We start from the raw sequence: 144179 nt of genomic DNA, 5'->3' as shown, positions 1-144179 counted from the left end.
ATGTCCACTTTCCAGACCAGAAAGGGAAGGGTAAGGAGCAGAAGGGTTGGTTGTACCAGCTGAAGCTACTCACCTCTAAAGCGCTTTCTTCTAAGTCCCCTTAGCAAGTCCCAAAGACAGCTCTTTGGTCAAAGCTATATCACTAAATGCTATTTTTTGCTTTTTGCCTTCTATTCATAAAAGCAAAAGTCCTCTTTTGATTTCTTTCAGTTACAGAAAACAGGTACTAATGTAGGCCTTTTGTAAAAGTGAAGTGGAGTTAATGCAAACTTTTGAAAAGCAGGAAAAATCGGTACTTGGTTTGACATTGTGAGTTGTAAGATGGCTTTTCAATGACAAACAGCCCCTGGGAAGGTTATAGTGGAGCTGACCTGCTTGTTCTATCTAGATCAGCATTTCTCAGTTTGACGGCATATAAGCAAGCAAAATACAACCAGAGACATTGAAATTAAGAACAAACTGACAGTAATCAGAGGGGAGGGGGGAGGGGATAACTGGGGAGAAAAAGGGGGAAGTGTTTTCAGGGACATTTACAAAGGACACATGGACAAAACCAGAGGAGGTAGGATCAAGGGTGGGAAGTGGGGATGGCTGGAGTAGGGGTGGAATGGTGGGGGGGTGGAAAACGGAGACAACTGTACTTGAACAACAATAAAAAATATATTAAAAAGAAATACCTTGGGAGCTTTGTCAACTCTCAATGCCCAGGCTGCACCCCAGACCAATAAAATTAGAATCTCCGGATGTGGGACCCCCGACCTCTGTATTTTTCTAGTCTCCAGGGTACCTTCAACATGCTGCCAACGTTGAAACAAAACAGCTGAACAGGGTGATAAAGTTGCCACCAGCTAGTTAAGTGACTGCAAACCAGTCCATCAGATGCTCTAGAGATGTGCCCTCTGCCAGGATGCTTCCCACTTGGATATACGCTTGGCTGGCTCTCTCGTCACCTAGACATCACTGCCAAGTCCCGCTTCCCGCCAAGGCCTATCTTGACTGCCCTGTTATGCTCCCTATTGTGATCTGCCTCCAACTCCCCACCCACAGCTCTCCTGGACCCCTTTACTCCGCCCTACTACCTCCTTCTCCACAGTATTTATTACCTTCTAACATACACAATTTATACACCAATTATTTTTATTGTTCACGTTTGGCTCACCCTTCCAGAACGTAAGGTTCTTAGGCACAGGGATCTTTGTCTGCTTTCTTCCCTAAATATCTCAAGGGCCTGGAGAAGAGCCAAGTACATAGTGGGCCCTGAATAAATACCTACTAAAGGAATAAAAATTAGAGCCAGAAAATACCTGCTCGATTGTTTGCCCCGTTCAGCCTTGCCGTTGCACTGAGGCGAACATGGCAGCCCAGAGAGGGGAAGAAGTGCATCCAGGGTCACCCAGCAAGGCAGTGGCTGAACTAAGACTAGACTCCAGTCCCCGGATTCCCAGCCCAGCACCCTTCCCTTCCAGCTCGCAGATCTCCTGTGTAGAAGTGTGCACACACACAGTTCCAAACAGCAGACCTTGAAGAGCAGCCTTTGTGAAGCCTAGCGTTGTCCAAACCCCACTCTTTGCTTTTGCAGGGCATTATGAACATCACTTCTGGAGGAAGCTGATTCAAAACTGGGCAACATCACTGTGTGCTGTCTATGTGACTGCTCAGAACCTAGAGACCATATGGAGAGATCGCTTTTTACCAGGCTTTTTTTTTTCCAGCGATTTTTTTTTCCTCGCCTAATCTGTGCTGACATAAAGAAGCGGCAAGATCTCCGCTTTGGATTTGGTAAATGAGCCCACTGTGCATTGCACTTTTCCGCAAGATAAGGCCCACATGGCATCTGCAGAAATGCCTCGCTATCTCTCGAGCAATCCGGCTCCTCTGCAGGCCCCTTGGTAACAGCTTGGCAAATCCGCAAAAGGAATGCGACTATATAGTTTGTGTGTGGACCGCGGAGTTATTATGGCTTCCAAATTGCCTAGCAGGTCATTAATCATAGGCCAAGATAGGCCATCGTCGCGGCAGCGGAGTGAAAGCGCCCGCATAATGCCGGCAAAATCATGTTTAACATGCAGCCCTTGCCGGCGGAGATATGGAAGGGGGAGAGGGACGGGAAAAAAATCGTTCCCCTTTTAGGAAAGAAAACTTCTACTTATCTTTGATTTGCATTCAGTCCTCCCTCAATAGTCCTTAAGCCTGTTATTTAATTCATTTTGGAGCCAGGGTTCATCACAAAGCAAAAACCCTAAGCGAGACCTATGCAGTCTGTGACCTCCAAACCCCCTGTCTTTTCTTGTCAGTTCTATGTCATTTGTGCAGTTGAACTCCACCAATTTGAAATGCTGACCTCTTCCGCAGACAACCTTATTCTCCTCCAGTGAAAGAAAGGCCCAGGGCCGACAAACCACTCAAGCGGGAGATGGCAAGAAAAGAGAAAAGTGGTTGACTCGTAAATCAATTTCCACAGCCCACCCAAAACCCACACAACGCATTGAATTTGTATAAATTAAAAATTTTTTTTTTGCTGAATGGACGTATAAAGAAGAGGACTCTAAGGACTAAATAAAAAAATTATGAATTGGGGCCAGAGAGAATGGAAGACGAAGCCCAGGCCAGTGCTGAGGGCCCCCCATACTCTTCTACACCTGGACTCCCTGAGGTTGTTTGAAAAGAAAAGTTGAAAATAAAAATGCATGAATAAAGTTCGATGTCACTGGCAAAGGCAACAAAAGAAAAGAGGGTGGAGGGAGACGACCAGAAACACAGGACGCAAGTGATGGATCCTATGAGTTGCTAGGCAACTTGTATATATGGCCCATCTGAGTTGTGCTGTGATTGTGCGCCTATATATTGCCTCAAAATATAAGACCAGACAATCCCCTGTGACCAGTGGTTTTACACAGCCAGTGCTTTCTTCATGCCATTCTCTTAGATTTTAGATCTTTTCCCATCAAAGCCAGCCATCACCTATATAATAGTGTAATTTAATTGAAATCTGCATTTATTGAGCAACTACTATGTTGCTCAATATGTTGCTATGTTGCTATGTTTCTCACAAAGCATTGAGGATACAATGTGCATAGTCCCTTTACCAAATACCTAACAATCTACTGTGAAAACAAAATAGAAAAGCCCTCTCTTACAGGAAAACAAAATGATAAGAATAGAAATATGAATTTGTCCTTTAACACCTGAAGCAGTTTTCCTTAGATTTTCCTCTCCAGGTCCCCCTTCTCATGTTACCTGGATTTTTTAGGCTGAGAAGAAATGCTCCAAGTCAATTTGCATATTGCTATGGCCTGTTCTTTCTGTTCCCTAGACCTTCTGACACCTAGGGGGTAAATAAAGAATAGTTCTCTTCTTGTGTTCTAGAAATTGAGAGTTTCTTCCTATTATGAAGCATACACTGATGACCTCTTTTATTTCAGTTACTTTTAAGACTTGTGAAACATTGTTGGACAATTAATGAGGATTCACAAATGGTTACAGTTGAGTGACATGAAGCATCATGGAGTTTCCTGGCTCCTTTTCTTAAAGCTATTGTTCTCAGATCTACAAAATGCAGATTGTAACTCCTGGTGGTCAAGTGAAAATTGTCATCATTTCTCTTCTTGATAAGCAGTCTACTAATAAAAGCGAGCATGGCAGTTTTTCTGAATTTTAAACACAATTCAAAGTCCTTTCGTTTTGATCATTTCTCCACCCTAGGAGGAAAAAAAGAAAAGGAAAGGCTGTAATCAAATAAATAAAAATCAAATAAATCACATTGTGATAAGGACAACTAAAAAAACCACCACGGTATGTAAAAGTTCCTGGGAAAAAGTGGTCAAGGAAAGAGGTGATGTCTGAGCTTGAATTGAAAGGGTAAATAAACACACCAGACCAACAGAGAGAGTGTGCGAGAGGGCAGTGAGAGGAGACAGAGCAGGGTGTGCGCAAGAGACTGTAACCTGTTCAGTATTGCTGGGATCTAAGTGGTCAACAGGGACAGCTGGAGATCTGGATGGGGCTGCGGGCAGAAGCTGGGTTATCAATGCCCGTTTCAACCATGCATTAGAGTGGAAGCTCCAGGAGAGTAGCCGCATGTTTGCCTTACTCAGCAGCAGGTCGACATTGCCTAGCACAGTACTGGCACATAGCAGGAGCTCTGCACATGTTTATGGAGTGAACAGAGCAACTACTAGCATGGGCCCTGGGGAAACAATAGAAGTGTTTTAAACAAGAGAGATGTATGATCACACTTCAGAAAGATAACTCTGGCCCTGGCTGGCATAGCTCAGTGGATTGAGAGCAGGCTGGGAACCAAAGTGTCCCAGGTTCGATTCCCAGCCAGGGTACATACATGGGTTGCAGGCCATAACCTCCAGCAACCGCACATTGATGTCTCTCACTATCTCTATCTCCCTCCCTTCCCTCTCTAAAAATAAATAAATAAAATCTTAAAAAAGAAAAAGAAAGATAACTCTGGTGGCAGTGTTATGGTCTGCATATTATTGTTAAAGTACTCAGGTGGCCACAATGTGGAGGGTGGATTAGAGTGACATGCACAAGGAGATTATTTAAGAGGCAGAGGTTCAGGGAGAAATAATAAGGTCCTGAGCAGAGTGGAAGCAATAAGGTTGAGAAAGTGGGAGCTGGATTTAAGAGACAGAGTATTAAAAGTCTGGAAACAGAGAAACATTATTTTTAAACAATACATTAATTATATTTTCAAATAGCACGCTCTGTATGTTTCCTTCAACCTCCAGACACCTTTGCAAGCAAAATATCCCTAAATGTAAAGCCTAGTTTGTTACATTCCCTAATCATTAGCCTGGGGAAATAGTTCAGCAAATCACTTGAATGTTTTTCCTGTTTTTACAGAACTTTCAGACATTAGACAGAATCCTTTGGATTGAGTGCTGTTCACTGGGTGCCAGTTGGAGAGAAAGGATTAGACCCGATTCTTGGGTTTCTTGTTGAACATACTGGGTGAGTGGCAATATCTGAAACCAAGATCTGAAAACAAGCTTGGCATGTTTTTTCCACCAACATATTCAGAACCTGCTAAATACCTAACGAAGCCTGGATTGAGATTTTTAGAGGCTCTATAAATGGAAAAAAAAAATAGGAGGGACTGAAAATGTAGTTCAAACACCAATGCCGGTGCTATTAGCTTAAATGCAGATTTCAGTAGTGAAATGAACTGGTTAGAAAAGATTCTGACTCGTCCTGATGGTTTGCAATTCTTGCAGTTTTGAAATCTGACTCAGAATGTAATCATCTGAAGGAACACACCCAGCACCCTCTCCATGTGTTCGAATCCTGGTTATGCCCCTTACTAGCCGGGTGATGTGGGGCAAGTCACCTAATACCTCTGGGCCTCCATTCCATCATATGTGCTCAGGGGGTTGAAAAAGAAGACCTTTTAGGAGCCTTTAAACACTTAGTGACTCTACAAATGAAATTGATGACACTGTGTTGAGAAATATGACCTAATTTCCAACTTAAAAGTATAGACAAATGAAGAAGACTGAACAGATTAGGAGCAGATGCCAGCTTGCTGGTGGGGCCCATGAGTTGGTACAAATCAACTCCTGACGTAAATCTACTGCAGAGGGACCCTGAGCCTCTTTGAGACCCAGTGCTCATCCTCCCCTTCTTCCTTGTTAAAAGCATCTCACCTCTGGTTGAAGCAGTAACACTCCTGGCTGAAAAAGTCCATTCCTGGCTTCGTTTGCTTATTCCATTAGTCATTTGATATAATTCTGACCAAAAAGATAGATTTGGGACTTTTTGAAGGGACTTACAGGAAAGCATGTTAGAGGCCAGTAGCTTCGGCTGGCACAACACTTCTGCTCCTCACCCTCCCCCTTCTTGCCTGGATAGCAGACATACTCTGGAGATGGAGCAGGCATCCTGGGACCCCAAGCCGCCAAGCCAATAAGTAAGGATGGAAAGCTGGTCAGCATCTGTGACCTAAGAGCAGTGTGAATCATCATATTAATCCCAATTCCTACATCCAGACTTCTTGCTCAGAGAGAGACAGAGAAGGAGGGAGGGAGGAAGAAAGGGAGGAAGAGAGGGAGAGAGGAAAAGGAAGAAAGAAAAAAGTAAAGGAAGGAAGAAGAGAGAGCAAGAAGGAAAGAAGGAGAAGGAAGGAAGGAAGGGAGGGAGGGAGGCAGGGAGGAAGGAAGAGAAAGAAAGAAAGAAAGAAAGAAAGAAAGAAAGAAAGAAAGAAAGAAAGAAAGAAAGGAAGGAAGGAAGGAAGGAAGGAAGGAAGGAAGGAAGGAAGGAAGGAAGGAAGAGAGAGAAGAAAGAGAGAGATAAAGAGAGAGAGAAGAAGAAAGATAATGATAAAGAAATACATAAAGAAGAAGAAAAATAAAGAAAGAAAGAAAGAAAGAGAGTATAAATCCCCCTGTTTGGTTCACCATCATAGGTCAGGTTTTCTGCACATCCCATCAAACCTATTTCTGATCAAAGTGAGGACCAATCCCCCTCACATAATGATGAAAAAGCTCATTTCCCTGCAACATTTAGTATGTTTGGGAGAGACAGATATAACAAATGAGTGATTTCAGGAAAAAAGTCTTGCTTATAAGGACAAACAAAACCAACTAAACGTCCTCCTGGACATTCACTTTACAGCCTCACTGCCCAGTGCAGACAAGGCAGACTTCGGGATCTCAATTCCTATGAGTTAAATGAACGACAGGAAGAAGGACACAATCTTTTTCCACCTGATGATTTCACATCTGATGAGTTGTCATGAAGTCCACTGAACTGACTCTCCTCTGTCCCCAGGTCACATAAACCAGTTATGGCAACATCACACAGAAAAGGAAAGAAGCTATGGATTAGTTCACCAATATGGCTGACCTGCACTTGGGAAAAGACTCCAGGTTCCTGGAGGAAACTCAGTGGCCTTCTGATATCATCCACGACAGGCAAGGATGCCATATGCCCTAAAAGGTGTAATAGTGCAGCAGAGCTGGGCAAGGAGCACCTGGGGGACCCAGGGGAAACCTGGAGTGATCATACAAGAGGGCAGAATGGAAGACATCTCCTTCTCCACCACACGTCTCACCTGGAGGGGGATTCAACTACTGCTCAAATGTCAACTGTAATTCAAATAGTGTGCCTGTCATTAACCACCTAACTGGAAACTATTTGCACAGTGAAAGCCACAGTTACCAAGAGTGAATTGCTGCTATCTCCACCTGCATCCATTTCTAGCCAAGACTCAAAAGACAGGTTTTTTTTTTAAAGATTTTATTTATTTATTTTTAGAGAGGGAAGGAAGGGAGAGAGAGAGAGAGAAACATCAATGTGTGGTTGCTGGGGGTCATGGCCTGCAACCCAGGCATGTGCCCTGACTGGGAATCGAACCTGCGACACTTTGGTTCGCAGCCCGCACTCAATCCACTGAGCTATGCCAGCCAGGGCAAAAGACGGTTTTTAAAGTTGTCCTAGTTGTCACCATCACCACCACTCTAGAACAAGAATCTGCAAACGATGACCTGAAGGCCAAACCCTGCTTTTGTAAATAAAGTTTTATTGGAACACAGCCACACTCTTTCATTTACATATTGCTCCTGCTGCTCTTACACTACAATTGCGAAAATATTTACTTGCTACCCTTTATAGTAATAGTTTGCTGATCCTTGTTCTATAAGCTCTTTGCCTTTTTTGTTGTTTATTGTTTTGTTTTGTTTTGTTTTGTTTTGTTTTGTTTTAGGCTGCCCAGCATCTGAGCATCCTTCCCTTGGATGTTCTTGAGCATTTGGGTAGAAAGCAGAGCCCATCTCTTAGTATGAAAGTGGGCGAGGCCAGACACCTCTTTCTTGGTCTCCTTCGCGTCTGTGTCTCAGCCAATCAGAAGCTCTCACCCGCAGATGTGGATTTGATAGCTATTGGCCCTAGGAAGCAAGGACAGCAGAGAATTCATCTCTGTCACCATAGCAGCTGGGGCTGGGGCTACAGCCAACCAGTTTCTAGGAAGTGACACTGTCAGTGCCGGGAGGACATCCGGTGTCTAGTCCTGGAGATGGTGGCAGCACAGACCAGGGTGTCCAGAGTTTGGAGGTTGAAGTAGCTGCACCGTCCCCTACCTATGGTTTCAGTCATGATTTTGGCTGCCGCTCAGCCTCACTTTTACTAGTCCATTTTCTGACGCTGGAATCAACCTTTCTTGTAATCCTGTGAGTGACTTAAAGCCTTTCATTAAGTTTAGTCTAGTTTAAATCAGCCAAAGTTTATTTCTGTTGCTTGCAACATAGAACTCCGACTGATAAAACCATCTATATTTTTTTGTTACATGTGTGGAGCAGCTAGCAGCTTACAAATCCCCATCACATATCCTATTCTGTTCTTATGCCCACTTAACCGATGAAGAAACTGAGGCTAGGTGAGGTTAAGCGGTCTCTTTGAGCCCACACTGGAAACCCTTTTGATGAAAACACAAAATCTCTATCTACCACGCCAAGCAGCCAGAACTCTTTCTAACACTAAGCTCATGCTCATTAGCTTTCACTTATAACTGCAACAAACCCCATCTCTTCTTCAAAGCCCACAGATTTTGAGAGCTCTGTTAATGCTTACCGTCATCTTGTCATTTTTTCACTTCCTTTATTCCAGTCCAGGTGGCTTTGTTTTTCCATCGGAAAATGTCCTCGCCACGTCACTAGCAATGTGCTGTTACCTGACAGTAGGAAGAAGCACCCCCAGGCCATATGGCTGAGTTTAATCTACAGGGTCACGGTGTAATCCCATTGAGGTGGCTTCCCTTGGCAATCAAAACCGAATTTCACACTTTACCAAGATGAGGACGGCTCTTGTCCTCCCCAGAGTAATATAGATCTCCCCAGGCAGCCCAGGCCGATGGAAGTGGCTTTCTTTTCTAGGCCAGCCACAGGTGGGGGGCAGGGCTGGGAGGTCAGCAAGAGTGGGAATAGGGGGAGGTTGGAAAAGGGGGACAGGAACGCTTGGGGAGTCAGAGTCCAATGTAATCCTCCTCTGCATTCCCCCACCTACGGGTTACCGCCCAGGACCTTTAAGCCCTGGAACTTTGGAAAAGTAAACTGAGAATATAAGTCACCTTTACAAGACTGATGGTTTTATCTTATCCATAAGTTTCTGTTTCTGATCTCTCTGGCTCATCCCCCCAGAAGGCCTAACATTAAAATCAAAACGGCCTTACGTCAGAGCCACTTAGTTCATCAGAGTCTTCAAGAATATGAATTTTAACTGGCTGGCGTAGCTCAGTGGATTGAGCGCAGGCTGCGAACCAAAGCATTGCAGGTTCAATTCCCAGCCAGGGCATATTCCTGGGTTGCAGGCCACGGCCCCCCAGCAACTGCACATTGATGTTTCTCTTTCTCTCTCTTTCTCTCCCTCCCTTCCCTCTCTAAAAACAAATAAATAAAATCTTTAAAAAAAGAATATGAATTTTAAGCAAATGCTGCCCCCCACTTATTAAAATGTAGCTCACCTCAGTCCATCCGGTGTGTGAAAATCAGTAGTGTAAATAAATATGAAAAAAATTGCATGTCGCTAGTGATACAGGAGAAATGAGAGACATAATTTTTTTTCAACTTACCAATTGGTAAAGTTATTTATTTGTATAATAATACCCAGCATTAAGTACAGCATGTATTGGTACTCACATCACCGCTGGTGAAATCATAACTGATTCAACATTTCTGAAGGCAATTAGGTAGTGTGAATCCAAAAATCTCCAAAAAGCACATCTCTTAACAAAGCAGTTCCTCTTCAACTGTATCCTGAGGATATAATCATGCGTAATTGTTTGGCTAGAAGGTTTTTCATCACCGGATCTATTCACAAACAGCAAAAACTAAAAATAAAGAGAAAGGAACCTCTTTGTGTGAAAACACACAGATTAGTTAGGAGGTTATTGTACATTCAGTCACCATTTGAAACTGTGTTGCAGAAGACGATTTGATGCTTCAGAAATGTGTAACTGGTGGGTGTTATGTCTTCCTTACTCCATAAGCTTTAAGGGCTGACATCACGTTAGCTTTTTCATCACCGTATCCTGAGGGCCTAGAATAGGGCCTGGGAAAATATGTGTTGAATTAATAACTAAACTGACTAGTGTTCACATTTTAAGTGAAAACTTGAATTACATGATACCATTCTGTCAAGAAACGTGTAGATTAAAGGTTGACTGGTTTTCTCTGGTTAGGAGAATGATAGGTGATAGCTGTTTTTTTTCCTTTTCACTTATGTGTAATATATCACAGATATATTCCACGTTAGTAAACATAAATCTATATTCCATTAAATATTATTTACAATATATACTATTATATAAGTCCGCTAATATTTATTTGAACCAGTACTCCAACATGAAAAGTTCAAGCTGTTTTATACTTTTTGACATTAATTTAGAAGTAATAAGATTATAACAAACACTCTTTTCTGGGTGTCTTTTGAACATGTCTAATCTTTCTCCTTAGAAAAAGTACCTAGAATTAGAATGAGTATGTCTATTTCTATCTGTAGAGGATCCCTAGCAACAAATTGGCTGTTTGCTGAAATGTATAACGTATGTAGATGCCACGAAATTAATCCTCTTCACTCGTGTGTTCAAGTGAAGCAAGGTAATATTCTCGAGAGTGGAGAGGTGAACACGAGCAGGCCTCTTTGTGGCTGCTCCAACAGGAAAACCCTGGAGGAAGGACACGCCAGGTGCAGGTGCTGAATTCTCTCCTAAGCTTGGCGTCCAACTCCTCAGGAAGTGGAGACACTATGACGTGTCTGAAGATGAAGCTGGACCGGTCTAGCCTGGCTCCCTCCCAGGGCTGCGATGTTCTCTCATTCTATTTTTCCTTGGAGAGGATAGCATCATTAGTTTCCATAAACCATCACTGACCACATCACAGCAGTCACCCAAATACAGTGTTCACTTCAGTGATCTTATATCACGTGCCGGGTGGGGAGAGGGAGCGGTTCACAAGGCCGGCCTGCGTGGCTGTATTCTGAACATTTTCAGACAATGTAATATTCTCCCAAAATGTCCCCCCAAAGCGGACCTCATGTTTACATTCCTTTACTTTTGGCCAGCAGTCAGTGAGGGAATGCATATGTATCAAGCACAGAATCTGTCTTTGGGAAGATGAAGAAGGTTGCTCAGAGGAGGAGGAGGAAGGAAGGAGGTGGGAGGACAGAGGAGAAATCACGCTGTTGTCTGGAGACCGAAACATTCACAAGAGGCCGCAGTGGGAGCACGCGGACTGAGAAGCTGACCAACTGTTGAAGAATTATGAAATATTCCTGGAGTCATAAACTAGAGCTCTTCTTGTTTCCATTTCTTTTAGATGGTGTTTCGGCGCTTGGATGAGCTCACTGGAGAGTGGAATCAGGGCGAGGTGGGCACCCGCAGTCCCGGAGGTTTGGGAGTCGATGCCCACTTCAATAGTCTCACCAGTGACAGATATCGTGGGAGCCCTGGCCAACCCTTGAGTTTCTACAAATGGTTTTCTAAAAATGTTCTTTCTAAAGCCAGTGGAAGAGGCGAAAGTTCTGAGTCACTCCAGAATGCTGAGAGAATAGGGTTCCTGGAGGGGAGTACAGAGGCCAAGTCTAACTTCTAATGCTTACTGTCTCCTAGCAAAGTAATCACTTCTTGGTGCTTCATTCTTGTCTTACAAAAGGATGACTGCTCACATCTTGGAGGCCCTGAAACTCTTCTACACCACTAGGCAACCTCCCTCAGAACCATGAACTTGGACTCTGCTTTATCTCTCAGCATCTTGATGACACAGACACCATAGAACAGAAGAGTACAAAAGTCCATGATGACTTCACCACATACTGTACTTTTGTCTCGGGGATGTAATTGTATGTGTGGCATGTAGTTTCTTGATACACAAAAATGAAAGACCAAATCCTCTTTTTCTATCAACTTCCGTATTTTTCAGACTACAAGATGAACTTTTTGACCACATTTTTTGCTTCAAAAAACTTTTTTTTCCTATTTTCCTCCTCTAAAATCTAGGTGCATCTTATGGTGCGGACCCCAGATGCACCTAGGTTTTAGAGGAGGAAAATTGGGGAAAGTTTTTTGAATCAAGAAGTGCGGTAAAAAAGTGTGTCTTATAGCCTGAAAAATACAGTGAACTGTCTTGAGTACCTACTATGTGTTGGATACCATGCTAGGCACTTTGGCATAGTTTATCTTACTCTGTCTTCATGATTACACTCACAGTTAGCTGTTATCTCCACTTACACAGAGGAGGAAACAAAGTTTTAACTCCCTACCTAACTGATGATACATGGAGAATTACAACCAGATCTCTTGACCCAAAAATCAAATATCTTTCAGGACAAAATTATGTTCAAAGAAAATCTAAAGAATCTTTCTTCAGAAGGAATCCTTCCTCCCCCCTTCCTTTGGTTTCTCCTTTTCTTCCCTCTTTTCTCCCTCCCACAAGTTATTGAGTGTCAACTGTGTGCTAGATAACTGTTCTAGAAGCAAGGAATAGTCTTTGTAATTTCATGGAAATGACAAAGAACATTCTCACATACTGGTAAAGTTTTCAGAAGCAGACAAGCACAGAGCTGGTCTCTGGATCTAATTGGAGAAACCATGGGCTGGATTATGGAGGAAAGAACACGAAATTGGGGATCGGGCAAACCTGAGGTCACACCCTGCCTCTGCCACTACCTAGCTACATATTCATGGGCAAGTTCAATAGTTTCTTGGAGCCCCTCTTGTTTTTTATCTATAAGGTAAACATAGTAATACACTGCCTAATGAGAGTGTATTACTATGCTCAGATAACGTACAAAATAAGATGCCTGGCACTTGGAAAATGCCCAGTAAGCAGGCGATGAGGGTGTAGCCATGTGCATATATGTTAACCATGTCCATCACAGGGAAAATTATCTGCCATACTGCTCTGCTCTGGGGAGTCTGTCCATCTGCCCACCCATAGGGCTATCTCTGATGACTTTGCCCAGGTATCTCATCCTGACTCTTCAGAAGAAGCCAGGGCCATCTCCTCACATCCAAACACTGCAGACACCACACTGAGGCAGGCTCCCTCTCCTTTGGCTTTCAAATCCCTGCTCCTTTGGCTGGCGGGGGCCTCCGTGGGGTGGAGGGACAATTCGCCATGGCGGTTTGTGTCTGCAGCGGGCCTGACAGGCTGGGAGAGGAAGGCGTTAATGTTTTCTGACAGGCGACCCCTAATTGTGGGCGCTTTTCTTCTGGGCCGTTCTGTGAAATTCTGACTCAGGCGAGCAGCATAACCAAGTGGTAGGGCATTGATCCGGGCTTGCACTACACTGAGCTGGAGGGTGGGGGGACTTACGACTTAAGGGGGGGTGGGAGTGGGGGGGGGGCTGGCCCAGCATTATTCATGAAGACTTTCAGCTGTTTTTGTCTTTTAACTAACCTTTGAGTCTGATCAGAGGGCTGGCCGGCCTCCCTCTCGCCAAAGGCCCTGCTGGCACCTGGACAATGGAGACAGACTGTTTTCCCTAGTGTAAAGCTATAGCTGGGGGAGGCCAAAGGCTGTGTGTTCTGGACGCGGGAGGGTAGGGCTGAATGGGGCGGGGGGGTGGGGAGCTTTACTTCTTTCTTGGTCTGGGGGACAGGGGTGGTTATTGATAGAATTTTCAGCTCCCCACACACAAGCAGCTGACTCTGCCTGTTGACTCTCTGGGCCCAACAACTTCATCCGGGGAAAATGCAGCGGACTGGGTTTCCCACTTGATTTCCAAATGCCACGTCCCCTTCGCCTCCAACTCTCTCTCTCTCGACCCCACAAACTCCTTCCAAAGGGCCCACTGGCCGGACAAGGCCTCCAATCTAGAACTGTTTGGGTTTTCTGGTCCAAAATGATGACAAAACCGAAGGAGAGCAAATGAGTGAAGGAAGAAGGGGGGGAGGAAGAAGTAAAGGGAGAACGAAAACTGAGAGGAGAGGGAGAAGGGGACTCAGAGGACAGTTAGAGAAAGACCCAAAGAGAGGTAGGCAGAAGTGCTTGGGTCCCGAGAGGATTTAGGAGGGAATTCAGCCGCAGTCGGACCCAGGGGCAGCGGTGCTGGGCAGCGCCTAAGCCGAGCCCTGCAGCTTCCCCTGGCCCCAGGACCGCAGGGGAGCAGGGAGGGGGCGGGCCGGGAGGTGCTCTCCCAGTGCTCCGCTTTTGGCAGGTGCTGAGCTTTTGTCCCAGCATCCACTTCCTGCCGCGACCGCCCAGACCCAGGACCCAGTCCTCTCCAACGTACTTTGCAGAAAGTGTCTCCTTTCAAGGAGTGTGGGTTGGCGCCTTTCCCCCACCATTTCGTCCCCAAAATAGTCCTGGTAGCGAGCGCATCAAAGGCCGCTTTGTGAGCCGCTGCCTGCAGGCTGCCTGGAGGGGGGGCGCACGTGGGACATTCTGGAAACGGGTCCCACTTCCCTCTCCAACCTCTCTAGTCTCTCATTAATTTTACCCCGTTGTCACTTTCTCCCTCTTGTTTATCTCTTTTTTCTCTCTCTCCATCTCTCCTCCTTTCTCTCCTTCCCTACCTTATCCTCAACATTTTTCTTCCTCCCTCCGCCCATTCTGTCCTCTCTGTCCCGTTCCCCTTCCCCTCCAATCCTTTTCTCTCCCTCATCTCTCTCTTTCCCAACTCCATCTCTTTCTCCTCCCCTCTCTCACCTCCTACCTCTTCCTTCTTTCCACACCGCTCCCCTCCAGGACTGGTGCCCGCGCCTCCTCCCGCTACCCCCGCGCCACCCCTGTGGTCAGGTAGCCCGGGCGAGGCCTGGCGAGGCGCGCGCGGCTGACAGCGGACGCATGCCTGCAGCCAATCAACGCCAGGATGCGCTGCAGCTTGAATAAATCATTAAACCTGACACGCGCTCCAGGCCCGCGTCTGCGCGGCAACTCGCTTCCTGCCATTAACCTATACACCCCGTATTGTAACAACCTAATCTTGCATACAAAGGAAGAAAGAGTATAACTTGGACCTGCGCTAGAACCCAGCCCTTTGCCTTGGCAGACGGAAGAGAACTTGAGTGTCAATGAATCCACTCCCCTCCCTACCTTTGACCCCGACAACCTGGAGTTTCTGGGGAAATCCGAAAATGAATCATTTCTTGGCCCAGGAGTGAAGAGAGAGAGAAAAGTTCAGACTTCTCAACAGTCGGATAAGGGAAACAGGAACGAGGACATTAGTACAGCAGAGAAGCATCCGTAGTGTTTTTAAAAGAGGTTGCAATAACACAAGCTTCTTGGAGCTCACTCTAGAACATAAAAATTAAGACAATTAGATCCTAGAAATGCTGAGTAAATTTCATCATGTTCCCTCCCTTTTTAAAATGAGTGCATAAATGGTGAATGAGTGAATGAATGAATGAAGGCATGAATGACTTCTCAAGAGCATCGTGGCCTTTGTTTATCTTGGTGGCAAGTCCCCAGCACCACCTCTTGTCTGGTTCTGGAAGGTCGTGAGAAGCAATGACCTCTTGCACTGATATAGTCATTGACAGCTCCAAAGCTCTTTCCTCTTCAATTTATCAGTTGACCCATAAAAGGGAAGATAATCCTCATTTTCCAGAACAGAAAACTGTAACAGTTCTTTTGCAAACTTGCAGGTAAGTCAATCTCTGCTCAAAAAGATGGAAGTGATTGTCCGGAGTTAGGTTTTGAACAGAGCTAGGTTCACCTCTGCCCTAGAAAGTTTCTTACTGACTGCCACGAGTCCCTGAAAATCTTGCCCAAAGCGAATACATCCCTGAGCACCTGTGGGAGAATAGCCTGTGTACCAGCCAGGGGCCGCAGGAGGAGAGGGCACACTTGAAATGGTCCATGAACAGAGGTTAACAGAGAGACAGAGATGCGCATGGGGCTAAGGGAATCAGAATGACACAGCAGCCAGAGACTGCGAACCAGGCAGAGCCCTTGCTACCTCTGGGACTGAAGGAACAAGAAGAGGAAGTGTGGCTGCACCTATAACAGCTGCAGTAACAAGAGCCGGTGCCATGGGAGAGAAGCCTCCTGACCAAGCTGTGGCCTTAGACTAAGGAGCAGAGCCCCTGCCAAAGCAACTGAGGCCAAGCAATGAGGAGCAAGGACGTAAAGGTCCCACCTACCTTCCCTCCTACCTCACAATCTCCTCTTGGTGCCTCCCAGTGACCAAACCTAACAGGAAGCCAGAAGGCAAGGAAGCCCTAGTGATGAAGTGTATGGAGATCAACCTTTGGAGATGCAGAGCAGAGCAGAGAGGGCAGAAAGTGGGTCTGGAGAAAGAAAGAAAGGATAGGGAACACAGCTATCAATGCATCACCCATTCAGACCACCCATTCAGTTGACAAATACCTGTCTCCCCAAGGGCTAGGGAGATACCAGTGAACAAGACAGGTAAGGTCACCGTGTCCATGTAGTTTTCCATCTAGTAGGGGCTATTGGCAGCAACTGCATTTTTTTTTTCAGATGGTGGTAAATGCCAAGAAGGAGAAACAGCATAATCAATGGAGAGTGTCTATGGCCTACATAGAGCTCTGCTTTAGACACAGTAGACAAGTAAAGCTTCTCAGAGAAGGTGGAGTTTGAAGTAAGGTGACCTGGGCTCCCCGGGAAAGTCTAACTTGACTCCACATCTACTCCCAGACTTCTCTGTGGTTTGTGGGTAAACCTCAAAGGCAGTCTGTGATTCAGAGGCATCAACTCTCCAGCCCCCAGGAAAATGAGAGACAGAACCAAAAGATAAGAATTAACAACAGGCACTCACATTTACATATTGCTTGTAACCTCCCCCACAAGGCCATGTGCTAACTCCTTTACATTGTCTCCTCCTGCTGCTGGGGGTACCATCAAGCCCATGTTACCAACGAGAATACGGAAGCTCAGGAGGAACCCGGCCCTTGATTCTGTGTTCTAACATCCCCAGCCCCGAAAGCACAGCAAAGCAGAAAAGCACCTTCTACTCCCTCTTTCTTACTACACCTCAGTCCTATTCTTTTGATGCCCAATGCAAAGAGCAGGTCAGACTTCTTCTCTCTTCCTTGGTGGGCCTGCCTGATGTGAACAGGAGAGAGATTCTTCTCCCTACACACCCTCTTAACTTACAATTAAAAAAAAAAAAAGTTAAAGGCTGTAAGGCCGTGTCAGGGAGGTGATACGTGTGTCCGGGTAGCTCCTGCCCAGCCTCAGATAATACTCGCATTCAGTGGCTCTGCGGCCTGTTTATTCTCTTTCTTCTGCACTCCCCCGCTCCTCCTCGTCAATTTCATGCGTGTCTCCAGTCTTAACTCGGTGGTCTTCGGGTCATTTGTTGAATAGGTAAGATTTCTCAGTCAATAAAGTCAGGGCAGTTTTCTCCCCCAGCACCCCCCACCCCCTGAAGCAAGTGGGGTGGGGGCTGGACCGGGGGTGGGCGGGGGAGGCCATGATTGCTGGCCGCTGGGGTCTACATTTTGTATTTCGCTGACAGCCCGCCGCGCAGCCAATGGGCAGCGGTGATTTATGGAACTGACTAATGCTGGCTGAATGCGGCCTGTCACAGCGCGGTGAATGGCTTCCCTTTGCCGCACAAGCCCCGGCTTTGTGTTGCTAAGCGATTAGAGCAGATGTAATGAGATTTTGCCCAATCCCCGCTTTGCCCTTTCCTAGCTTCGGCAAAATTGTGTGTGTTTCTGTGAATTTTTAGAGTTTGCCTTCGCATTGTGGCAAACAACGGCTAACTTTGCCTCGAGTTTAACGAGACTGGATATTTCTTCCCATTCAGAAGTGAGTAAAAGAACACCTGTCTTCAGGGGGGAGAAGGGGGGGGGCAAAATCCCCTTTGTGGGGGCTGAAACATTATCCTAATGTTATATTCATAGCAATAAATGACTTGCTACACTTTCTTTGCCTACCTTATCTGAAAACTCGCAAAGGAGCTAAGTTCAAAGAAAAATGAGTGGGGGAGCCCAGCTCTGGTCCTTTAAATGAGAAGATAAAAATAAAAGCAGGCATCACAAAAGCATTACTTCCCTCAAGTAAGCTCTAAATTGGCCCACTGCTGGCAGAAAGTCCGATTATTTATGGCGATGAGGAATTTACTGATTTTTTTCCCCTTAATTACGCTCATCTCTTTGAAAGGGACTGAAGCCTCAACGTGCATTCTATAGAGGGTCATTTAGCAAAATGACATCAGACGCCGTGGCGTGCTCCGCTCATCGCAGCTTTAAAAAATGATTATTCTGTGCCTCTAAATAGTATAGATGTACCAACACAGACTAGATTTTTAACTCTGGAAGACGTGCTGGCTCCCCGTTCTTTGTTGGGTTTTGTAAGACGCATTTTGCGCTCGGCTTTCCGCTTGGCTGGAGACACGCAAACTGAATGTGCAAGTAACGCAGGAGGCGAGCGAGGCGCCGGCGAGAGGCGGAGTGGCATTCTGATCACGTCCCTGCTAACTGACAAGAAGCAAGCCAGCCAAAAACCCCACCAATTTCTTTTTGAATCTTGGTAATTGGGTACTTTTACACGCAGCTCACGCTATTGGGATAGAGTCACCAGCTTAGATGGGCCAGTGTCTCTGAAGCAACAGCACATTTCTAAGGCTTTTCTTTCTTTCCATCTAATTCCTTCCTCCAGGAATTCATCTCAAACGTGCCCTTCACTTAAAATCAGTATGGAAAGTGTGCATCCTGGGGAAGAGAAGTAGAAAACGTGTGCCTGGAAGTGAAGGAGGAACACACCCATCCCTGGGAGTGTGGAGACGGCTGCTTCTGCTGGCCAGCCCTGGCGAACCCAGTACCACCGTCCTTCCTCCCACCCCTGAGCGTATTATTTCATCCAGCCCCTCTGCAACCTCACAGTGAGCAACTCAGAAATGTGCGTAAGGGTGAGAAGGTGGAGTGAGGGCCCTCTTTTTGCCAGTTTACTTTTGGGGGCATTTTTTAAAAAATATTAAGTCATATTATCAAGAGACAGTGCAGCCATCAATCACCACCTATTCTCTTGGTGTATGAGTATATGTGCAGCTTAACAGGGGAAGAAAACACTCGTCACAGAGCCACCTCAGGTAGGACTGGCCTAGGCTCTTATCCTGGTCATGTCTGCCCATTAGCACGCTTTGTATCCCCCTCCCCCCCCCCACCCATCCCTTCCCTTTGGCATTTCCGTAACTTGGACAGGGCAGGGGAGTCAAAGAAGACTTTTTCACTTGTTAAAAAAAAAAAAGAAACATGTTTTATTACGAAACTAGTTTGTATAAAACAGGGTTATACATGTTTTTTTTTTTTTGTAAGTTTGTAATAAAACAGGAAGGAAAAAAAGGCAGTGATAGAAATTTCCCAAAAGGCAACCTATCAAAAACCACGGGCTGCCACTTTGCGTTTGGACAGTAGCTGCATAAACTTTGTTCTGGAACAGGATTTAATAACATCATTAATACATTAACAAAGTTTCTATGAAGTAAGACACATTGGTGCTTAATTAAGTACATCTGGTGGCCTTTCGATCTCACCTATGAGGAGAGTTCTTTACAAAACCACATAGGGGGCAATGGCAGTTGTAAGGTGAGCTACACATCTAAAATATGAAGAGGTAATATCATTACATGTTAAAGTATCAAGATATACACATTTTAAACCATTTGTACAAAACTCTATAAATTTTTTTCTTTCTCTCTTATGTACAAAAATATCTTAATATATCCCCAAACTGGTTAGGATAGATACAAATAGATTTTTTATAATAAAAAAATTCACAAAAGATTGGAAGCATCCTGTGATGAAAATGGTAGGAAAGGTGGCATGAGGGAGTGGGGCTTGGGGAAGGGGCCCGAGCATGGGGTGTCAAAGGACTGAGTCTAGAGCCTAGTTTCACTGCAGACAAATGCCCACAGCTTATGGAGATGGAGGATACTGAGAGGAAAGACATCAACCCATTGCTAGAGGGTTGGGAACTGCGCTTTCACAGAGGGCGGGGAGGTGAGGACACCCAGCCAGCGCCTTCAGCTCTGCCTGTTAGTTCGGGTGGGAGTTGCTATGGGATGTGTGCTGCTCTCTTCTGCCAGGAGCCCGCTGCCTTTGCACACAGGCAGCACTTTGCACACGGACTCAGGTCCTAGTCACTCTTCTCATCTCCGTGAATGACTGGAGTGCCAAGATACGGTTCTGAACGCATCCCCGTTTTGTGAGAGCCTCGCTTAGCAGGCCAGGGTCGCTTGTCTGGTACTGGAGTTGGTTGTCTTTTTTTTTTTTCCTTCTTCTTTTTTTTTTTTTTTTTCGTTTTCCTCCCTTCCAGCATCACTGGCGAGAAAGCACTACAGGTGCAGGTTGTGCAGTCACCCTATAACATAAGGAGAAGAACGGGAGAGGTTAAAGTGAACTCCGAGGCCAGCGTTAGGGGGAATGACGGTTTAGGGAGGGGGAGGTAGAGCTCCTCTTTTGACAGGTCTTAGGACTCGGTTCTTCAGCGTCCCTCCACCCACCGCACCCCTATCTCCAGTCCTTGCAGACCTGGGCAAAGCCACTCTCAGAGGCCAATGCTGAAAGTAGCAAATCAGGATTTCAAATCGCCTAACTCGAGCAAGTCCCTGAAATCAATCCCTGTCCCCCCTCCCCCGATTCCGTGGAGACAGTCCTCCTCCTCCAGAGACTAAGGGGAAGGAAAAAAAGATGAAGACAAGGAAACCCCTTTCACCCCCTGCACTCTAAAATGCAACCTACCTGCTTCGAAAGTCCATCGCACCGGGGCCTGGAGCAGGCCAGGCCCCTCAGAACCAGTTGGTGAAATCGAGCAGCTCTTGCTCCTCGGGACTGAGGGGGTCGTAAGAGCCCTCGTCCGACGAGTAGGAGGAGACCGGCGAGCCGGCCATGGAGTTCATGTCGTTGGAGTAGTTGGGGGAGATGGTGGGTGACAGCACGCCGGCCTGGAAGGCAGCGCTCACCGCGTCGTGCTCGTCCAGCAACTGCTGCAGCGCGCGGATGTACTCGACCGCGGAGCGCAGCGTCTCCACCTTGCTCATCTTCTTGTTGGCGGCGCCGTTGGGGACGTGCTCCCGAAGGGTGGCAAAGCCCAGGTTGACCAGCTTGACGCGGTTGCGCTCGCGCTCGTTGCGGCGCGCTACGGCGGCCGGCTGCTGCTGCGGCAGGCTGTAGCCGAAACCGCTGAAGTTGAGCCGGCGTTTGCAGCGCATCAGTTCGGGCGAGGAGGAGCGCTGTCGCTTGACTTGCTTGGGCACGGGCTTGTGACCGCCCCCTGAGGGCTGGCCGTCGGCCGCCGGGCTCAGCTGCGGCGCCTGCGGCTGCTGCTGCGCGCTCTGCGCCGCCGCCGCCGCCGCTGCCGCCGCCGCGGCCGTGGCGAAGAAGCAGGCTGCGGGCGGCAGGAAGGGCTGCTGGGGCTGCGTCTGGGGCTGCTGGCCGGCGCCGCCGCTCTCCATCTTGGCAGAGCTCTCCATGCGCAGCGGCTGCCAAGGAGTCGCGGGATCGCAGCGAGCGGGGGCGCGAGGTGCGGGGCGCGTGAGGGAGACGCAGACAGGACTGGGGTGCACGAACAGAGAGGGAAAGAAGGAGAGAGATGAAGAGGGGGTCCGCAGGGGAGTTTAAAATATTACAGAATCCCCGGGAGACTTCGTAGATTGGGAGCAAAGAAAGTGCAAATGCTTTTCCTCCTCCTCCCTCCACTCCTCCTCCTCACTCCCCTCCTCCCTTCGCGGGTTGGCTTCGGGAGCCTCGCGTGGCGCTCGCGTGTGAGGCTGCTGCTAGCGCCTTCTTGTTTTAAAAGAAAAAAAGCAGAAGAAGCAAAAGTCAGTGATGAGCGCGCTCTGCTGAGTCTCCCGTTCCTCTCCCCCTAAGGCTGCGCTTTCTTGCGCCGGGTTTCGATCTCTCCAGCCGTGGGGCAGGCGGTTTTTATTATTTTGTTAACCTCCTTTCTTTCTTATTTCCTTCTTTCGCTCGCCCGCCCTGGCCGGCTCCCTGTCGGTGCGCCGTCCACGTTCCCTGGCCAGAAGTGAGAATGCTGGGCGGCCGGAGTGCGGCTCCCTTTTCAATGGGACACCCAGCCCCACGCGCAGCCCTGGCCCCGCCTTGCCCCCCACTCCCCGCTGCTGCAGCGAGCGGCTGCAGCCCCCACTTCCCCCCCTCCTCCTACCTCCACCTCCCACCCACTCCCTAAACTCCCCCCCACCTCTCCCCTCCCCCCCGCCCCGCGCGTTCCCTGCAGCCGCTCGGTGCAAACTCCCCATTCAGCAGGGTTTGTTGTTGCAGTGCGTGCGCCTGGCGCGTGCCGGGCTCCCGGCTGAATAAACAGGCGGCGCGCTCGGGGCGGGCCGCAGCCGGGGGTGGCTCTAGAAAGGGGGGGCGGCGTCACAGGAGGGGCAAAAATGCTCTGGGAGTTGGGGTGTAAGGGTTGACAGTTTGGGGTGAAGTGCCCTGGGATTCTCCTAAGAACTTGGAGCTCAGCACAGGGGAGGATTTGGACGGAAAAAGCGGCACGGGCGGTGTGGAAGTTAGAGGGGAGTGGGGCTTCATGTTTCCTGTTTTCTCCTCCTACTCACTGTTCTTCTCGGGGTGGGGGTGGGGGTCTTCCCTGTCCTTGCAAGGCAAATTTGCGATTGAAAGTTCAGAAAGATGGGGGCAACACCTCCCAAAGTACTGGACTCTTAAAACTAAAAGTACTGCTAAGACTTCGGTTCCAGTCCCAAAGCGTTCTCTCACTAGCTCTGTGGCCCTCGGTAAGTGGCGTCCTCGCTGAGCCTCAGTTTGCTTGTCTGTAACAACAGAGGTTGGACTGGATGGTCTGCAACGTTCCATCCAGTTCTAAAAACTGGGTGGTGCTCCCCACAACCAACCAGTGTGGAAGCTTCCGAGGAGAAGGAAGTGGTGGCACTGCGGGCTGGTTGTTATCAGCGCCCTTGGACAGGTGTGCACACACATCACGGATGCCCCCCTCCCCGCCCCATCTCCGGCTGCGTGTATCATCGTCCCTCCAAAGGATAGTTTCCGATCCGGTGGAGGGGGGTGGTGCATAAAGGCACTTCTCTGGGATATTCGCGGCTGGATCTGGGGGAAAAGATGTGGGGCGCGGGGTGCAGGGGAGGGTAATGAATCTCATTGAGGGGCTGGAGGAGCTTCCCTGGTTGTTCGGTGCCGCCGCAGGCACCTCGGCGGCCTTGGCGCAGCCTCCATCCCGCCCCAGGCGTGTGCCGGGCGGGCTGGTGGCAGGCGACTGGGAGCCGAGCCCGGCAGAGCCGCGTGTTGGCCCCGCGAGGGAGGGGGAGGCGCTTGCAGCCGTCTCTCAGCCGCTTGGACAGCGCCCGCTCAGGCGCCCTTCCTGGGCCCTCGGCCCTGTGGCGCTGTGGCCGGAGCCTGGTCCAACTTCGGGGCGCCTTGGGACACGGTGCTCGGGGGGAAAAAGCTGACCGAGCACCGGGTCCAATCTCCACCGCTCTGCTGTGGAAGGAGGCTGGGGCGTGTCTCAAGTCGCGCCTCCGTAGGCTGCAGGGAGCAGAGGGTAATCACCTGGGTGCGGGGATGATTGCGGCGAACTATTTAGATAATGACTTCTCATTGGACTTCCCTTTGTGGAGTTGGGTCTTTCCAAAGGAGCGGTGGGGGCGCCTCAGATTGCCGCCCTTGGCGTGTGCGGCCGGCTATGAGTGTTGGGGGACCAATAATGGTGGGCGGTAAGGACGGATGGCTCCCAAGGTGAGTCACCTCCATGCGCTGCTACAGTTTTCTCTTTTTAAAATAGGCGGGTTTGGGAACTGTAACACTGAATCATGCCAAAAGACTTCAGTTCTGTAAATCTCTCCCCCCCCCCACCCCCCGCACACAGAGCCCCTTCCCATGCAGTAACTTGCTTGCTGACCCCACAGGACTCTGCCGAACCAGTGGGATTCGCACCCCCACGCCTCGCCCCGGGAAAGGAGCTAAGGGGTCTCCAAATTCACATCGTCTCCATTTCCGGGAACCGGAGGAGGCGTTGAGGCCTAAAGTAGAACCACGCCACCTGCTTTCCAAGCCGAGGAAGACTCACCACCTGGCGAAACCGGGTATTCAGGCATTTCCTGCCTCTCAGCTCTGATCTCTGGGTGCTGGCCGCTAGGAGGCGTCCAAGAAAGGCCTCCTGAGTCCCATCCGCTCCTCTGTAGCAAAATAGTGTATGTGTTGTGGGGGGAGAGGGGAGCGCGGGGGAGGCACTAACATCCAGGCCTCTAAGTGCATTTTCTTTCACGTTGGGCTGAACCATGCGCCCTGAGCTCTCTTCCAACTCACACTCTAAGCATCCCACACTTAAACGTCCATAGTTCTGGCTCCGACCCCTATTCTGAGTTGTAACCATGAACAAGTCCCTCTTCCTCTGTGGCCCTTAGTTTTCCGATCTGTGCCTGAGGGGCCGTACACTCGCTAATTTCGAAATGGATCTGGGAGCAGGGAAAATCTTTAGATAGACCCCAAGTGTTCTCGGTTTCCTTTTTGGGTGCAGACTCTTGTGCGTGGAGACCCGAATTATCATGGACTTCAGGGCCAGAGCTCACTCGCAACCACCACCAACACACACACACACACACACACACACACACACACACACGGGCCTTGTAGCCCGCGGTCAAATAAAAGCACCAAGCAATGAAGCTGCGCATTGTAGCGGCCCTACGCATTGGCCTCCGCCCAGGAGAAAAGACAGCGGACGCTGGGATCCTTCCGGCCAAAGCTACCGAAACATTTGTCCCTATTCTCCTCGCTCCAGCTCCGAGCCAAAACTCTGGCCTCACGCTCCGAATTCCCGCATTCTAAGCTTACTTCCTTACATGTTTGCAAAGCTCTCCAAAACCCCAGCCATTTTGCTCCTGCGACTGGAGTACCTAAGTACAAAGAACGTTCCCCGGCACCAGCCCAGCCCAGCACTGTGGGCTCCACCTTGTTCTCGAACAGGAAAGTAGAGCGATCTAGAATCTCTTTTTGGGAGTTTGCGCCTCTGCCTTTCGGGATTGTGCATTACCAAGAGCGGGGGGGCGGGGGCAGGGTTCCACTGAAATTGGCTTTCTGTTTGTTTTCACTGGTTTGGAGCAAAGGACTGAGGCTCAAGAGCCAATTAGAACCCTGCCTCAGATCCTGTGACCTCGAGCATGACCTCTACCTCCGCACCCCCAACATACACCTGAGAGAATTACCACAGGCTCTCTAACGCCCAAGGAGCTCCCGCTCTTTGGGCTTTGGGCGCGGGGGGGGGGGGGGGGGGGGGGGGAGTACATAAAGTAGATGGACTCGATTTGACATCCAGGCTTGTTCACTTAAACAGCAGTGTGACCTTGAGCAGACAGCCCACACTCTGAACCTCAGTTTCCTCATCTGCCATGTCCACAGAACATCTCCTGCCAACTTTTGTGAGATTTTGGAGACGTGTGTGGAGCACTACCAATCAGGTCTGACTAGGAAAGGATGAATAAGAACGGCCTTTCTGAAACAACAAGGAAGCCTGTGGCTGCTCACACAGCCCGCCTGGTAAAGGGTGCATGGGGGGTGGAGGACCAGTTCTTGCCTTTCCATGGGATCCCCTACAGCCACTGGGGATCCCATGCCCCCTGTCTCACTGTTCCAGGACCTGGGAATGGGCAATTCCTGTCATTTTTGAGGAATGGTGGTGATGTTTTGAAGTCGAGGTGATGGGAGATGGTAACCAAGTTTTTACCAGAAACACTAGAAAGTCCGATGAAATGCAGGCAAGCACCATGGCTGGCACATGGAAGGGGCTTCAGCAGGGTCACCGGTTCTGACCTCCCTTGTCACCAGTGGCCCTGACTCCAAGCAAGACCCCAGGATTTACTTGACGGGGACACTCAAGGTGCCATTTATCTAGATGTGAAGGGGAAAAGAATAACTCACCAAGGAGTGCTGGATGACCTCATCCCTAATGGAGTAGTGGTGCGCTCTCTGGTCACCTGTCAAGGCTGTCAGGAGAATTAGATCGGATGTTGTTGGATGTTGTTTGTGAATCCGCTTTGAGAATCCCTTCATACACATCAGGGACTGTCACTCTTGTGATGCGGAGGCAGGAAGCTGCCCGTCTTTGGTATGTATGACCCAGAACATAGACATCCGAGAAAAATGGGAAGGTTTCTCATTCTCCTGCATTACAATAAGGGCCTTCATTTCTGTGCCTTCAGGCCCCTCTTCTAGTTAGGGAATCCAGGAGCTACACCATACTTGAGATAAAACCTTATCCACATACAACATCCAGATCTACCTGGAGAATTGGCTTTCCTAGTGACGCATAGGGCTGGTTGCCCTGGAGACAGGAGAGTCTGGTGTCCTGAGTCTCCTGCCACCTTAATTTACACTCACAATGGAAGGCCAGGCCGGGGTCACTCCTGCTCACACACTATCCTCATGTTCCAGAATTGTGATCCTCCTCTCCACAGAAAGCACTGCTCTTTTTTTTTAAAGTTTCCTCTGTGCTTCTTTTTTTAGGAAAGTGAAGTTAATATGAAAAGTGAAATTAGGTTTTTTATTGAACGACTAAAATTATATTTAGGGTGGATCCTGAATAAGAGGCAAGGAGAATACAAAGATGAACACAGGCCTTAGATTTTTGAGTGGACCCAAGAGCTTTAGTGCAGCCCTCAATTTTGGTGAGCTCTAAGCCCCAGTATCTATGGGTATGTCGAGAAAAACAAGTGTGCCGGGCGTTCCGATATTTGGGTTCCAGTAGCCTCTGCCCTGGGTGTATGCTGCTCTGAGCCTGTGCTTGATGGACACTGCCCTTACCCAGGGAAATGAAGAGTGCATCCCTGCACAATCTACTGTCTCTAGGGCACCCTTCCCAAGGTAACTTCGGAAACAGCTGCTGCCCAGCCGGAGTTCAGTCTGACCGGGCGGGGATGGCCTGTTCACGGGGGCAGACCAGCACAAAGTGCAGATTTGGCTCGGCTTCTTGGTCACAGCAGCCAGGCCTGCACCTGCATTAAGGAATCCAGGCTTCTAACAAATATATTTGCTTTTTTCAATACGCCTGCAAAAGAAAAAAAAGCTGGAAAACAAAACAAAAAAAAAGCACAAAGTATTATTTTACTGTGGCTTTTTGGTTAGGGAGTGGAGGGAGGGGCGGAGGGAGGGGGTAATTTGCAGCCACCCTCATCAGTCCTTTTGAAGTTCTCCAAATAAGGAGAAGTAACGCGAAGTCTTTATTTTTTTTCTAAAGCCCCATTTACATTATGATTAAATACCTTCCTCGGTCCAGCATAAAGAAAGTCGTTAATCTATATAGCTCTCCAAAGAATCAATACATTCTAAACTTTTGTAGGATTTGTTACACTCTATTTTGTTACAGTAGGCCAGCTCCTCTCTGCCTAGGCACATGGCTTCCCTTCCCTCCCTCCTCCCCACCTTCCCCAAGAATGAAAATAAAGTAAAGGTCTTTCACGGTAAACAAAACCAGCTGATTCTTCACAGAGATCCCATGAATAGCTGGAGAAGAAAAAAAAAAAACTTACAATAAATGGTGCATTTTTTTCTCTGCTGGGTATAGTATTCAAGGATCAGGGCAGTATTCAAACAGAGGTCCATTTTTTGCTCACAAGAGAGTTGAGAAAAGAAGCGTGGGGTCCATTCAGCACGTCCCCCCTTCACAATCGCAGGGCTCTATGAAACCTATCTTCCATGCCTTGTCGGAGTGTTTCTGGGGACCAATTAGTGCTTTGTTGCACGGCTTCTTTGCTGCATCTTTGAGCAGCGAGAAAAAAGCGCTCTCGAGTCTCCCCTTATTTTGACCATTTCAGTCATTACTCAGTGTAATAATTAATATGACAACTGGACGCTCGAGTTTGTATAGAAACACCTCAGCTACAGGAGCGAGTGTGCAGTGGGTGGTAAGGAGCCGCGTATCAGCCGGAGAAGCCACACACACAAAAAGGAATGAATGGCCAGAGAGAAAGAGAAGGAATAAAGATAAAATAGTTGGCACAACGCGGAGGAACATAAAACAGCCTCGAATGGGGAGAGGGAGGGGAAGGGGGGACAATTAGAAGGGGAGGGAAAAACACCCTACAGAGGTTAACTTATTTTGAAACTGTTTTCTGAAAAGAACCGTGGGCGTGATTGGCCGGCTTTCAGCCCAGGGCGGTCCAAAATCTCCCCCCAGCCCCAACTTCATGAACTCTCTTGGAACGCAGCGTGGGGGTGGGGGTGGGGGTGGGGGTGGGGGAGAGGGAGGGAAGGCAACCCCCTAAGGTTCTCCTAAGGTCTCCGCGGTGGTGCACTCAGCACGCAACCCAGCCCAAATTCTCAGCTCCCTGTTTGGCTTCCATCTTTGCATTTGTGCACAAATCCTGTTCCTCTTTGCTCCAACTTTGGCGCTGGCGATAGGGAAGATCCATGCAGATGCACACGATAGAGATGAGTACTACACCATCTCCCGGGGGCGGGGGGTGAGTATTGGGGAGACGGCATTTCGCAGGCACCCCAACAACTCTGCAACCTTGCCTTGAGGAATAGTGTTCCGCGTCGCTCGTGGCGGGAAGGTCTCCCCTGGCAGCGGGCAGCCTGACTGGGCGCTGCGCCCCAGCCCCCCGCGCTGTGCCCGCTTCTGCCTTTCCTCGCAAGTGCGCCCCGGGGTTGTGACCCGCTCCGTGACGGCATAATAAATAATTAGAGAGTTTAAGCGTGTTAGCCACAGCTCATGCTAATGAGCTAGATAAGGGCTCACGCTAACCCGAAGTGACAGTTTGCATATAGGAGGGAAGAAAAAAAAAAACCCTGCTATTTTCCCTCAACTTGATTGCTCCTTCTCGAATTCCCTTCCCCCATTCCTCTGGATTTCCCTCTTTTCATATTCCTCTACCTCCCAGCACACACACGCACACACGCGCACACACACGCACACACCCTACACTACTTTGACCCTTCTTCCTCAGTCTATCCCCTGCCCACTGCATTGTGACGTCACAAAGTCGCGGGTGCCTACGTGTGACCTGCCAGGAAAGTTCACTACCAGAGCGTCCTGGCCAGGCTCAGCGACCAGGCGGTTGCTGTGCCGTTCTTTACACAGTGTGCAACGCACCAAGGCTCCCATTCTTCCGAAATAACTTTGAAGCTCAGGTCAGGGGCCTCTGAGAACTCCAGGGCCCTGGCGCGCCCTTGGGCGCTCTCTGTGTGCTCACCACCGAGAGCAGAGCTGTCCCCTGGGGCGATGACCGCAGGCGCCGGAGCCCAGGAGCTCCTAAAACGCTCCTGCCGCCTCCTGAAAGCAGGGGCAGTTTGCCGAAGTGACTGAGGTCAGTCGTGTGTCCCCATTGTGTGGCCACGTGTCCCGTGTCCATCATCACCTCCTCAAAGTCCGAGCTGAGCCCGACTCCTTGCGGCGCGGTCTGGGAATGCTCTGGCCTGTAAATTAGCCAGCGGCTGCAAGTTCTCCCTGCACCTCTGCGCAGACCTGAACGCCGGCGGGGTCGAGGAGAAAGTTTGCGGGAACCAAGTTAGGAGGAGGCAGCCTGCCGCAGCTTGATGTCCAAGTGGAAAACTGTGAACCCCCAGGTCGTCGCCTTAGTTCCCGCCCCCTTCCCCAGGTCTAGTGTGCACCACTGTCAGGGGCGCTTTTTTTTTTTTTTTTTGGAAAAGTAGGGGAAGGAAGAAGGTGATTGTTCATACATGGATATTCCTTGACATGGAATCTTAAAGAAACGGCAACAAAACCAAAATTAAACGACTAGATATTTATAAAATGCAGAGAACAGTGTCTGGCACACACTAAACACTGTATTTGTGTTAGTCAATACGTGCAAGAGCACCGAACACCTGAAGGGGAGTACATGCTATCCATCTAAGACAGCAATGTTCAACCGGCATGCCACAAGAATTTTTAAACATGCAGTACCTGACTACTTAGTCAGGGGCACTGACCTCTTTCCTTTTCGATTGTCAAATAAAAAAATGACAACAGCCAGACTGGTGTGGCTCAGAGGGGTAGGTGTCCTCCCTCACACTGAAAGGCAGATACAGATTCCCAGTCAGGGCACACGCCTGGGTCTTGGGCCAGGTCCCTGGTTGGTGGCCAGCGAGAGGCAACCACTCCATGTTTCTCCCCTGCATGGATGTTTCTCTCCTCTCTTTCTCCCTCTTTTTCCCTTTCTCTAAAAAAACAAAATCTTTTTTAAAAATGACAACAGCTAACACAACAATAGTCATCTGATATGAATGATAAAAGTAATGTTTATTTTTTGTCAGAATGGCAAAAAAAAATTGGGGGGGGTGCCACGGAATTTTAGCAATTAATTTATGTGTGCCATAAGATGACAAAGGTTGAAAACTGCTGATCTAAGATGTTAGAAAATACCACTTAGATGTGAAATGATCAAGGTTGGTCATGCTCATTGATTCACCAAAAACTATTGAACACAGTCTGAGGGGAACGAGACAAGTATTGCCTCTGACAAGTCCGCAGTTGGGTGGGCAGAAAAGGAAGTGTACAAGAACAGAAGGTCCATGAACACACAGTGGGGACAACTGATGGAGAGCCCTCCTCCCCCATGCTCCATCAGTCCTTGGGCTCCCACTTTCCCCCATCTGCCAGGTAACCCCCAAATAAATATACAGCCTACATTAAAAAGGTGGGCTTCTTGAGCAAACACATCCTAAAGTCATCCAGCCCTTCTTCCCCAACCAGATGGTCGTCCCTAAGCTTCTGCTATATGACAATTCCTGAGCAAGCACTAATGAACTACACACACTGTAAACACCTGTTAGTGTTAGGTGCAGGGCAAAGGCAGGCCATTTGAAATTAAGACGGACTCCATGTTTTAGAGCTTTCTAGCTGTGTGTCTCAGGGCAAACTGCTCACCCTCTCCCAGGCTCTCTGTGTACAAAATGAGGGGCTGAGACACCTCCTCTCCAGCTCTGACGACACCGACAATACAGACACAACCCTATGACCCTCTAGTGGCGACACGGTTTTCCCTTTGAGCAAACATCTTCTGCTCTCCCCTCCCCCGCTCGCCCGGTCCCAAGAACCTTGAGCAGTAACATCTACAGGCTGCTTCATGAGGTAGACCAGTCCTTGCTGGTGCCGGGATTTGGGCTCCTGATGGCCAGAAGGCGGCGTTGGGGTTCAGCACGGATTTAGCCTGGGAACTGGGGTAGGGGGTGGGCCATTGGCTCATCGGAATTCACATGCAAAGGGAAGACTTTCACTACTCTCGCGAACAACTTTTCTTGGGACACAGGATTCTTCACTACTTGCCTGAGCAGTTTTCAATTTGAGATTGGGGGGCCCGGAAATGCTCGAAAATCCTGCTTTGCGCATTGTGTGAGTCGCTTGCCACCTGCCGGTCGTTCCCCGAACTGCTGCGGGGTTTGTGCCAAAACCTAATACTCAACACAAGTTAGTTACCTATTCCACACAATTCAGTTCAACTGTGCAGCACCGGCCTGCTTGTATCACGTCCTACAAAATACCCACAGTAGGGATATATGAGGTGCCTGTCAGTATTCGGATTCTTCATCTTCATCCCAGACCCGCCAAATCAGAATCTGGCCCATCTGGCTTTATAACAAGTTCGAGCAGTTCTTTTGTACACCGAAGATGAAGAACTAGTATTCGAGGCATTTGGGGGTGATAAGACACAGTTCCCATTATTCAGACCCGTGAAGAACAAATCTCTTCTGATAACAGAAGTTGCACTAGTCCCATAAAGATACTTTCTTTGGGTAAAGGGGTGCCCTGGTGACTTCTAAAGGGGGCGAAGAGAATTGGTAAGTTATTACCGAGGTGGTCTTTGAGGTGGACGGTTAGAAGTTCGCAGTGGAAAGGAAACAGTCGTGGGAACAGCTTGCCCAGCCTGGAGCCTTTGGCTTCTTGACTTAGAGACTCTGACAGCCTAAACCTCATTCCCCTTTGACCATCCCTTTCAAGGCTACACCTTGGGGGTTTTTTCTGCACCCAGAACAGCTCCACCTTGGACATGTTCACTTTCCACCCTCCATTGTGATTCCTTCTCATTCTCACTTCCACTGAACCTCTCCCTAACTTCCTTTCCCAAACTCTGTTTCTTACCAACCTGGTCTCTCCCCACAATTCAGTCTGGGAGGTGTGATTGATTATTCCACCTATAACCTATAAAATTCTTACCTTTCCAACCCCCCCAAAGAAGACACCAAAACAAAACAGCCAACTCATCCCTTGACCTTATGACCTTCACTCAATCATATGTTTAACTTCAACCCACCCCTCTGAAGTTCATCACTGCTGGAGTTCCTAACTCTGATGGTTACATTTATGTGCCCTCTTGACTGGGCCCAAAATGCTTATTTGGTTACACGGTTTTCTGTGCATGTCTCTGAGTGTTCTAGGTAAGTTAACACTTGAATTGTAGACTTTGTAGAGCAGATTGACCTCCCCAGTATGGGATGGCCTCATTCAGTCTGTTGAGGGCAAGAACAGAACCAAGAAGATGCACAAGGGAGAATCCACACCCGCTTTCTCTCTCTCATTGCCTTCCAACTGGGACACCGGTCTTCTCCTGCCTTCAGACCGGACTCAGACTGGAACTATACCATCTGCTCTCTTCTCCAGCTTGTTGACTGAAGATGTTGGTACTTCTCAGCTGTTAAATCCACTTGAGCCATTTCTCATGATCTCTCCATAGATAGATAGATGAGATATAGATAGAGATAGATCTCCAATCGGCTCTGTTTGTCTGAAGAATCCAAACTAACACACTCACACACTCACCAGGGACTCCGTTTTGCTATAGGTAGTAGCTACTTCAGGCCCCACCTTATTCATTGCCCCAGTGCATTTCGCATTGGAGACTGCTCACCTCTTACTGATGTTCTCCTCTTCACTGCCTGCCATGACTCTTATCCCTTGGATATGTTCTTTTCAGTGTTAGCTTTCAGTTTACCATTTTCTGCATAAAGCCATCCAATGACACATGTCTTTAAGGTTTAGCTTCTACTTTTTTTTGCTGATGATTCCTTATTTCTAGTCCGGAACTCTCCTTGGGATCTCAAACCGTGTGACCAGCATCCCTCCTAGGGTGTTCCCCTGGGTAGCAAGTGCAACATATTTGAAACTGGGCTCGTTATTCTAACTCCCTTGAATCTCTACCTTCCTTGTGTTCTTTAATTCAGGGCTTGGCATCGTCTGCCCACACTTTCAAAACAAAATCCTGGGAGTTATCTTACACTCTTCCTGTCTCTCATACCTTTCCACAATTAGCAAGTCTTTAAACATACGTAACACACACATATATGCACAATGTATGTGTATCATTTCCTTCCTGTCTATCACTCATGTCATTGCCCTATTTCAATAGTCTCCCAGTTTCACCTCCCTCAGATATCCTCTCCTCACTGACACCAGAATGATCTAACTAAATGACATGGTCAATATAAAAGGCATCAGAGTATAAAGAAATGGTGCTTTATATAACAGCCCAGGCAAAACTCTCTTTTCAAAGTATAACATACTCTATTGCTCCTCTATTTAAAATCTATCAATGGCCTCCCATTTTCTTATAAGAGTCCAGTGCCTTTGAAGCTCCATAACAGCAGGGATTCCACTTGACCTCATTCCATATGTCTAGTTCTCAGTGTGGAGTCTGAAACAAGGCAGGTGCTCAATGAACACTTGTTGTCTGAGTGAATAGTCTTGGTGGAACTAAAATTATTTTGGTGGTGTAAGATGTATGCATCTGTGATGCAGCAAGTGGCATGCAAAAGCTTTTAACGAAGAATTTAGAAAGCTTAGAAGAAACTATTCACCCCTCTGGGCATGTCCCCCTCATTTACCACAGGCATAAGCATTTGCCATTTGGCCTAGGCTCTCTAAGATCAGTAGTGATCTTTCCATGTGTATCTTCCCAACCTCAAGGTCTTCTCTGCATGGGACATCCAAAGCCTAGTATATAGCAGGTACTTGATCAATATTAATTCTAGTTGGTACTGATGGTATCATGCAACGAGTGTTATTAACCTATCAGAACTCTTTGTGTATATTTTTACAATTGTCTGAAAGAGGGACAATGGGAGGAGCAGGGGCCACGTGTTGGTGAGTAAGCTCTGGTGCATGTCTTGGTCCTCGAAGAGCAGAGATGAAGCCGTTTCTGAGAATGGCGCTGTCTCCATCTACTCAGCAGCCGATGAGCCATCTTTGACCTGTTTCTCCTCTTACCTACCTCATCTGAACCAACTCCTTTTTTCAACCTCAGTGAGTAATGACGGCAGCCACCTGGATGACTAATGACAGCAGAACCTAGCTTTCAAATACTCTACCCTGCCAAGGCTCTGCAGGTGCCAGGGGTCTCTGAGTGGGCAGGGTTGTTGATTCCACCCTCTCCTTCAGGAGAGGGCTCTGTTCTCTCGCAAGAGCCAGAGGGAAAGGGTGACGGTGCTTTTCCCAACCCTACTGTCACTATCCCAGGCCTTTTGCCTCCTTTCCCACGAGACCACAATTTTTCTGATTTCTCATCCATACAGTGGCAATAGTAAAATTTTATCTCATTAGACTTTATAGTGGAGTAAATAAGATGGCCTCTGCGATATGCCTACTACTCAGTAAATATTTGAGTGTTGAATAAATATTTGTTCTTCTTTCCCACCAGAGAAGATGATGGAAAAAATAAGGCTGAGGAAAACCTCATTTATAGCTCATGGAAGTTCAGTATGGCTTTGGGCAAATTCTCTAGGCAAGCTACTTTTTTTTTTCAACTTTCACTCCTTACATGCATTTAAATGGAAAAATAAAAGATGACAAAAAATGATCTCTCTTCTAATCCCACTGGCTATAGAAAATGACTATCATTCTTTGTTATTGTATGACTCAACATATCTGCACAATGGGAAATACAAGATTTTGCATGTTATTTTAATCAATAACTAGTTTGATTTTGTACATTTAAGATATAATAATTTTTATGACTCAAAAATAATTTTTCTCTGCATGTATAATGTGAACAAGCTGTTATTAATGTAATTGTTCCCCTATTGCTGAGATTATGTGTCTAAACTTTTTGAATACTGTTGCTTTGAACACTTTCATGAGTATTTTTCTACATTTCTGATTAAAGTAATATGAATTGAGCACTATGTATCAGGAACAAGGCTGAGTTCTGGAAATCAGAATGACTAATGTCGTAGTTGCTGGTTTGAGAGCTCTTAATCCAGGAGACGAAAGTGAAAACAAAACCAAAAGAAAGTTGGTGGATCTGGTTACAGAGTTTAGTTCAATATGCTATGTGAGCCAAGGTGGGGTGACCACCTCTGACTGCGGCCAGTGAGTCAGAGAAGTGCTTCCAGAAGATGTGGTACTTGGGTTGACCAGGTGAGTACCAGCCCTAACTCCTAAGCCACACCATTGTGGTAGGCTCCCCGAGCACTGACCTTGGATTTTCCTTCAGACAGACTCTCACCCTGATCTGCCTGGATTTGTCACTAGTGCTCTGTTGACCAATAGCTGAACCCACTCTGCTCCAAAATGTCTCCAGTCCCTGGGTGACCCTGTTTTCCTGCCCTCTGAGGCACATGGTTTTAATTCAGTCCTACTTATGGCTTTGCAGCCATAGTTATAGTAGGTGGGATGATGGTCTATGTTTAGCAACCCACTGAGTTCATAGTTGTAGGGTTTGATGATGTCCATGGTGTAAATATCCCCATTATGGCGGATTTCAAGCCCCCAGTGTGAAAAAGGAGTTGAGAAGAAATATGCAGTACGTATTATTGTGTAATAGTTATACCACACAGATATAATGGGCATAGACAACCTTAGGAACATGCATAATGAAATTTAGTAAAATAATTATAAAATCAATTTTGAGTATTGTCTTTCTTTTTGATGTCATTTGTTTAATTTTGTAAGTTTATATAATTTAGTTAATAATCATAGAAGTGTTTAGCAAAAGGCTCACTGAACTCCTGAAAGATCAACCCTAGGTATTCCTCATACAACTAACTTAAATCCACCTCCCCAAAGCAGTTTATCTTTCTCTTAACACATGTTTTTAAAACTTTATTTCTTATAACCATATCAAAATTACAACTAAAATATAGAATAACCAACAATCAGAACTATTAGAAATCAAATTGTATGGGAGCCTGACAACTACAGAATTAAAGAAACCACGTCCATCCAGACTGGTAGGAGGGGCAAAGATGTGAAATGGGTTGGTCCTACATCCATGCACGGTTGGTAAAAATTTGGGAGGGAGAGGTCAGGAGTGAGGATTCCCAGCACCACACTAGCCCTGCCACAGCCTAGGCTTCCAGTGTCAGGAAAATAAGTCCCAACTCTTCCTGGATGCAAGAAACAGTGGGGATGAGTCAGTGGAAGAAACTTCTAGAGTTCCAAGCAGTTTCTCATAAAGAACCCACACACAGACTTACTCAGACTCACTCCCTCTGAGCTCCAGAACCAGGGGATCAGCTTGAAAAGCACCAATGGCATATAGGGAGAAACTGAAGTGTGTGGCATCAAGGCTAGAGCTGGGAGACAGCTTTCTCCTAGACAGAAGGCAGGCAGAGGCCCTTGTCTCTTTTCTGAGCCCTACCCTCACAGAGCCACAGAACTGGCAGGTGGGTACCATATCTGAGACTCCATCAAACTGACTAACACTGTTGGCCTTTCGCTGAGAGTCTGTCCTACCCAAATTACAGGCCCACCCAAGTTGTTAACCATGACTTTCCCATACGAATGACTGGTCTTGGCTCATGCTTCACAACTTCCTAAACCCTATTAAATAAGCAATGATAGCCTCAGGAAGTCCCCAGCCCCCATAACTCTTGCTAAGTGGCTCCAGGCCCAGCATTAACACCAACCAGCCTATATCCACAGCTTGGCTTTGCCTGGGAATCTCCAAACCCAGCACTAGTAGCAGCCATCTCAGATTGCTTCATACCTCATGCAGGATGGCCCCAGGCAGGACACAGGTAAGGGCTGACCTTGGCCTGCACCACCCAGGAAAGCCCAGAACCTGTGCACCCTAGTGGACAGTTACAGAACAAGTTGGAGCACCATCACCCTGCCCCTGAATAGCTGACCCTCCACAGAGGGTGGAGGTTGGTGGTTAATGGTCACAGCCAGTCCTTGCAGCTGACTGGTCTAGATAAATCCCTCCCATTGACCTGCCAACAGCAATCAAGTCTCAGCTACAAGAGCAGGGTGTACTCAGCTCACATGAAGGGCACACCTCAAGTACCCAGCTTGGGTGATGGGGGAGGCTGTGCCACTCTATCCTGCAGGACACCTGCTATATTAGGCCACACTATCAAGGCATAGAGTCATAGCAGCTCTACCTAATACATAGAAACAAACACAGGGAGGCTGCCAAAATGAGGAGACAATGAAACATGGTTTACATAAAAGAACAGATGCAAACTTCAGAAAAAGAACTAAACCAAATGGAGATAAGCCATTTATCAGATGCAGAGTTTAAAACACTGGTTATAAGAACGCTCAAGGAACTTAATGAGGATCTCAACAGCATAAAAAATATCCAGTCGGAAATGAAGGATACACTAATTGAAATAAAAAACAATTTACAACAACAGTGGAGTGGATGAAGTCTAGAATGAAATCAGTAGTTTCATAAGAAAGCAAAAATCAACCAATCAGAACAACAAGACAAAAAAGAATAAAAAAAATTGAGGATAGTGTAAACAGCCTCTGGGACAACTTCAAGAAGTACAACATTTGCATCATCAGGGTGCCAGAAGGAGAAGAGAAAGAGCAAGAAATTGGAAACCTATTTGTAAAAATAATGAAAGAAAACTCCCCTAAGTTGGTGAAGGAAATGGACATACAAGTTCAGGAAACACAGAGAGTCCCAAGTAAGGTGGATGCAAAGAGGTCCACTCCAAGACACATCATAATTAAAATGCCAATGGTTAAAGATAAAGAGAGAATCTTAAAAGCAGCAAGAGAAAAGAAGTTAGTTACCTATAGGGAAGTTCCCATAAAACTGTCAACTGATTTCTCAAAAGAAACTTTGCAGGCTTGCCCTCAGTGGTGTGGCTCAGTGGATCAAGTGCTGGTCTGTGAACTGAAGGGTTGCCAGTTTGAGTCCCAGTCAGGCCACATGCCTGGGTTGCAGGCCAGGTCCCTAGTTGGGGGAGTGTGGGAGGCAACCTATTGATGTATCCCTCCCCTCACACATTGATATTTCCTCCTTCTCTTTCTCCTTCCCTTCTCCTCTCTCTAAAGGTAAATAAATAAAAATATTTTTTTAAAAAAGAAACTTGCAGGCTAGAAGGGGTTGGCAAGAAATATTCAAAGTCAAGATTGCTCTACCCAGCAAAGCTATTATTTAGAATGGAAGGGCAGATAAAGAGCTTCCCAGACAAGAAAAAACCTGAGGAGTTCATCATCACCAAACCATTATTATATGAAATGTTACAGACACTTATTTTAGAAAAAGATCAAAACTATGAACAATAAAATGCAATAACTACATATCTATCAACAGTTGAACCTAAAAAACAAACTAAGTAAATACATGGATACAGAGAACATTTTGGTGGTTGCCAGATGGGAGGAGGATGTGGGGAAATAAGTGAAGAGGTGAGGGGATTAAGAAATACAAATAGGTAGTTACAGAGTAGCCATGGGGATGTAAAGTACATTGTAGGAAATGGAGTAGCCAAAGAACTTATATGTATGACCCCTGGACATGAACAATGGTGTTGGTGTTGCCTGAGGGAGTGGGGGGGGGACTGGATGGAGTGGGTGGCAAAGGGGGAAAACTGGGACAACTGTAATAGCATATCAACAACTATAATTAAAATAATAAAGCTTTATTTCTTGGCTATTATCAGAACTGACCATGTTTTTTTGTCTCCTTGTTAACTGGCCATGTTCCCTAATAGAAGGTGAGATCAGTGACTGCTCTGTTTATCAGAGCCTAGAAAAGTGCCCGACACATGGTATATGCTCAACACATACTTGTTGGATGAGTGAGTATATGAAAGACAATACTCAGTGCCTCGCTCTGATATTGTCCAAAAGGGATGATAATGTAATAGCTCCAGAGTCTTGGGAGTTTATATGTATGTTTCATTTAATAAACCTGTGATCAAATGCACTTCATTTACAAACTGATTTTATTATGACCCCAAGAAATGTCCAAGTTCTGCTAAGAATTCCTGGAAAAGCCCACTATCAATCTTATTTTGATACGAACCATGACTTCATAGAATAATTGTGTTTGGTTTGTGTGGGCATTGGTTGGTAGTGGTCTTCAGATCTGTAGGTTGTCTGTGCAGGAAATGTGAGACTAAAAAGAAATATAACAGAAATCAGGCTCTGAAGAAGCTCACAGCCAGCTGACTTTGTAGGTGGAAATTTCCCAGGTTATTGCAATGAGATCTGCATTGTCCTCTAAGTTTTAATGAGAAAAATGTAGTTCTTGGGCAGATAAACCCATCTTAAATACCATTACCATGTTTCTTATATTGTTAGAAACAATATAGATTGTTTCTATAGATTTGGCTGTGAGTGACAGAAATTTAAAAATAATAGAGGCTTTAGCAATTTTTCTCCTAAATCTAAGTCAGCAGCCCTAGGCTGCTGGAGTAATGCTCTGTGGTGTTCAAAAACTAGACTCCTTCTAGCTTGATTCCTTTTGCTCTGAAAAGCATGGCTCCCATTCTTAAACCTACCTCATAATCCAATATGGCTGCCCCAGCTGCAGTCAGCATTTCTATATCCTGACCTGCAAGAAGGAGATTGTAGAAAGACAAGGGTGTACTTTCTTTAAGGACTCTTCTTAGCTGTTGCACAGACTTCTTGTATTTCTTTGGTCAAATATTAGACCTTCAGTTATACCTAGATGCAAAAAATGCTGGGAGATACACTTTTCATTCTGGGAAGACTTGGGGCTGAAAAACTAATATTCAGAGCTTCTATTTCCATGAGAGAGAAAGAAAGAAAACAGGGCGATGAGCCATATATGCCACATCCATTTCTTCTTCCTCAGTTGGACCAAGCAGTTCCTCAACATCAATGTAACAGCTAGGTTGATTCACCACACTTCTATGAAATTGGCCAGTAAGGAAAAACCAAGCTCAAATGGATTTAGACAGTTTATTGCTCAGAGCACAATAGGCAACGTGAGTTTCACTGTCCTCCAAGTCCCATGGGAGTCGATGTTGGCTGACTTCGCAGGGTGGGAGAGAGTGAATCCACGGAGATGCTGAGCACACACTGAATCTGTTTCACCGCTGAGGAACACTGGGCTTAGGGGACTCTGACCTTGTACAGGGTCTCTCACAGGTTCTCCACCCTTTTCTCCAAAAGAGAGGCATTATCTTTACCCTGAAATGTAAGCAAATTTTGTCTGAGGAGAGAAGGCATTATCGTGGAGTATCTTCAGAGATGGAGATGTTCTCTGTCATATTGATCAAGAAACAAATCTGAAATGTGACCAAGGTTGTTGTGCAAACCCCAAACAAAATCTTTGAAAAGGAAGTCCAGGAAATGTGGAAATGCCGTGTAAATTACCTCGCTACATACCCCATTTCCAAATTCTGCATAAATGCATAGACCTAGTTAAATATTTAAGGGAATTTTCTCAAAATTTTTGAAACACATACATTAGTTTCCTACTCTAAGAGTATGTTAAATTCTCACACAGGTCTATAAGGGGACAAGGATCAGGATGTTTAGCTCACTACTATTTGGGGGTGGTAAGAAGTTAGAGACAGCTTAGGTGTCCATCACTGGGGAATGGACACATCAAATGGGATGGATACACACTACGGAATACTATATACCAGTAAAAAAGCAAAGAACTAGGTGTACAGTTAGCAGCATAGCAAGATCCTAAGAACATAGTTGAAAGAAAAAAGTTAGAAACTACAAAATCTGTATTACCTCTATATACTATAATAAAACCTATACTACAACATCACTCATATCCATGAAAAAAATACATACATGCACCAAGATATCCATGCATTTTAAAAATCCAAGGCTAAATATAAACCATAGTAGGGACATTGACTCTAGGGGATGAAAATTGCAGTGGGGAATAAGATAAAAGAGAATAAATAAATAAATCAAGAGAGGGGCCTCAGAGATTTCATGTGCTATGAACTCAGGTTATGATTAACTCAACCCTCTACAAAGGAGGTTAAGTGAAAAGGGACTGACAGCCAGCAGTGGTTTGGAAATCTTTAACTTCCAAATCAGTGAAGGTCAACTTCAAGTGTACTAGGTTCGCAATCACACATCTTGCGACATGCTACCAGCTCTTTGTGGCCATTGACACTCATTGGTTTATGAGCTGAATTCTTGGACCCCTTCTAGACTTACACTGTCAGTACAATTTTCTTAGGACCCAGTACCACCCTCGTCAGTAACAGCAACACATGGGGCTCCATCCAAACTGAAAAGAGTTTAAAAATCATCTACGAGATTTATGTTACAAGCAATCTCATCTTAGGTGAGGTTTTGTCTTAGTGTATGAATACATTTCATCTTTTTCTTTCTCTTGTTTTTTTTTTACCAGAATAAAAATTGTTAAAGACACTGTTAGTGTTTTTCTCTGAGTAGTGGACAATTAAGTATGTTCTCCTCTCAGCCCAGATCTGGGGCATTTTTTGGTCTGAAGGTGGGGTTGTAAGTTCCATTTGTAGCTGCTGTGAGGAGAAAGAGAAGTGCTGTTATTGGGTTGTCCTAAAAAGAAATCCCTATTTCAAAAAGGAAAGAAAGAGTATTTAAGAGCCAACACTTTGGAATCAGGTGAAATGTAGTGTGACTTGGGATTACTTATTTAAACTTCCTGGGCCTTAGTTTCCTTATTTATAAAGTGGGGAGGCGTAATTCATAGGGATGTTGAGGCAAAAAAAGAAAAAGAAAAAGAAATGACACTCATGGAGAGCTTAGCATAGTGTCTAACATATGGTGTTCATGGAAATAAGTAGGTGTTTTTGCTTGCTTATTATGTATTGCATGCTTTTGTATTGGTGGTGGTCATATTTCTTTCTTTCCTTCATATACTGGCCACATTGAGGGAGGAAATGATGTTTGTAAGGCAATCCTGGGGTAGAGGAAAACTCTTCATTTCATGTCTACCACACTAAAAATATACTGGAGTCAGGTGAAGGATACAGAGTCTCCTGAGGGTGGAAGTCCAGGAACATTTAATTTACCATATGAAATAGTAATCACACACCCAAAGACTCTAGGACAAAAATTACATTTACCAAATCATGTCTGTATTCTTAGCAGGCTGTAGAAAACCTGGCACATTAGAGATGCTCAAGAAATCCTAAAACACAACCCTTAAAACCCCCATTTTAAAGACAAAGAAGTGGAGGCAGGGACCTGACCAAAGCTACACGGCTAATGGATCAGTGGTGAAATCCATTTGCTTTGAAACTCACATCTGAGGTTTTCTTTTTTTGTTTTTTTTTGGCAGATGCTTTTTCATTCCGTCAAAGCATTGTGGGAGGGGAGGGGCGGAAGTCTAGCAACCTCTATTATTGGCTTGTTTTCTTGCAGTCAGTCCATTACCCCTCCTGGGTAAATATTAGGCAGCCACTCAAGGCCTTGATGTCCCTGGTTTTTCACATCCTTCTAGAACTTTCAAGTGTGCAGTGTTCTATTATTTTTTTCCGTTTTGCTCCCACTGGAAACGAATGCCTCATCTGACCCGAAAAAGATGGAGTGGATGACGTCCTCTTGCGTACTCGAAAGGGTCCACCCTCCAACTCTCACCAGCTCACTCCTTGCCCTTTTCTTCATTTTCTTTGGTAAGCTTAGCTCTGCCTACACTTATTTGTTTATTTTTTGCTTCCTCCCCAAGAATGGCAGCAGGGGAGGCAGGATCTTCTGTTCATTCACTGCTGTATCCCCTATACCGACTGGCCCACAGTGCACATCCTCATACTTTTCAACAGCAGCTTCCACTTACTATTCTATTAATTATTATTAATATAATATTTATTATACTTGTGTTCACATTTGTGTTTGTGTTCACATACGTTTCAACAGTAGCTTCCATTTACTCAGTGTTTAACATACGGCAAGAACTGTACTGGACCTTTAATGCATCGCCTTAGTATTCATAGTGTTCATATTCTAAAAATGATATCCTGAAATTGTCCAGGTTACCTGTCCTCTGTCAGGTGCTCCCAGAGGTCAGGCAAACAGCTCCAGGACACGTGACTGGATTTCAATCCAGGACTCTCTTTCTTACCTTCGCTCTCTCTTTTTTAATTTTTATTTTAAAAAATATTTTATGTATGTATTTTTATTTTCATTGCTGTTCAAGCACAGTTTTCTGTCGTTTACTCCCATCCCAGCTCACCACCTCAGTCCTCCTTCCCTCCCATTTCCACCACCCGCCCCCCCCCCCCAGTTATTGTCCATGTGTCCTTTATACTTGTTCCTGCAAACCCTTCCCCTTTCCCCTGAAATTCCCTCCCCTCCCCCCTCTCATCACTGTCCGCCTGTTCTCTATTTCAGTGTCTTTGGTTATGTTTTGTTGGTTTGTTTTGTTATTTAGGTTCCTGTTAAAGGTGAGATCATATGGTATTTGTCTTTCACTGCCTGGCCTATTTCGCTTAGCATAACTAAAAATGGATCTGCCTTTTGACCTTTGCTCTTTAGCAACTGTGCTCAGCGTCATCTTGTATGTTTGAAGCCAAAGTCTAGAAAAGCAGTGTACTTAGTGGTTAATACAAAGGCCCCTCCAAAAATCTAAATTAGGGATCCTGGCTCTGCTTGCGTGGACGGAGGGCGGTGGGGGGGGGGGGGGCGGAGCGGAGAAAGGATTGTTTCGCATAACTGTAACCATCAGGAGGGCACAGGTGTACTCCAATGCAGAGAATCTGCTTTCATGCTTCTGAGGGTCTTGCAAAGGCCAACCTTGCTAACCACCAGCTCACAGGTGGCCCCGCGCCTGGCTGGCGGGGCTGCTTCCTCCAGCAGGGGCGGGCAGCCAAGTGCGGACTCCCCGCCCCCCGGGGCGGTGACCTGGAGCTCCCTGCGTCAGAACAACCCCCACCGGGGGCGTTACCGTGGCCGCTGCACGCCATCAGACACCTGTGCAACCCGTCCTCCCCTCCCTCACCTCAGGTTAAAAACCTCAGCACCACGTGCTGCTGGCAAACCTGCCTGTGCCGGACAGCCCAGAGCCAGAGACCTCACTCGCGGGAGCCAGCATGTCTGCTGTGGTCCTGGAGAGAGGGGGCTTGACCAGAAAACTCTCCGACTTCGGCCAGGTGAGCCAGCTGTGCAGGGAGGGGCGTTTGGCCTCCGTGAAATAAGTCCGAGGAATGTCGGTGTTTCTTGCTTCCATTAGCACGCCAGGAAGTCTGAATCCATTTGAAGATGATGAAATAGCTCAGGAAGTCATCAGATTAACCCAGGTCCTCAACAGCTGTTTCCCAGGGTGGACATCTGTCCCGTGTGGATTTCAGGGGAAAGGGCATCACTTTACAAGTTGGGGGTCTGGCTTCCAGAGCTGCCACTAACTAGCCTGTGTCTCTGGACAGGTCACCCCTCCCTCTGTGTTGCCTGCCTTCCCTTCTGTACATTGAAGGGGCTGTTCCTTAACCATCTGGGATGGGAGATGAGATCCTCCTTTACCTGCTTTTCTGTGATGTTTATAAAATGCTTTTGGCCATGCATTGAAATGACAACACTGAAAAATTGCATTCTCTTGTTACCTTTGGCAGAAAATGAGGCATCAAAAAGTCTCAGGCTTCCTCAGCCCTGGGGAAGGAGAAAATAAACAGAAAGGAAAATGAGCAAGAGTTAGCCGTGGTCTTGGAATGCAAGAGACCCCTAAATGTGACTTGGGGATGATGCCCATTGTCTGGGATGTGTTGCATTTCTTTTGAGGTGAACAATTGCAGAATACCTTTTTCAACTTATGACGCCTCTGGACTCTGCGGTTCTCAAGTAAAGCCCCACTGGGGGAGATGACGCCCCTCTGCAGGCACCTGTCGTCTATAGGTTTAGTGAGAACCAACAGGAGGGCTGGAGAGAACAGGTGCTTGATATTTTAGTATAACTAGAGAAACTGCAGAACTTTGCACTGACTTTTTTTTTGAGTCCTGAGAAGAAGTCTTCCTTTGAAAATGGCATGTGATGCTTGGGAGACAGGAGAACTTGCGATTGAAGAGGAACAGTGTGGGGGTCAGACAGATCCCAGGACAGATCCTGACTTGGTCTCCATCTGGTGTCTCTATTGGAGGACGCAGGACCCCCCAACCATGGGGGGAAGTTAGGGACAGCCATCTGGTTAGGGGGCTGTAGAGTATAAAGTAGAGTTTATCAGATGGAGATCCACAAATTGTCACTCTAGATGAGTAGGGGCAAAGAGCAGGGTTTAGAGCATGCCCTGGTACCTCCTGTGCATAGAAAGCAGGGCATTTCCCTTTACAGAGCCTCAGTTTTTCAATTCATTTGAAAAACTGGACTAGAAATATCCATGTCCTAGTGTTCGTATGAGAACTGAATGAAAGAATGTCTCTAAAGCTCTTAGCACAGTTCCTGGATCACAGGAGCGTGCCAGTGATGTCTAGCTGTAATTACTTTAGTTTTTCAGCAAAATGTATCTGGAACATTGGTTGGAGGGACAAGCACTGAGTCAGGCAGAGTGACTGGTACAGATTTGTTGTGGACATGATGCTGGACATGAAGTCAAAAGACCTGGACTCTCATTTTGGGGGTTCCTTAAGCTATGTGTTGGGAAAGCAACCTAATTGGTGTGAGGAGAGGCTCAGTTTCATATCTGTAAAGTTGGTGGGGGTTGGGGGGTTGAACTGGAATAAACTTGAGGACCCCTTCCAGCTCTGACAGTCTACAAAAGAGACATGGTTAATGCCTTTGCACAATGCCCAGCTCAGGTGAAGAGCATACACTGGACACAGTTCTGACACGGGGCTGGGAGGCATGCGGTATGGCAAGTGCTCTACACATGCAACAAGCACGCCATGCTGGAAGAGATGTTGACACATCTGTTCACCCAACACAGACTTACTGAACACCTACTATGTGCCAGGCTCAGCAAAGTTTCTTCTCTGGAGAAACTTACATTCTAGTGTAGGAGACAGGAAAAAATAACCACATGAACGTATAATTTCATGTAGAGATAAGTGCTGTGAAGAAAAACAGAGCAGGGAGCGGAACAGAAGACCAGGGGAGCTCAGAAAACACACTATGAGTGGTGAAGTCAGTGTTTGAAACCAGACTGGACTCTGACCCTCTGTGTGCTCCTCTCCCTCACTGCTTTCTCCCGTAGATGAGTGCTGGAATGTGGGGTAGTGTGTCCGTAGCAGGATGTTTGCACCTCATTTGAGTTGTCTCACCACTGTAGCTATGCGTGTGCTTAACCACAGCAGGCGAATCAATGCCTCCTACTGTGGTCCCCCCCAAAACTAAGATTACTGTATTGGAACATCCATTAAAAAAAGTTTTAAAAAACCCACTAGGATTAAAAGGCAATGCCCCCTGGAATATTCTTGCTAGAGAATATTACTACTTGTAATTTGGAAAAGTGCTCTTTTCCAAAGATAATGAATGTATTCCTTAGACACAATAGGTTTCTGTTGTTAAATGTATTGCTCAATGTTCACAATAGCTTTCCCTGGTTCGCAGTAAAGTTCTTTCTCCTTGCCCTATTTCTCCTTATTTGGCTTCTGAGCTACTCTTCTCTATCTCTACCCATCCTGGAGGTACCCGTGTTTCTAAGTCAACTCACGTGTTTACTGGAAATAAATAAGGAATAGATTGTGTGCCAATGAAAACACATTCTAAAAGAGACTTTCCCAAGGTCCCATGCCAGGTCAACACAGTACAATCGAAATCAGCATCTACCCAAGACCACACCATTTCATAAACTTCCATGAGCTTCCTTTCATTTAAAGTCTCTCGGGCCTTGAAAAGGGAAGCTGTAGTCCCAGTTGAGTCTGCCACTGGGAGGCAGAATAAAGACTTTGGAGTCTTTGGACCTGAGTTCAAGTCCAGGCTCTGCCACTTATGAGCAGGGTGTCCACTTAACCTTGCTGAGTCCTTCTCCTCATGTGCAGCACTGCAGCGGCCACTTCCTGGGGCTACCGTGAAGACAGGTAAACTCAGAACAGCGCTAGCTGCTGCCAGTGATGATGTTTATTAACTGTGAAAAGCACCAAGTGTGGCTCCTGGCACATCGTGGATACTCAGGCAATGGCAGGTGCTACTGTTCATGTTACTAACACTAAAGAGTAGTGACTTATCATAGGGTACAGGTGAATTGGCAGACACATTTGAGAAACGTCATGATTTTAAAAAGTAAGCTGTGTATTTCCGTCAGTGGCTTAAGAATATTCCATGGTGAAGTAGCCTCTGGGATGCTTTTGAAAGTGCAGATTCTAAGATCCTACCCCAGATATTCTGATTTGATTGGTTTGGGAGAAGCCCAGGAATCTGCATTTAAACAAGGAATCGCCAGGTAGTTTTGGAATGAAGATCCAAGGAACACTCACAGAGAAACCCTGATTTAGAAAGTTCGTGGGGGGGGGGGAGGTATGGGGAAGTAAAAGGGCACTGGCACAGGGACAGAGTGGCATTGAATAAACTAGTAGTGAGACCAGAGAAAAGCCCTTGCTTTGCAGGAAACCTAGGACTTAATAGGGACATTATGCTAATAGCAGAGGAAGCTGCATAGAATGGCTGATATTTAGGAGCTGAGTTCTTGACCTGGGATCGCCATCTGTGTGACCCTAGGTGAGTCGCTTTCTTTGGCCCATAGTTTCTCTATCTGAAAAATGAGGCCTTGAACTACACGAACTCAATTATTATCAAGTTCCACGTGGACATCAGAAGCCAAAGAAATGCACACACTGAAGAGGGATTGCTTCCGAGAGAAGTGAGACCCAAGAGGGCTTTTGAGGAAGGGCGGGTTATTTGAAAGAGTCAGAGAAAGAGGGGTGCAGTGCATTTCCCACAATGAGGAGCTGAAAGAGCAAGGAGGAAACCAGTTTGCTGGTGTGGAGGGGGACGTTTCTTGTTGGGGGCCTCAGGAGACTCTTGCATATCAGAAGGAGGTAGCTGATCCTACTGGCCATGGGGAGCTTCTGAAGAACTCTGAGTTGAAGGAAGACATGAGCAAAATTCTGCTAGGGCTGGATCGGTGAGCTGGATTAGTGCCGTGGCAGTAGGAACAAAAGAAGGATCCGATGCTGAGAGCCACGTCTTTTGGATTGGACTTGGTGATTGGCTGGTCATGCACAGGAGTGGGAAGTGGGTGGTGATGGAGTTCTGAGCATGGTGCACTCACGTCTGAATTGAAAGGTTACATCCGTGGAGATGCACCAGGACTATGTTTTGGGGTTGGCCAAAAAGTTTGTTGGATTTTTCCCATAAGATGGCTCTAGTAGCGCTTAGTTATCTTGAACTTCATTCGAAACAATTTTGTTAGATTGTACTGTGACAGCTGTCACATCAGGATGCATTTAAAAAATACTTATCAAAATTAGTGGATTTTTGTGAAGCCATTTAAAATGGAAGAGAGAAGAAAATATGCAACATTTTTGGTGTATTATGCTTTATTATTTCAGGAAAGGTAAAAATGTAAAAAAAGGATTTGTGCAGTGTATGGAGAAGGTGCTGGGACTGATCGAATGAGTCAAAAGTGGTTTGTGCAGTTTCGTGCTGGGGATTTCTGCCATGGTTGGACAGACCAGCTGAAGTTAATCGTGATCGAATCGAGGTATTAATTTAGAACAATCAGCGTTATACCATGCAGGAGATAGCCAATGTATCCAAATCAATAAAGCGATTGGTGAAAATGAAAAAATGTGTCTTTTATTTCATGGCAAAAACTAAACGGACCTTTTGGTCAACCCAGGACTGTCCTCGGAGGCCAACAGGATAAGAGAATGTTGCCAAGGGAACTAAAAACAGGGAAACCCTTTGTCATTTCAAGGAAACCGGAGAGGACTAAGGGCTCAGTGTTCTCCGGTGGGAGGAAGAAGACTGACGTCAGAAAGTCATCTGCATATCTTTGGCCGGGCTTACAAGAGGGAGAAGGCAGGGTCGAGTCTGCAGAAAGTCCTGATTCATAGACAGTGTCCTGGGATCAAACAGCTTGGGTTCTTATTCTTGCTTCCCACTGTAACTACGGGTAAACCACTTAACTTCTCTTAGCCTTAATTTTGTCGTCCGTAAAAGGAGGTGCTTCAAAATGAATCAAACCTACCTTCTCGATCAGCAATTTTTAACCTTTTGCATCTCGTGGCACATATAAACTAATTACTGAAATTCTGTGCCAACCAAAAAATATCTTGCTTTGCAGATTTGACAAAACAATAAGTGTTATTTTGATTGATTTACACAAGACAGCTATTGTGTTGGCTGTTGTCATTCTTTAATGTGACAGCCTAAGGGAAATTGGTCAGTGCCCCTTGACCAAATAGTCAGGTATTGGCATGTTTTCGAAATACTTGCAGCACACAAGATGAAAGTCACTGTACTAGATTGTTACAAAAATTAGGTAAGATCATCTAAATCAAGTATTGATAATGCCTGCAACATTACAGGCTCTTAATAAATGATGGATTCAACATTTTTTAGAAAGATTACATCTTGATCCCTATAGAGGTATATAACAGTTCAGTCTTCTAATCCATTCGAAACTCCCTCTGATCACACTAGTTGATAATTTAGGTTCTTTCTCCACACCTCTGTGTTAGGTGAGGTTCTGGAAAATGTGAATTTTCTGAGATAAAAGAAGTTCCTCCTAAGGGTCACCCATGTTTATGTCGGGCTTATTGTGCCAAGTCATGAATAGAACCTACCCAACGGGCCTTCCCAGTGGGATAATGTAGCATCCAGGCCTCCAGTTTCTTCATCTTGCTTATAAGAGAGTAAATTTCTGCACATTTCCTCCTTCCTGGTTTTAGGTATATGCTATTTATTTGTGGGCACACATGGAATTTTTATATATTATTATAAAACTGAATTTTACAAATTCAAAAGATTTCAGCAAACTTCTTCTGGAATGCCAACCCTAATCCCACCCTCATTTGCTGTCACATGCACGTAGAAAGTGCTAGATCCTTGACATTTTTTCCTGTTTTAAGACATCCACCTTCCAATGGATTATGTGTGTACTTTCACGTGTTTTGTAACTATTCTTCTACAACTAGATATCCAAGATCCCTGTGTACAAAAACAAGTCAGCGTGCCCCTGAGATCTTAGTCAAGGGCCAAGAGGGCATTCTTGTATATTTAAAGTATTTCCATCATTTTTATAGACTCCTCTTAATAGTCTATTTAGACTATTTTTATTTTTTTTCCTTTTTCATCATCTGAATACAGTTGAGACAGGGCTTATTGTTAGCATGATTTTACAGATGAGGAAGCTCCGAAGGCTCAATGATTTGCCTCGAGTGGCGCATGGGAGAGGATCCCAACCCAGGTCTTCAGACTCGAAAGCCTGCGTGTGTTCTATTTTTAGAACTCTCCCCGCTGTATTTTTCAATGTTTTCCTGGGACACTTTCTGAACCACCGCTGAGGATCTTTTCCCCCCAGTTATTTGGTTTGTTGTGTGTCTATGAAGCCAAATTTTGAGCTTCTTCATCTTTGTATGTGGATCTCAGAGCCCCTATCACGTGGCACTTGGTAGGGGCTCATTGAAATGTATCAGATCTATAGGGTGACTGGTGACATCCGGGAATAATGGAAGGTCCTAAAGTTGACATCTGACCCAGGGGCATTATTGAACATATCGCTGCCCTTGACCGACTGGCTCTCCACCATGCTGTGGACTTCTGTGTAGAATATGTGTAGCCCGTGGTATCCCAGGCTTCACTGGAAGAAACAGCTCATGATGGCGTGCCCGGGAGGTTCCACCGGAATGAATTGCTAAACCGCGGAGAACATTTTAACCAAGTGTATTTAATCCTTTAGGAAACAAGCTATATCGAAGACGTCTCCAGTCAAAGCGGCGCCATATCGCTGATTTTCTCACTCAAAGAAGAAGTTGGTGCGCTGGCCAAGGTCTTGCGCTTATTCGAGGTAAGAGCTTCATTCGTCTCTGCCCGGGAGACTTGACGCTCGGCTTAGGCTCTTAAGCTAACCGACTGTGTGACGTCAGGTGAGTCTTTCGTCCTCTCCGAACTTCAGGTGCTGCGTTCACAGTCCGGTCCTTCAGAATCACTGATCGGTACCCAGGAAAGCAGCCCTGGCCTCAGACACCTTTGGCCACATTTTTCTTGAATGAATCACTTCTTAGCAGTGTTCTCAATACACTTTTTACTTTTAACAGTAGCACTTGCTTGTCTTACATGTAGGAGTTTGTATGTGGCCCTGAGGCTGGCTTCAACCTTGGCTCCGTCATTTTATATTCTCCGCAGAGGAACATCTCACTGTAGTATACGCAGGACCACATTTTTATATATTAAATGTTCAGTTAAGAACAGAATTAAATTTAAATATAGTCAAAGGAAATTGACTTTTGTTTTACTCTTTTGCCCTGGGATTTAAGAAGGAATATTTTTGAAGCAATTCACTTCTACCTCAAGTTCTTTAATGAAATTAAATGTGGTGGGTTATCAGTGGGGAGAGGGAGCAGGGAGAACGGGGGAAAAGGTACAGGGAATAAGAAACATAAATGGTAGGTAGAAAATAGACAGGAGGAGGTTAAGAATAGTATAGGAAATGCAGGAGCCAAAGAACTTATATGTAGGACCCGTGGGCATGAACTAAGTGGGGGGAATGTGGGTGGGAAGGAGGGGGCAGGGAGGAGGGGAATAAAGGGGGGCATAGGACAGCTGTAATAGCATAATCAATACAACATATTAAAAATTAGATCTGGTGACTGAATGCATAAACAAATGGAGAAGACACAAAGCTACCATCAGAAGAATTCTGAATCATTTAAGTAGATACTTCACTCAGAGGAGGAGAGCACAGCTCCACTCTTCTCTAGTGTAGGTGGAACAGGGTGACTTCCAAAGCAAACAACGTGAACAGGAGAGGAAAGAGTGACTTCAGTGGAGACTCCAACAAACAGTAGCTGAGCCAGGTGATCAAGGTTAATATCAGTCAAGGCCATAATGGTACTTTTTCTCTGTGATTTTTCTCCCCCAAACCCATAACCTCAGTCTAACCATCAGAGAAACATCTGACAAATTCCAATTAAAGGATATACAAAATACTTGACCCACACCCCTTAAAACTGTCAAGGTCGCCAAAAACAAGGAATATCTGAGAAATTATCCTAGCCAAGAGGAACCTCAAGGGACATAATGATTAGTGTAATATGGTGTTCTTAATGGAATCCCAGAACAGAAAAAGACATTTGATACAAACCAAAGAAATTCAAATTCAGCATTGTCTTTGGTTTGTGATAAAGCACTAATGTTGGTTCATCAATATAAGATATTAACAGTAGGGGAAGCTGGATGCAGAGTATGTTGAAATTTTCTGTACTGTCCTTTTGATTTTCCTGTAAATTTAAAATTGATCTAAAAATAGTTTATTGAAAGAAAGAAAATTTGGCTATTCAAAAAGGGGGTTGAAGGCTGGGGAAATGCCTGCCTGAGTGAGAGCAAGCCAAAGGGGAGAAGGGAGACAGAGCGCTTTCTGAATGGCAAACTGCTTAAGGGAAATAATGTGCCCTCACATGCTCCTTTGCAACAATGTAGCATTTACCCCTTGAGGGGTCCAGACTTCGAGTTAATACATTAACTAATAGTCAATTAATAGGATGTTTTCAACTAAATAAATAAACCACAAGTAACTAAATTACCTGGACTGGGTGCAATGTATGTACCTAAGGAGTGTGTGTGTGTGTGTGTGTGTTTGGGCATGCATATACTCTGGATAAACTTTTTAAAATTACATTTATCGGGGTGACATCGGTTACTAAAGTTACGTAAGTTTCAAGTACACAATTCCATAATACACCATCTGTATATTACACTGTGTGGTCACCGCCCAGGTGAACTTTTTAAAGCATTCTCCAAAGTCTCCATTGCCCTGGTCAATAAGGGCTGTTATTATACCCATGTACAGAGAGGAAAACAGAGGCGGATGTACTGGCTGATTGGCGAAAGGGTTGGTGTTAGTATGTATTGATTTTTTTCCAGACGTACGTACTTCAGCTGCCCCGAACATTGTCGGCCAGCTTGCCTTCTGCCCTTCCTACCAGCCTAGCAAGTGCAGAGTGAAGTCTAATTATTCAAAGTGCCAAGGCAATGAGGAAAATCTCACTGTAGGGGATGTGGAACCACCTCAGGTGGTACACCAGGCATGGATGATGCTTGACTGAGTCCTCACTCAGCTTGGTGGACAAGGTGTTACTCCATTTTGTGGATGAGGAGACGGGTGTTCCGTGAGGCGACTGCACAGCCAACGTGGGGTGCAGGTGGGATTGAACTCGGGGTCTCAGTTCCAAAGCCCATGGGCTCTCCCTGAACCCCCACCCCTCTGCCAAATACAGCTGTCCCTGTGCATCTGAGCACCTCTGCGGTTGGTTAAAAGTGCAGATATTCTGGCCCCATCCTCTCCTTTTATGGGGTGAGGAGGATCTCCTACCAGGTATTCTTTCTTCTTTCCAAACTGAAAAATGCATCAACACACAGGAAAAATAATGTCCATAATTCCACCGTCCACAATAAACCACCGTCAGCACTTGGACATGTTCACTTTCTTTTTTTTCAAGCACAATTATCATTTCCAAAATTACGGATTGACACACTGTTCTTTAACATACATATAGACCATTCGAGATACAGCAATAGTCCTTTCCGACAATCCTGCTGTCCTGCAAACCTTCCGGCCAAGGCAACATTGTGATCAGTTGAGAGTGTTTTTTCCCCCGTCCTTAAAAACGCTTAATGGTTATTGACAGGCACTGTGCTGTGCACATGGTCCTGCAGCCTCCTTGAGTCAGTTCAGGAGAGCGGTCGAGAGCGCACACTCTGGGCAGACAGTGCTGTGGCTTGGGGAGAGCCGTTCCCCGTCTCTGTGCTTCCGTTCCTCATCTCTAAAAGGGGCACAACAACCGCGTCTGCTTCGAAGGGTAGTTCTGAGGATTCAATGAGGTCGGACATGTAAAACCCTCAGAGTACTTACCTAGTAAGTGTTCAGCAAGTGTTCAGCAAGAATCCCTACGTACTTTTTTCCTGAATGCAATGTTTTTGAGATACATGCTTGTTAATACAAAATTCATGACCTTTAAGTGCTGAAGGGCAGCTCTTCATGTGTGTACTCCCTGTGGTGGAAGCTTTCTCAGCCCCCACCCACCTGGAGCATGGACAAGGCATCCTGGCTCCTCCAAGAAAAAGCGAGATCGACAGGGGAGGGCAGGCTTCTCCCAGCACGGCCCCGAGAGCCCATCTCTTCTTTAGGTGAGTAGCACCCAAGTCATCATCCCATTAAGAGATGATGTTGCTTGCCTGAGGGCCTTGTAGCTTTGTAGACCTCAGCCAGTCACGACATCACAATGCAACACAACAGCTTTGATATTTATAACAGAGACACAGAGGCGCTGTGTTTGCACGTGTTGCACAGGCGAGGGGGAGCAAAGAAGCCGATGTCTTAGTGAACTGGAGCCACGTGATTAGGAATATACCAAACCCCGGACCTGCAAACCCACAAATGTCCCACTGGTCCTCAGGAACTTGTCCTGCCCGTTCTTCATGCATTTATGTTAACATTTGTCATAGCGCTCTAGTTTTCAGCCTCTGCTACTTCATGTCTTGTGCCTTCTTTAAAAAAAAATAGTCTCCTGCAAGTCTTCACAGCAAGTGGTTCGGTAAAGGGCCATCAAATTACAAGCAGGCTTTTTGGGGGAAGTTGCACTCAAGAGGTCTCGCTCCCTCCGCCAGCCCTCCACTGGGTGCCTTCCTGTGTGTTCCCTGGGGAAGGGAGCGCACAGGACAGAGCTCTTCAGTGATGGGTATGCTCCTTCTTCGCATCATTTCATGGATGGAGACACAGAGGCTCCGATGAAGCTGCCCAAGGCTAGACACTTGGAGATAAAAATTGCTTCAGACCTCACCCTCCTTGTCCTCGGTAGACTGGTCCTTTGAAAACAAATGGAGAAGGCGCACTCTGTGTTTGTCACGTTCACTCTCTGTACCCAATCCACCGCTGCCCCGATGGCCGTGCCTTCCCTCCAGCAGATATTCAGGGGGCTCATACTCTGTCATGTATGCATTCAGCTACTATTTTTGGAGTGTCTACTGTTTTCAGACCTATATAGGTGCTGGGGAGACTGGGATGAGTCAGACAGTCATTCTGGGCCCCTCTCAGCCTTAGGAGAGCGCAAGGTTCCATGAGCTTCCTTAACCCATACTTGAGAGAGAGTGAGACAGGGCAGGTTTCTTGCAGATACAGTGCTGAAGCTGACACTTGAAGGGGTGGGCCCGGGGAGAGGCAGGGCGGGGGGAAATAAGTGCCAGAACAAAGAAACAAGTGGCTTGAAGTAAGAGATTAAACAAGTGATCGGGTCACGAAATCCTTAAATCCTTGAACCATCTGCCAACCTTAGCATTCTTGGGGGCAAGGGCTGGGCTGCAGAGTGGGCACCCAGGCAGAAAAGTGATTTATTACTCTACAATTTGGACTTTAAGTCCTGCCTCTCCCTGAGCCCTGGGCCTGGTAAGCAGGGCAAGACGGATAGTAAATCACCAGGGCTGCTGTCACCCCACCGAGGCCTCAGGTCCAAGGCAGTCGTGGGCAGTAAAGTGCTTACAGGGAACATTTCTTCTTGAATAAAAATAGAAAGAGCTAGCTAGGAGTCTCACTGGAGGAAAGGAAAGTTCTTAGAATGCAGATGACACTCACTTTATTTACATGCCCCAACACAGATATAGATATAAAGAACACGCAAGGAACTCACTTCCAGCGTGAGAAATAAAGCATTGTATAAAGGGCTAATGTCCTTTTGTACCCATTCCCCAGGCACTCCCTCCCTAGAGGTGGCTATTAACCTGAGTTTTACATGTATGATTCCCATGCATGTTGTTATACTTTGTTTGCATGGATAACCATTGGTGATACGTGGCCTAGTTTTTCAAGCTTTTAATCTTCATACAAATGTAAAAACTCTCCTTTTGCAGCTTTCTTTCTTGAGGAGAGGGTGATGAAATGAACGTTGTTTCTGAGAATTGTTCACAGGGTCCGTGCTTTTTGTCCCCGCCGCACATTCCATCATGTGGCTATACTTCCTTCGTTTCCTGTTGGGGCTGCTGAGCTGGCTTCCACTGTTGGTCCCTACCAATGGTGCTGCACCAAACCTTTTATTCAAGGCTGGTGACCTGTTTCACGGAGAGAAGGACCTCAGATGGAAAACGGGCATTGCTTTTAGCCACCAAATAGGTCAGAGCTGGACACACCTGAGAAATAGCCACATGAAGGTCACTTTTAAAACTTTCATTATGAAGTCAGACCTCTCTCACTGGGACCATTTAGACCGGGCTGTGGCCCGTGGCTGATACACATGTTGTCATCATTCTTCAGTAGCCTGGACTGGAACAGACCACCGTGCCTTTTTGATCTTATCGTTCTGGTGGCAAGAAAAGGTGGAGGAAGAGGGATAAAAGAAGAGAAAGCCCTTTTCCTCAAAAGCCTTGAAAAGACCCTGGATGAAGCTGCTACCTCAGCTCTCCCCAGGAAGGAGTCTCCTCCGAGTTGGACGCAACTCCAACTGCATGGAGGCGAAGGTGGGGAAGAAATAATGCCACAGAGAGACTCGGGGAAGAAAAGGCCAAAAGATTCCAAGAGACACTTGCAGAGGAAGCAAGAGTGGAATCCTGAACGATGGTCTCCGGGGTATGAGTTCTACTGAAAATCCAGCACGAACCAGCGCAAGAGCTGCCCCCCGAGTTGGTGTGTGTGTGTGCACGTGTATGGGGGTGGGCAGTCTTAGCTCCCTCTAGAATTTAACTGTGCTGCTCATACTTGTCTGAATGCTTTTGGTTTCCTGGTAATCCCAGTGGGCTGAATGTCCAGACCCTGGGTCATTCAGGGCTGTTGCGGGCCCTCTCACAAGAGGAGACCAACGAAATGTATCAGAAGCCCTGCCTGCCCCAGTCTCAAGTCTGGGCTAAGGAACCTCAATCTTTGCAACTACCGTTTCTCACCCTCGCTCGTCGCAGTGGCCTCCAGACTGTTTCCGCCCCTGCCTCGAGTGCTCCTTTTAAAACGGGAGTCAAACGATGTGTCTCCTCTTCCCGATTACCAAGCTTAGCTTTTCCTAACAGTTGGAGTGAAAACCAAACTCCAGGTAACGACCAACAATTGCTTGCAGGGTCTACTGCCAGTTACTTCCCTGCCTCGTGTTCTGCCGCCCTCCTTCTCGCTCACTCTGCCCAAGTCACAGTGGCCCCCTCCACGGCTCTCAGCCAGATCACGCACCATCTTACCCCAGGACCCTTGTCCGCCCACGCCTTGCTCCCTTACTGACTCCTGGTTGGTGCTTAAGTGTCACCTGTTTATTTTTCGAGGCCTTCCTGACCACACTGTTTAAAACGACACCTCTGTTGCACCCCTGGAATAACTAATCCCTCTTTCCTGCTTGATTTCTTCTCCATCCCATCCAAAGACGACATTATTTTTTTTGTAGTTATTGTTTGTCCCCTCTTTCAAGAATGTAAACTCCAGAAGGGCAGGGACTTCTCCTGCTTCGTTCCCTGTTGCACCCCAGGAGCTAGAACAGTGTCTGACACATGACAAGTTCATGGTTGGATGAGCTATCGAAAGCTGCTGGGGGTTTGCTTGAGGCCAAGGATTTGGGGCATTCTTTGTGAATGTCTTCCACGTTACCTCGGAACTAAGCAAGGACATAGCTTCATTGACACTTACGCTAAGGCTTCAGCATCGGGTGGTTCAAGGAGCTCTCTGTTTTCAGTCTCGTCTCATCTGAAAATGTGCTCAGCTTTTCCTTCTCCTTTTCAGAACATGGTCTGAGGAAAGGCGCTGAGAAAAGCTTAGGATAAAGCAAATATTAAATGGAGAAATGGCTCATGACACCAAGTGTATTTGGATGCCCAGGGGAATGAGCATCCGTACCAAGTTGAGAGAAACGGCTGTAATGCATTATTCTTACCGAATAATACCCATGAATGAAGTTGTGCTTTTTCTCCTTCTGATTCTCACCGAGCTGCCAGTTAATATTATCATCCTCATTTTAATCATGAATAAACCAAAGCTCATGGACAACGAACATACTCAAAGGTGGTGAGCAGCAGAACCAGAATTTGAACTCGGATCCTTCCGAAGCCCACACGCTTTTCACTGTGCTCTTTCTCGAGAAACGGAAGGGAGGAGGAGAGGAAGGGGCCCTGAGCTTGAGGGCAAGGAGAGACCCAGAAGCACAAATCTCTCTTTCACCGTTGTGAATTCTGTATTTTCATAGTTTTATCCACTTGTGACCGGTTTTCCCTTAGAAAGATTTTCCTCAAGGTTGGGAACAGAATGGGGTTTCTAGTCCATCTCTATTAATATATATAAACAATGCATGTCACTTTGCTGTTCTGTGGGACCCACACTTTCTGCTCCAGGGTTCTGGTTAGTCGGGTATTACACTGCTCTCTTGTATGTATAAATTAACTGTTGGACAGATCATGAAATTGTCTTTAAAATATTTGACTCTAACCGTTTCTTACCTCTGCCCAGATGTCCAGGTAGAGTAACAGAAAGTTCTTTCCTCATCCCTCACCCAAAGAGGTGGTCAGTGTGTAGGGGTCAATGCGTAAACTGGTATACAGCCCTTGATTAAAAATAAAAAGTTATTTACTAAAAGGTAATTATGATTGTAACCAGGTTTGGAGGTTCATTTCTAAAGCCGTGCTTAGCAACCAAAATTATCTAAGTATCTGTATTGATCAGCTGGAAAAAATTCAACCCAGAAATTACATGCCAAACTAGAGAGTTAGTTACTAATAACTTGCTTCAAGTGGGAAAGAAATAGTTCAAAGAATTAGGCTGTGTGCTCTTAGTCAGGAACTTCTCTCACATTTAAAAGATACATTTTTCTTTTCATTACATGGCTAACATACTAAGATTTGGGCGGGGAACAAACTTAAAGGACACATGGTCAAAAACTAGAGGGAGGGTGGTAATGGGAGGGAAGTGGGGAGGGGTGGGAGAGGGGGCTGAATTGGGAGTAAAAAGGAGAAAACTGTATTTGAACAATGATTAAAATAAAATAAAAAAAATAATAAAAAAGATTTGGGTGAAATAAATAGAAGTTATGCATAGTCTTGTCATAACTGATTTTGATGAATTTCATTCTAGTTTTTAAAATTAATTAATTAATTAATTTATTTATTGCCTGGCCATATTTTTAAAGTATGTTTTAATTATCACATACCTATATCCATCATAAGTATTTTCCCAAGGGCTTGTCATTATGACCCTGTAAGACATAAACTGAATTTTTCATTATGAAAGCAATAAATGTTGTTTTAGAAAAGTTGGACCATGATAAAAATGAAAAAAGAAGGAAGGAAACAAAATCACCTCCGGGCCCATTATCTAGAGGCCACCTCCGCTGATATACCTTGCAATGATCACTGACACTTTACGTAAGGTGTTGTTGCTTTTTCACAGGGGTGTCATCTTCACTGAGTGGTTATACTACAGTATCTCTAACCGTTCCTCCCCAGTGGAAATTCAGTTTACAAATTTGGGTTAAAAAGTTTCCCTGGAAGACAGGGAATAGTAAAGTGTCTAGAATAGTAAAAACTGAGTTTAGGGGTATACATTGTTTTGTGGGTTTCCCCAGGAGAACTGCTGTTCCCAGGGGTGGAGTGTGGGTGGTGATCACTAACAGCCTATGGTCGCCCTCCAGCCCTTCCTCCCCCTCTGCCGCCTCCCCCCTCCCCTCCCCCTCCCCTTAGCACTAAGTTTGCCAGAGGTGTGGCTTAGTCCTGGCCCTGGGCCTGGCTGTATTCTCTGGCCTCCACAAGGCAGAAATCGGTTCCTTCTGCTTTTGAAGTTTCAACTTATGTAAATAGGAGGTGGAACTTGCCCGCCCACTCTCTTTCCTTCTGAGCCAAAAATGGCAATTCTTTGTTTGGTTTCGGAAGTGACCTTTCTTTGCTTAAAAAGCGTCAGAGCAGCCACGATGTCTCTAGCCTTCCCTCCTCTACCACCTCTCTTCTAGTCCCTGTCCTCACAGCAGGAAACCTGGCGTCCCTGTCAGGACATAGCTCTGCCCTTCTCGACGAGGCTCCGTGTGCTCACCCTGCTAAATGCTGCCATCTGCCCGCACTGCACCCCAGGACTGCCTACCCCCTTCTGCCTCGTATTCCCCCCTTAGCCCTCATCATTATACAATAATATATAAATTAGTTCTCTTTTACGCTTGTTGTTTATTTCCCGACAGCTTGAACGGGAGCTTTTGTAAAGAGAAGTACCTTTGTTTTGTTCACTGATGCATCCCACTCACCTGGAAGAGTCATCGGTACCTAGTAGATGCTATGCACATGTTGGCTGTATATTTGAATAAAAAGGAATCATGCCAACATATGAGCAGTAATTACAGAATTTTTACTGAGCACTTACCATGTACCTGGCAGTGTACACGTGTCATTTCATTCAATGTCCCCCAAAAATGTCTGAAGCAGGTGTCACTGCTATCACCAAATTAGAGATGAGGAAGCCAAAGGTTAGAAACACGGAGGTGAATGGTTGCGGGTCTCATTTCCCATACAGTTAAGAACTTGGATTTAAATCCAGGAAGCTTGACTCCTGTGGACCCTGTTCAAGCAGAAATCTGTTGCTTCTATGTATTTATTTGTTGAGATATTATTATTCCAGTTCTGTGGCATTTCACTTGGAAAAGGGTGTTTTTTTTCCCCTGTGTAAATACTTTTGGCACACTCTGTCCTGGACATTAGGACCAGATCAACATGTCATGCTTGCGGCTCTGGCATTTGGCTGATTTCCATGTGGTTAAATTTTGAGGCGTTGGAACTGTATCTCCACCTCTTGCCATTTGTTAAATGGGATTTGAAAAAAAAAAAGTAGAGTAGAGGTGGGCAAAGCCGGGGTGGGGCATTGGAGACATCTGTAATAGCGTCAACAATAAAAATAAATAGTAAAAAAAAACCCTGTAGCTTTAAGGACTTTCTTCTACTCTAATTAAAAAAATCCTATTTCTCATCTGTCTGCATTTCGTGTGCTGTGCGTTTTGCTCTGTTTTTGCGTGTTGGGTCTGCGTTAATGCCAATGACGGCCCCCTTCACACGTCCACTTCTGTTTTCTAGGAGAATGATATAAATCTGACCCACATTGAGTCAAGGCCTTCACTTTTAAAGAAAGATGAGTATGAATTCTTTACCAACCTGGACAAAGGCAGCATGCCCGCTCTGGGCAGCATCATCAAGATCTTGAAACACGAGATCGGTGCCACGGTGCATGAACTTTCCCGAGACAAGAAGAAAGACACAGGTAAGAAGGAGAGGGATTTTGCAACCCAGGCCACTCTTCCTTCTGCTTGCAAAATAGTGGCAAAGGTAATACCCACCCTGGAAGATCACTGAGGGAGTGGGCGAGAAGATGTAGGTTAGAGACCTAGAAGAGCGCCTGGCATAGTGTAGACCTTTGACAAATGTTAGCTCTTTTCCTCCTTCCTGGGGATAGCTATTTCTCCTATTAATTGTTATTGCTCTGTTGCTGTGATTTTTATATATTTTTCCTCCTTGGATTGTCATGCTCTTGACCTCCTACCTCCAGAGGCAGCATGGTTAGGGTGTCCAGGGTGCTTTCTGTGTAGAGACATCTTCAAGACAAATTCCGTGCTTATCTCCACTCCAGCCAGAGGCGGACCACACGTTCTCCTCATAGTCCGTCAGCTCCGTTGCTGGAGGCTGCCTGCCGCCTTGTCCCGGGCTTCCAGCATCATTGTCCACCTCTCTGTCTGTCCCTTCCACCACATTAGGAGTGTCTTAGAGGCAAGGGCAGTCTTTTAAATATATATATGTCCTAGCAGTTTAGCCACCTGTTTAGAGCACAAGTGCTGAGCAAATATTTGGGAGTGGACGATTAAATCAAGGAGTTGTGAAGACTTGTTCTCTCTGCTTCCTTCTGGAGCTGCTGAAACGCTTCCCGTGGATGTCCCCAGAACAGTAAGGCAATGGCGTGGGGCAATACAGTGCAGGCATTATAAGTGGGTTGGGGTTGAACAGACTTCAGTTCAAGCCCTACCTCTTCTACTTCATGACATGGAGACCCCTGACAAGTCCTTTTAACTGCTCTGGCCTCAATTTTTCATAGGGTTTTTGTGAGGGTTAAATGAGATCACACATAAACAGTGCTTAGACTGGAGACATGGTAGTATGTGGTTGTTGTTACTCTTATGATTATCCTGAAAAGAATACAGAGGAACAAAGTGATAGCTTTCTTAGGATGCAAAGTATATCCACATGAACTATTTTAATAAACTTTTTATTTGTAAAAGCAGTTTCAGGCTTACAGAAAAAATTATGTGGAAAGTATAGAGAGTTCCCACATGCCCTTTTTCTCCTGCCCCTACCCTACCCCAATTTCTCCTGTTACTAACATCCTGCCTTAGTCTGCTACATTCTTTATAATTGATGGGCCATAGTGTTACGTTATGATTAACTAAAGTCCATTATTTACATTAGAGACCATGCTTTGTATTGTATGGTTCTTTTGGTTTCGATAAACGCAGGTAATGACATGGTGATTGGCAATGATGGATACTGTCACGTATGCATCATTACAGCCTCATGTAGAGGATTCAGTGGCCTCCCTGATGCCCTGTGCTCCACTGATTGATGTCTCTTTCCGTACTTGGTCCCTCTTGCAACCACTGATCTTTTTACTGTCTTCATGATTTTGACTTTTCCAGAATGTCATATCATTGGAATCAGGGTATGTAGCTTTTTTTAGACTGGTTTTGTTATTTTATTTTATTTTTTTAGAGAGGGGAAGGGAGAGAGAAAGAGAGGGAAAGAAAGATCAATGTGCGATTGCCTCTCGTGCACCCCCTACTGGGGACCAGGCCCACAACCTAGGCATGTGCCCTGACTAGGAGTCGAACCGGTGACCTTTTGATTCACAGGCTGGCACTCAACCACTGAGCCACACCAGCCAGGGCTAGACTGGTTTCTTTCACTTTCATGTCTTTTTGTGAATCAATAGCTCATTTCCTTTTAGCGCTGAATAATGTTCCATTGCATGGATGTACCACAATTTGTTTATCCATCCTCCTGTTGAAGGACATTTGGTTGCTTCCACATTGTGGTGATTATGAACAGTGCTGCTAGAACATTCACATGCGGGTTTTTGTGTGGACCTGAGTTTTCAGCTCATTTGAATGAATACCTAGGAGAGCCATTGCTGAGATGAAATATTTTTTCCTAAATAACTTAAAAATTGTTTTATTACAAAATCAAAGGGTTTTTTTTTTGTAAAAACACTAAAGACTTTAGGTCAAGAGGATTTCAGGCTCTGTAGCTGAAAGTAGCATTTTCCTAGGCAGAGATGCTTTAAAACGAGGCAAGATCCATCTCTTAGCACAAGCCGTTGAAACGGTTAGTAAGAGGTACCTCTAAGGCCTTCCTGGGAGATCTCGCTTCTTTTTCTGCCCTTGGCCTCCTGTGGCCGTCACCCATACGAGGAACTTCATGTAGGACTCTGCCCCTGCCGAGGGTGTACGGCCACACTTGTAGGCTCAGGTCACTGGGGGTAGGCACTTGGAATTCCTCCTCAGATCAATCCTGTCTGCCTGCCCCCCTTCCACCTTCCAAGCTGCTTCCCAGATGATCATCTCTTTTGGCTTTTCCGGCCACCTGCTCCCCACAGGAGCTGCGGACTCTCAGGACAAAGGCCCTGCTGGACCTGGGGCCAAGCTCTGCTTCTGCTTGGAGCAGGTGGAGGCCTGGCCAGCTGGGGCCCTGGGGTAGGAAATCAAAGCAACTGACAGGCAGGCCCGTGGCCCCTTGGGGAGCCAGGGAAGATGTATGTAGATCAGATGAAGGGCTGGCAGCCCGAACTGGAGGCTCAGAAAGGAGGTTCTTAATGGGCCGTGGAAGAACAGTTAGGAGCCCAGACTTTGAAACCAGGGCACACCGTAGTTAGTGTAACTTTGGGCAAATTGCTGACCTTTACAATCTCCCAGTGTGTCACATGGGAGTAACAAGTGTCTCTGTCTCGTAGGATTAATGAAATAACAGCAGTGGAGCATTGAGAACAGTGTGGAGCGTGTTCAAGGGCTTAATAGATGTCCTCTCTTTGGACTATTATCATGATTGCTATAAATAACGGCCCGAGCACAGGAGCCCTGAAATGCCAGCCTACACACAACTACTTTTTCAGGGATTCTGAGAACTAGAAAATGGCCTCAGTGTTCATGCAGCCCAACAGATTCTTTAATTTTTTATTGTAAAAAAACAGAGGCCGTGACTTGCCATAAGGCAGGGAGTGGATTCTGTGCGATGGAGGGTGAGTGTGTGTGGAGCGATGCTTTGGGCCAGGCACCGTGCTGGGAGCTGGGGGGAGAGAGGGTCATACTGCCTGTCCTTAAAGAAGCACATGGGCTGCCACTCAGGCGGATACAGGAGAGGGACAGGTGTTGCAATGGAGACATGGCTGATGGAACTGGGCCTCTCCTCCACTGTTTCACTTGGGGACCGGGCAAGTGTAACAATGAAAGAGCCATCCTGGCTGCTGTGGCTCACTTGGTCGGGTGTCATCTCATAAAGTGACAGGTCACTAGGTTCGATTCCCGGTAGAGGCACGTGCCTCAGTTGCTGGTTTGGTCCCGGGTCAGGGTGCTTATGAGAGGCAACCCAATCAATGTGTTTCTCTCACATCAATGTCTCTCTCCCTCTCTTTCTCCCTCCCACTCTAAAAATAAAATGAAAAATTTTAAAAGATTTTATTTATTTATTTTCAGAGAGGGAAGGGAGGGAGAAAGAAAGAGAGAGAGAGAAACATCAATGTGTGGTTGCTAGGGGTCATGGCCTGCAACCCAGGCATGTACCCTGACTGGGAATCAAACCTGTGACACTTTGGTTCGCAGCCTGAGCTCAATCCACTGAGCTACGCCAGCCAGGGCAAAATTTTTAAAGAAGCGAAAAAATCAATGTTTTCACTCAGAGGAATCATGTCATCAGTGTTGGGCTTATCAGAGGCTGAACGTAGCACAGGTTCGATTCCCTTGCAGGGCTCAAAAGGGCAGGGCACTGAGGTTTGAAGCGGAGCTAACATTCTGCCTCATGGAGGAGGAAAGACTGCTAAGACTAACCATTTAAAATAAGGGTTTGGGGACCCTTATTAGTACAGGTGCTCGGTCCCCCCCACCCCATCCTGGCTGCCCCTACCTGACATGGCTTCTGACCTTGACTTCCCATAACAACAGCGGCGAGGGATGCAGGTGATGCGGCAACAGCGCAACTTTGCGCCTGCGGAGAAAGACGGGCCCCTCGGGCGTCTGGGTAGTTTTGGTGAAGAAGTCAGGGCCCAGAAACAGATCTTTTCTAGGATGAGCAATCACCGTCGCCCAGTTGCTCTTTCTGTGGAACCCAGTGGGAGGGTGACCACAGGAAGGAAGGCGTCGTGGTAGATCTGAACCTTTGATTCTTTTCATGCCACAAAACGCCCTTTCTGGGGGGGAGGGGCTCAGCTCTCAGGGGCGAGTCTGACAGCGGGTTGGAGTGGGACGTCTGAGCCCCTCCAGTCAGTTAGGCCAAACCACTTGTCACTGCGGTTTTTAAAACCATTCAAAGGGCCGTGTGAGTGATAGAAAATGAAACTTTTCGGTTTCTTAATTGCTAAAAAAAAAATTCCCCACCCAAAACAGCTTAAGGGAAGAAGGTTAATTACAGTGACGAGTTAAAAATAAGCCCCAACCTCCTAAAAATGCCTCCTGGAGAAAGTGGTGTGAGTTTAATAGGATTTTAATCCAGGGAGTCTTTTGAATACTTGAGGTCTATTCTCCTGCTCCCCTCTCTCCTGATGACCTCAAATCCTGCTTCAACCCCACATAAAAGGGCATTAATATCTGCCATCGATCCATCTCCTAATCCTTTTACCTTCCCCTTTGAGTCTTCTGCATGACATTGCATTTGGAGGGGGGTGGAAAATTCCTGTATGGAGACAGATTGCAGCCAGGAGAAACAGACGGGCCAAATAGCTCGGCTGGACAGAAGTACAGGCTCGTCACCTTTGGAGAAAAAGATCGGTAGGGAGTTATCTTCCGAAAGCATTTAGTGGACTTTGTTCACATTGTGATTATAATGGTCCTGGCGTGGAAGCCCAGGGAATCCAGATTGCTTTGTAGAGGCAGGAGGGCTATTTATGTTATCTATCTATCTATCGATCTACCTATCTATCTATCTAGCCTTGGGGCAACTAGGATTTTATGTGTCTTTTTTATTTGGGTCAATTCACGAACCCACCGTTTAAGGGGAAAAAAATCATTGTGGAAAAGAGAAAGCAACACCGTTCTACTCATTTCTTTCCTCGCTGACACCTCCCCCCACCCCAAGCCCTCTGGGAGTTTTCTCTTTTCCGCTTCAGTGTTGCTGCCCTGAGGCGCAGAGCCATGGTAAGGCTGAAGTTTCAGATCGCTTGTTGGGAGTGGAAGGATAGAGGTCCTTGGGGGAATCTTAAAAGACTCTGAATTTTGGGCAAAACGGCACTCGTGTGTGCATGCATATTGTTAAGAGAGAAGGTTGTCGAAGCTATCTTGACTCCCAAAGAGATGATGAGAATCTTGACAGAGAAGCCGCTTAAGGCTAGCATAGGGGTGTTCCAGATGTTTGGGGTTGTGCCTCTTCCCACCACCTAGGCCCCCCTTTCTTCTCCCTCTTCCTCTGCTCCTCTATTCTGTGTCCTTTCTTTCCTTTGCCCCCTTGTCAGCTCCAGAACTCCCCCCCACCCTGCCGGGCACTCCACTTGGCCCCCTGTGTGCCTCTCAGGGCCGTAGATGCCCGTGGCCCCTGGTCTGCAGGAGCCGTGGGTCCGAGTGTTTCCAGGCTGCCTCCTGCAGACCTGGATGCTGGTCGGAGGTGCCGATGTTGCTGTAAGCCCTGGCAGCTGGGATTGGGACTTTTGTTTCAATAGGTCCCCTCTCCCCCAACACCCAGAATTTGCCTCTCCTGGGTCTGATTTCCTTAAGCCTTGTCCCTGATCTTCAAGGTGACAGCTGGTGAAGTCCTTCTCTTAATCCTTAGGCCTGGCCTGGGCCCTCTGAAGCCAGCAGGGCCAAGGAAGGGCTCCCGGAGGGAGGTGGGCATTCTCTGGAAGGCACTTTGCATGTCTTCCTTTGGACCCAGGGCAGGGTGACCGTAAGCCCAGCTGGAAGTGGCAGGTTATTAGACCTCAGTGCAATGTGAGCGCTCAGAACACAGAATTCGGTGTAAACATGTTTCTAACATAGTGACCTTTTTTAAATAAAAGGGCATTGGGAGGACAGTCCCAGTTTAGATTGGTGACTGGAATAAATGACCTTGCAGATCTTTTTAAAGATTGATTCATTTTTTCATTCTTATGCATTTACTCATTCCATTCATTTACCTCCACACATTTTTACTCTGTGCTTCGCGACTGGATCCCCTTTATCCGTCTGTTTCGCATTCTCATTTTAACATGTGGGCAGACCAAGACCAAATGCTTTGCCTGTCCTGCCCGCCAGCGCTGGGAACAGGCGCTGAACCCACCTCGCCCCACCTCGCCCTGCCCTCCGGGAGGAGGAGGCGAAGCGCTGGGCACCGCTAGCCTGAGACTTTCCTGAAGACCATCTCTTCTCTAGAAAGAAAGTAGATGCTCCTTGAAAGAGGGAAATAAAACCATCCAAAGCCTTCATCCTGCAGGATGTTGGCACGGCATCCCTTCTCTCATAGGGGGACATGTGATGAGCACAGCGACTGCTTTTCTTGGGGGCTGGAGGCCACTGCCTCAGGGGAGAGACACCCAGGAGCCGGGGAGGCGGGGGGTGAGAGCACCCTTCTATTTTGGGCCACAGAAATGGAGGATTTATTGCTCTTCCCGAGACAGGCTGGAGGCAGAAGTCTGGGGCAAGCCTGGGTGCCTCTTCAGCTAAACCCTGGGGCTGCTGGGAGTCTGGTGGAGGGAAGGGGTGAGATGGGACTCAGCCTGCACCTTGAATGGCTATAAATTTAAGAGGCTTGCTCTGACCCGCTGGCCTGGAAGCAGGCTCCAGCCAGGCCTGTGGGGCCCTTTGGCTCAGGAGCGCTCCCAAGCCAGCCGCCCCTTGGTCTGAGCTGAGCTGTTGACCCCGACCTAATGAGACTACAACGTGGGTGTCCAGGGCCAGCCCTCCCTCGGGTTGCTTCCCTTGGAACCAAATCAATATTCATTAACGATCTGCCCCCCAGCCCCGGGGAGCCTCTGGCTTCACAGAAGGCCTCTGTATCACCACGCTGCCCAAGTCATTCATTAACCACTGAGCCCAGCAGCCCGCGAGGCCACGGAGGGGCTCACGGAGGCCAGCCCACCACCGAGGTATTTGCAAAGGTCATTAATGAACTAATCTGATTTAACTTTTCAAAACAGAGGCCTGGGTCACTGGGTTCCCAGCATTGTGAGTGAGACTGGGTGGGGAGAGAGGCCTGTGACCTTCACTGAAGGAGAGAAAATGCGAAGGTGTGTGGTGTGAGGAGCTGACGGCTCAGACACTAAACGGTCACTACCCCTAAATCCAGGGAGGCCTGGCATGAAAGGTGGGGAGACCCAGGGCTGTGCTCGGGATTATCCTCAGGAGCCTTTGGATTCCTGGTTGAGTTTGCTCCCTCCTTTCCCTCTGCTGGTGGGAGAGCAGGAATCTCAAACCCAGGACCCCCCCACCCCACGCCTTACCTTATTCTGAGCCAGCCCAGCAGAGCAGGGACATGCCAAAGCCACAGAGTTCGAAGTCCAGCGTGGCGAGCCTCGCGAACTTGAGCCAGTCCTTTCATCTCTTTGAGCCTCAGTTGGCTTATCAGTAAAGCAGATGTAGTAATAATACTGCCTAGGATTTCTTTGAGAATTAAAGCAGACAGTGGAAGTAAAAAGTGCTTCGTACAGGATCGGGGACACTGTAAGCTCTCCAAAAATTATAACTTAAAAAAAAGTAGCTGTCATTTTTTTGTGTGGCTGGGAAACTCGGAAGACCCCAGTTGTAGAGGAGGGGGACACAGGTGTGAACTCTGGTGCTGCCACCAGTGGCCTGTGTGACCTTACTTACCTAGACCGATGTCTGTGTGTGTGCATGTGTGTGGTTCAAGTGTAATGATGACACCGATGGACCTACTGCGTGTTGGTTGCTTCTCGCCCCAGCCCAGGAGGCCAGTGAGGGATTGGCTGCCTCACCCATTTCACAGATGAGAAGCCAGAGGCTTAGGCATCAAGTACGTGCTGAGTTGCACAATTTTTGGGTGGGAGGGGGAAAACGTGAACACAGACCTGCTGGCTTCCGGTGCAGCGTGTGCACACCCATCACGCAGTACAAAGCACAGGCACACAGAAAGGCTTGGTCCGGATCCTGCCCGGGGTCCTCTGCAGTCTTTCCCCTTGAGCACTCGGCGGCCGCACACTGCTTGCTTTACAGCCCTGCCCCCGTCGGTCGGTCTCTTCCTCAGAAAGGGAGGCATGTCAGGCCCTCCATACTGTCTTCCCAACACCCAGAACCTTCCTCTCCTGGGTCTCATTTCCTTACGCCTTGTCTCTGCTCCCCAAGGTAACAGCTGGTGGACCCTTCCTAGTCACTAGGCCTGGCTTGGGTCCTCTTCCTACCCAGATGAGACACCGGCTATACTCTCAGCTCTGCCAACCCTTGAATCTTGTGCGTCTTTGCAAACTTCTCAAGTTCACCAATTTTTCTTTTTCCCACCCCGAGTCTGAGCTAAGTCATGTTACCCAACTAATGGTTTCCCTTTGCAGCGCAAAAATCAAACCAAAATAAAACAAACAAAAACAAAAAAAGGAACCCAGAGCTGAAAAATATGCTGGTTTTGCTGCTCTCTGGCGTTCAGATGAGAAACAGCCAGCGCGTACATCAAGCTGAAAATATGCTGGTTCTGCTGCCCTCTGGCGTTCGGCTGGGAAACAGCCAGCACGCCCAGCTTCCATCTGCGGAGTGAGAACCCTGTTTCTTTGGTGCGAGGAGAACGGATCATGGTAGAGGCAATGACATTTGGGAACCGAACAAATGCGGTGACTATACTTTCAGAAACGAGCGAGGTTGACACACTGACTGAACTGGAACTATATTTTCATGTCTCTTGGCCAGGCTCAGCCCTTCACAGGCATTCCGCAGTTCTCAGAATATGAAAGCCCAGAGGGATTGCATCCAACACTCCACATTTTATGGAGAGGTAAACTGAGGCTCAAGACTGGAAAGCCTGTTAATCTTGCTGACCTCGAGAAGAAAGGAAAGCATGGGTAGAAGTTCGGGGGACGAAGTGGGAAGCCAGGTTCCATGCTAGGTGAGCAGTGTGTGGGGCGCAGAGTCATCTGGCAGCTGGTCCCCAGGAGGCTGAGAAGAGACTACGCTCCCTGTCACTCTATCGGTCAAGCGGTGATAGAGCCCCGGGAACGGGGCTGCTATGTGGACTGGCTGACGCAGGGCACGGAACGGTTCAGGACAGTGCCCGGCATGCAGCACGTGGTATACAAGCAATAGCCTGAACTACCACCACCACCACGTCTGTTCCTGTTACTGGTATCAAAGGGAGCCGGTCCGGAGAAGTGGGCTGGGTTCCAGGGACAGGGAAACCTCCAAGCGGAAAGCCGCAAAGACAGCCAAGCAGCCCGGCCCCAGGGCCAGCCCCACAGACCCACGTGCTCTGCACTATCCCGAAAGTGGTGGGTGGGACCGCTTCTCAGTCAAGACCTGAGATCAGAGTCAGCCAGGCCTGCGTTAGAACCCTGCCTCTGCTGTTCTCTAGCAGTGTGTGCGCGGGTTTGCCGCTCAACCACTCTGTGCCTTAGCTTCTTCATTTGTAATATGGGGAGACCAATAATACCCACCTCATAGGTGGAATACTTAGAATAGCACTCAGTATTAGTTTTTATTACTCACATAGACAATAGAGAGCTTAGAACCTCAGACCTAGGGAAACAAGGCTCTAAATGAACTTTTATTTTTTATTATTATTTTAAAATGAAACTTTATTAGTGCTGTTGACATAACCCTCTTGTTTTGGTGGCTGGTTCTTGCCTGTTGCTCCCATGTCTAGATCATAGATGACATTTCCCATGTATGGCCACTAGATGGCACACATGTTCTTTCCCTCCCCACCTGAGCCTTTGGGCCAGAATCAGAAATAACCTGCCAGTGACAGAAAGATACCTTTTATGGGCCAGACACTGGGCTGTGCCCTTTGTCTAAATTCTCATTTACTCCTCACAGTAATTCACATATTAAAAGAGGCATTCCACCTAAAATGCTAAGCACCATGCCAGGCACATGGCAAGGCCTCCAAAGATGTTTCCTCTTCTTCCTATTGTTGTTGCTATTGTTCCAGCTTTTCCTGTGAGCACTGAGCACAGAGAAGATAAGGAGCCTGGATTCGAAGCCACACCTGGTTGACTGCAAGTTCAGCATCTTTCCCCCTAAATCTTTTTTTCGGGGGAATGTGGAGTGCCAGGGCTTGCTTCCCATGCCCCCCCCCCCCCATGCCTACTTTTGCTCTCTGATATTTTCTGGGTCTACCACTTTCTTACTTCCTGTGTGATCTTAAAAGTTATTTAGGCTTTCAGAACCTCAGTTTCCCATCTGTATAATCAGAGTCATGATACTTTACTAATTGGGGGGATACTTCAGAAATGGCAACTAAACCAGAGCTGACCCTGTGCATGATGGTTAGTTATTAATGCCTTACATGTTAATAGGACTAGACTTCCTTCCTTCCTTCCTTCCTTCCTTCCTTTTTTCTTTTCTCCTTCCCTCCTTTCCTCCTTCTGGACATCTGGAACTACAGTGCACTATGGCCCCTGCCCTCGGGGACCTTACAGTCCAAAACGTTCTAGTCTCTGTTCATTGCTGGGACAGTTTTACCCCCAGGGTGTCTTCTTTCCTGTAGGCCACAGGCATTTGGGGGCCACCACCTGCTCTCCCCACCAGGGGCCCTCTCTATCGGGGCCCAGTTTCTGTAGGCCACACACCTGAGACCCCATCTCGTCCCCGGCTGTGCTGCTTCAAAAGCACGCAAGTCCACGGATTCCTTGGGTTCTGCCGGGCACCTGCTACCTGACTCCACTCGCATCACCATTGGCTTTCGGGTTGGCTTTGGCATCACGAGATTCTGCCAGGATGCCTGGGGGCCTTTGTGAGGAGACACGTGATGGGAAGAGGAGGTCACGTGGGCTCATCCTTGCTGACAATAAAACAGCTCTGGGTTTTATCTGATTTCTATTCTGGGGTTACATGTAATACTTTGCTGCTAAGAAAAACATCAAAAATGACTCCATTCTCCCATGACAGGTTGGGAGGGAGATGAATTTTGGGGTAATTCAGAGAAAATCTCCAGGAAAGAAAATACGTTTGTGAATGTGTTTTAAAATTGCTTTCCAAGGTGCTAAGAGAAATAAGCCAGAGACAGACAAATACTGCATGGTGTCACTTATGTATGGACCCGAAAACAGATTAAACTCATGGAGATGGAGAGTAGCTAAGTAGTTGCCAGGGGCTGGGGGAGGGGAAGTATGGAGAAGGTGGAAGGGCGCAGCCTTTCAGTCACACGGTGAGTAGGGGTTGAGGATGTAACCAGAACGTGGTGATTATAGTTAGTAACAACTGTGTTGTGTAATTGAGATGAGCTCAGAGAGTAGAACTCAAATGTTCTTACCCCTCCCCACTCCGAAAAGAGAAATGTGTGTGAGGTGAGGGTGTGGGAATTAGCGCGTGGCGGGGAATCCTTTCACGATGTTTGTGGACAACGAATCACAGTCACGGACACTTTAAATATCTTACAACTTTGCCGGTTACTCTTCCACAAAGCTGAACTAAAAAAATAAAATTAGTTTTCCAGGAAAACAAGATTTCCTGTTTGAATCGGCAATGCGGTGACTATCAGGTGCCTTAACTTTCACCACCATTGATGAGTTGGGGCTGATGACGCGCCTGTGCCCCTGGCGGCGTCTTGGGCCGGCCGTGCCCTGCGGGCCTGCCGCTCAGGACTTTGTCTTCTCTGTGTTGCAGTGCCCTGGTTCCCGAGAACCATCCAGGACCTGGACCAATTTGCCAACCAGATCCTCAGCTACGGAGCAGAACTGGATGCAGACCACCCGGTGAGTGCAGGGCCCTGCCCGCGTGATTCTTTCGGTCCTCCCCTCCCCCTCCTACTCCCATCACCCCCTTTGGAGCAGCACCTTCGTCTGTTTGCTCGTGCGTCAGTCTCTACCGAGGGCCTACTTAACGATACGGTGACGTCATCATTGTGCGGTGACGTCATTGTGGTTGGAGCGACCGTGGGTCAGCCTCCAGAAACTACTGTTTCTGTACAATACAGGTGTGTGGGTGTGCACCGCCCCCAGCGCACACATGTGTAAGTCCTCTTTGTTCCTCTGACTTCCTCCAGTTCCGGAGGCTAAAGTCTAGGGCCTGGGAGACAGTAAGCTGTTCTAAGCGCTTGGCCAGGCCCCCTGGGACGTGGGGAGTGGTGACCCGGGGACAGGATCTCGGAAACTGAGTGGAAGGTGCTGGTCAGATAGGGAGAAAGAGATGCTCCAGTCTGAGGAAACAGCGTGTGCAAGGCTCAGGGTCCCGAAAGCACCCGGGAGACTCAGGGTGGCTGGGTGGTGTGCTGGGCGTGAGGATCAGAAGCAAGCCGGTCTGAGGCGCCCGATGCAGAACTCAGACTGTGTCGTGTGTCCTGGGGCAGGGCAGTGGGTCCTTCCGTGGTCTCTGGGTAGAGGACAGGCGTGGGGAGATCTTCCCCCCCTTTCCTCCAGGCGGAGGGTCCGGGAGCTGCAGCCCAGCCCAGGCTCGAAGCCGGTTCCGACCGCCCCTGTAGGTGAGGGCGCCACCACCCGGGTGACTGCCCTTCACTGTCCACCCAGGAAAATGCCTTCGTTCACAGATCTTTAAATGACTTAAGGCTACTTTCGTTTGCGGTGGTTTAATAGGACTCTAACAGAAGTGTCTGCATTTCTTCCATTGTCTGTTTTTCTTTTTTCACATCGAGGGGGCCCTTACTGTTGAGTGCATTGTCGACGACCCCCTTCAACACGCGTCTGTCTGGGTCCCCTGGGCCGTGGGCCCCAGGAGCAAAGCACCTCCAAAGACAACGTTTCTCTGAAAAGCTGTCTGGTGGCCTCTGGCCCAGTCACGGGATCAGCCCGTCTGGGTCCCTTCTCCTCTCCCCAACCTCCAGTCCCCCGGCCCTGACCCCGTCCCTTCCGCTGGCCACACTCCTGCCCTCGGAGGATGTGAGAGGAGAGGCCCATCCACGGGCTGACCTTAAACCTCTGGAATTAATTTCTCCTTAGAGACCCAGCCCACGTCTTTGGCTCCCTGGCCTCTCAGTGTCACGCATTTTGTCATAAAACTGCAATTTATCAGGTACACGGTCCCCCCGACGAGGAGGCCAGGCTCTCTCTGTTCCTGCCTGTGACTTCTCATCAGATCAGGGAACTGACACGCCAAGGACAGAGCAAACCCTCCAGGGTGTGAGGAGAGGGGCGGATGTTCCTCCGCGGGGACCCTCTGTTCCGCACCGCGCCGTCCCGGCGTCTGGCCGAGCAGCTTGTCTCGCCCGGAGCCCCGCTCTTGGCAGCAGGTGCTGATGTTTGACCCGATGCCCCCTGCCCCGTCAGGGCGTCCAGCACAGCTGCTCTGAGAAATGAGGCCAGGGAGGAAGGACTGTCCCCGAAACAGAGGTCAAGGACATCTGCCTTGGGGCGTTTGGGAAGAGGGGACATGAGCTAGGATAGCTGCCCTCCACTCTGTCCGCCCCGCCGGCCCCCCAGCCCTGTTCTCTTTCCTCTGTCCACACATCAGTGATTAAGCACGTGATACTCAGAGTGAGCGTTTCGGGGCCATGGATGGTATGCTAGGCACTGTGGGAAATGCTTTACCTGCATTTAAAAAATTTAAATGTTCTAACCCGTGGGAAGGTTGTGCTTTCTCGCTCTCAGATGAGAAATCTCAGCCCTGGGAGGGCTGTGCAGCCTCACGTGCCTGTGAACAGTGTCCCTGGCCATGTGCAGGGAAGGGGGTGGAAATGGTTAATGGGACCTGAACCCTGCCCTCCCGGAGCCTCAGGTGTAGGGTCCAGGGAGGAGGGGTGACTCCTCTTCCCAGAGGGATGGCCAAGGGGACTGGGACACCACTGTGAGCCTGGCATTGTGTGGGGGTGGGGGGGGCGGGCGGGGGTGGGCATGGTGTGTTTGAAGAATTAAAATAAGACCAGTTTGGACAGATTTGGAGTCATAATATGTGGGCAGCTGTAGGTCAGCACAGAGCTGGACATGTAAGCAGGGCAAGAGCACATAAAGCCTCGTGGACTGTCTTAAGGATTTTGGACTACATCCTGAAAGTGGTGAGATGCCATTGAAAGTTTTAAGGATGGGCATGATGCCACCAGACTTGCCTTTTGTAAAGTCTGTTTGGGCCGAAGTTGAGGGAGAATGTTCTGGAGAGGAGACAAGAAAGCAGTCATGTAGTCCAGACAAGAAATGGCGGAGGCCTGAATCAAGGTGTAACAGTGAGGATAAGGTAGGAAAAAAAAAAAGCCAGACTCAAGATATTTCACAGAAAAAAAATGGACAAAAATTGACTTTTGGATGTGAAGGCAAGGAGGAGGAGAGAAGTGAAACAGTGACGCCCAGGTTACCGGCACGGGCAACCAACCCAGGTCTCTGAGTCCTTTCCAGGCAGGCTTCATCGGGGGTGACCACGGTTCACAGCACAGTGCGGGCAACAGCAGGGGGCGGGAGCAGCACTGCCCATGTCCCTTGGTTCGCAGGCCTTTGGCCCATGTCTACAGGATGGCAATGGTAGATATTTAAGAATGTCCCTTTGAACCTCTTGGCTCCTGTGTACCAACCTTCCTCTTGTTGGCTTGGGGCTGATAGGATGCAAAAAGGCTCTCCTTGCTGGCCTACATGGACTGTAAGTAGCAAGGTGAGAATTCTCTAGGTGCTGCTTGACAAGCCCAAGGATGGGTGATGGGGCTTGGTGACCCTTCCACAGAACATCCTTTTTGCATTCTGAGCAAGATGTCTCAGCTTCTGGACTTCCCGCCGTAGTGCACAATGCATTATTTTTTGACTGTCTCCTTTAAAAAAAAGATTTTATTTATTTAGTTTTAGAGAGAGCGGAAGGGAGGGAGAAAGAGGGAGGGAAACATCAGTGTGAGAGAGAAACATGATTGTTGTCTTTCAGAGGTGCCCCGACTGGGGACTGAACCCATGACCCAATCATGTGCCCTGACCAGGAATCAAACTGGTGGCCTTTTGCCTTGCAGGATAATGCCCCACCAACTAAGCCACACCAGTCAAGGTGAATGTTTCCTTTATACTTAGGATTTTACTTGATCTAATCCACCCAACATTGTGTGGTCGCTACCATGAACTGTCTCATTTTACTAACTGACCTGTGGCCAGGCTCCTAGCGATCAAATGGGTTAAAAATCCAACCCAGCCCATCAGACATTTTTTAGGTTAAAATTTGTCTTTAGTCATTTTATTTTTTTAATTTTATTTTTTCAATGAGAGTTGACATTCAGTATTATTTTATATTAGTTCCAGCCTGTCTGATTAAAGATGGCATTTCTGAGGTTTAACCTTGGCCATGATATCAAGAAATGGTGACATCAAGGCCTCTGTCTAGAGAAATACTCAGAAGGCTTTTTTGTATAGCTGCCCTTCCCCCCAAACCCCCACAAAAACAAAATCCCACTCTTCCACACCCTCAAGTAACAAAAATCCCGAGAGCAAGGGAAGTGATCGCATGTCGACTTTGCATCCTGTAGAATTCTCTCTGCTTTCTTCCATCTGTCCTCCCTCTCCCGCCCTCCCCTCATCCCTTCTCCACCAGCAATACATTTTCCTGTCAAAACATACTTGGTTACCCACAGTGCAACCAAAATTGCTGCTATTAGCTTAATTGAGACAGGGTGATTATAAATAAATTACACGCAGCGCCACCGACATTGCCGCTATTAGCGTAAACCGACACAGGATGATGCGTCATCTCCAACTGCAGCTTCATTTGGAGTGCGTGCCACAGGGCTGTGGAGGCCTGTGGTCACCCGGCAGCCCGAAGGCCGCAGGGCCCACTCCCTGAGAGACGGACTTCAAGGTTACATTTTGCTGGTAACTGAGAGAGCAAAAGCCCAAAGTCCATGCAGCCTCTTGGTGGGGTCCACTTGCAGGCTAGTAATGAGCTCTTTAGCAACTCTGAGCTGAAAAAGGACCCTGGTGAGAAACCATCCCATAGAGAAAACCTGTGTGATAGAGTACATGTGTGCTGGTGCATCTCAATGAACGAATCTGCCGCCCCTTTCTGTAATGAATACGGTGGGTTTTTACTAGTACTTTACTTTTTTCCAGCTGTGGCCTCCCTACACGCACACACAAGAAAACTTCAAAAGCATAGATAGTACACAAGAATAAAACTGTTACTTTTTCTCATGTTCACGACACTGTTAGGCTCTGGTGTACTCCATCCTTTCATTTATATCTTTATATATTCCCTCTGACATAGCTGACATCTATGGGATCCACGATTCTGTATTAAGCTCTTTTTTTCATGGATGGAAAGATATTTAAGCCTTACATTACAGATTAAAGATAAAGAGTCCACCAGGGAGAAGTTGTCCTGGGTGTCCCGTTTCTGGAGGCAGCGTGAGGGGCTGGAAATCCACGGGTGAAGGGGATTTTTCTTCGTCTTCCTAATTTTCTGCTGCAACCCTCGAACCTCCACTCAGCAGCCTGGGTAGGACCAGAAAGCCCCGGTGGAGGTTCTCATTCTGTCGTTAAGGATTCTCGGGCAAGTGACCCTCTGAACTTCTTGCCTTCCTCGGATAGACGTTCTGTTCTCCAAGGCACCTCTCAAGGCACGAGTTTACACTTCATATTTCGGAGCTGTTAAAAGCCATTTGCTACTGACTGTTAAATAAGACTAGGAGAGGAAGCTGATGAGGGTGACTGTCACGACGGAGCCTTCATGATCGACGTCCATTGCATTTACATTTTGAGTTCGAAGTATGGAGGTGTGTTCTCCGTTAGCCCAGGAGACAGGCTCCCTTTGAAAAGAATGTGCTAGTGCTGCCGGGAAGTCGGATCGTGGTGCCCAGTTTCCTTATCACAGCCTCTCAGAGCAACTTGCCTTCCCCCCGAAGAAGCAGGCCCAATGGTCGTTGTAATTTTTCAGATTCCTAAGCTTTTCTACCTGCAATTAATGATTGAAAACCACTCAATGCTCTAAGGAAAATGAGTTATACTTTGTAATAATCACGTCATAGACTATTTTCTACACTAATCATCTTAACTTATCTGGAACTTAGGTTTGGAATGAAAAAAAAATGTATGGTAATTTTGCTTCACTTTTCCAGTGTGAAACATTTGCATTTCTTTATTTCCCAAAATATACACATATCAGTGAGGTCAAAAAGTATGTGTTTTCACTGTCTGACTGACTTCACTTAGCCTAATGCCATCAAAGTCCACCCATACTGTCAGAAGATTTTCCCTTCCTTTTTTATGGCTGAATAATAATCATATATAATGCAAATTACTCATTCACCCATCAGTGAAACCTTCGGTTGTTTTCATGTCTTGGCTATTGTGAATTATGCTGCAGTTAACATGGGGGGGGGTACAGATATCACATTAAAATAGCCTACCTTACAAGTTTGGTAAGTTTGGCTACACACAGACTGGTATAAAGTAAGCAGTGAATAAATGGCATTTTAAAAAATTGCAGTAATGGTAAGCACATACTGTTTGTCTTTCAAGAAGTTAAGAAGTGGTGTTAGACACCATCGATCAAGCGTTTAGTGGATGTTGTATATCTTCGTCATAGATGAGTATCCTACCAGCTTTGCCTAATTTAGCAAGTGTCCACTTTACAAATGCTATGGTTGAGACTTTTTAAAGCCTGTACACTCTTTTGCACTCTGAAACCCCGTGGCACAGAGGCTCACACCGAGTTGAAGGTGTGGCTCATATGTGTCACTCATCACGTGGTGGGAGGGCTTGCCCTCAGTCTCACTGAGACTTTATTTTCAGCGTGCAATCATGACAGGGAGAGGCGCACTGTCCAAGCTCAAGGGCTCCCTATGCACAAGTGTGCATAGGTGTGCAAGGCCTCTCGCTCCAAAGCCTTGAGATTAGCAAGTATCTCCTTTCTCCTAGGGTTTTAAAGATCCTGTGTACCGCGCAAGACGGAAGCAATTTGCTGACATAGCCTACAACTACCGACAGTAAGTCTGCCATGATGGGTGGGGGGAAGAGAGGGGAGCATGCTGCTAGCCTGCCTCTCCCTTGGCCAAGGCTGGAAAACACAAGCATGGAGAGCCCTGCCACGAATACGTGTGTGCATGCACGCGCACACACGTGTGTGTGTGTGTGTGTGTGTGTGTGTGTGTAGACCCTCCCTTTAATAACACCTGTGAAAAAAAAAATCCTGCTAGACAAAACAAATTACCCACTGGCTGAGGCCCAGCTCCCCTCCTAGGCTTTGTTGTGTAATTACGCAGTGATGTCTGAAGTAATTATAAAAGGCCTCAGTCCTGAATAAAAGAGCCGCTGGTATTCTCCATATTAAACAAGGAAGGAGGAAAAAAAAAAGAGAGTCATTTACATTCAAGAAGCAGTTGGCTGCTTTACTAAAATAACGAATCACGTGAGGCTCTAGGCCAGCCAGCCCCAGCGTTCTCCTTTCATCCGATCCGACCCACCTGTGAAGGGCAGTTTTCCCATAGGGCCTTCTTCCCCTCCTGGGATTCTCTGCTCCTCCGCTACCTTCTCTTAGCCGAAGGAAAAAGCAAACATCGAATATGTTATTTGCAAGAGGACTGGTGTGCTGTGTTGAGTCCTGAGGAGCCTCAGAGATGCTCCCACAAGAAACTCAGTGTCTGGAGGTCGGAGCCCCATTCCTGAGTCCAGGGCATGAGAAAAGATGTGCATGAGAAGAAGCTTAGCAATTGGCCAGAACAGCGAGTAATGGTTCTTTAAGAACTTGGGCTGTGAAGGCGATAATGGAGATGACAGGTCTCTATGCTGAAGACAAAGTCACCTTTTGAATGAGAAAATTTCCTTCTCTGAATGACTCCTGGTAGTGGGAGGACCCAGAACTGTGCTGACCTTGGCCTAGCACGTGTGGGTTTTGGCCTGTGGCAAGCAGGAATCAGAGAATGTGGGGACTTCTCTCTTCTGTCCTTACCTTTGGCCCAGCACGGCAGGTGGACACCATCAACTCAGGTATAGATAAGAGTCCTTCTTCAGCTAATCAACAATAATAGATCACATTATTACCTTCCTGCTATGTCTGGGGCTTTGCTAAATGCTTTGTTTACATTATTTCATTTAGTGTTAACAGTAACTCCCCATTTTCCCGATGGGAAAACTAAAATAACGTGTTAAAGTAACAGTGAAGTAACTTGTTAAAGACATACTCTAGTAAGTGGCATGCTCTGGTTTTGAACTCAGGCTTGTTTTACTCCAAAGTCCTGCTCGATCTCTTCCCTGAGTGCCCGAGAACTCTCAAAGTCAGGAGACTGTACTTTTCCATCTAGTTTACTTTCTGCTGGTTTTTCGCCTTCCTTTCTGCCGTTTCTTCTCAGTCTCCTCTGGCCAGTTCCTCCCACCCCAGAAACTGTAACATCTTTCAGGACTCAACCTTGGCCCTCTTCCTTGGCTTGTGCTGCCCTCCCTGCCAACCCCCTACCCCACATTCGGGTCTCTAGCACCTTCCCCAAGATTGCTCCACATGGGGATCAAACTCATGCATCATGAATCATAGAATCTCAGTGTATTGATCAGTTGATGAAATGTGTCTCTGAGTAGTTAGCCCATGCAACAGCTGCACAGGCTAGGCCTAGAGAGGCACTAGATCGCCCAAGGCCACTCAGCTATGACATGGCACAGCCAAGTACTGAACCCAGCTCTGTCCATTTCCAAAGCCTGTTCTTTTCCTTCATCAGCACTTAGCCCTGAAACAATGGTGCGTCTTCAGGCAGAGCCTTACCTGATGCTCTTTTTACAATCCCTGCTGGTCATTACTGGACCTTGTCTTGCTTTTAATACTTAAGCAATAATCTGTCTTTCCCCACTAATCTGTGCCCATCTTTCTGTAGAACATAACAGTGAACTTTGCTTTCCTGTCCTTGGATGAGCTACAATTCTGAGAAGGCAGGAGTGACCTAGTTTGGAGCCTGATGATGACGAGCTGTTATTCTGACTTGAGATAAGCAGTCTCGCCTTGTCCCAGATGCTGTGCATCCTGTTAGAAAACAGGCCCGTGGCCCACAGAACAGTCACTCATCTTTGAAGTCAGGCTTTCTTTGGCTTTATTTTATTTCACTGTTCAGAACACAGCTCATTCTTCATTTTTAAAAGGACCTTTGAAACTAAGGACTCCTAAACTATAGCATGTCACCTGGGAGCTTATTAGAATCGAGATGCCTGGACCCTCCCGTCCCCACAGATTCATGGTCTACAGGGCAGGGCCAACGTATGTACTTCACCGAGCTCCCTGTGGTTCTGTCGTGGCACAGCAGAAGACGCTAGGTAAGCAGGTTGTATACCTAGCATGCACTTCAGTACCTTTGTAACTTCCCAGGAGCAGAAATAACAAATCCAGAAAGTGCAAGCCCACTAAGCAAGGGTCTCGAGCTCTTGGTGCACATATTAAATCCACTGTAGCCCACAGATATAATTGCTTTAGTTAACATGCTACAAAACTTGAGTTGAACTTGGATGCCTTTGTTTAGAAAGAGGGTGCACTCTGCAGAAGTCTTACCCCCACCCTCCTGTTGTCCTCACCTACTAGTTTACACATTTACATTACCTGTCTGCCCTCTGAGGTAAGTGAATTTCCATCTTACCTAAACAATTGGAGAGAGAAGAGAGCAGAAAGGCCAAGTGACTTCCCACTGTGACAGCAAGTCCTTGGTGCAGTGGATGAGGTGAGACCTTGTATTGTCACCTAACCAAATCAGTTGAATGTTTCCTACATCAAGAAGCGGAATTCCCCTCTTTCAAATACCTTATAGAGTCCAGGTGGCGGCAGCTCACAGATCCTGGACCATCTCCCTCTGCTGATGCTCCTTCACCCACCCAGCACTGTGCACCCGCCCTGCCGGAGACCAATAACTCTTGCCTGTATTCTAGTGGGCAGCCCATCCCGCGAGTGGAGTACACAGAGGAGGAAAAGAAAACATGGGGGACGGTGTTCAAGACCCTGAAGACCTTGTACAAAACCCACGCTTGCTACGAGCACAATCACATCTTCCCACTGCTGGAGAAGTACTGCGGCTTCCGTGAGGACAACATTCCCCAGCTGGAAGAGGTTTCCCAGTTCCTGCAGTGTGAGTCCGCAGCAGGGCCAAGGGGAAGGGGCGGGTGGCAATGCACTCAGGTCGACCCTCCCAGGAAAACCAAAATGTCCCTGCTGAGCTCTGCCTCCCCACAAGTAGACACCAGGCATGAATTTTGCCTTATCGATGCCCCTGAATAGTGTTTTATTTTTTCATACTCAAAGCCTGGGTCTCTCAGCCAGGGCTCTCCTTGCACCTCTGCTATGTTCTGAGATGGCTGCAGGGTGCCTCTGGGTAAGAAATGTGTCATTTGTGGGGCAGCGTGAAGAGCCCTGAGCTCTAAGTCCACATCCATCCATCTGGTGTGAATCGTGCTCTGACTTTCTCTCGTTGGGTGAGCTGACCTCAGTGTGCCATCTGTCCAGTGGGGCCTGTGCCAGCCTTTGAGCCTTTCCTATGGGGCAATAGTGACAATAAAATAAGACATTGCATGGGAAAGCACCACCGTGGTGATATATCCACGGTAGGTGCTCAGTGCATTTGGACTCCGAGTACCTCAGTGGGGACACCCATTATTGGGGTGACTGGCCTCTTCCCATCATTTCCAGGAAGGTAAGTGTTTCCCTCCCTGCCAGGAGGGGTTGTTAGTTCAGCACAAACTGTCAGCTGTATTACTGACAAAGGCAGCTCAGAGAATGCGTTGGAGCTGTGCAGCCGCTGTGGGCTTCCTGGTATCCCACCCCTAGGTGAGGTGTGCCTACCTGACAATTCAGCAGCACAGCGTGCAGTCCACTGCGTGGCCAAGAGCAGGCCAGAGCGTGCTCCTCTGTGGACACACAGACAATCAAGAGAGAAAGGGATGACCCAGTGGCATTGAGAATATTCATTCCTCTTCCCAAAGGCTCCAGCGAGAGAAGTCACTGCTCCTCAGGGGGTGGTCTGTGTGAGGTGCCATAGGGGAGCTGGGGTGCTCCTTTTGTATTTTCCTCCCTGGGAAGTGTAGTGACAATTTCCTCTGCGCTCTGGAAACAAGAGGAGTGGGGAGTAAGTGTTTCAACTTCACCAACAATAAATTTATCGGATGTTTTCAAAGTGCTGGGTATGTGAAATTACTTGATTAGCTCCGTTGATTCTTAGGATAATCTTAAGAAGAAGTATTCATCCACCTGTTGCAGATGAGGAAACCGAGGCTTAGAGAAGTGAATGGACTTGGTCTACATCACCCAGCTAGACAGCATTGGGGCAGACATTTGAGGCCCAGTCTCCCTGGCGTCGGCACCCGTCCTCCTGGACAGCTGGGTGTACTGCTTCCCTACCTAAGGCTTCAGGCCTCTCTGCTTCTTCTGTGATGGGTGTTGAGTTTTCTTTCTGCTTTGCTCCCTAGCTTGCACTGGCTTCCGCCTCCGACCTGTGGCTGGCCTGCTTTCCTCTCGAGATTTCCTGGGTGGCCTGGCCTTCCGAGTCTTCCACTGTACCCAGTACATCAGACATGGGTCCAAACCCATGTATACACCTGAACCGTGAGTACTGCCCCCCTACCCCACCAGTTGCCAGCGACAGTGTATGCCGCCTCTCCCTCATTCGGGAATGTGGTTTGGGTTCATGGCGGACTGATCCATAAAACAAGTTGCCTGGATGATTTGATTGTTTGATGCTAAGAGAAAAACTCATCTCTTCTAGGCATTTTCTCTGTCTAAATAGAAAGGCCGTACTGATTAGAAATTTGGGCATCTTGAGAGCCAAAGATTCAGACTTCCCTTGGCCATGGAAATGAAAGGTCACTTTCAAATTCCAAAGGGATCATAGAAGTCAGAGCTATGAGGTTTCAGATGGGAACAGGCAATGGGAAAGAGACAGCAAGCTATCTCAATGCCTCAATACATGCCTCGATGAATCAGGCTTTCTTTGCCTGATTATGTTTTAGCTGGAGGTACAGAATGGCTGGCTGCTATGCTGCTTACTTTTGAGTTTAGCTATCTTCTTAGGCAGCTAGATATTCAGCAATTTATAGAAAAAGTCAGCAAGACACCCTGCATAGTCTTTCCCTGCCCTCAGAGTTCACTACTGTAAATCAGAAAAGATCTGTTCTCAATGGGCCTGGCTCATAAAGTGTTAAATCAATGTGTTTTCTTCTCTCACTGATTGCTGCCAACTCCAGAATAAGAGAGGAACAGTGCTATTAAGATTTTTAAAAAATCCCTGTGGGAAATAACTGAGCAGATTGGATCTGCCCAGGAATGTCAATGCCAAGGTGAAGACTTGGGATGGGAAGTGTTCATGATCCATACACAGCTCCCCCAGGTGTATGGGAGGATGCCCACAGGAATATTCACCCCTCTGCACCTCAGTGGGCATACACCTAAGACTCCCTGGCTGCTGTGCCCTGCCTGCCCTGTCTCTTCCTCTCCTTTTCCCTTCCTTCTTTTCTCTTATACCCTGCCTCATCTGATCCCAAGGTTTACATACCACTTATTCTTGGAAGTGAGGCCATAAACCGGAAAGAATTACTTCATTTCTTTCTGCCCATTCCTCCTGGGGAAAGACCAAGTCTAGCTTGCTTTGTAACCCTTCCTTACTCCCAAACTCTGTGCTCTCTGTCTTTCAGTGACATCTGCCATGAGCTGTTGGGACACGTGCCCTTGTTTTCAGATCGCAACTTCGCCCAGTTTTCCCAGGTGAGGAGTGAATCTCTTTAGCCTTCTAGCTACAGGGGTGAGACCTGGATTGCTCAAATAAATTGATACCATGGAGGTGCCCTCTTATCTTCTGGAAGGTACAGTTCTGTGCTCACACCTGAGATGGGTGTGTGGTCTCATGGAGATGGCTAATTACCCATTTGAGAGACCACAGCGTGGGACTGGTGAATTGCTTATCCTCTGAATAATATTGTTGAATTTGCTAATCTCACTTGTCCTCCCAGCTGTAATTTAAGAGCTTTTTGGTCCATGAAAGCCTCCCTGATCCACATGTAGAAGTAGCCCTACCTTCTCAGGCAGACTTTGGTACATGCGTTCATTAAGTAAGACAACATTTGCCAAGAATCCAATGCCAATAGAATCCAAAGTCAACTCAGAATTGCCAAAAAATAATAAATTTGTTACCTTTCTACTCTAATCAAAATAACAGGCTAGATCTTGATTCATCCATCACAGTGGTGACCAGTTTTAAAAATGCTTTCGGGATCAGTGAAATAATCCCAAAAGCGTTTTTCTCTCATGCTCTCTGGGCACTTAAGGGCAGCCTGGAACCATGGTTGGGTAGTGGGGGTCATGAGATTGTTGAATGATGCACTCATAGGCCCTGCTGTGCCACCAATCAGCTTGCTGGGCCACCCTGTGCTTCAGTCTCCACAGATATGGACCAATGAAAAGCCCTCCTCACACACACACACACACACACACACACACACACTCTCACTCACAATCATACTCACACTCACACAACGAGTATCACATGGACTGACCCACAAGCAAATGCTGGACTGTGGATGAATTTCACAATAATGGGATTGCATGTGAACTTTAAGCAGCTGAAAGAAATAAATATTTCTACTGTTGAGTGAAGAGGCTAGGCTACTACTTAATATCTAAAACAGATAGACAAAGAGCTGAATTAACTGCTTGCTAAGTAAGGGAGAACTGTACTTGCAAGACACAGCCTTCTCCAAGCAAAGAAAACTGTTGCTTTTCTGTAGGGTTCTGGGAATTGTGGAGTACAGAGATTGCCGGGCTTTTAGAAGTGGGAATGTTTAAAGATTCGTTCAACCTTAACTGTGGAATCGTCAAGGCTGGACTGAGGTTACTTGCTGACCAGCTGTCTTTCAGAAGTGTCATTCTTGCTGCCAGGATGTCACTGATTGTTTGGGAAACTTTAAAACTGGGTTTTATTACCATGGCCAAAGATAAATCAATTTTCTTCTCAGAGAACAGGAACATTTTGTTCTCACCACCAGAAGCTATTCTGCCCAATCAGAGGCTAAGTAAAAATCCTCCTTAAGCCATTTGCGGAGCCCCGCAGAGGAATGGCCCATAACCTGAGTCAAGAGATGGAAGCTGTGGGCACATGGTTTCAACTTCGACCTGGACAGTCCCAAGACAGAGAACCATACTGAAGCTTCCCTGAGCACATTCCTTTTTAATCTATAAGCCAAACTTACTTTCCACTAGAGTGAATGATGAGGTGAGGATGGAGCACATGGAAATCTTGGGACCCCATGTTCTGAGCAAGTTCTGGGCCCACAAAGAATGGTGACTACTAGAACAGGGTTATCATTGTGATCTTGGATTGAAGATAGACTTAAGACTGTGGTGTGTCTGGAGCAGAGATGGGGAAGGAGCAGGAGAGAAGAGCCAGGTTCAGCCAGTATCTACATCTGTCTTTTTCTAACTAGACAGCATTTTCCCTGCATGTCATCTGGGCCGGATATCAGGTTTAGCCAGGGCAGGAATATAGGGATGGAGACTACCGTGTGGCCTTTTGCTTCATAGGGGACCCAATCCTTAGTCCTTCTCTCTGCCTACATTAATTCATTGATTATCTCCTCCAGTTTCATAGCTTTGAATACTATCCCTATCCTTATGATGAACACATTTATATCTTCAGCTCGGACTTTAATCCTAAAACTTAGATTTACATATCCAATCACCTATTCAATATCCCACGTGGACATCTAGAAGACACCTCTGTGTACCCTATGCAAAACTAAATTCCCGACTTTCCTGTTCAAACCATCTCCCTACAGCCCTCCCTAGGTTAGTTCATGCCAACTCTGTCCTTCCAGCTTCTCAAACCAAAAGCACTTGGGGCACATGACTGACTCCTTTCACCTTTCAGAATACTCTAAGCATTTTACCTTCAAAACATGTGTAGAGTCTGGCCATGTCCATTGTGTTCACTGCTACCAGCCTGGTCTCAGCTGTTAGCATTTCTCACCTGGTGACTGCGGCAGCCTCCTCACTGGTCTCCCTGCCTCTACCCTTGGCCCCCTACAGTCTAGTCTCATACCGCACCCACAGTGAATCTTGGATGACATAAATAAGCTCTTGCCACTTCTCTCCTCAAAACCTTGTAATGGCTCCCCATTTCACTGAGAGAATAATCTTAAGCCCTAAAGAACCAAAAAGGTCCTACATGATTGGGCTCCAGATTCCTCATTAATATCACCTGTCATGCCCCCACCCTCTTACTTTGCTGTAACTGCACTGGTCCCTCTCTGTTCCTTGAACTGACTGAATTACCCCTCCTTAGAGACATTTTCATTGGCTGTACACTTGGCCTATACAATGTCCTTCCTTCAGCTGTCAGCAGAACCAAAAACCTCACTTTTAAATCAAGTTTTTGCTCAAATATCTCAACAATGGTTATCCTGGGACCCTATTTAAAATCACTCCCAGTACCTCCCCCCACTCCTGGCACTCTTGACTCCCCTTGACCCTTTCTCTTTTTGTTCCTTCCTCCCAAAGAATTTACAACCTTCTAATGTACCCATATATATGCTTATTATTTATTGTCTGTTTCTGCCTACTCAAATGGAAACTCCATGAGATAAAAGATCTTTATCAATTTTATATACCTCCAGCCACATAGAAGGGGTTCAATGAATATTTTTGCAATGAATGAATGAAGGCACGCAGTAGGGAAGACACACATATACATATATATTTGCATATATACACTGATACGAGGCTGGCTGCAGCAAATGCTGTAACAGACCAAGAGAGCACTAGAGAAATTTTACAGTTGGAGCTGTGATGAGAAGGGTCCGTGACATTTCATACTCTCCAACTATATGAGTATGTACCTGGGTGGATGTCCAGCACTTCTGCTGTGGCGTCTTCAGGGTATATGGTTAAGACTCATCCAGCACTCCGGAGTGTTCCACTTCTGCTGTGGGAGAATGGTCTTTGAGCTGGAATCAAGAGATGAAGTTTTAGACACAAAGTACCGTGTAACCTTGAGCGGGTCATCTCCCTTTTCTGTGCTACAGTTTACTCATCTTTAAGTGAATACAAAGGACCGATCATTTCTCCCACTCTAGGGATCAGTGATTCTCTGATGTGTGGTTGGGGCAGACTTGCCAGGACAAGCAGGGTCTCTCTTGGCCCTTCTGAGGGAATCTGGCCATCTACCCCCGTTCTGTGGTCCATTACAAGGTGGAAACTGAGGGTAAAGGTTGAAGATAGGCAGACCCCAGTCATGCCAATGACTCTGTTTCTCCACAATTCCAGGAGATTGGCCTCGCCTCTTTGGGTGCACCTGATGAATACATTGAGAAACTTGCCACAGTAAGTTCCTGCTTTCCCTGGTGGGTAGTAGGAGTGTTACAGGCTCTAGCCCTTGGGTTTTTGAAGTTTCTAACCTTCCCTGAAAGCCAGGTCATTTGGAAAGAGAATCAAAATGTGCTGGGTTATAGTTGCACAGGTGAAATTTTACATTTGTATTTCTCTTTAATGGTTTGATTTTGAAATCAGCTGCATGCAGATATTTACATGTGATTCTAAACAAAGTGCCTTGAAAACATCAACAGGTTGTAATAATCACCCTTGGGAATTTTTGGGCATAAAGTGTGTATGTGGTATCAGTGACTGACAGGGTAATTCAGAAACATCCCAAGTTTAGCACAGTTGAGGGGATGACCTCTGATTGGTTCTATCACCATCCAATCCCTGCCCCCCACTGCTGAGCCTGATGGCATTGCCTGGTAGGTTCAACCAACTTAAAGGAAACGTCTTACTCTGATTGATGCCATGGGGAAGAAAGCACAAGTGGTGGATGAGTTCCTGTCCTAGAGAGAGAAATTTGTTAGGGGTATACTTTTGGGGCTCCCTCAATACTCTTCCCCCCTGCCATTGCTTCCTGTTGCATCTTGCATTCAGCCAACTCTTGGTTCAACAGGTTATGGCTTAGTGTGAAACACAGGAGACAGAGAGGTAACCCCAGGTCATGCTGATTCCAAGAACAGACCTGCACAAACTCTCACCTGGGCAGGCCTGTCCTTGATCCTGGGGCATCTGCTGCCTTCACCTTCCTTGGGGTATGTTCTCAACTTGACTTTCCATTCCAGATTTACTGGTTTACTGTGGAGTTTGGGCTCTGCAAAGAGGGAGACTCCATAAAGGCATATGGTGCTGGGCTCCTGTCATCCTTTGGTGAATTACAGGTATGGCCCTAACAGGAACCATTGATGGATTTGGCAGTGGGGGAAACAGCTGATGATTCTTTTTTCTCTTGGTCCTGTGGAAAACCCATTTCTATCCATTTAGTGAGTCAATCCTGAGTATTAACCTCAAGTGATTGGTACCTTAGCAGGTATGATTTGATCATGAATGTGGGTATTAGAAATTGAACTGCAAGTACACAGGTCTCCAGGACAGAGTGCCTTCCTGATTCCAAGGCTGAACTATGCATACTGATGAATGCAAACACATGCCAGAAAATGTGGTTGGCTCCCACATCATCTCTTGATTGATGGTTGGAGTGAATTATTTCTTTCTATCTTGACTGCAGGTTTTAGATGAACTGTAAAGGGTAGGGTCTAGTAGATGCAAAATAACGTAGCTTACTGCCCTGGTCTGGGGTGTGGAAGGAATCAGGATGAGATGAGAGCAGGTGTACAAATGGCCCGTCGGATGCAACAGGGGCCACTGGCTCTGATGTAAGTCTGAAAACTTTCTACTTGGGGTTTGCAGTATTGCTTGTCTGACAAGCCAAAGCTCCTCCCACTGGACCTGGAGAAGACAGCTGTCCAGGAGTACACGGTCACAGAGTTCCAGCCCCTGTATTATGTGGCTGAAAGTTTTAATGATGCCAAGGAGAAAGTAAGGTGAGGTGGCAACTAAGGTGGGTCAATAGCTCTTGGGACCTCCTGACTTGGTCTGATGCCACTGATCTGTGGGTGGTGGGTCAGGAGGTGGACCTCAGTGCCCACACCAACAGTACACAGCAGACAGAGCCTTCCACCCTTGTCCCTTCCCACCCTCTGTTGGGAAGGGTTCCTTAGTGGGACCCTGTTTCACAGCTTATTGTCTGGACAAGCTGATCCCTACAGACTACTCAGCCATCTGATCCTTGTTCAGTGCAGCCACCAAGTCCACCCATTGAACCCCCTTGTATGTAGAGTGGCCACAGAGATCCTTCCACCCAATCAGCCAATGAAATCTTAAAAGCTGGGGAAGCCCTTTGTTCACTTCATTTTCCCAGATGCCTGCATAACTCTTTTCCTCATTTCCTTTAAATCTCCACCCACATTTAACCTTTGTGTGTCTTTTTCTAACCAATGCATTCAAATTCACTACTCAGCCCCACCCCAGCATTTCTTACCCTCTCCTATGACTTCTTTTTCTCTTTACTACTCATCAATGTCTACTAATCATATATTATATTTCTTAAATTCATGAGGATAGGGATTTTGTCATTTCTGTTTTCTGTTCTTCCCCCAGGCCTTAGGGTGTCCAAACCACAGGCCACATGTGGCCCAGGACAGCTATGAATGTGGCCTAACGCTAAATCATAAGTTTACTTAAAACCCTTTTTTTGGCTCATTAGTTTTCACTAGTGTTTGTATATTTAATACGTAGCCCAAGACAACTCTTCTTCCAGTGTGGCCCAGAGATGCCAAAACGTTGGATACCACTGCTTGCCTGATGTATCGTAGGCACTCAATAAGTAATTAGCAAATATACCAATCTCAAGTGCTGGCCAGCAAGAAGCTAATGGAGTACTACAAGGACTCTGAAACTCCCAGCCCTCTGAGCTGATAGCCCCGCCATTAACCCACCTGAGCAATTCTCTTCCTAGCAGCATACAGGCTGGACATGGCTATTCTGATACTCACCATTTGTTACCACATCTTTTTTAAGCATCATTAGTGATGGATAATAGACATGAGGTATGTAGGTGTCTGGGATCCTATGATACTGAGGATGTCAGCTTTCAATGCTTTGGACTTAGTTCATGAAAGGTAAAATTCTTGCCATGAGCATACACATTTGGCCTAAAATGACTCCCTTTCTCCCTCTCCCTCCAGGTTCTGATGTTCTTCCTGACATTCTTTTCCAATTCTCTCCTAAGACTCTGCCCCTTACTATGAGCCTAGCCTCCCATGAGCCCCTAAAGGTCCCACTCTGCCATTCCTGTGACCCCTTTATGGTTATGGGATTTAGTGGATTAGTGCAGTGAAATAATAATGATGAGAATAATAATAACAGCAACCACAACAGGTAAGATGCCTATTACTTATTATTGCTACACACTACTCTGAGTACTTTCCATGTATTGATTCATTTAATCTTCAGAGAAGACTACAAAGTTTGCAGACGAGGGTACAGAAGTATAGAGGGGTGTAAGTAGCTCACCCAGGGTCATGAAGCTAGCAAGTGACTTGGCCAGGGTTTGGACCTGGGCAGTGGGACTCAGAGCCAGTACCTTTCACACTGGGATCACATTGGGATGGGCCCTACCAGAGAGGATTCCCTCATTCAGCAAGTAATCGGTCCCAGACCCAAAGGGAAGAGATTGCCGGAACCTGGGCCTCTCAGGCCTTTGAAACCCCACCTGCTTTGCTAGTGTTCAGGGTCCAGAGGAGACATCCACAAAAGCTCCATGCCATGGAGGGGTATCTTGTAGAACCAAAGAGAGTTCTAAAAAGAAGGCTCAAACAGGAAGGGACCTAGGCATCTCTGGGACTCCCACAGTGCCTTCCAGTTACGAGAGACCAATGGGACCCTCTTTCAGTTTCAAGTTTCAAGTTTCCAGCTTCTAGGCAGAGACAAGGATCAGTATGGCCATGCTCCTACTCCTTGGCCAAAGGAGGCCTGGGCCCTGAGACTGATTGCTCAACTGAGGTACATCAGTAGGGCAGAGGCAGGTGACCCCAAGCAAAAATGAGGTGCACTGTGGGAATAAGAAGGAAGAGGTGCTGAATAAAATCATATGTGCACGACACAGTTCATGTCAGCAGCTGGGCTGAGAAAGCTCTTTTCAGAGAAGAGGTATACTTAACCATTTATTAATCCCCTGTCACTAATAACTGATAACAGCTAGCACGTATGTAGTACTTACTCTGTACTATAACTGCACTTGCTACAACCCTCTGAGGTAGTTCTGCTGTTGTTCCAATTTAACAGAGGAATAAGGATACTGAGGGGTAGAGGACCCTTTGCCCATGGCTCCTGGGGTGGTCATTGGAAGAGGCGGATGTGAGTCCAGGCATCCTGGCTCTGGAACTAGGTTATCCAGCCACTACGCTCCACCACTCTTGCTAAACTTGGAGAGCCCTACCAGCTGCCCTTGTCATTGTCTTCTCAATAGGGCAGCTTCTACTATTACCAGAAGCCAACTTAGAAATATCATTTGTGATATCTTTGCATGTTATAGGTCATGTTGGAATATCTTGTTAATTATATTGCTTGATGTCCCTCATAAAGCTCTTGTGGTGCATTTCTCCCAGACCCAGGAGTAATGAAGATCACGGGCTTAGTGAAGGGTCAGATTATCTGGGTCTCTTCCCAGCTTCACAATCGTCAGTGTGGCCTTGGTAGTCACTTAGCCTTCCCAAGCCTCAGTTTATCATCTGTAAAATAGGAATAATAATAGTACCTTCCTACTAGTGTTTCTATGAAGATTAAAATAGGAATAATAATTATAAAGAGTATAGAACATGAAGAACTCAACATAGTTCTGGGCACATAGGAGGACTCGAGCCATGCTAAATTTCATTAATCATGTAGTGCTTTCTTCAGCCCTTGAGAGGTGTATTTTCCTTCTTGCACTGACTTCCAAGCATCTCAGAGCTTATTTTTTTCTGTAACATTCTTTAGCTGTATTTTATTTACTCTTTTTATTTCATTTTATGTAACAATGAGAATTTTGGCCTCATTGTAATCTGTGCTTTTAAGCTGCCTCTGTCTTTTCAGAGGTAGTACCCACCCCCAAAATATGTGCACCCATGTATTTGTATATTCATACAGGCATGAAAACAGCAAAGGGTTCCCAAGAGGACCCCATTAAAACTCCACTTTACTTCTCAGCCTGGCTTCCAAATCCCTGTTCTAATGAGTGTTCAGTGCTACTGCTAGTAGCTGAATGAAATGCCACTGAGAAATCTTGCAGAATGACATTTTCCCCAAACGGCGCCCTTCACTCAGATCTGTGGTTTTGGTTTCAGGAGCTTCGCTGCTACAATCCCACGGCCCTTCTCTATTCATTACGACCCATATACCCAGAGGATTGAGGTCTTGGACAACGCCCAGCAACTTAAGATTTTGGCTGACACCATCAATAGTAAGTAACACACCTTCTGAGGCCACCTTCTTTCCCGGAAATAGAGGGTTGTGTTTCTTACCTTCACAATAAGAACGGTAAGAAATTTATTAAGTATTGACGGAAGGAGAAAAGCATCTCTGTGTAAGAAGAAGGCATGAATGGGAGTGGCTTTATCATATCCTAGTCCAGTGGTCTAGGCTGCATTATCTGCTTAGACTGTGCATCCTCAAACCTAGTGTGCATCAGAATCACCTGGGGTCATAGTTAAAAATAAATAGTCATGAGTCATAGCCCCAGACTAATTTTACTAAATTTGTGGTGGGGCTTGGGAGTTTGTATTTGTAATAAGGTCCCAGGTGACTCTGACACAGGAGGTTTTTATGGACCACACTTTTAGATTCAATAGCTTAGCTCCTTGGAAGCATCAATAGATGGTCATTGTAAATGAGAAACAGAATAGCTAGTGATTTTTCTTGGGAGAGAAAACTGTTAACTTCTTTGCTGAGAACCAGCCAATGGAAAGGGGAAGCCAACTCCATTAGTAGCTCTAGCACTTCCTAAAACTTGTAACTACCTGTGCCCCTAACCGCCCAAGTTCAATTGCCATAGCTAAGCCATGAGCTCCTTGAGGGCTGGGGTGGTACCTAGCATCTCCATGCATCCTGATGATTTCCCAGTGCTTTATCCATTGTGGACACTTGAAGGGTGTTTGTTCATGGTATGAGTGGCTCATCTGTTTATTTATTTATTTATTTATTTATTTTTGTAGGTGAAGTTGGAATCCTGTGCAGTGCCCTCCAGAAAATAAAGTGAAGCCATAGACAGAACCGGGTTTGTCAACTGAGAACCTGTTGATGGAAATCCAACTACTTCTTTTATCTGAAAAAGTCTGAAAACCAAACCTTAATTTGAAATGGCAGCTTTAAGTCATTTTTTTGAACAAGATGAGGATTAACAAATAAGTCTAGATAACCTTAAATGACAGTATATTAAGACATACCCAAAAGCATAATGATGGATCTTTTGGGGTTATCTTTGACTTAGAGATAGTTGATAATCACATACTCTCAACTGAGTTAAACTTAATAATCTCTCACCCTTTATCAAGGTTAATTAGAATTTGTGACCTGCTTCTTCCAAGCTTCATATTTGCCATGGGAAATTCCTAAAGGAGTGGATATCACTCGGTGATTGAACTTTTGGATTTAATATAAATCTTAGCCTACAAAGGTCCTTTTCTATTTCAGTAAACTGTGATTCTAATATCTGCCTTGTTATGTTATGTTACCTATGAAGATTTTCTTTAATTCAGGATCCTATTAAATAGTTAGAAACATTAAAGTTCATAGTATAATATTGAAACATTTCTGTGTTTTATTGTAACCATAAATACTGCTGTGGGAGGTAATAGAAGTCCCACCTGACTCCCACCACTTGCACAATCAGTTTCCAGTAATTGTAAAATTTGCTCTGAGAGACATTTTGAAGACACTTAAGATAAAACAGATGTTAACTAAAAGCCTGGCTGGTAAGATATTCAATAAATATTCATTGAATGACTAAGGGAATATGTTACTGAATAGCAAATGAGAGTTTTTAATTACATTTAAAAACTTAAGTGGTTACAAAATTTTGCACTTCCAAATATTTCTTGGAATAAAGTGTTTCTCTCATTGCCTTAGAAATGTATTAGCTGCATAATCTTGCGACATGAAAGAATAATCAAAGTCTCTAATTTCCAACCCATTGCGGAGGAGCCTCACTGTGGTCATCTCAGTCATGTCCGGATAGGTCAACAGACTTCAATTTTTGTTGGTTGTGCATTTTGCACGAACACTGGATATCTGAAAAAGAGTGAGGAGAACAACAGTGTCTGAAAAAACTATGCTTTGAAATAATTCTTGCACTACTTTAACATTTTATTTTGGAAATAGTTAGATCTTACAGGATTTTCATAGCATTTCTTTAAGTGTGGTCCCCAGACCAGCTGTGTCGTCATCAGCAGTGACTGTTGGGCACCACCTGAGCCCTACGTTACATTAGACTTGAGAAAACCAGACTTCTGGTGGGCCGCTCTGCCATTGGCCAATTATGTCACCTTGCACAAATCACTTCCTGTCATTGGATCTCTGTTTTACTCTAACAATAAGGAAGTTAAATTGGATGAATTAAGGTCCCTCCCTGCCCTGAAATAGTTCAAATACTAGCATGTGTCTTTAAACAGGTGTCACTCATTCACTAATAGGGTGTAATAATACCTGCCTAAATATGCCAGCTAGCTGGAAAGAGCAATTTGGTTTGCATGTGTCCAAGGTTTCATTGCTTTAAAGATGGGACTCTCGTGTCTGTATCCTTTTCCTCCTGGCTGTGTAGAACCCATTGGCAAGCACCAATTGCAAAAATAGAAATGGACTTTTTCACTGGTGTTCCTCAAGAGCCCATATACTCTGCAAAGGGACTATTTTGATAAATATTTTTTATGTCACATTAAATATAAATTGGATAATTTTTTGACTTTGGAACTAAAATATTTATAGTTTTCTAGACTGGACATTTTATTGTATAGTGACTTTAGTTTTACTGAAGACAATTTAGCGTGTTTGTTGTTAACACTTAGGTTAGGTTGTAATTTTGTCAGGAAGAAATTAGATACCAAATGAAAGATGATCTTTAAATTTTTAGTAATGTGCTACTCAGCACTTAGTCTTTTTATCTGGTTATAAAAGCCCAGTCTACAAAATGAGATTCAATACATTTCCTTATGATAGTATTGTCATCTGTTAAATATCCAGTAAAGGAGCAGTTTTTTAGAAATAATAGTAATGTTTTACTGACAGCTAACCCTGCTGTGTCCAAACAAAAGAAATACATGTAAGAACATAAGAAGACTACCAATGTGTAGTATTAGTGAACAGTAAGTTTCTGAAAGGAGGAATCTAACTTTTAATTGTAGGTTTCTAAGTCCTGTGATTTGGTTACATTTCATAAAAACAAGAACCTTGAGTATATTTTTCACTACTGAAAGCCTTAGTATGTAGCACACAGTAGATGCTCAATAATTTTTTAAAAAATTCCTCTGTGAGTTGAATTACAGGGAATGTAATGAAGAGTGTCTTTCACAAACTATTTTGCAAGAAAAAGTTGAGAAACACTAAAGTTGCAATTTTCCCTTTCAAGAGCTATTGACAATTTTGTATCTTAGTTTAAGCTATGATTTTTAAAACAGAGATATTCATTTCACTAAGTGTAGACTAGATTATGCCTAGGTAGTTTGTATGTACATTGCTTCAAAAATAACTGACATATGGGAGTGCTTAGTAAATATTTGTTAATTAATAAAGGGAAATACATCAGTGAAACTTCTTTGGTGTCTATAGTGGGACTGAAATGGTCAGAAAGTAATGAATGACTTCCCTCACAATTTAAAAAAAAATCACAGGGGAGACAAAATAAGAAAGCCTATAAAAATGGACTTTGACAAATACCATATGATCTCACCTTTAAGTGGAACCTAATCAGCAAAACAAACAAGCAAGCAAAATATAACCAGAGACATTGAAATTAAGAATGATGTGACAGTAACCAGAGGGGAGGTGGGAGGGGATTATGGGGGGAAGGGGAGAAGTGTTTTCAGGAACAACTATAAAGGACACATGGACAAAACCAAGGGGAGTGGGATTAGGGGAGGTTAGGTGGGGATGGCTGGGGGTGGGGAGTAGTGGGGAGAAAATGGAGACAACTGTACTTGAACAACAACTTAAAAAAAGAAAAAAATGGATTTTGCAAAGACAGAAAAAAATTGATCAAAGCTTCCTCTTCCCAGTGGAGTTCTCTCTCTCTCTCTCTCTCTCTCTCTCTCTCTCTCTCACACACACACACACACACACACACACCTTTCCTTTGAAATCCAAGAGGCCACAGGATGAGTTGGGACTGAGTTGAGGACTCTGTCAGCAGAGGCACAAAGTGACTGACTCTTTCCTTCAGCCTCCACCGACTGTGTTTGGGGGAGAAAACACTTTAAAGCTTTCCCATAGGGGTTCTGCAGCCATTGGCACCACCCAGAAGTAAAGAATTAGCCTGGAAAAACATTACTTGCAAAGGGTAACTGTCAGCCTAGGAATTTTTCCAAGCTCCTCCGATGCCCAAATACTCCTGGTGGCCGCCAGCCTTGAGGCTGTGTGTGGGACTCGATGAGCCCCCTTCCTTGGTCAAGCCAAAATAATGTAATATCTGAATAGACAAGGAGAAAGTGTTTCCCAAACATTTCATTCCCAGAATGCCATTGGGAAAGCCGGGGAGACAATAGGCTCCCTGCAGAGCCCCTCTTGAGGGGGTGGATCTATTTTTCAGTGCAGAGGGTAGTCTGGGATTACAAAATAGAGGTTTTATGACCATGATGTGGCTCCTAAAAGAGCAATCCAGAGGCTGGAGATGAGAGAGAATGGACCAGACTATCCTCGCCTCCTGTGTTGGAATTTCTCAGCATGGAGGACAGCACCACACTTCCCTACCCCCACCTCGGGGGGTACTACTGACAGGGAAGAGGGTGTTAAAGTCCCAAAGCCTATCCTTTTATAGGGCAAAAGTCAGGAGAGGTAAAGTATCCAGAGGAGTTGATACACAGACAAGGAGACATGACTCTGACCCTCACTCACTGCAGACTTGGAATAAATTTTGATTGCATGAAGACAGAATGGACTAGCACAACATTTATTCCCTTGGTGATAAAATCCAGTGTTTATAAAGATGAAAGCCGTGTACCCTATTTTCGTTGGTGGTGCATTCCCATGTGACACTAGTTGAGATGGATGATGTAGCATCTTTGAATAGCACTGTTCTGATAATCTTGACTTAAACGCTGGTTTTCCACCAAGCTGAACCTACTTGGAGAGAGACTCTTAATCTCCCAAGTCTTAAATTCCTCTCTGTAAAATGTGGAAGTGTCATGCCTACCTCATAAAATTATCACAAAAGTCAATTAATATCTTGTGTGTATAGAAACCTCTCAATAATTTGTAGTCATATCCAACAATTTAGGATAAATATATGAAAAGGGAGCTGACTGTGTGGGAGAACATATTTGCCAATGATACATCAGACAAGGGTTTGATCTCCAAAATATATAAACAATTCATACAACTCAACACCAGGAAGACAAACAGTCCAACTGAAAAATAGGCAAAGGATCTGAATACACATTTCTCCAAGGAGGACATAAAGATGGCCCATAGGCACATGAAAAGATGCTGAATATCATTAGCCATCAGAGAGATGCAAATTAAAACCACAATGAGATAGCATCTGACACCAGTCAGAATGGCCATAATTAATAAACCTACAAACAAGTGTTGGCAAGGGTATGGAGAAAAGGGAGCCTCAGTGCACTGTTGGTGGGAATATAGACTGGTGCCGCCGCTGTGGAAAACAATATGGAATTTCCTCGGAAAACTAAAAAAATGGAACCACATTTTGATCCAGTGATTCCACTGCTGGGAATATACCCTAAGAATACTGAATCACAAATTCAAAAGAAGTTATGCATCCCTATAGTAGTAGTAGTGTTTTTTACAATAGCCAAGTAGTGAAATAGTAGTGAAATATGAGTGGGTGAAAAAACTGTGGCACATTTACACAATGGAATACTGTGCAGCGGAAAGAAAGGAGTGCCTACCTTTCACGACAGCATGGATGGAACTGGAGAATATTGTGCTGAGTGAAATAAACCAGTCTGTGGAAGACAAATACCATATGATCTCACCTATAAGAGGAATATAATGAACAAAGTAAACTAATGAACAAAATAGAACCATAGGCATGGAAACATGGAACAGACTGACAGTGACCAAAGTGGAGGGGAGGGTGGATAAGGGTAGAAAGAAGGGGAAGTGACAAGTTAAAGGGCATTTATGAATGACCCATGAACATGCACAGCAGTGTGGGAGTGGGGAGTGGGATGAGCAGGGGAAGGCAAAGGGGGAAAATTGGGACAAATATAATAGAGTAATAATTAAAAAATGATTAAAAATCTTTTTAAAAGACGAATATTAATCTGCTATAAATCACTGATGAGCTCCCATAAGAATTTGTTATTATTATTATTGTGATCATTTTGGTCCAGTAACATGATCCTAGTTGATCCCTCTTTCCAAAGAGATGGACAGCTGTGTGGCCATCCTACATAAAGACACTCTGGTTTCCATTTGAGAAAAGAGTGGCAGAATGTGAGTCTTTCAACACAGTCCAAATATATATACACACAAATTAATGTTGTAAGTGATAAAATAATGACATGTTTCTACATGAAGCTAAAACTATATCTTGAAAAAGATAATTTTGGGGACTGAAGTGAAATTTCCTCTTTGGAGTTAAAGGCAATAGATCTTCACTTCTCTATTCCCATTTCTGACATTCACACCAGTTTGCAGATTTTTTCCTTCTAGAGCCGCAGCATTACCAGTTTTAAATTCTAAACTACAAAGAGTCAGAACCCTGCTGCTAGTGACATTTCTATCAGTTGGGAATATCATGATGATGATTTGAACATCATCATCATTCCCAGACATGTTATTTGACTGAGGAGTCAACACAAGAGAACATGGCACCTGTTCCCTACCCAAGTTTAAGGTCACCTTGGGAAGTGACAGCGGTCAGACCTTTTGTCTTTCAAGGGGCAGGAAGTGGAAAGTAGTTTTAAAAATAAGATCTATTGGTACCATGGTCAAATCATTTCCTGCTCTGAGCACTGCACTCCAAAGCCAACCTTAGAAAAAGCCAATGTAAAAGGCCAAATGGAAATAATTCTTGCAAAATCAAGCAGGACAAATTGGTCTCTCAATTATGGATGTGAAAAGAGAGCACCTTGTCCCCTTAAAAGTACCGATCTATCCCCACTCACCAAAGGACTGTAGGATAAATGTTAGCAAAATCAGCCATTAGCTCCACAGTGTAACAGAGGGAAGAGAATAACAACTAACATACAATGCTTATGAATGCAGTTTATTGCACTTTGGGTTTACTTCAACAAATATTTATTTGATCATTTACTTCCTTGCCAGTGTGGGACCAGGCCCAATATAATGATTGCTCTGAGGGCCATGGGGCAGCAGCTCTGTGGCCCAACTAAGCCGAGTTGATTCAGCAAGTTCTTGTCTGCACCACCCCATTTGTGAACCTCCTTTTCTCCTCCCTCTTCTAGAGCTTTTTGACCTAAAAGTGAGAGTATTTCACTTTTTAGTCCTGTCTCAGAATTAGATCAGATGGAACCAGGGACACAAGCTCCATTTTAAGAGGTTCAAACCTCAGTGTTCCAAAGATTAAGTTTCTATTTGATGAAATTATAAGTTCTATCTCTTCGACATACAGGCCAGGGCAGTGATTTTAAGCCAATCCCAGTATTAGCCTGCCCTGGATTTATGAGGTCCAGTCTGGCAGCTTGGGGGTTAGAAGTAAAGCTGAAAATGACCACATCCTATGCAGCCCACACCTGGTGCTTTTTCACCTAGATCTGGAGGTGGGGAAGAGGAGGGAAATGGAGGAAAGATAGATTCTGAGAGGGGGAAGGGTGAGAGACATCAAACTAATTAAAGTATTTTAAGTCCAAAAAGAGAGATGGCACTAAGGGGGGTCATGAAAAGAAACTTCCATATGCACCAAGGCAATGACATACTCTCTGGAGTGTGTAGAAATGCAGCTCTTGGATCTTGCCAGTGACTAGGTTAACTAAAATCAATTCCATGTCCATCTGTGCCATTGCAAAGGATGAAACTTTCTTCTTTCTTATGGCCAAGTGGTACTCCATTGTGTAAATGTCCCATATTGTTTTATCTACTTGTCTACTGATGGACACTTGCACCTCCTCCATACCTTGGTAATTGAAATAACACTGCAATGAACATAGGGATGCTTACGTTCTTTCAAACTAGCATTGAAATAAGCCAGTCAGAGAAAGACAAATACCATATGATTTCACTCATATGTGAAATCTAATCAACAAACTGAACTAACAAGGAAAATGAGGACAGACTCATAGATGGAGAGCAGGATGAGAGCTAGTGGGTGGGGGAGGTAAGGGGGTGGAGGGATTGAGCAAAAAATAAAAAGGACTCATGAATGTGGACAACTGTGTGGTGGTTGTCGGGGGGAGGAGGTATAAGGGGACTAAATGGTAATGGAAAAAATACAATAAAGATTAAATAAATTTTTTAAAAACCATCAAGCATGTTAATTAAAACCAGTTCCTGCTCCACAACCCAGACTCCTCCAACCCTTTAACAGAAGATGATGGGCAGGCTACTCTTGACCTTAATTATTTACCCATCGATGTCAGCCAGAACCACGGACAGCTCCACTCCCATGTCCTCTGCCCCGCCTGGTTCTGGGCAGTCTCCAGTTCCACCCGGGATGACCAGGAGTGTGCCTGCCTGGACTGGCCTCCTCTTGCTCTCCATGCCCCCATCCCCTGGTGTCTTATTAAGGGCCTGGAGTCCTGTCCTGATCTAGGAGCCCCCAAAAGGGTTAGAGCCCTAGAACCAAGAGAGGGGTGCCAGATGAAGACCGAGGTCTACCGCTCTCTGGGAACTCGGCTTCTGCATCTGAAAGGCAGCACCCAGGGAGATCACAGTGAGGAGAAGGCAACCGAAGGGCCTGGGAGAGTCAGGGCACAGATGACATCGCTTTTCTCTCTGAAAGAGGCTGGCATTGCAAACCAGCCCGTCTGGGAGGTACGGCTTTGCTTTTGGGTCTGCGTTGGCTTTCAAGTGAGGGAAAGAGGAAAGAGACCTGTCAGAAGCCTCTTTGCACAGTGGAGGTGATATTTCCCAGGACCATAGGCCTAGTCGTCCTGCTTTCCTTTTCACACCCCATCTCCAACCCCTCCTAACCTGGCCCTTTGGGGCAGATTTTGGCCAGATGTGGAATTTCTGCACTCATGGTGACACTTTTCCCAGTTTTGCCAACCACTGGGTGGTCTCCACACTCCACACCTCCTCTCTTTCCAGATATGCCTATCTCCAGGTCCTGTAGAAGGGGTTCTTGCTTTCTGTTGGAAATTGGGGAGCAAATGTAAGATCCTTCTGCTTCAGGTTGGTCTTCTCTGCTTGTTTCCATTCTTAGTGTAGGGGTAAAAAGCTCAAGGAGAAAAAGTTTTCCTTTTCCTCCAAGAAGCTTTTCACAGATACAGCCTTTGTTAAAGGATCTGGACCTTTCTGACTGTGTGTGCATGCACACGTGTGTCTCTGTGTGCATGTGTATTGGAGGGTGCTATGGGGAGCATGTTTCAATTCAACTGAACAACACCCTCTAAGGCTTTGATTTCCACGAACCCCAAAATGAATCCTTTCCTCAGAGTCTGCCTCTGGGAGAACCCAAGTGAAGACAGATGCTCAGTGTATTGTGGTGATCATGATGATGGTATGTGTTGCTTCTGAATTATTTCCTTCAAAGACTGTTGTTCAGAAGACCATTTCATATGAAATTATGAGGTCTTAACTGCTACCACCTATTAACCAAGTATGGACCCAATTTGAACCCTTATCACCCTGTAAGTGAGATGACCTTGTTTGTCTGAATTCCATTCCATAACATACTATTTATACTTTTCCAACTTCCAAAGGAGGATTCCAAGCAAGTTTTTCATCTTCACTGAAAATAAATACCATCATTTTCATTGTCATGCAAGGATCTGACAGGCTGACCTCTATTTCCTAAGAATATGTTTGGGAATCTGATTATGGCTTTAGGCCAATGTATATGTAGAGCAAAAACTCTAACTCCAGATATACATACAAGATAAATTGAACTCTCCTGCCCATGAACACCTTGGTAAGAGCAACTCCCATACTAGAGTGGGTAGCCCAGGGTCAGACAGGCTGGATTCTGAATCCGGCCCCTCCATTATAAACTGTGTAACTTTGAGAAATATATTTAATCTTGCTATACTTTGGTTTTCTCATTTGCAACTTGGGAATGATAATAATACATATTCACCTTACAGATTATTTTCCTAGGGATTAAAAATCCTATTGCATATTAAGTACTTAACACAATGGCATAAGTGTTCGAGAAATGTTAGCCCTCATTCTGACTATTGATAATAATAGCAATAGCATTTTGTAGAGAAACCATAAAAGATCATATAGCACACATTGGATTTTTAGAATCTGGAAGCTGAAAAGAGGCCACAGACATCCTGCAGCATAGTGATCTCCTAACCAAGGTAAGTGAGGTAGCATTCTACAAACACACAACTGGTTTCAGAAAGCAAATGCTGTAACTGTTCAGTGCATGTGAGATATGATTTTTGCTATTGGTGTTGTTGCTGTTGGGACTACTGGCAAAGAGAAGAGCTGGTTGTTGGAAGACATTAAGGTTGTAAGTCAGTGCAGAGTCTATTTATTGTCACCTAGCAAGTAGCACAGGTAACACTTAACGTCAGCTGAAAAGAGGAAACCGTATCTCTTCTCAAAGTCAAGAATGTGGACAGGGGCCTCTCTCCCTTGGAAGAGGAGGTGGGACTTCTGCATTCAGTTTAACCAGAAGGAAAAGTGAGTTTCATTAGTGTGGCCCTGAGATGAAAGTACATAGAAACAGAGAAGGGAGCATGGATTCTGCCTAGATGTTCTCAGTGGGTCGATATCTAGATTGGCCAGTTGACCAGTTCCCCAGATAGAATGAGTATCCACAGTACACAGGATACATTGTTGCTGGGTGAACACATGGTGTCATTTGCCCAAGAAATACCTGCCTCTTATCTTTAAGCTCCCACATTGGAGGCCCTACCATAAAGTGAAATGCTGGGATTCCTTCAGAAATGTTAATCCAAGTAAAGCCAGGCTTCCTTGTTGCCTATCTGATCACAGTATTGCTTTCTCGAGAAACATCATCCTCACGGCAAAGAAGCATTGTTGAGCATGTATACCTCTGTATCTCTTTCTGACTTTCTGTCTATAAATATAACTTAGTTTTATGGTTCAGATCATGGTCTCTAGAATCAGATTGACTAGATTTGAGTCTGAGCACTGCCATTGTTTGTTTGTGGCCTTGGAAAAGTTGCCTAACAATATTAATTCACATATGTTGACCTTTACCTTGTGCTAGGCTGGTATTAATTAATGTGCCCAAAGTCACTAATTAGCTAATTAGTGACAGAGCTAGGACTTGAGCTGAGGCAACTTGACTCTCAAGTCCACACTGCTGGAGACTATACAATTCTGCTGTGTATGCCTTGGTTTTCTTGTCTTTAAAATGAAGATGATAATAATATCTCCTCATGGCAGAAAAGGCAATGTATTTGCAAGTGGTAAGGCTATAAATATTAATTTCTCCTGACATCAGATGTTTTTAATGGTGCTATTTTACTGAGTAAACTTAAGTTCAGAGAAGTTAAGGTACTTTCCTACAGTAAATTTCTGAAGCAGGCTGGATTTAAGTTCAAATCTATATTACTTCTAGACTTGGCATTCAAACCCATATTCAGCCACATGCTCATGATGTAATGATATTGGGTATGTTTCTATACTTCCCTGGGCCTCAGTTTCCTCACCTTTGAATTGAGGAATGACAATACCTGTCCTTCCCACCTCACAAAGCTGGGGTAAGGATAAAAATTAAATATGGGAGCACAATTTGCAGACCTTCAAATAGCATGGAACTGTAAGTTAAATATCATTGGAGCTTTCTAGAAGCTTTCCCCTAAGTAGCACAGATCTTGGGAATAAATAAAGGTTCATGGACACAACAGGCACACTAAAATTACCCAAAGAGACCATAGGTGGCCGTTTAACTACTGTGGAGTCTATTAGGGGAACCTATGGAGTAGAGAACAGGGGGATGACTGCCAAGGTGTATCTTGGACTAGAGGTATAGGAGAATTTGACACTTACCTTTTGCACTTTTGGAGGCGAGAAGAGAATCTGTGTTTTACTGTGTTAAACAACTGTGTACTTCATAGAGGCTATTCGTAAAGAAAAGAAAGCTTCAACAGTTGAGCTCATGGAAACCTGCACATCCAATCTTTCCCTATCCTCTGTCCTAAGAGAATCTTTAAGATTGCCTGCCAGGCACTCTTCCAAGAAAACAATCAAGTTTCCTACTTCTGTGACATCTGCATCCTGATATATGGGTAAGGAGGTAGGAAATAAAGAATAGAATTATTTTGTGATAAAGGCTATGAAGAAAATAAACATCTAATTGTTCATTAAAATAATTTTGATAAATTTCTATATACTTTTGGCAAGTAATCTGGTGTATGAATAATTGAATGGCATCACTATAATAAACCTTATATTCACATTTGTCTAGTTTTGCCAATAAGCTTTCTCAGCACCTACAACTATAAAACTTTTTCAAAAACACAGAGTAAGTGCTGATTTCTGACTCATTATAACAATAAGTAAATTCTATATGAACTAGAGAGGTAAAAAAATCCTCATCTAACTAATTAAGAAATGCATTTCTAATTAATACAAACTTTTGTGGTTAATAACTATTTGTAAATTGTGTGCTAATAATATTTGTACATTTTACTCAACCCACAGAAACTAACATTTTAATCCTTAAGACCTTATAGTTACAGGAAATTTTTAAAAAGCAACTTAGTTTTAATTTATATTCATATTTTTATCACAAAGATTAATATAATGCTTTTAGAAATAAAATATATTACATTGGGATAAATTTCTGTGTGTAGCATAGAATGACAATAGAGTTTAAGAAAAAACATAAAATTTTAACTATTAGCTAAATTCTTATTCACATGTTTTGAATGGATAGTGGTGAATCTCAGATTGTAATGAAATTCAGATTTCATTGGATACCTATAGAAGAATGAGCTACAGTTTTATTTTATTATTTATTTAATTAGCTCTAAATGGCAGTATTATTTTACATTTTTAAAAATTGTTTATGCTATTTTCCCCCTACTCCTACCACTTTTCCTGTAGTCCATCCCCACACTGTTGTTCATGTCCATGGGTGATACATATGTGCTCTTTGTCTAGTCCCTTCACCTTCTTAAAAGAAGTCTCCTCTGTCCCCTCTTACAGCTACCAGTCTGTCTTTGTTTCTGTGATTCTGATTCTATTTTGCATGTTAGTTTATTTTGCTCCTTAGATTCCAGTTATAAGTAAGATCATGTGGTATTTGTCTTTCATTGCCTGGCTTATTTCACTTAGCACAATAGTCGCCAGTTCTATCCATGCTGTCACAAAAGTTAAGAATTCCTTCTTTTTTTTTTTTTTTACTGCTGCATAGTATTCCATCATGCAAATGTACTACAGTGGGTCAATAAATCCTGCTTGACCATGCTATATGATCTTTTTGAGGTATTGCTGGATCCAGTTTGCTAATATTTTGTTGAGGATTTTAGCATCTATGTTCATTTGAGATCCTGGCCTGTAATTTTCTTTCTTTGTTGTGTCTGTACTTGGCTTTGGAATTAGGATAATGCTGGCATTAGAAAAAGAGTTTGGAAATCTTCCCTCTTCTTGAACTTTTTGAAAAGTTTGAGAAGGATAGGTGTTATTTCTTCTTTGAATGGTTGGCAAAATTTGCCTGTGAAGCCATCTGATCCAGGACTTTTGTTTATTGGGAGATTTTTTATTACTGCTTCAATTTCATTTGTCATTATCAGTCTATTCAAGTATTTGGCTTCTTCTTGATTCAGTATTGGGAGATTGTATGATTCTAGAAATTTGCCCATTTTGCCCAGGTTGTCCAATTTCTTTGTACATAGTTGTTCATGGTATTTTCTTACAATCCTTTGTATTTATGTGGTATCCATTGCTATTTCTTCTCATTCATTAGTGATTTTATTAGTTTGGGTTTTCCTTTTTTTTCTTGATGAGTCTCATTAAAGGTTTATCAAATTTTTAAAAATCTTTTCAAAGAACCAGCTCCTGGATTCATTGGCCTTTTGAATGTTTTTTATTTGTTTGTTTTGTTTTTACTCTCTATGTTATGTATTTCTGCCCTTATCTTGATTATTTCCTTCCTTCTACTCTCTTTGGGCTTTGTTTGTTATTGTTTTTCTAGGTGTTTTAAGTGTAGGGTTAACATAGTTATTTGAGATCTTTTGATCTTCTTGAGGTTTGCCTGTAATGCTATAAACTTCCTCTCAGGGGTGCTTCTGCTGTTTCCCATAGGTTTTGGGTTGTTCTCTATTCATTTGCATCTGTTTTCAGGTAATTTTTGGTTTCTTCCTTGATCTCATTGATTACCCATTCATTATTTAATAACATGCTATTTAGTCTCCAAGTATCTGAATGATTTTGAAACTTTTTCCCACTGAGATAGATTTCTAGTTTCATGACATTGTGATCCAAGAAAATGCTTGATATGATTAAATTTTTCCCGAGTTTGTTAAGACTTATTTTGTGTCCTGTCATGTGTTCTATCTTTGAGAATGATCCATGTGCACTTGAGAAGAATGTGTATTCTAATGATTTGGCATGAATTGTTCTGCAAATATCAATTAAATCCATTCAATCTAATGTGTCATTTAGGATCTTTGATTTAGGAGTCTGTTTACTTGTTGATTTTTTTTTCTGGGAGATCTATTTAATGATGACAATTGGGAGTTAAATCCCCTACAATGACTGCATTGTTGTTGATCTCTTCCTTAAAGTGAACCAAAATTTTATATACATATTCGGGTGCTGCTATATTGGATGCATATATAGTTATAAGGATTATTGTCTCGTGTTGGATTGTTCCCTTTAGTATTACATAGTGACCTTGTTTGTCTCTTTTTGTGGTCTTTGTTTTGAAATCTGTTTTGTCAGATATAAGTATTGCTTCCCCAGGTTTTTTTTCATCTCCATTTGCATGGAATATTTTTTTACATCCCTTCACTTTCAGCCCTTGCAAGTCTTTTGTTCTGAGGTGGGTCTCCTGTAGACAGCATATGTATAGGTCAGGTTTTCTTATTCATTCAGCTACCCCATGTCTTTTGATTAGAGCATTTAATCCATTTACATTTAAGGTTACTATTGACAGGTACTTGTTCATTGCCATTTTACTCCTTTATACCTATGTTCCTCTCCCTCTCGCTCTCTCTCCCTCCCTCCATCATTTTTTCTTCTTAAAGCAGTCCATTAGACATCTGTTACAATGCTGGTTTGGTGTTCACGAATTCTTTTAGCCATTTTATTTGTCTGGGAAGCTCTTAATTTCATCTTCAATTTTAAATGATAGTCTTGTTGGATAGAATTGTCTTGTTTGCAGATCCTTGCTTTTCATTACTTTGAATATTTCATGTCAATTCCTTCTGGCCTGAAGTGTTTCTGTTGAGAAATCAGCTGACAGTCTTATTGGAGCTCCCTTATAGGTAACTGACTGTTTCTCTCTTGCTGCCTTTAAGATTCTCTCTTTGTCTTTAAACTTCACCAATTTAATTATGCTGTGCCTTGGTGAGATCCCTTTGGGTTACTCTTGATTGAGATTCTCTGTGCTTCCTGAAATTGTGTGACTTTTTCCTTTGCTGAGTTAGAGAAGTTTTCTGTTCTTATTTCTTCAAGTAGGTTTTCCATCATTTGCTTACTTTTTTTTCTTTCTGTTATCTCTATGATGCAGATATTGTTAAGTTTCATGTTGTCCCAAAGTTCCCTCAAACCATTTGTGCTCTTTTTTTGACATCTTTTCTCTTTATGTTGCTCTGATTGGGTGTTTTTTCTACCTTGTCTTTCTAATCACTGATTCAATCATTTGTTTCACCTGGCCTGCTTTTAATCCCTTCTAGTGTATTCTTTATTTTGGATATTGCATTCCTCATTTCCAACTGGTCTTTATTCATGGTTTCTATATCTTTTTTCATGCTAATGTAGTTACTCCTAAGTTTCTGTAATTCTCACTATGTTCCTTGAGCATCTTTCTAACTATTACTTTGACCTCTATGTCCAATAAATTGCTTGCCTCAATTTCAATTAGCTTTTTTTTCTGGGAATTTGTCTTTTTCTTTCTTTTGGGAGTTATGTCTTTGTCTCCCCATTTTAACTGTTTTTCTTTGTTTCTATGTATTAGATAGATCTAGTTTGACTCTCTGTTTTCATGGGGTGGCCTTAGGTGGTAGGAGTCCAGAGTGACTCAGTGGTGCAGTCTCCTTGATCTCCTGAACCGGATGCTCTAGGAATGCCCCTTGTGCAGTTTATGTGGGCTCTTCTGTTGTATCTGGGTCTTGATAGTTTTTGGCCTGTCGGGTTTTTCTCTTTTGCTGGCTGGCTGAGAGGCTCAACCCCAATCACGTCTGGTATGTTGTTGTACCAGTGTTGACAGAACAAAGCAAAACAATACAGAAAACAAAATCCACACAAGCAAAAACAAACAAAAACTACCCCCTGAACAACAGTAAAATCAATGATAAAATAACAAAGAATTATAAAAATGGAAAGGGAAACATATTATAAGAAAAATAATAGTGATAAGACTGAAGGAAAGAAAAATGATTATGAGAGGATAGAGGGAGAAGGCACCATAAGAGTAAGGCTGGTAATAGGGAATGGCTACAAAAGAACAAAAAAAGGGAAAAATAAAATTAAAAAGGATTACAGAATGAGGGGAAAAAGCAAAATGGAGTAATAAATGGAAAGAGTAACATATGATATTTGAAAGAAAAAATAGAGAAAAATAAGAAAAAAATGAAGAAAATGAAAAATGATGAAAGGTTATGGGAAAGAAAAATAATGAAAATAATGGAAAAGAACAAAGTGGAATTTGTCTCAGCAGAATTTAGTACTTGCCTGCTGGGTTCTCCCTCTTGATAGGACTCTGCTGTTGTCTGAAGCTGTGCAAGCCTGTCAGGTGCTGTCCATGTGTAGCTGTAGGTGGCCTGCTGGAAGCTGCAAGCAATCCACAGTTTATACTGATGCCTCCCAGCCTGGCTGCATCTCAGATGGCCTTGATGTTCTGTAAGTCTGGCATTTTAGCAGCACAGGGCGCATGGATGGGTCAGCTAAAGACTGAGGCCACTGCAGGAACCGCCTCCACCTGTCTCTGCCTGCTGTCCTGATGTTAGTCTTAGTCTAGTTTCTGATCTGTCTGTTTCTGAGAGGGCTTCCGGTGGAACTGGGTGGGGTGGGACCTCTGGATCTCCTGCGGGAGGTGCTGTTCAGACTTCAGGGATGATCGTTGGTGTGTTCTCCCATCACCGCACCACACATCTGAGTCTGTCCCTGGAACTCGGCAAGGTGAAACCCCGAGCAGGATAGTGGGTGGGGCCTCCAGAATCCAGAGTTTGGGTCTTCTGGAGACCGGAGGGTGTTCCTGGCCTCTCGCATGAGGGGGAAGTGCCAGTCTGGTTCCCAGGAACTGGTATGGAGTGGCCATGCCCTAAAGGCAGTTTCTAACGCCCTTGAGTCCACTTGTGTTTTTATTTTCTCAGCAGGGGATAAGATGCAGGTGGGGAGTAAAGTAAGAAAAAAGGAAAATTTTTAAAAGATGAAGCAGGGTGGGGTGAGTAGTATTCCAAAGGGCGAAGCGAGCGAGATTCCAGAGAATGGGGGTAGGAGGCTCCAGGGGGTAGGGTGCACAGTTTCCCACAGTGCGGGATAATTGTTTTTACCTTAGAAGGGGCTTGCTTCTCTCATGAGAAGTGTCTGCTGTGGTATGCTATTATATCCCAGCACCGGGATCCCAGCCTCCGTCCCCCCACTCCCCGGCCTCTCCCTGAAGCCTACCACTCCAGACTCTCCTTGGGCAACTGCAGACCACGCCACCCTCCCTTTGCCTGAGCCCGAGGTGAGTGACTGCAAACACGAAACCTGTATGTTGGCCCCTTAGAGCAAAAGAAAATGGGGGAGGGGGAATTTAAAAGGTGGCTTTGTCCCCAGCGGACTCCATTTCTCAGTGGTCAAAGTACTTGAGGCCTTTCACCACTAGGTGCTGCTTGGGTGGGGGATCCCAGCACAAGCACCCTTTGCTCAGGAGCCTTGTGGGGGGTCTGGACTTCACTCCTCTCCTCCCGCAGCTCCTGCAGCCCCGTGGCAACCTCAGCCTGAAAGCAGCGTTGGCCCCTTTCACATTCCTGTCCTCTCTACTCATCTTGAGGTGATTTCTGCCCGTCCGTGGTTAAGTATCTCCTCTTCAGCTAGTCTTCGGTTGTTTATTTCAGGTGTACGTTACCCCTCTTTATTTATATTTTTAAAGATTTTATTTATTTATTTTTAGAGAAGGAAGGGAGGGAGAGGGGGGGGGGGAGAGAGAGGGGGAGAGAGAGAGAGAAACATCAATGTGTGGTTGCTGGGGGTTATGGCCTGCAACCCAGGCATGTACCCTGCCTGGGAATCGAACCAGGGGTACTTTGGTTCCCAGCCCGCGCTCCATCCACTGAGCTATACCAGCCAGGGCTATCCTCTGTATTTTTATTTTCAACTCGGTTCTGGGAGGCAGTGCGAGATAAATTCTCCTACTCTGCCGGCATCTTGCTGCTTTCCAGTTTTGTTTTAAATGCCAGTACTTTAATATGCCAGAAATTATATTCTTTGCAAAATTTATAGGATCAAATTTTCAGATTATACTTACAAATATATGAGGGGCATATAGTTTTATAAAATTCTTTAGGGGGTGTGTGAGCTAAAAGTTGGATACCCTGTGTGTAATAGGTAGGCTGCACTGTGTTTAGTGGCCCCTAGAGGGAGTCTGTTCTCACACATCGCTCCAGTTCCACTTCAAGGGCCATCTGAAGTGGAGAGCTCTCATTTGCATTGATTGTTCCATTAATTATCAGAAAGGCCTTGGATGGAAAGCTCACTGTAAGGGAAATGCCGCGTGGTGCGAATAGCACTAGATCTAATGTGAGTCCTGATTTTTCTCTGAAGTAGCTCATTGGCTCTCTAAACCGTGGTTGTCCCATTTGATACAGGGGCATAAGAAAACCTGCCCTCCCTAATCCACAGTGTGGTATAATACAGTGATACGGAATGTGGACTCTGGGATTATTCTGCCTGGGTTCAAATTCCAGCTTTGCCACTTAGCAGTTGAGCGACCTAATGTTTTTGGTTTTTCTGTGCCTTCTGTTTGTCATCTAAAAGTAACCATAATAGGAATAATAGTACTTACTGAACCAAGTTAATATTTACAAAGTGCTTTCAGTTGTGCCCAGCACATAGCTCTTATTATTACTTACTGCCTTAGTTATTACTATGGTTACAATCATTCACTTGGCTGTTGAGGAAATCAAATGCATTAGAAATGCTTTAAACACTTTGGCTGCTACAAAAATAAAAGAAATACTGATAAAACTACATTGGAAGCCCTGGCTGGCATAGCTCAGTGGATTGAGTGTGGGCTGCAAATCAAAGCATCGCAGGTTCGATTCCCAGTCAGGGTACATGCCTGGGTTGCAGGCCATGACCCCCAGCAACCGCACATTGATGTTTCTCTCTCTCTCTCTTTCTCCCTCCCTTCCCTCTCTAAAATTAAATAAATAAAATCTTTTTAAAAACCCAGAAAACAAAAAACAACTACACTGGTTATGGTGCTTTCAGCAGCAAATCACCACCCCCCTTAAAAAACCCACAGAAAAAGCTTTACTAAAATTAGCTTAACTTACAAGGAGATTTTTTTATTGCCCATAACAGGAAGTCCATAGTTGCCACAATCAGGGTTCCAGTGTCACTACCCTGGGCTGTGTCCTGTGAGTGTGCTGTCTTTGTCTTCACAGTGACTTCCCTCCTGCTCAGAGGATGGCTAGTGGCCGGAGCCAAAGCTAGGTATTTGTTATGTAGTCCGTATGCTTGTGTCTCCCCCACTCCTGACCACTTTATATGTTGAAACCCTCATCCCTAAAGATGATAGTATTAGGAGCTTTCAGAAGTGCTGGTGTCAGAAATTGGGCTCTCACCAGAACTCAACCCTGCTGATGCCTTAATCTTGAACTTGCTAGCCTCCATCACTGCTGTTGAAAGCCACCCAGCCTGTGGTATTGTATGTTACAGTCACCCAAATGGGCTAAGATATCTTCCATCTAATTGGTCTTCTTAAATCAGGTGCTAATCTCTGGATCAAACATGTTTCTTAAGGAAATATCATTTGGGCTGACTTAATTCTGGGTGCCTAAACTGATTATTGGCAAATAGGACATTGTGACTAGTTTAGAGTAATCAGGATCCAGCCCTGAAACTGGAGACATGAGTCACATGCTGTCTTAGGGTCCCAGAAAGAAGCAGACGACATGTTAAAACTAGGTAAATGAAGAAAATTTAATAAAGTGACTGTACAGAGTTGTGGGCAAAGTTTGGGTGACTCAACAAGGGACGGTGCAGTCCAGGGGTAGTGACAACAAGGAGCCCTCCTTACCACTCCTCACTTTGAGGACAGGGAGCTTCTCCTCGAACATCTGCACAGAGCATTAGATGGAGAGGGCTGCCCGAGGCGATCTTTCCATCCATTCCTAGAGACATGTTGTCAACTGCAACTACTTAGCAATGTGAAGGAAGCTAGCAAAATAAATACCCAGCCTTACTTTTTAACCACTTGCTGAAAACCTCAGAGCAAGGGAGTCATTAATGGCATCAGTGACCCGGCACCAAGTCAGGCACCTGGACCCTAGGTCAGAGTGGAGAAAAGTGAAGACGCACTTGGAAGAGGAGCAAATGGAATGGTGAGCCCGAGCAAGTACTGTCACACCTGGGCCGCACGGGAGAGGGAGTGATGCCTAAACAAGACCCTGTCCTGGCAGGCGAGGGGAAGGGACTGCTGGATGGGTATCTAACATAATTCACTGTAGCTATACTCGTTCAAAATAAAGTGGCTCTGTTTCTTTTTCAAATATAAATGATCTAAAAGTGTAAACATCTCTTATTTGTATGTAAAATCCATCCTCCAGGGAGCCGCACAGGAAGATAACAAAAGGTTGAGCTGCCACCACTTGATGAGGGATTCAGGGAAAGCGGGGTGTCCTGATCTTTCAGGGAAAAGTGAAGAAATCCATTCCCATGAGGGACCGCGAAGGGAAGTGGCTGTTCCCTTGATAAAGCCAAAGAGAACAAGCCTGATGAGGCCTAAGCCAGTTGTGTGGTGTAATTTACTGAATGGTGTTGGCTGCCTCGCAATGTTTCAAGGCAATTTTTTTTCTTAATACGTGATTAGTAGGAAAAGATTTGGATGTTGCCATTTTCCAAAAGAAACTTGACTGCACTTAGTAATAGAGAAAAATGTTCTCCTTGGAAAGTCTCATATTTCTATGCAAAGTGGTATCCTAAGTCAGAGTTTACACAATGTATTATTGCCTAATGTATGAGGATCAGCTAATTAGTTCTGAACTAAATGTCAAGATAAACAAACCCAATCCCTAAAGGACTTCAAGAAGCTCTATGACTAAGTGGCACTGTCAAGGGCAAAGAGCGTCTACCCCTGTGGTTCTCAACAGTGGTTGCATGTTAATACTATGGGGAGCTTTAAAAAAATACTGTATACCCAGACTTCACTCAAGAGCAATTAAAAAAAAATCTTTGAGTGAGGTCTAGGCATGGGTACTTTTTGAAAGGCTCCCTAAGCAATTCTAACATTCTACAAGGGTTAAGAATCTCTGGCTTATAGGACACTTACATCTCTGATGGATGCAGCGTGTCGAAATCAAGCAGATCATTTGTGTTGCCAATGAAACCCATCAGTTCAATCCAAATAGCCGTCCTGTCATGTGGGGCCTGGGGCTTGGCTTTGCTGTGTCTTTCAGCCGGATATTGAGGTGGCACAACAGAAGGGCTAGGAATGGGGGCTGTGCAATCAGGCTGCCTGGGTCAAGGTCTGAGTCCATCCTGGGCTACCCTTGTGATGAACAGTTTCATGATCTGTAAAATGGAGGCAATGGTAAGAATTATAACATAGGTTGTATTAAAGATTAATGTAGCATCAACTTTATGCTTAAAAAGGTCTTAATGTAGTACCTGGCACAGGGTGTACTCTCAATAAATGCGAACTATTATTATGTGTCTAGATTTAAGCTGACTGGAATTCTCAGAAGAATCCTTACAATTGGCTCACCTGACTTTGTCGAGTTCTCTGTGGCATGGGGGTGAGGGGGTGGGGATGTTTAAGCAGCTGGACCTTCCAGCCCCTTCTGGCTCAGATTTTATGGGTCTATGAAACACTTTGCAGTCACTGTACATGGAAGACAGGGGCATTACCAACAAGTAGAAAACTACTACCATTTTGGCCAATAATAGCCACAATTTATGGACCATACCAGGCGCCCTGCTAGACACTTTATGTATTCTTCCACTGAATTTCCGTAAGACCCCTACAAAAATAGGAAGTATCCCCCACTTTCCTGACGAAGGCCCTCTGGCCCAGAAAGGATGAACCACTTTCCCAGAATATTCCAGCTAGTGTCTGATGGACTTAGGGTTCAAACTGGGTCTCCCTGGCTTCAGCGCTCATGTTTTGTCAACCAAGCCATGCTGCCTGTCTTCAATAACAGCGCTCAGGGTTAGGAGTGCTGTCACTTCTCTTGGGGAGAGAGGAAAAAACAAAACCCTTAATGAACTAATGCGGCCATGTCCCAGAGGGCGGATCCTCCTTAACTAATTTTTTTTTCTAGGACAACACAGATTTAGAGTACAGAAGTTAAGGGAAAATTCATGTTGGCCAAATGTCCCCACTCAGGGCAGGGGAAAATGGAATCACTATGGCTTTGCTGCCCTGCCCCGGAGCAGGTAAGTAGCAGGTTCTGAGTGGTTAAGTGTTGACTCACATTAATGTTTTAAATATGGAGTATTAGCTCTTCACCTGCTAATCACCTCCCACTGCTGAACACGAGAGCGGATCCTCAGAAGAGCACCAAAGGCAGGTGCTGCTGTTCTTCCCCAAGAACAACATTATCTGGTGACCCATTTCATGGGATAAAAAAAAAATTTCGATGGGAGAGATAATTCCCTTTCCAGGGACATCTCTGGACCCTGGAACACTGACTCAGAGGTTTGTTTACTCCCTGCCGCCCAAAGCCAACGCAGAGATCTGCACTCCAGATCTGTGCTGTCTCTCAGGCAGCTTGTGTCAGCTGGGGCAGTGCTCCCATCGAGCGGATGCAGATGGAAAGACACTCACCGTCTTTTCATGGGCACGGTGGGCCACCCGAGCTCTTGCTGTTGACTCTCTCTGCTCGTTCCCATTTTTTTATACCTAGTATTTTAATAGGGCTCTTCCTCAAGGCATTTTAAAACACATCCTATCAGAATAATTGTTTGTTCAGTTACTCTTTCTGGTGCATTTAAATAAGATTCTTACTTGTGCTTTTGTACAGTGATGGGTTATAACAGGAATCTCAAATAATTTCTCATAACTTGTATTAAAACAACAGACTTGAAATTTCCTTCCACATTAAATTAGAAATTAATAGAGGTTTAAATTAAGGAAATTTGAATTAATAAAAGGTACTGTGTTTTTCTGGTATTTTTTGCATAAAGAAGAAAATCCTTTGGCTTGAATTAACAAGAGAAATGATTGTCTTGACCTTATTTGTGAGTTGCTGGCTCATTTTCCCATGAACATATTAGACTAATATGCTCACTTACTTTTACCTGCACCTGTGGAAAGTTTGGCATTTTTTGATTCCAGGTTTGTGACCAAGATGCTTCTGTCCACCTGGGGGCAGCATATCCTTACCTACAGAAGCAACTCAAAGGAGGAACAACTGGCTTTGAGAGCTCCTGACTTTCAAACATAAGCCTTTGGAATATTGTTTCCCAAATGACTGGCCCCACAAATATTAATTCTAAAGAATTACATTTGAAGAAAGGATTCCACAGTCAAATAAGTTTGGGGAACTCCGGCAAAGTGACAAGTGTCCTTCCCACAGGACTTGTCAGAACCTGTCATACATGTTTATGATACAAAATCAGCATTAGAGCGCGTTGGCGCTGCACCTGGCACTGTGCTAAGTGCTTCACCTTCATTAACCTGGTTAATCCTCACAGAAGCTGATGCTCTTCTCCAGGTCACAAGTGAAGAAACAGACACAGAGCTCAGTTTCAAACCTAGGCTGCAAAGCTGCAGAACTTGCATGTTTGACCATCACACTGTCTAATGCTTTGCCACGTGGGACGCCACAACAGGGAATTCTATGAAATCAGTGTTTCTCAAATATTTTTGACTTTGGAACTCTTTTCTTCTTCTGACTGACATAAAAGACTAGTGTTGAATAGAACACGTGGTGAGAAATACATTCATAATGCGGTAACGAACGCCATCCCTTTTTAAAATGTAGCTGAAAACATAAGACCGCAGGCCCATTATGTAATTGAATGGTTAACATTTGGTTGAATTCTGATGTGATGGGAAGGAAGCTCCTGTCATGTTCATCTCTGTTCTCTAAGCTGATGCCACTGAACCCACACTGTTCACTAAGTTTAAAGTATGTCAAATACCAGTCTAAATTGCTCGTCTCAGAAAGAAAGAAAGAAGGTGTGCAGTGGAGAAGTAAGATTAGAAATCCACAGGCTTCATCAGGGAAGCTAAATATAGCGTGGAATATTCTAGAAAAATAGGGAAATGTTCACCTCTTCACGAGAGTCCGAAAATAAGACTGGGATTCTAAATACTCTTGGAGAACTAGAATTGAAACAAGAGTGGCACCTCTGATCAACATGAAGTCTTTTTAGATTAAAGTAAAAACAGCTAAGGGATCATCTTCCCTTAGAGGTAGGATGCCAAGTAAGCCTGCTCATTACTTGAAGCAGGATTTTCTAAATTTTAGTCATTTATATACTAACTTTGTGATTTTTTTCTATCAAGGCATTACTGCTATTATTTATCTAGTATTCCTTATACATTGTCTTATATCCTTGTGTAAATTTATTTTCAAAGCTTAATGTCTGAGAACTTGTGGTTCAGAAGTCATAATTTTTCTAATGCATACATTTAAAAACAAAGAAATAGCACTTCTGGCCAACATGGAGGCGTAGCTGGACACACTGTGCCTCCTCACACAACCAAAATTAAGGACAATAAAAATTTAGAAACAAAAAAACAACCAGAACAGACAGAAAATTGAACTGTATGGAAGTCCCAACAACCATTTATCCAGACCGGTAAGAGGGGCAGAGTTGGCAGCTGGTGGAGAGGGGTCATGGCAGGAAAAAGTGGTGGCTGGCAGATCCCAGTGGCAGACCCCGGATGCGAGGAGGCAACAAATGGACCCAATGAGGCGCACAAGGCAGCTGGCTGTCCACAGTCACATATTCGAACACAGATAAACCAGGTGAAAACGAGCAGCAAGGCAGACTGCTCGACCCAGGGCCCCAGTGCTGGGAAATAAAGCCTAAAAGCACTGATTGAAAATATTTGTGGGGGTTGAGGTGGCAGGAGAGACTCCCAGCCTCACAGGAGAGTTCATTGGAGAGACCCACAGGGTCCTAGAATGTACACACGCCCACCCACCTGGGAACCAACACCAGAAGGGCCCAACTTGCTTCGGGGAAGCAGCAGAGGGGACTGAAATCTGACAAAGAGCAGAGCAAGCACCACTGTTCCCTCTCTGACCCCGCCCCCACATACAGCGTCACAGCCCAGCAATGTGGGTTGCCCTGCCCTGGTGAACACCTAAGGCTCCGCCCCTCATATGTAACAGGCACGACCAGACCAAAAATAAAAAAATGGCTCAAATGGAAGAACAAATCAAAGCTTCAGAGCCAATACTTTTAAGCGACTAAGAGATAGCCAACCTATCAGATGCACAGTTTAAAGCACTGGTGATCAGAATGCTCACAGAATTGGTTGATTTTGGTCACAAATTAGATGAAAAAAATGAAGGCTACACTAAGTGAAGTGAAGAAAAATGCACAGGAAACCAATAGTGATGGAAAGAAAACTGGGACTCAAATCAATGGAGTGGACCAGAAGGAAGAAAAAAACATACAATCGGAAAAGAATGAAGAAATAAGAATTCAAAAAAATGAGAGGCTTAGGAACCTCTAGGACATCTTGAAACATTCCAACATCTGAATCATAGGGGTACCAGAAGGAGAAGAAGAAGAACAGTAAATTGAAAACTTATTTGAACAAATAATAAAGGAGAACTTCCCCAATCTGGCAAAGGAAATTGGCGTCCAGGAAGTCCAGGAAGCTCAGAGAGTCCCAAAGAAGTTGGGCCCAAGAAGGAACACACCAAGGCACATCATAATTACATTAGCCAAGGTAAAAATGAAGGAGAGAATCCTAGAAGCAGCAAGAGATAAGGAGACAGTAACCTACAGAGGAGTTCCCATCAGACTGTCAGCTGATTTCTCAAAAGAGACCTTACAGGCAAGAAGGGGCTGGAAAGAAGTATTCCAAGTCATGAGAGGCAAGGACTTACATCCAAGATTGCTCTATCCAGCAAAGCTTTCATTTAGAATGGAAGGGCAGATAAAGTGCTTCTCAGATAAGGTCAAGTTAAAAGAGTTCATCATCACCAAGTCCTTATTATATGAAATATTAAAGGGACTTATCTAAGAAATACAAGATAAGAAATATGAACAGTAAAAGACAGCAAACTCACAGTTATTAACAACCACACCTAAAACAAAAACCAACAGAAACTAAGCAAACAATTAGAACAGGAACAGAACCACAGAAATGGAGATTCCATGGAGGGTTAGCAACAGGGGAGTGGGAGGAGGAGAGAGGGGGAAAAGATACAGAGAATAAGTAGCATAGATGGTAGGGAGAAAATAGGGGGAGGGCAAGAATAGTATGGGAAATGTAGAAGCTAATGAACTTATGGCACGTGGACATGAACTAAAGGGGGGGAATGTGGGTGGGAGGGGGTGTGCACAGTGGAGGGGAGTGAAGGAGGGTAAATGAGACAACTGTAATAGCATAATCAATAAAATATATTAAAAACAATAAAATAAAAACAAAGAAATAACTGTCCGTGTTCCATCTAAAAATACTATGTGTACCTTTCTTTGGAAATGCTTCCCTAAATGACAAAATCATGCTAGTGTTGTGAAAAAGAAAATGGGAGGATTGAGACTGGGTTAAACAAGGTGAAAATAAATTTGAAGAATAAGATTAGCAGTGAGAGATGAAATATCTCTCTCTCTACTTAGAGGAACAATTTCAAAATCTTTTTATAGGGTACTCTAGAAACATCAACTGTCTTTTTTTTTAAAATACAGCCATTGAATAAACAGATTAACTACTTTAATAAACATTATCTTTTTCTTAGTTCTGTCCAATAACTGCAACAAAAATATCAAATATACTTGATATATGTTATCAAACCAAAAGAATGGTCATTATATGGGATATTTATGACAATTTGTATTTCAGCTTTGTGGTTTTTAAAATCAATTTTGATCAACTTTGAATGATTAAAAACTCACCTTTTGCTTCTAGCAAGTTAACAATTTATATATTGTCAACAATAGTATATATTGTATATATTGTAACAATTTATATATTGTTAACTTGCTAGAAGAAATACACTCAAAGTCCACTTCATCAAAAGCATTTCAGCAATTCATAGATTACCCATGGCAACAAACATTCTTCCATACTGGTGTTTGACACAGAAATGGAAACATATATAGTTAAACTTTATCTAACAAACTATGAACAAGCAGATTATTTGATAAAAACAAGAGACATTCCCTATAGCAATAGTATACAATAGTTTCTATGATGATGGAAAAGCTCAGTATCTATACCTGTAGCAAGTAGCTGTTGAATTATAATTGGCATAACCCATACCCAAAACACAAGCAATGGCAGTCACATACAAATCACACAATGGTATAACCACATCTTTACCTGAATAACCTATATACTTTGCATTATTTTCTGTCTGGACCCCCAAAAGATAGAACAAGTACTAACCTGATTCTGTCAAAATCACATACCTGTCTTTTCATAATGTCATGCTCAGATTTTCTAATAGGCTTCAATTCTATTTATTATCTTTTTTATCACTCAGTAGCAGTACAAAAATTGCAAAAGCAACTAAAGTTCATGCATTTAAAAAAATATTTTGCAAGCCTACTCATGGCAGGATCCTGGCGATATGGACTCAAACAGGCAGCCATGGTTCCTACCTTCATGGAACTTAGATGCCAGCTGGGTGAGGCTTGTTGGTATCACAGAGCTTCATTACTGAGGCGATAGCCTTGTGAGAGCATTGTCCAGGTAATCTAGAAACTACGGTGCACAGAAATCCTTAGGCATGTGTCCTTAACTCGAGTACCCACATGGGAAGAAACCCATCTAAACCAGAAAATGAGAATCTGGGTATGAAATGTGTTTTCTCTTCTCTCCTGCTTTCCAAGTAGTGACCCCTTTCTAAGAGTGGATTATTTACCCCAGGATTTCAACTTGGTGAACTAATTTCCTCCCTTCCTGGAAATTTGTGAAGAAACTTTAAAAATCATCATGAATGTATTTTTTTAATATAACTTCTTGTTGATGGCTCTGCTGTGCAGATTTAGGGAATGTGTTGCTCTATATCAATTCCCTTGGCATTTTAAAGCAACTGAATAGAGAAGCTAAATAAGGCTTGAATCTAATCAAACATTTACCCTCTACCACAGTTAGATAATCTCAAACAATCAAATAGAGCCAGTTGTATAACTCAGATATACTGGCCAATTTGATGTGCTGGACTGGCGATTTTTAACCTTTTTCATCTCATGACATACATAGACTAATTACTAATATTCTGCAGCACACCAAAAAGATATATTTTTTTGCTTATATGACCCAAAAAACAGATATAATTTTGATTTATTCACACTGAATGATTGTTGTATTGGCTGTTGTCACTTTCTTAATTTGACAGTCTAAAGGAAAAGTGGTCTGTGTCCCTGACTGAATAGTCAGGTATATTTTAAAAATGTTTGGGGTGCCCTAGTGTGCCTCTTGAAAATGGCCTTGCTATACCTATGCTTTGTATGCAGGGTAGTAATAATTTATAAAATAATCACATGCAGGGCTGGAAAACATCTTAAGAATCTTTCTGGGTAACTTTTCCAGGGATAGACTGTATGTAAGACCCCAGAGGCTAAGTTGCTTGTATTCCAATCAAACTAACTTCTGGCTAGTTTTATTGCCTGCAAAAATACTCTGTTAGCTAAACAAAATTAGTGCAATTTCATCTAACGGTACTAAAGATATAGGATGTAGAACCTAAAAAAAAATTTAGAGCCTATAAATATGTTTGGGCTCTAAAACATAAAAATAAAATGATAAAACAAAAGTGATACTTAACTAAATGCCTACAAAATGTAGCATACTAACCAATCAACCACAATTTGATTATTTTGTATCTAATTTAAATTGTATTTAATTTGGAACGTGGAATATGATTGTTTTCCACATTCTTGGTAGGTTTGATGGGTGTGCAAGAGAAAGTGCACCTACAGCTCTGAAAAAAATGGCAACACCAAACTTCTCTGCATGCTGCACTGAGTCACCAAGTTGTCAGCTTGCAAGCCCTGAACTGTGTGCTTGCTGCCTAGAGATGAGGAAGCCGTGTACAGGGAGTTCCAATGAACTGGGCACGTTCCCATCCCTACACAGAGCCATGTCTCCAACCAGAGCTTGTATCCCTTGACTCCTGCCTGAGGGCTTTTGCACCCCATGTCATCAGCATCTGATTCATCAGGATGCTTGTGAAATGCACATTCACGGGCCATACCACAGTTTTATGGAATTAGATTCTTTGGGGTTCAAACCCAGGAATTTGCATTTTGCACCACATGATCTTATTATCATTTTACCCTTTTCCAGGGACATATTTAGCTATTTAGATAGTCAGCTATAATCCGTTTATTGAGCCAGCTGGTTTCCAGTGCGCTCATGAATTGGATTCAGCTGACCTGTTGATATAATGTGGAAACGATAAGTCCAATAGTGGTTTCTTTTTTTAAGTGATCCCAGAATGGAGAAAAAATAATGTTTAGAATCTTTTCTCAATTGTGTCATTGGATAAAGCATTTCAAAGCTCTTTTGAAAGAAACCCTTGGACTTGTGGGTCAAATGCCAGCAGACAATTGTGATGAGGGGAAACTGAGGAAAGAGGGAAATACCAGCTTGCAAAAACTCAAGGATGGCTACTGCAGCCACCCACCTGTCCATGTAAGAACAGGCAGACCCAGGAGAATTTTTATGAGTTTATTTGAGCCGCACTGATGACATAGGCTGAGAAGCAAGATTTCAAATACTCCAAAGAATAACAGCTTCCCTGCTTTTTGGATCACCTGAAATTAAAGAGGGAACTAAAGGAGATTTCATGGAGGTGAGAGAAGGTAAGGTGGGGATTAGATTACAGGACAGTTAATAATATTACATGCTCTCTTGAGGGTGGTAACAATTTATTTCAAAGGTGTATTAACCTACATGCAGAGAAACAATGGACAGGGCTTGCTTAAGACAGAGATAAAACTTTTGCTTCCGTGGCTGGTGTGGCTCAGTGGATTGAGTGCTGGCCTGAGAACCAAAGGGTTGCCGGTTTGATTCCCAGTCAGGGCACATGCCAGGGTTGTGCGTCAGGTCCCCAGTGTGGGGCATGTGAGAGGCAACGGCACATTGATATTTTTCTCCCTCTCTTTCTTCCTGTCTTCCCCTCTCTCTAAAAATAAATAAATAGAATCTTTTTAAAAAAATCACTAAAAAGTTGTATGTCTGGGTCGTGACTACCCACCATGACCTGCCCAGTTAGGAATTTATGATCAGATCACCCTGTCAGATTACTTTCCATAGAACCTCTCTTTTTTTTCCCACACAACCTTTTGGTGTGTCTGACTTTTGGACTTTTTTTCTCTCTAAATATATTAGTTCAAAATAATGGATGTAAGGATATGTAGTATGTTCCAAATACATAAGGGCCAGGCACTGTCCTAGGTGCTGAGGAATCCATGGTGAGCAGGTCTGACAATCCTTGTCCTAAGTTTGTTCAAGGTCTAGCTCAGAACACGGCAAACGAGAATTTAATTCCAGCTCTGCTACTAATAATCTGTGGGACCTTCGGTAAGGCAGTTCACCTCTCTAGATTTCTATTTTTTTATTTTAACCACTATTTCAGCATAGCCCTCTAGAAGAACCAATGGTCTTAGGGAGTGGTGAGTAGCATCTGCATCGACATCTCATTGGAGCTTGTGCCCCTGTCTTTCTACCAGTAAATCCTTGTTTAATTCAGAGCCAGGTTATGCCAAACCAGTAAAAAGGTTGTATTCTTCACATGGCCCCACCCAGGGACCTCTGGGGCCAATTATGTCAACCCTTTCTCAAAATGTGCTCTCCAGATGAGCTCTTCTGTGCCCTGGCTCTGTGGAAAGGTTCCATCCATGACCTCATGGGTGTGATGGCTCCAGCAGAGTCCCCAGGGAGCTGTGCAGCTCACTGCAACCTCTTCTGAGGGCTTTCGGGGGTGGGGGGAGTGGGGGCAGGTGCTCCCCTCTGCACTGCCACTGGCTCATAAAGAGGAAAACTGTAACTTCAGAGTCAAAAGATTCACTTCCAAAACAGCCCCAGAGCTGAAATAAACTGTGGTGGCAACTAGTGGAAAAAGGCAGATAGAATGGTACCTGTAGGAAAAAAAAACAGTGACATTAGTGGATATTAAGGTAAAATATGCACCCTTCCAATTACAAGCCTAACCCAGGGTCTAGCAAATTCTGATGAGAGCATTTCTATGAACATTTAGGTTTAATCTGGGATCCTCCATCACTAACTTAGTCCAGAATATACACTCTGGGCTACATATAGGGAATAATAATAACAACACAATCACGGTTGATTTACCTAATGTACAAGTATACTGAGTAGCTCTGATGTGCTTGGCATCATTGTGGGCATTGGGGACCCAATGATGAGCAAAGCAGTTTTGCCCTTATGGTACATACATTCTACTTAGGGAAGACAAAAAGTAAGAATAAGCTAATTAAAGGAAGAGACACATGTGGCAGAATTTCAGATAATAAGTGTTATGGAAAAAAGGAAAGTAGGGAAGGGGGTAGAGAATAAAGAGAGAAAAGACTGATTTTTATGGCGGGGATCAGGGAAGACTTCTTGTCTGAGGTTACATTTGAGCAGAAACCTAAACAAAAGAGAGGGTGGTCCAGGGTGATAACTAAAGAAATGATATTCCACCACTTGGGACACAGCCTAGCCAAGTACCTGGCATGGGCTGGTTGTTATGTATTTTACCAGACATTGTAATTGTTTGCTGAATTCGTTCATAAAATTTGAGAGAGGCATATTGACTGACATTTGAGAAAACTGAGGTTCAGAGAGCCTAAGTGATGTATCCTGGGCCACGCGGCAAATTAAGGTGCGGCGCTGAAAGAGCACCTTGGTGCGCTGCATTTCTATAGTTCTTGGCATTAGTCATTCCTGAGCTTTACTTGAATCTGATTCCCTGCTTCCCGGACATAAGGCACACTCACCCACCTTCCCAAGCTTCTACCAGGTCTGAGTTCTGGAGTGTGATGGAAATCTCTACAGACAGCTGGATATTAAGAACTGGTTCCTATAAACATGAGGTGCAGAATCTGTGAGGTGTGCCGAGAGACCTTTGGGCCAGAAAGCACATGGAGGTGTGGCTAGAACTAGTCCTCATACTGTGGGGAGGCTAGCCTCTCAGGGCGCTCTGGCTGCTGACTCCATGTCTCTCGTTTTCGGGAGAACTGGATGGGGGGCGCTGTTAATTTCACCCACCCTGGCTAAGAGAATGTGCAGAATGGGAAGACCGCCATTACCCCAGGCTGGCTATCACCTCCTTAGCAACAATAGCCATGTAAACCTTCACACACAAACACTGCACCAAAACAAGCAAAGGTCACTCTCTCTGGGCACTTCCAAGAATGATCTCAATTTTTCATAAAACAATGTTTATAAATTAGATAGAACCCCGGAGCAGTCCGGGAATAGAAATAACCGTTTTATGAGGCTTCTTGCCATTACATTATTGCTTGTTTGCTTTGCATGAGCAAAATACAATGTGCAGCCCACCCCTTTCAGAGCCAAGCAAAGACCTCTTCCCAAAGGCTCCAGCCAAGCACATCTGAATGGGGAGGTATCCTTGGTACCAGCAGGGCCTTCCATTCACGGCCTTTAGAAGGCAAGGGCTGTGCCCCATTCATCTTTCACCCCAGCACCTAGCACAGTTCCTAGCACAACATAAGCATTAAAAAAATTATTTTGATTGTTGAGTGAGTGAACGAACATGTGACTGAACCAACGAATGAAAGAATGAATGAATATTCCTGGGGCTGGTACTAAAAAAAGATAGCAAAGACTACTAAAGTTGTGAGCCCTTGTTACATATCAGAGCTTGAGATGTGATGGAATTGAAGAAGGCTTCTGTGTTTTTCAACCCTTTTCCAGCTCTTACTGGCTTTTTCTCAGTCCCTTAGGGCCTCCATGCTGCTTGCTGTAGCCCCAGACACAGGCTGCTCTCCAACCCTAATTCCAGAATTTACTTTCCCTCTCTACCTATAAAAATTCCCACTATCTCAGTCTCCTGGAATGTAACTGGTTGGCATGAAGGAAAGCATTTGATAAACTAAGTGTCTTAGTTGAGTTCCCTCAGAAGCAGACCCTGAGGCAAAGATTCAAGTTCTTGTGGTTTATCTGGAAAGAGAGTCTGGAAGGGGAGACAGCCAACACAGGGTGCATTATTAAGCGAGTTACCGCTATGGGCATCTATCTGTACCTTAGCCCCATGTGGAAACTCTGAAAAATGGTGTGGGGAACACGCCACCTGACTCCAAGTCATCCCACCCAAGGGCAAGGGAGCTGGGGGCTATACACACCATCTCATCAGTCACTGTTGAGGGGGTTGATTTTCTGGCACTTCCCAGGATCCTTGAGCTTGGTTAGATCGGCCTTTTTCAGTGATGGAGAAATCACTCAGGCAAAACAATGCTGATGTCTATGGATGGAGGTAACTGGGGAACATTAAAATGGTAAAGCTGAAGGAATGTGGGCAGGCCACCAAAAAACAGATTAGCCACTGTAACTCTAACTGGGTGAAATGGCTCACCACATCTGCCACAAATACCCTCCTAGAGGGATCTGACTCTCCAAAGAAGAGCTTGGGTGGGTTAATGGCTTAACTCAAATGAATTCCTCTCATATTCAGGCTGGAAGATGAGAAAGGAAGTTGAAATTTGGTGGCGGGAGAGGACAAATGAGTCTCCACTTAGATATGGCAGATGCAGGAGCTTTTCTCGGGATTCTGGCTGAAGTGGGCTCAATTCTCATAAAGGAAGGATAATGCAACTGCTATTCTCTTTGGGAGAGAAGGCTACCCAGAGCTGAGCAGCCTCTGCCATAACCACACCCATAAGCAGTACCCACATGCCTTTCAGCTCCTGGCAAAATTCTGTGGCTACCCAGAGGACCACATCCCCTAGCTGCAGGACATATCTAGATTCTTAAAAAGCGAACTTTCCTCTCCTCCTTTCCTTTGCTTGCTCACAAACCTATAAGAGAGTGTTGATGGTATCATGGAGTTTTACTGATCTTAAAATCAGAAGGAAGCTTTGAGGTAATTTCCTCCAAACCCTTCATTTTACAGAGCAGAAGCTGTGACCCATGATGGGGAAAGTCACTTTCCTCGTCACACAATGGTGAGTGGCAAACTTGTTTTATAATGCAAAATTCAGAAAATAAGAGAAAACTTATCCTAGGTTTCTCAAGCAAAGGATTTAACATGGGGGGAAATAAGTACTTACAAAACCACTGGAAAGGCTAAAAGGGAAAAAGTTAGGACTGCCACCAGCTTTTAAGCTGTGGTTTCAAGACTTGTAGAACTTGTGAAGCTGTCCAGAGCTTGGAAACTAGTTCCTTCTATAGACCTGCCGCATATACATTTCAGATGACCATTTCTCTGGCTTAGGCTGGGAATCACATTTAAACAACCCTGGAGGCAAATGATTCTGGGAGATGTAGTTCTCTGGCTTCTAGTTTCAGGGAGAAGATAAAATGGGTGGAAATGAACACTGATGGTCACAAACAAAACAAAACAGTATCAATCACTGTGGTGATCCCCAGTTTGTATGCACATGTGCAAACCTAGGTAGTAGAAGGGACACCTTCTTGGTGGCATGTGCTTCTCCCAAAGAGTAAGTGAGGAAGAGGGACAGAAGAGAGGACCAGCACTGGCCAGAGTTCTGTACCTGGTCCCACCCTTGGAGACCTTGATGCAAGGAGTATTTCTAACATAGACCTTGGAGACAGTTCTAACAACCCTGATGCAAGAGTATTTCTAACATGATCATTCAGTCCATTATGTCAACCTATAACTCCGTATCATGGCTGTGGGGTGACAGATCTCTGGGGAAAACTCAAGGTCTTCAAAACCTATGGTGGCTCCAAGTGGAGCAAGTGGATATGCAAGTGGATTTGCATCCAGCAAACCTGCCTTGGTGGCCCCTGGAGATGCTCATTGGGAACTTTTGCTAGTGCCACATTGATTGGTGCGAGGGCATTTGGAGTAATGTGGCTTGTTGCTATCCATAGATTTGGGCTAACTTGGTTGGGGTTATGGCTCTTCCACTGATTTGATGCGTGCTTGTGGACAAGTTACCCCAGTTTCCTCTAGGGGGGATGTTGTTGAGCTACATTATCTGTGTTCCCAGTCCTGACATTCTAGTGTCTTCACATCAAAGCATCTGAACTGTAAGGTTGCCACATTGTCTTGAATCCCAAAGTATGTTAAAGTTTTACCAGAATCTGGAACTTTCTATCTTAAGAGGAAAAATTCTATGTAGGTAATTGCCTCCTGATCCTGTAATCAGAGTAAGGACTGCCCCTTTGAGGCCAATAGGGTTACCATAGGGTTTGGTTCACAGACAAGTGTGTGAATTACAGCGCACAGTGTAATTCTGCATCATCCATCAGAAATCACCTCAGGGCCTTAAATCCTGTGCTCAGAGCAAACCTTGTGGTAACCTTTTAGACAGGCATTTGGGATAACAAGATTTTTACTTCCTTTCAGGAATCTCATGCCTTTTTGTTGTTCTCCTTCTTCAACTCTGTAGTATGGAGGCATCTCATATTCTTAATCTCTTCCTCATGATTCAAAACATATCAAGTGCCCTCCTTCCTCGGCTATTGCTCTCTGTTCTTTATGTGGGTAGCATTAGTCAGATAATCAAACCCACGATATCTTACTACAAAATGAATGTGTTATCTCATCTAATTTATAAAATATTCACATCAATTTAAAATGTGGCATTGGTGGTGGGTTTACTACTAGTGCTATCCTTATTATTACTAAAAACACATTTTTTTGATGATGACGATAGCACTTTATCTTTGCAGAGTAGTGTAGTCCTCAAATTGTTTTATTATTAATTTTCTAATGAGGGAATTAAGACAGATTAGTTGAGATTTGTCTAAGATCACTTGACCAAATAGTGGTAAAGTTGGAAATAAAACCCAAGTCTCTTGGCCTCCAGTTCATGCTTTTTTCATTACGTATTGCACAGCTGGAAGGGAAGGCATACAAAAGTTTCACAGTAAGAACGACTGAAGATGTATGAACCAAGTAAAAGGACTGTCACCATGGTGTGTCCCAAGATGGCAATAGACAGACTTTTAGTCCATCACAGAAAAACACTTATCCAAAAAGACAACCAAGTGGTTGGTTCATGTTTGGTCTGATTTCTGAGTTTTAGAGAAACTCAGAAAAATAAGTATGTATTTGTTTCCAAATAAATCAGTCTGGTTTCCCAGCTGGGGCCGCCATCTTTGTATACATTCGACACTGCACAAACCCGGGTGGCAGCCATCACATGATAGGCACTGCAAATTTATATATTAATTACAAAAACTTCCTGGAAGATGACAATAAAAGTTCTTGCTCCAACAAAATCACTGTATTATGATAATTTTCTGAAAGATGGAAGTGAAGAGTCTTCAGGAGAAGAGATCTTTTTTTCTAACTCACTCAAAGCCAGACAGGTAAGTGAGTATTATGGACCTAGTCTAGGATATAGATAAATGGAAGGTACAGAATAAAAATTTGGTTTTCATTTGCTTATGTACTGATTTATTCATAGTTTCTTCACTCATGTGTTATGCATTTAGAACTGAGACGTTGGGGGGAAGTCTGTGCTAGACACTGTGCCTGACACTGGGTTGCTTAAGACCAAATTCCTACTCTCAGAGAACTCAGTCTAATGAGAGAGTGAGACGAGTAAATAAGTATAGGGTTTCATGGGAACCCAGAGGCAGGCAGGAAACGTAACCCAGCCTTGCATGGGAGCAGACACAGGCAGGATAGGGAGCGTCAACAAAAGTAATTCTTTTACTCTAGTGGCATGAGGGTACTAAAAGCTGAAGGAGCAGCATGTGCTAAACCCTGGAGGTAATAAACTGAGTCCTCACAGCCCTTGACATTGGCTAAGGGAAACCTCTGGACAACCCCTATTAATCAATCACTATTATTATCCCCATTTAACAGATGAGAAAGCAAAAGCATAGAGAGCTTGGGTGACTTGCTCAAATAAAGAACAGACATAGCATTTGAACCCAGAGAACTGAGCTACCGAACTCACCTACTTACTCTCTGCCTCTCCAGGGAGAGTATGTTGCTTTAGGAGAACCCAGTTTGGCCCCTGAGTGTAATTTCAGGAAGCCTTAGTGTCTGGGGTAGTCTGATTCAGGGCTGGTGTGAGAACATAGCCCCCTCTCTTCTGTAGCTCTAGCTGGTGCCTCCACCTTTTCCTCTGCCTGCTTCCTGGAATCCACTGCCCAGGCCCCCGGGGGGCATATACCTTGCAAACTGCGGGGACCCCAGGAAATTCCTCATCTTCCCCATTCCATGTCTGTGCTGATTCTAGAGATATTTTCCAGGAGTTGCTTTGTCAATTTTTAACCTAAATTTGCATCCACTTGTTTTGTTGCTATGACGTGCTTTTCCCTAAGTGTTGAGTGTGGGAAGGGTATACCTGGACACTGAATTTCAGTTATTTGAGGGCTCTGGTTCAGGCTGACTCCAGTGAATTGTCAGCTTACTCTACTGTGTTATTGTCTTATTTAAGTTCCACAAGAGCTCGGAGGAATGCAGAAATTTCAAAGAGTTTGTTATGTACTCTTTCAGAACATTCGGTTTATTTGGTGAAAGTCACAATTTATCCTGGAGAGATTACTGGGGGAAATTAAATTTACTTAGCTTAAAATATAACTTATTCTGCATGTGTCATAAGTGTAGCAGCCCATCAAAATCACTGTGCTCATTCTTGCCACTGTTCATAGCATTTGGTCAAATGCACAGAGAGCACTCTTTTGGGGGGAGGTGCTCTATTCTGGGTTCAGCAATTATTTAACCATTAGATGCAATACTCAGCCATTAAAATACCAGACCGTTATACACACAAGTAACAAAATATGTTTTAGCAAGTACTACAGTATTTCCATGCAACACATAGCAAGAGGATCTTCATAAAAAGTCCTTGCTGAAGACCAGTTCGTGTGGTTATTTTGCTTTTGATCTTGGAAGGCAGAGACCCGTCATTTTGGTTCACTTGCCGTGTGGATGAGCTCCTTAGTTGGAGAGGCAGCTGGTATGGCAGAAAGGGCGCTGGCCTGGGAGGCAGAAGGTTGAAGAGGGAAACCCACTACTACCACTACCTAACCCTGGACGAGGACTGTAATTTTAGTTCCCTGTCTAAGATAGATCAGGCTCTATGGTCTCTGAAGACATTGGTTCACCCACTTCCGTGGTGAAATAAGACCAAAGCTTTAACACTGATACAGACAGGTAAGCCTCAAGGAACCTTCTGTTTTATTTAACTAGGGATCTTAAGACTTTTCTGTAAAGGACCAGGTGGTAAATAATGTTAGGCTTTGTGGTCCATACTCTCTTAGTCCCAAGCACTCGACCCTAAAGTAGCAGAAAAGCAGCCCTGGATGGTACATAGGTGGACAGGCATGGCTGTGTCCCCGCAGCACTCTGCTTACAAAAACAGGCCGCGAGCAGGACAGGAGCAGTGGATTCCCGTGTGCGACCCCTGATGGGGAAGATGGCTGCAGTGCGGGGTTGGGGTGAGCAGTGGGGACAGAGCCTTGGCGTGTCTCAGGGATCTGGCTGGGACAGGAGAGGCCACGTGAACTTGCTCCAGGCTCACCTTGCAGAGGCCACCAAGGCCGCTCCCTGGACCCCTCCTTGGGGGGTCCAGAAAACAAGCATGTGTGTGTTTCTCCCTCAGGCCTGAAAGAGTTAAGGAGGCAGGGGCAGACACAATTGTTTCTTTCTAGGGAAACTATTTGGACTTGGGAATTTGCTCTGCCACACAGCTGGAACTCATTACTGCTGAAGTTTTTTAAGTTAAAAAGTTTTATTTAGGCCCCTGCGAAGGTTTTCTCAGGCCAAGAGTGAGAGCCTGTGCTCCCCCTGCAGCTGGCCACAGCCAAGAGCTTCGGTCACTCTTGCCCTTGGGCCACCGTGCCTGTGTCCTCCTTGCACTCCACCGACCCTCTGGCCACCTCGCCTCTTCCCTTCGTCTTCTAGCCTCTTTCCTGAACCTCTCTGGCTCTTGGGCAAGCCTGTGTCAGCAATATGGAAAGTTTCATACCCGAACAACAGAAACATTCACCTTTCTTTTAGCTGGGATCCAAAGATGCGAATATTTTAGGTGGACTCTAGAATCTGTCACCCAGAGCCTTGGGTACAGACACAGAGGGCGGGGTTCACAGACCAACGAAAGTCAGGTCAACGTATGTCTTGAAAATCAAGTGGAAAAAATAGGCTCTTTTTTTTTCTTTCTTATTTCGGGGCAATTCAGACAAAAGAGGCAAAGCAGCGGTTAGCGTGATGTGAATGACAGTAAACCTCTTAATTAAGTAGAATCTAATAAGCAATAGCCCTTGGTTAACTAGGCACCTTCTCTCCTTTTATTGATTGATTGATTGATTTTTACTTTTAGGCTTTCCTTATTTCTTTATAAGGGTCAGGAAGCAGCGGGCGTCAGGGCTTGGTAAACAGCACATTTATGGTGAAGCTGCTGGCGTCACTGTTTCCGGGATCTGCCTACAGGTCCTGCTCAGCACCAGCTGCGGAGAATGGTAGTAATTCAGGTTCAGGGCGACCCCCTTTGGCACTGCAGTTTCAGGATCAGTCACAGTTCAGTTGAATTCCCCATCCTGCGTGTCACCAAAGCAGGGAGGGGTAACCCCAGACTCTTCCCAGGATTGTCCGTAAGACTCTGGACAGAGACTTTGTCTGGTGAACCTCCTAATTCATTAGAAAACTGCTAAAAGGAGCAGGAGGAGCCCTTTCTCCGAGCACTGTATTTAAATCTACTAACTGTACTTAACCTTGGGTAACCCTGGTCAGGTCAGTCGTCCTTTTGGAAGTTCAGAGGCGAAGGTTAGAAGTGGCTGGAGTGAAAACAGGGTACAGAAGATTGAAAGGCAAAGACTGGGGCCCAAGCTATCACTGAATACACTCAGCATTCAGGGTGTAAATTTGAGGTCAGCCAAGCCAAACATTCCATCCAGACCTAGGGAGGAGATAACGGCGGTACCTTGTATCTTAGTGATGACGGACATTCCCTGAGTCCTTGCAACATGTCAGGCGCTGCGCTAAGCACTTTCCAAACATTATGAGAGGCAGATACAGCTGCTGCCGTTTTACTGATGAGGAAACCGAGGCTCAGAGAGATGAAGCGGTTTGCTCAGTGACACATCAGAACAAGGGTTAGGGCCAAGAGTTGGCTGGTTGCAAAGCCCATGCTTCTGCTCACAGTGCTCTGGGTGGAGAGGGGGGAAGACACCTGAGTTACAGCTGGAGCCTGGATTCTACCTGAAGCTCTGCCACTCGGGCTGGGTGAACAATGTAGCAAGCTGTGTTCTAGGTGCCAGGGAAACCGCAATGAATGAGAGGATGTCCCCCCAAATCAGAGCTTCTCTCCTTGTGGGGAAAGGCAGACAAGAAACACCAAACGACTGTGTGAATACATGACAGAGAGGGACGGGTGTGATGAAAAAACTCAAAAGAGAGTGAGGGAACAGCTGGGGGAGGGGACTTGGAGCTTCGGCTGTGAAAGGACAACCTCTCTGAGGATGTGCGCTTCCAAGTGGGACTTATCAGGAGTCAGCCAGGTGAGGGTCTGGTGGAAGTCAGCGGAGCAGGGGGCACTTGGCATGTCCCTGAATGCCGCCAGGGCCCAATGGAGGAACAAATAGCTCTGCCTGGGTGCCAGGGCCACAAAGCTGGCACAGGAGTGGTGGCATACACTTGGACTATGTCTTAGAGGATGGACTGAGTTCACCAGGAAGAGGACCTGAAGGGTTTGGGGCCTGGTGAGGGGCAGTAGGGAGCAGAACAGGCAGGCAGAGCCTGGAAACATATCATCGCATGGGCTGCTGTACCAGGTGAGTGGGAACCCCATTTCTCCTTGGGAGTGGTAATATTTGTCTTAAATTCACACCAAAGGATGCATTAGTGGTATTAGCTTAACCGAAAGTATTTTTTATAATAAAAAGAATATTTCAAGCATTTTGTGGTATTTGTGTGTGAGGGATGCTGAGTGGGTGAAAGTAATGCAGTGTTAGAGAAGAAAGGGGGGCACAGAGGTGACATAATCAAGTGACCAACCTCTCAACTCAACTGCCCCGTGCAGTCCTTGCCTGGGACACTGCTGCAGGCCAGGAGGCCACTCTGCACATGGCTGTGTCTTGTCTGGCACACTTGAAGGCGGGGAGGGGACTTAACCTCATGTGCTTAGTCATTGAAGAGTTCACAGTTTTTCCCTCTGCAAGGTCTCAGAGATCATTGAATGGTCTCCTACCCAAGAAGGGAAAACAAGCTCAGAGAGGTGAAGTCCTTTGCCTGAGATCACAGAGCCCAACTTTAGGTCTCTTCCCAACTCCATCCCTACCCCAGCCAGAATACCCCTCCCTCCTAGCCGCTTATTACCCAAACTATAGGTTCATTGTTGAAAGCAGTTGTTCTTAGTCTTTCTCCTGCCAAAGCACATGTGGCGAGTGTCCCTTATATGTTTGACAGCTGCCCTGGGATGTGCCAAGATCAAGCACTGAGAGATAGACGAGTCCATTGTGGGTCATGTGTAATGTGTGTGTGATTCAAGGCTGAGACTCAGCCGCCACCCCTTCCACACTCCAGTAAGCACATTACTATGCAAATAATTGAGAGGAAGTCTATCATCAAAGGGACCCATTATGAAATTATTAACGTGCTTTTTCTTTGCATTCTAATTGCAGCATGCCTAATTTCTCCTATCTGCAGATGGACATGCTGAGCCATGTACTGGGGCAAACAAGAGGGAAGCATATTATTATTTTCAAAATAATACCTTCATCTCACTCTCTCCTTGGTCAAGTTTTGCATACCCGTAAATAAATTGTACTTACATTGAAGGGTCACTCTATTCAGGTTGCCTGGGCTCAGATCTCTGAATTCCGTTCTTTCTACCCTCCAAGTCCTTCAATCCTGTCAGCATGATGCTAGCTTCTAATGCTAACCATCCTTTGACCTGGGCAGTGTCCTGGGGAAGGCTTATCCATTTCCTTCTTTGCTAACTTGGCTTTCTCTTGCTTCCCTGGCAAAAAGGCCCACCCAGCTTCTGCTATAGGGTCATTTCACCCACCAACCATAGAAAAGACCCTACCACGGGACTGTTGGCTCTGAACTCCACATATACCCCAAAGGGGGACAGAAGGAAGCTTCAAAAAAATCTTAACTTAAGGCCACCTTCAGCCCGGCCACATCACCCTGTCCTATCTACTTTGATGTGGCCCAGACTCAGGATGATACGGAGAAGTCTGTGACTTGGCACCTTCCCAGAACCTCAAGTGGACATTTAGGGACAGGAAATGCCTTCTGCTTCCCTTTCTGCCTCTACTTTGTCTTTTCCCTGAGATGGGTGTCTGGGTATATGGAGAGAGAGATGTGGCTTTTATTCGGAGCATATTCTATTACTATGATTGGCGGGCTCCTATCACAGGTAGGAGGTGTCTATGCATCACCCTACCAGAGAATTCTTAGATCTGGGTCTTCCAGGAATGTCCCATGCTAAAAGCAAGACCAAAGGATTAGAAAAACCTCCTAAATAAAAACTCCAATTTAACATTTTTCTTGCTTTGAAATCTTGTATTGAATGACCATCACCCTCATCTTTAACTGTGGACTCCTTTGTAATATCCCCACTTCTCTGCACATGTTTGGACAGGTCAAGTAGAGTGAAGGTCAAGTATGTAGATGGGAAAAAGTAAAAACACATTAAATTTTTAAAAATTATTATCTTTTGTTATTATAAAGATGCTCTTGTATCCACCTTCAATACTTTAGCTGTTATTAGTAACTGATGATTGTTAGCTGATAGTGTCTAGCAATGTGACTGTCAGACCAGGGAAAAGTGTCACAGAAGTTTGTTGTCTGGCCTTTTGTAAAATCTCATAGACTTCCCAATTATCTCCAGACAGGATGCAAAGTTTTCAATAATAAACTATGTCTATTAACTTCCTAAAATGCATGAGGAATTGATGCGTGCCTGGATAGCTGATGCCTCTGAACCATTCTGAGCCATAGTTGCTATTATATCAATTGCACTGAACGCTGAAAGAACAGAAGACTGGGGGTGAAAGGGTGTTTGACCCTCGGTACTCCCTGCAAGAACTCCTTTTCCTCTTATGAATTTTTTATGTCACTTGTTTTTTTTTAAATCATTTCAGTTTTTCTCTTATTTTAAAATGTCTGTCTAATTGAAAGGTCTTGTTAATCTTGTTCTAGTTAATCAAAATGTTGCTGTAATTCAAATATAAGCAATCTACTTATTCCAAAATTTGAAGCAAACCTCCTGTACTTTGCTTATGAAAGCTGGTCAGGACTATTGCTCAAAATTTGGCCGTAGACGAAGCCTGCTTGAAAACTGTTGAAAGTCACAGGGCCAGCTCCAGAAAATGTTGGGCAGAAAGCCCCATTGTCATCTTTGAGTCTCAATATTCACAAAACTCACTTCACTGCTGCTTGATTGTAGCTTTTGTAACACTGGTGCTCCAGAGGGTCCCCAGTTCAGTTGATAATCTTAGGGGATTTTTCTTTTTTTTTCTTTTTCTTTTTCTTTTTCTTTTTTTTTTGCTTCTCTCTGGTTATCATGATTCCAGAGGGGAACTTGAGGAAGAGGGGCAGCTGGTAGCTCCTGGCTGTGAACTTGATTTGATCATTTCTGTTCAAGAAAGACCTCCAGTGCCTGGGTTTCCAAAACAGATTTCCTATTCTCACAGCATTTGCCCACATGCCTTTGGGCAATCTGATAGGGAGAGCACAGATACAAACCCCTGAGCTGTCTGGGACTGTGCTACAAGTCTCCCCTCCTAAGTGTTCCTTGGAGACAGGTAAAGAACACTACTGGGCAAGGCAAGGCCTCAGAGAACAAATTGTAAGTGGACAGACTTCCTGCATTCCAAAAATTCCTGCGACTTTGGCTGTCTGGAGGAAATGGAGATTTTCTTTCAAGACCACCAAACTTGGGATGAGTATTCCCTTTCTTGACAGCTACCTACTTCGAGACACTGGGAAAGTGTACCCGTTCACTCAGCTGGATACAACATTCTATTCTTGCTGAGAATACTCACGAGGTCCCTGCTCTCAAGCCTCTGCTCTCAAGGGGGAGAAGAAAATACACAAAGAAATGAATCAACTTCATTTCAACAGCCAACAGTTTTGGCTGGAGGAAAAGGGGGCCTTGTTGTTATCGGAAATCTGGGGACCACATGTAATGTGCAAAGGCATGCTCTGTAATACAACTGGGAGTGTATTTTTACTACCTATCTATTTCCTTTTGTAAATACTGGAAGTATTCAATAAATATTTTTTAATGCTAACTCTATGCCAACACTGATTCTGTGCTGTAGATTCTAACTTTTTGGTCTCAGGATTGCCTTACATTCTTAAAATTGTTGAGGACCCCAAAGACCTTTTGTTTATGAGGGTTATATCTAGCAATATTCATCAACTTATAAATGAAAACTAAGAAATTAAGAAAACATTGATCAATTGATTTTAAATTGACAATAGTAAATCCATTACATAGTAACAGAAGTGACATTTATAAATGTTATAAAATAGCTTTATTTTATTTTAAAAGAGAACAAAAATTAGTGAGAAAAGTGACATTGTTTTACATTTTTGCAATTTTTTTAGTATCTGGTTTCATTCAACAGCTGGATTATGATTGCATTTAATCTATGATGATACATGTTTTGATTAAAGTATATAAAGAAAATCTGTTGTTTATATGGCTATGTAGTTGGAAAAGAAGTATTTTAATAGCCTTTTTAGATAATTGTGGATAATCTTCTTTGATGGTTATATAAAAGTCAATTAGCAGTAAGTTCTTAAAAGTTAGTTGCAATTAGAAATTCGAAACCATGTCAATTAACTCTGTTACATTAAAATCTACTGGTCTATCTTGCATTTGGCATGGATCCTTTGTAACTTCATGCATTGTTCGCTTGCAAAATGATAGTTCATGTACTTATTCAGGTAGTCTAAGAGTTGACCCATTACATTATACTGTATATATTACATTTTAAAAACACATTTGTTAATATCACCATCAATTTCATTGGGGAAATCTTTAAATATCAAGAAGCTGTCAAAATGATGGTGGCAGATGCAAGTTTTCTAAAATTCTAATTTTCACTTGAAATTTTGAATTTTATCTTGGGCAACCATACTGTCAGCTGTGTTTTCAAAGTGACGTTTTCATTCATTTTGGAGAAAGTGTCTGCCAGACACCCAACTTTAGATATCCATAGTTTGACTGCTGATTGTTCTTTCAAGTGACAGTAGTGTTCTATGAAAAAATGCAGCTAGTGCTGCTCATAACCAAACAATTGCACAAATGCTTTTCCTCAAGATAATCGGTACACTTTGTTATGCAGGGTGAGTGCTTTCCTTCATCCCAAGGAGTATTAAATAGATGAGTACCCATGGGTTACAATTTTAAAACAATAATTTTTTTGTCTACAAGAGGAAACTTCTTTAATGGAACTGACTTTTTTTCTGCAAGGATATGACAGTGAGGAATGCAATGATTTTTGTGCAGTTTGATATCACTGCTAGATTCATGCTAAGGATCCAGCAGTTTTACCCACTATGCCTTTCACACAATCATCTCAAAATGCCAACACAGTGAAAAAGACATCTGATGTCTTAGTCTTATTAGGAAAATCATTTAATCAGGGGTCCCTGTAGGTCCACTCTGGGAACCACTGCTCAAAGCACTGAGAACACTCACGAAGTCCCTGCTCTCAAGCCTCTGCTCTCAAGGGGGAGAAGAAAATACACAAAGAAATGAATCAATTTCATTTCAGCAACCTAGAGTTTTGGCTGGAGGAAGGGGGCCTTGTTGCTATCGGGAATCTGGGGACCACATCATGACACGCACTATGCTTAGCCTCTCCGAATTTTCTTTTCCTTATCTATAAGCTGGAGATAAAATTCAGAATAGTTGAGCGACGAAAATATGAGAATGTAAAAGGAAGGACTTTGTTGGCAAAATGGTTATGCAGATGGTGACTGTTGCTATTGCAAGGAATTTACATGACTAGTGCATGTGCCGTGAATCCTGTGTAATATCTGAAACTAAATAAATAAGTGCAGCAATATTTACGTTATATAGGAATTTATCTTCAGGATAGCTGAACTTTCTGAGATCACTTTTCTTTTTTTAAGGAGCTAGCAGGTGAGCTACCCTGGAATCATTTCTGAATGTCAAAGCATAAATCATGTGTGGTTTTTTCCATAGCTACCCCTTCATATAGCCCTTCCTATGTGACTATAAGTCATATTTATCACCTCCTGTTTTCTCCCTCTAGAGACTGCTGTCATGAATCACTGAATCATGTTCCTGTGTTAGCAGATAAGGAATCTACCTCATTCTTATAGGTAATTATTCTCTTGTTTTTCATTCATTGTTGTCTTGCTTATAAATTTAGAAAACCAGGCTAGCAAATTCTTGGGAGAGAAGAAACAATTACAGAATAAAGTAAGTTTGGGCAACAGCTATTTATGGAAAGTTTACTTACTACAAGATATCTTGCGGCTTTTAACAAGCTAAATAAAATATTGTCATCTCTAAGTACAATATATACTATGAGGCACAAGGCCATGTATAATGCAAGAATGCATAGACTTCTTTCTCCTAGTGACTAGAATTCTGAAAACCTGACTCTGAGCCATTTTGGTTAAAACTGAATCAAGTGATTCTAGGGCTTCAATGTGTCCCAAAGTTCATCCTCTCATCGAGCTCACCACACCTATTTACCCACCCTAATGTTATGGATGGACAAATGAAGGTATGCCCAAGAGTTTAATACAGTGAGATAATTTTGTTTCCAGGAAGCACTTTCTAGAGAAACATATCTTGTGTCCTAGACTGATCAGCATCCAGCATCCAGCCCATCACACCGTCGGGCCCATCATCACCTCCTGGTCCAGGAAAATCACACTCCCATGTGGTTCCTGGGCTGTGTGGAGGGACAACAATTTCACTATCAATTTCTTATTTGGCTCCTCTTGATACAACATGTAGAAGTTTAAATTTTATTTCAAGATGTGAATTGTAAAAACAAATTTTATTCCAATCAGGGCCCAATCAATTCTAGTTTCTTAAGGAAATGCTTGGCCGTTGGCAAGCCAGGCTCAACATGGTGTGGACAGAGCCTGGGATGAGAACTTCTGATTGAATAATGAGTGAGGGGAAGAAGTGGAATTTAAAGAGAAAGTGGAGCAAGTGTGAAAGAAAAGCAGGTTTTATATAATTTCAGCCTATATAAAAGCCCGTCTTTTGCTCACTGGAATACTGGACTGAATTCTTTTAGATCATCTAATGTTGATATTAAAATTTAGCAACAGTAGTCATGGCTGGAGTGGTTCAATTGGTGGAACATAGTCCCATCACCGAAAGCCCGTGGGCTTGATTCCCAGTCAGGGCATATACCGAGGTTGCAGGTTTGATCTCTGATCTGGGCATGTAGGGATCCCCAGTCTGGGCGAGTATGGGAGGCCACCGATCGATGCTTCCTTCACATCAATGCTTCTCTCTCTCTCCTTACCTCTCTCTCTAAAAGCAATGAAAAAATGTCCTTGGGTGAAGATAAAAATAATTGAAATTTAGCAACAGTAAGTGTATAGTGCACGTTCATGGTTAATTCACATGTCAGGAAATGGGATAAGAGATATAAACTTATTTGGTTTTATGACCCATAACATTAATCATGGGTCTGCTGTCATTTTATGAAGATGGCATGGTAGAGAGAATAATAGACTAGGAGTCACAGACCTGAGTTAAAGTCTTGGTTTGGTGATGGGCCAGCTAATCTCTTGGGCAAGTCATTTTCTCTTTCTGGACCTCTGTGTCTCCCTTAGTCCCCAGTGGAGGCTGAACTACACGAGGTCCTTCCCAGGTCTGACAGTCCAGGTTCTCTGACTCTGCTTCATTCTTATGTTCTTAAACTCTGACCCACTCCCCCAGTTCTTGCAGGATCGAGGCCAAAGTGTTTTCACTGTTATTCAAGACCTTCTACTTCCTAACTCTGTCTCTCCTTTTCAGCCTCACCTTTCAAGATCACCTATTTCTGCAATGACACAGCCAGCTCATGTGTAAGGCCAGCCCCAAGCATCCCATCCCTTGAGTTCTCCTTGATTACTTTTCTGAGAAAGCTTTCTCTTCCAGTGTTGATGGCTGTTCTGTGTCTGTGGCCCCACCCACTGACCATAGACTACTCTTAGTTCTTCTTTCCTGTGTAAATGTTTATCTCCACAAATATATTATTAATATATTGATAGGATACATGAAGATCCCTTTATTATTACTTTTTTAAATATCAGGATATGGTAATGAAAAGAACATAGTGGAAGTTTGTTAACTAGTGTTTTTGATTGATGAGTTCTATTTGTCTGTAACTACAGTAATAAATAGATTCACACATTTTAACTTTGGCCAGTATATCAACAGTGGATTTATTTATTAGATAGGTTTTCTGGCATCATGAGTGTGGTTGTGACTATAGAGTGGTGACAAATCACTCAGCTCATATGGGCCACTTACAGTGCCCACTCTCAGCAATCATGCTGACATCTTTTCATTCTATCTAAATGTTCAGGACCAGGCGAGTCCAACCCACAGCCCACAGGCCACATGTAGCCCAGGATGGCTGTAAATGCAACCCAACACAAAATCATAAATTTACTTAAAACATGACATTGTTTTTGTGATTACATGTCACAATGTATTTAATGTGTAGCCTAAGACAACTCTTCTTCCAGTGTGGTGTTTTGGTGTCCAAAACATTGGACACCCCTCTTTCCCATCATACTCACCAATGCTTCATGAACATAATCTCATTCACGCCTTACAATCACCCCCTGAAGTAGGAACTATTTTATAAATTAGGAAATCTTGCCAAAGAGATATTTAAGTAGGTTTCTCTTGGTCACATAGAGAGCATACAGGAGAGTTTGTCTGTAAACTAGGACTTTCTGAGTCAGGGGTTAAAATGCTTACCTAGAGTGGTCATGAGGAACACATAATAAAAAAGCTTTGTAAAGTACATTTTATATGCAATATGCTGTAGAAATTCTACTTAAAATGTTCTAATTACTAGGATTTCTTTTCTGACTAGACTGGGTTAAAGAAGGCCTCCTTATCTCATTGGCTCACTCTGGGCAGAGAGTGAGTTAGAACATGGGAAAGTGTGGTTCTCTGCTTTGGAAGTCCGAAAAAAAAATCACGGTGAGAATGCTGATAACTTCAGTCTGTAGAAACTGATGTGGTGGGGGCTGGGCATTATTAGAGACAGCAGGAGGATGCATTATTATTGCAGGAGAAGAATTATAATGGTGCTCTGTACTAAAAGGTCAGGCCAAAAACACAGCAGTGGACATCAGTATGACCGTGAGCAAGTTTCCCAATGTCTCTAAGTCCTATTTTCTTCATCTCTAAAATCGATGTAGAAGAATCTGCTTCACAAGTTGTTGAGAGGATTAAATGATATGATTCACTTACTAAATATGTATTTGCTGAGTGCTTATTTTGTACAGATACACTTTAGATCTTGGGGGCTCTACAGGGAACAAATCTTTGCTTCCCGAGATTGTTTATCCAGAATAGAGAAACAGTGAAGGCGATACAGAAGTAAACCTCGTGGCCTGTTTGACATTGATAAATGCTAGGGAGAAAAATTAGGCAAGGAAGTAGAGGAAGAGGTGCTAAGAGGTTAGGAGGAGTCAGAGAGAGTCTCACCAAGAAGATTCTATTGGAATAAATCTAGAGGCTATTAAGGAAGTAAGTCATGTAGTTTGTCAAAGAAAAAGTAAGTGCAGGCGCACCCCAAGGCAGAAATGCGCCTAAGGAAGAGTAAGGAGGCCAGTGAGGCTGAGCAGGGTGGGAAAAAGGGCAAAGTAATATGAAATGAAGTTAGAGTCAATAAGGTATATAGGTTATCATAAAGACTTTGACCTTTAATTTACTCTGAGTGAGTTATGAAGACTTGAATGGTTCAGAGCAGAACAGTGACATGATAGGACTTAGATCTGAATGGCAGGACTTTCGCTACTGTGTTGAGAACAGTCTGAGGGGACACCATTAGGAGACTATGGAAATATTTCAAGTCAGAGACAGGGTAGAGCATCCGAACAATTGC

At 44.9% G+C, this 144179-nt stretch overlaps 2 protein-coding genes and 1 long non-coding RNA gene across 5 annotated transcripts; 1 reads left to right on the top strand and 2 right to left on the bottom strand.

Moving 5' to 3' along the window:
- Positions 1–20193: 20193 nt before the first annotated feature.
- ASCL1 (achaete-scute family bHLH transcription factor 1) lies at positions 20194–21991 on the bottom strand. Its single transcript, XM_036019502.1, has 3 exons — positions 21855–21991; positions 20657–21469; positions 20194–20276 (listed from the first exon to the last, which is right to left on the bottom strand). The coding sequence occupies exon 2, from the start codon at positions 21385–21387 to the stop codon at positions 20704–20706; it is 684 nt and encodes a 227-aa protein (XP_035875395.1). The 5' UTR covers positions 21388–21469; positions 21855–21991; the 3' UTR covers positions 20194–20276; positions 20657–20703.
- A 21986-nt stretch (positions 21992–43977) lies between these two features.
- Positions 43978–96093, top strand: PAH (phenylalanine hydroxylase). Of its 3 annotated transcripts, XM_028532270.2 has the most exons (13): positions 43978–44143; positions 50821–50928; positions 61137–61320; positions 73043–73131; positions 79204–79271; positions 82183–82379; positions 83713–83848; positions 84934–85003; positions 88556–88612; positions 89392–89487; positions 90017–90150; positions 93493–93608; positions 94360–96093. In XM_028532270.2, exons 1-13 carry the CDS (start codon positions 44084–44086, stop codon positions 94401–94403), a joined length of 1359 nt encoding a protein of 452 aa, XP_028388071.1. In that variant the 5' UTR covers positions 43978–44083; the 3' UTR covers positions 94404–96093. The 3 variants fall into 3 exon arrangements, with proteins under 3 accessions (XP_028388071.1, XP_035875393.1, XP_035875394.1); XM_036019500.1 differs by lacking the exon at positions 50821–50928 and having other exon boundaries at positions 43980–44143; XM_036019501.1 differs by lacking the exons at positions 43978–44143; positions 50821–50928 and adding an exon at positions 56781–57148.
- Positions 84101–102578, bottom strand: LOC118499169. Its single transcript, XR_004901693.1, has 3 exons — positions 102568–102578; positions 87751–87754; positions 84101–84189 (listed from the first exon to the last, which is right to left on the bottom strand). It is a non-coding gene; the product is annotated as an uncharacterized LOC118499169 (long non-coding RNA).
- Positions 102579–144179: the final 41601 nt, after the last annotated feature.

Source organism: Phyllostomus discolor, chromosome 2 (assembly GCF_004126475.2).
Source record: "Phyllostomus discolor isolate MPI-MPIP mPhyDis1 chromosome 2, mPhyDis1.pri.v3, whole genome shotgun sequence".
NCBI classification, from domain to species: Eukaryota; Metazoa; Chordata; class Mammalia; order Chiroptera; family Phyllostomidae; genus Phyllostomus; species Phyllostomus discolor.
This window is presented reverse-complemented; position numbering and strand designations above follow the sequence as displayed.

What these genes read in the sequence shown, in the direction of transcription:
- ASCL1 (XM_036019502.1), bottom strand. Translation starts at nt 21,387, where the DNA reads ATGGAGAGCTCTGCCAAGATGGAGAGCGGCGGCGCCGGCCAGCAGCCC.
- PAH (XM_028532270.2), top strand. Translation starts at nt 44,084, where the DNA reads ATGTCTGCTGTGGTCCTGGAGAGAGGGGGCTTGACCAGAAAACTCTCC. An exon ending in AACTGGATGCAGACCACCCG is followed by an intron (nt 73,132 to 79,203) that starts GTGAGTGCAGGG and finishes CCTTTCTCCTAG; the next exon opens with GGTTTTAAAGATCCTGTGTA. An exon ending in GGTTTCCCAGTTCCTGCAGT is followed by an intron (nt 82,380 to 83,712) that starts GTGAGTCCGCAG and finishes TTTGCTCCCTAG; the next exon opens with CTTGCACTGGCTTCCGCCTC.